General features: G+C 44.7%; 1 protein-coding gene across 2 annotated transcripts; it reads right to left on the bottom strand.

Annotated features, from left to right (window-relative positions):
• Positions 1–33,322: 33,322 nt before the first annotated feature.
• On the bottom strand, positions 33,323–133,054 carry ogdha (oxoglutarate dehydrogenase a). 2 transcript variants are annotated; one of them, XM_056273945.1, is made up of 23 exons: positions 132,927–133,054; positions 129,781–130,225; positions 97,485–97,676; positions 91,872–91,974; positions 72,189–72,304; positions 63,601–63,755; positions 58,677–58,823; positions 58,455–58,545; positions 55,265–55,444; positions 53,731–53,859; positions 48,657–48,836; positions 48,304–48,456; positions 47,404–47,506; positions 46,357–46,485; positions 44,793–44,943; positions 44,367–44,494; positions 43,808–43,986; positions 43,650–43,721; positions 41,819–41,944; positions 41,461–41,533; positions 40,780–40,943; positions 35,841–35,995; positions 33,323–34,673 (listed from the first exon to the last, which is right to left on the bottom strand). In XM_056273945.1, exons 2-23 carry the CDS (start codon positions 130,015–130,017, stop codon positions 34,553–34,555), a joined length of 3,084 nt encoding a protein of 1,027 aa, XP_056129920.1. In that variant the 5' UTR covers positions 130,018–130,225; positions 132,927–133,054; the 3' UTR covers positions 33,323–34,552. The 2 variants fall into 2 exon arrangements, with proteins under 2 accessions (XP_056129920.1, XP_056129931.1); XM_056273956.1 differs by lacking the exons at positions 91,872–91,974; positions 129,781–130,225; positions 132,927–133,054 and having other exon boundaries at positions 97,485–97,629.
• Positions 133,055–144,179: the final 11,125 nt, after the last annotated feature.

Below are 144,179 nucleotides of genomic sequence, written 5' to 3'. Positions count from 1 at the left end.
GATTGTATAATGATATTATACAAACAGTCTACCATACAGATTGGGCAAGTTATATTGTATTCACATACTATACAATACAGATTTTTTTTGGGGGGGGGGCAAATATTATAGCCTTTTCATAGCCTTTTCATAAAGGAAAGGTTACATAGTAAGGCTTTAGAATTAGATGTCAGTCTCCCTACAGAAACATTATTTTTTGTAGATATGAAGTTTCATTGTTTGATTTATATGGGAAAAGTCAGAAGTGAAACTACTGTAACAAAACAGGCAGAAACAGCACATTCACCTGGACTATCTAACGTTATGTACCCCTGCTTATTCATGCATTTACTCCAAGTCTCTTTAATGATAATCCCCTTGAGATGCATCATCTCGTTTTAGATAATCATGGGCTAACAATGCATAGAATAATGCAGTTTTCCGAGTGTGTAGCTGACATAATGCTTGCTTACAGTAACTGTATGTCTTCACAGACAGGGTTGTAGTAGTAACAACATAAGTGGCTAACCGATGCTTGTTTACGCTCCACTACACTCTGATTAAAGCCTTATTGAGCAGAAAAACATATGGAAAAGCACATATATTGATCCTCGCTTGTTGAATTAGCTAAAAATCTAAATACCTGTCTAGTATGTAACGTGGATTTCGGTAACAAGAGGGTAGCTACCGGTAGTAGCTAGTCTGCAGTGCAGGGTAGCTAGTCTGCACTTAGCACAAAAGTCGGCGCCAAACTTCGATTTTCAATGCATTTCTTCAATAGCAACTTACCGTATTAACTGCAGCCACCTCTTCTTATCTTTGTCTTTCGGAGGAAAGCGATAGAAAGACAGTTTGGTCTCAGTTTTACTCTCTGATCGATTTAAACAAAGGGGGACACAGCAGTGAGGCATATTGTCAACAAGTCGATGGAGCCGGAAGCAAATTCGCGCGCGCGCGCCTACGCAACAGGGACGTGCCTACGTCATAGCTTAAGACGCGAATGGCGGATCATGGGAGCCCCGGATAGTTCCAAACAGTGCGCATAGAATATGTGTCACGTGGGAATATATCTATATCTATATATAAATGTAACAATCTGAACATATTGGTTAGTAGTTAGCAGAAATGGCGGCTAAGCAGTTCATTTAAATGAGCCGCCAAGCTTCGTTTGGAACTATTCGGCGGCTACATGAACCACGTGACCCTCTCGCGTTCTGACCCCTCACTGACGCAACTCTCTCTTTCTGGGGCTCTGGGCCCGTGCAGCTACAGTGAAAACGTACCGCCAACGTGGCCGAAGAGAAGAGAGAAGAGAAGGAGTGGCGGGAGCAGCGTACAGCGTGGCCGGAGAAGAATCCCATCCCGCCGTTCCGCCGGGAGACGCGGAGGAACGGCCTCTGATACCGTCGGGTAGCAGCAGAGAGGGTTGGCTTCTGTTCAGGATTGTCTGATAAACCGCAGTGCAGTGCCGCGGTTTGGCCAAGAGAGGGCAGCTATTCTCAGCGCACCGCTCTGTACGGGCTTCAGCGTGCAGTGTCTGTTTCATTCCATTGCTGTTTTAGGACGGGAGAGTGTGGCTTTGCAGACGGCATCAGGTTTGACTGTGCTACCTCTACTACTTTATGGACATTTGTATGATTTGAAAGGAAAAATACTTGTTAAAAACTGGGTTATTATTGAGAAAAATATTTGATTTATCATTATAGCCTAATTGTTGTTATTGCTTTAGTAGTGTTGCATTGTTATGAATATTCTAATGGTGTTTTTGAACTGAGAGTTCAAATGCATAATCAAAGGGGTGCATTGGGGGTTTAACTGAGAGAATAGTTACTGCATATTGGCACTTCGGTTGCACCGACAATTACATATTTGTAAAAGGGTTATATCCATATTTAGCAATAACTTGGTGATAGATACGGTGCTTTTCCTAAAACATTTACTATGTCAGTTCACAGAGAAAAATCACAAGGTCTCGAACTTAGCGAAGAAGTTGAGTCCCTTCAAGTAGAGCTAACTAGGTTAAGTGAAAAATTGGAATCACAAATTGATGAAGCTGAAAAGGAGAGATTAGAGTTACTCACAGGTGATATTCATGCTAAAATAGAAATACACCAAATAGCAACGAAGGAGCCTACCTCCGACACTTGAAAGAACAAGTTAGAACTACACGTACCAAACTTAAGGAGGAGTGCTCCGACCAAGACTTGGGTGACATGATGGATGATGTTGAAGGGCTGGAGACACAAGTGAGAGATGTAATGAATGAAAGATGTTATTATTTTGAAGGTCCTGTCACTTGTTTAACTGGACCTACCCACGGGTGAACGTGCAGTGCGTGTGACGTATACAGGAAGTTAGACACTCATGTTATGAAGGTTGTATGTTGGATGAACGCTAGTAAAAGCTACAGAGTTAAGAACCTACGAAGTCGGCTCATTCTTGAATTATTCTTATGTCAGTAAGACAAGGCGTCTACGGACATTACTTGGTGTCAGAATAGTCTGTGTATCTGAACACGAGCGGTCATGCCGAAGCTTAATCCGCCGAGTGAATTCAAGTTTGACTGCCCCGTTGAATGGCCGGAGTGGAAACCGCGGTTTTGGCGCTTCAGGCTCGCGACAAAGCTGGATAAAGACGACGGGGAGATTCAGGCGAGTTCGCTGATTTATGCAATGGGAGGCGAGGCTGAAAAGATATTCAGCTCGTTTGACTTCGCGGCGAAGGGTGATAGAGTGGACTATGATATCGTACTGAAGAAGTTAGACGACTACTTTATTCCCCGCCGTAACATCATACATGAGAGGGCGTGCTTCTATCAACGTAGCCAGGAGCCAGGAGAGACAGCGGAGATGTACATCCGGACATTGTATGAGCTGTCTGAACACTGTGAGTTTGGGGACAAGAGGGATGAACATATCAGAGATCGTCTGGTAGTGGGCATAAAAGACAAAGTGCTCTCCCGTCAGTTCCAGCTCACAGCGGACCTTACTCTGGTGAAAGTCGTTGAACAAGTGCGCCAGGCGGAGGCAATAACAAAGCAGCTCAGCCTCCAAGCTAACCAACCAGAGGCCCAGCTGGCTAACGTCAATGTTGTCCGACGGCGGGACGGACGCCAAAAGAAAAAGGGCGGACAGCGTCATGGTGGCAGCAGTCCTGCAACCAACAAAGTAGATGAATGCGGGAGGTGCGGCAAGACGCAGCACACCGATGAGCGGAAGTGTCCTGCAACGAACAGTAAGTGCAACAAGTGTCATAAAAAGGGACATTGGGAGCGTGTATGTCACTCTAAAGCGGTGAGAGAAGTCACTGAAGAGGTTAAACAGCTGTACTTTCTGGGAGAAGTTGGCAAAGAGAGCAGTCAGGAAGATTGGACTGTTAGTTAACAATAAGTGATGTACCAATAACCTTTAAAATTGACACGGGGGCTGACGCTACTGTTATCAACCAAGGGGCATTTAAAAAGCTGAAGCCAAACGTAAAACTGGGACCTCCTGACACATGCTTCATAAGCCCAGGTGGAAACATCAGCTGCATAGGACAGTTTCAAGCCACAACCAACTACAAGGAGAAACAATACTCCTTTCCAGTGTATGTGATCAAGGGGAGAGGCAGCTGTCTGCTGAGTCGTCCAGAGGCAGTGGAGATGGGTCTAGTGAAGCGGATGAATGAGGTCAGTGGAGTTTTCGGTTCAAGTGGACTGCTGAAAACAGACCCAGTGAAAATAGCTCTGGTGGAGGATGCCCAGCCATACGTGGTGCATACAGCCAGGCGGATACCGCTGCCACTTGTACCACTGGTTAAGAAAGAACTGCAGCGCATGGAAAATGAGGGCATTATTGAAAAAGTGACTCAGCCCACAGAATGGTGTGCCGCTATGGTGCCGGTGCTGAAACCGAACAAGAAAGAGGTTCGCTGCTGCGCTGACCTCAGGAGGCTGAATCGAGCGGTGAAACGTGAGAAATACGTGCTGCCCACTAATGGAGGAAATAATGCCAAGGCTCGCAGAGTCAAAGTTCTTCACAACGTTGGATGCAGCAAGTGGGTTTTACCAGATCCCCTTGCATGAAGACAGCAGGGGGCTCACCACTTTCATCACCCCATTTGGGAGGTATGCTTTCTGCCGCCTTCCATTTGGTATAACGAGTGCTCCAGAGATTTTCCAGAGATAGATGGCGGAAACTCTGACCGGGCTAGAGGGCACAGAGGTGTACATGGATGACATCCTTATACATGGAGAGACTGAGGAAATCCATGACCGGCGCCTAGCAGAGGCGCTGGGGGTCATTGAAACAGCAGGTCTCAAACTGAACCAAGCGAAATGCAAGTTCAAACAGGAACAAGTCCACTTCCTTGGTCACGTCATCGACGAGGCAGGCATCAGACCTGACCCGGACAAAGTGGCCGGAATAGAGAACTTTCCTCAGCCCCAGAACGTGACGGAACTCAAGAGGTTCCTCGGGATGGTGAACTATTTGGCAAAATACGTCCCAGAGCTGTCCACGGTAGGTCACCCGCTTTATGGACTGCTTAAAGCAACGACAGAGTGGCTGTGGGGACCTGCACAGAACACAGCATTCCAAGACCTTAAAGCAGCACTCGCCACCGCCCCGGTACTCACCTTTTATGACGTCACTAAGGCTACGGTGGTGTCAGCAGATGCCAGCAGCTACGGGCTGGGGGGCGTTCTGCTCCAGCAGCACGGGGAACACTGGAAGCCCGTGGCCTACTGCTCCCGACGGCTGAGTGACGCAAAGACAAGGTACGCACAGATCGAGAAAGAGTGCTTAGCCAGCATCTGGGCATGTGAAAGGTTCGTGAAGTACTTGTTTGGGCTTGACAATTTCAGACTTGTCACCGATCATAAACCACTAGTGCCTCTCATGAACAGCAAAGACTTGGATAATGTGCCCATTAGGTGCCAGAGACTGTTAATGAGGCTGATGCGTTTCAATGCAGTGGCTGAATACGCACCAGGCAAAACGTTAGCTGTGGCTGATGCACTCTCCAGAGGCCCAGAGCAGTGCTACGGAGATGGTGCTTCTCATGATGATGTTGCGGCGCACATCGATGCCATCGTGTGCCAGGTGCCTGCCACACCTCAAAGGATGCAGGAGATAAAACAGAGCACAAATTGGGATCTGCAGCTCCAGACAGTGTTGGGCTTCATCAGACACGGCTGGCCTGAGTATGTCGATAAAGTGCCGGAGACAGTCAAGAGACTTTTATCAGGTGAGAGGGGAGTTATCTGAGGTAGATGGTTTAGTCATCAGAGGCAGTCGTATCGTCATTCCCACAGAGATGAGGGAGGTGATCTTAGAGAGAATACACGACGGGCACCAGGGGATAGTTAAGTGCAGAGAGAGAGCTAGCCAATCAGTGTGGTGGCCCAAAATGACGGAGCACATTACAACAAAGATACAGCAATGTCAATTCTGCAGAGAACACAAGAACACACAGAGAAAAGAGCCTTTAATGTCAAGTGAGCTCCCATCCAGACCATGGCAGAAAGTTGCCATAGACCTGTGTGAGTACAAAAAGCAAAACTACTTGATAGTGTCTGTATTATTCCAGGTTTTTGGAGATCCTAAATCTACCAACAACTACTAGCAGTCAGGTTGTAGCTAGGCTGAAGGCTACATTTGCACGTTTTGGTATCCCTGGAATTGTAGTTAGCGATAATGGGCCACAGCTAGTTTCAGAAGAGATGAGGAGGTTCAGTGAGGATTATGATTTCATCCATGTGACTTCAAGCCCACACTACCCCCAGAGTAATGGACAGGCAGAGAGGGCTGTTCAGATAGCCAAAAGCATATTAAGACAGGAAGAGTCCCGAGCAGCAGAAATGCCAACTTCCACACCACATGTTACTCGCTCTGGCAGGGTGAGCAAGCCAGCAATCCGGCTGGATTTGTGAGGCGTATGTATTGTATTTAGAAATCACGTCAGGACACAGCGCTGTCGCTCGACACAACCTCTCCGTGGCATTCTTTATTTAGACTGACACAGCATCAAAGGCAGACCCGATCAAACAACCCAGAGCCCGCAGGCATCACCAATCGATCCCAGCACAATAGAACAGCACCAAATCAAATGCAGCACTGTCGATGTGTGCATACATAACATTCCCCCCCCCCCCCCGGCAGGATTTCAAACATGAAAGGTTGACACAAAGTCCTCTAGGTGGCCAGGGCGTAAACGTGTGCGAACAGGTCGCGGGGCGGCCTGAGGCTGGGCAGGCCGAGGTGGGGATGGAGATGGCAGGGGAAGCTGAGCCCCAGAAATGTCTGGGGCCCGTGTAGGAGCTGCATGAAGCCCCGGGGCGTCTCGCCATGCTGAGGGAATGGCTATGGTTGTGTCACCAGCTGTGTGTGGCGGAGCTGACACCTTCCGTAGACGACTGGAGTGCCACCGAGTGCCATCGCTGAGGAGGTAAGTGGCTGGGCCCAGCTGACGGGAGACTTGGAGAGGAGAGGACCAGTATGAAGCCATTTTATTGTCCCTGTGGGGCCTGCAGACCCTGACCCAGTCTGACACATTGATGTCTGGCACCCTGGTTCGTTTTGACTGGTCAAACCGTTGCTTCATCCGCGTCTGCTGACGAGTGACTGAGGCTCTGACCCCAGAGGGAGGTGCCTGAGGTGTGGAGGGGCGGAGCCTGTCAAGGGGCATGCACAGTTCCCGGCCAAGCATGACAGAGGCTGGGGAGACGCCTGTGGTCGAGTGCTGTGTGGCCCGATAGTGCAGCAGAGTGTGACGGATGGCCTGCGTGAAAGAGCACCCTTGGGCCATGTGTGCTCTGAGGCCGTTCTTCAGTGACTGGTGAAAACGTTCAACGCCGCCATTGGCCTGGGGGTGGTAGTACGCAGTGCGTATATGACGGATGCCCTTGCTTTCGAGATAAGCAGTGAACTCAGCAGAGACCAGCTGAGGGCCGTTGTCAGTGGTGATGGCCTTTGGGAGGCCCCAGCGAGAGGAAAGAGAGTCCAGGAAGTCGATGATGATCTGTGAGGTCACAGTGCCGGAAGTGGTGAGTTCAGGCCATTTTGAGTGTAGATCGTAGGCGACCACCATGAAGCATTGGTGGTGGGGAACTCCATGGATCTCACCACAAATGTCCAACTGCAGGTGTTCCCAGGGCTGAGAGGGCCAGGCGAGAGGTTGCAGGGGTGGGGGAGCCTGGTGGCCAGTCTTGCCACTCACAAGGCAGGCAGAACAGTCCTTCACCAGAGCCTCAATATCTCTGTCTATCCCCGGCCACCACACCAGGTCTCGGCAGCGCTGTTTCAGTTTCACAATGCCCAGGTGGCCTTCATGCGCCGTATTCAAAACACGTGCACGGAGAGCAGCTGGGACCACTGTGCAAAACCCACGTGCCACGCAGGTGTCGTTCCAGCAGGAGAGCTCCTGTCTGACTCGGGCGAACGCAGCCAGCTCCTCTGGGACCTTGTGAGGCCAGCCGTTCTGGATGTAGGTGCGGAGCTGGGAGAGGACAGGGTCCTGTTCGGAGGCTGCCCTCAGCTCCTGCAGAGAGACAGTGGCCTGGAGGGGTGTGTGTAGCATTTGGACAATGTCCTTTTCCACACAGTCAGTGTCCGTCTGTGGAGCTGGGGTGGAGACAGAGCGAGAGAGCAGGTCAGCGACAACATTGTCTCTGCCTGGGGTGAACTGCAGGCTGAAGTTGTACTGGCGGAGGCAGTCAGACCAGCGGTGCAGCCTCAGGGGTTTGTGGCCTGTCCCAGATGTGGACAGCAGCGCTGTCAGGGCCTGGTGATCTGTCCTGAGGGTGAAGGAGCGGCCATAGAGGTAGAGGTGCCACCTTTCACAAGCCCAGATACAGGCTAACGCCTCACGCTCACCCACGGAGTACCGCTGCTCGGTCAGGTTGAGGGCACGGGAGGCGAAGGCAATGGGCTTCTCCACACCGTTCTGGGTTTGAGACAGCACGGCCCCTATCGCTGTGGCTGATGCGTCACAGGTCACAAAGGTGGAGCTGAAGATGTCGAAGTGAGCCAACACTGGTGGTGAAGTCAGTTGAGTCTTGAGATCACGCACAGCGTCACTGCATGCCTTTGACCACACCCATGGCTCGTCCTTACGCAGCAGCTGGCGCAGGGGGGCTGTGGTCGCAGAGTACTGGGGAAGAAACCTCAGGTAGTAACTTGTCATACCCAGGAAGGAGGCAACCTGGGCGGCCGAGCTGGGCTCAGGGATGGCCTGAATGGCGTCCGCGTTGGATTGTAGTGGAGTTACACCGCTCGCTGACAGCCGGAACCCCACGAAGTCGATGGCTGGCACAGAGAGGACACATTTCTCAGCATTGAGAGTTAGCTTGTGCTTGGACAGGGCTGCGAAGACCATGTTAAGGCGCTTGTCGTGGATTTCACTGGTTGGCCCGTGTACCACTATATCGTCCAGATAAATGGCCACGCCCAGTATGCCAGCCAGCACGGAGACCATGATTTTCTGGAAGCAGCTAGGGGCGGAGCTGAGACCGAAAGGCATCCTGGTGTAGCGAAACACTCCTGCATGTGTCACAAAGGCTGTGAGGTTTCGGCTGCTGGGGTGGAGGGGCACCTGTAAGTACCCCTGTCTGAGGTCGAGCTTGGAGAACACCTCAGAGCCATAGAACTGAGCAGTGAGTTCTTCTGAGGTGGGCAGTGGATACTTATCAGGGACCACTGCCTTATTTACTGCACGTAGATCGACGCAGACACGCAGGCCCCCTGACTTCTTCTTAGCCACCACGAGGTTTGAGACCCAAGGTGACGCGTCCACCGGTTCAATGATGCCAGCTTCCAGCAGTTGTTGCAGCTCGGCGGAGACCCCATCACGGAGAGCCAACGGGATGCTGCACAGTGGTTGGATGACAGATTTCACAGCAGGGTTGAGGAGAGGTTGATGGGTGAAGGCGGAGAGGCAGCCCAGCCCCATAAACAGCGATGGCCACTTCTGCTGCCAAGGTGTGGCGACAGTCAGGATTGCTGCCCCCCTTGTGTCTAAGAGGGAGAACCCCAGAGCGGAGAACAGGTCCAGGCCCATCAGGTTGGCCCCACGGCGTGCCACATGAAAAACTGCATTGGGCACCAGCTTGGTTCCATAGCGGACAGTCAGTTGGAGAGAGCCAACCAGATCGATTTTGGAGTCACCATACCCACAGAGGACAGCTGAGGGTGCGGACAGTGGCAGTGAACCGAAAAATTGACTGTAGGTATCAACATTCAGGAGAGACACACTTGCACCGGTGTCCAACAGCAGGGGGATGCACACATCATTAATGTTGACTGTGCATGATTTGAATGACACTGGCCCAGAGCTCACCTTGTGAATGACGGCGGTTGAAGACTGGGGGGTGTGGCCCTCTGACCCAGCCGGGGAAGATCGACAGACGTTGGCAAAGTGATTGTGCTTACCGCAGCTACGGCATGTCTGGCCACGGGCAGGGCAGTTCTGAGCCCTTGAAACATGAGACCGAGACCCACAGTTACCACAGGACTGTTGAGGGCGGGGCCGAGAACGCCGTCGTTGCAGTTGCAAGACGTCCCCAGTGGAGTCGGCGCCCGCCTCGCTCTGGTTGGGTTGCGTCCCGAGGGGCAGCCGTGAGTAGAGGGAGGAGTCGTTGGCAGCTTGACTGGAGGTGGCCACTTGCTGTGTATTTAGCATAGCAGCACACTCAGCTGCTCCCTCAACCTGTAGTGCGATGGTAATTGCTCTGGACAGCAGCAGATCGTCTTTTTCCAGCAGGAGAGTCTCACGCACCTTTGCGTTGTTGGTGTGTTCGATTAGCTGGTCGCGAACCATCTCGTCCTGAAGCGCGCCAAACTTGCATGAGCTAGCTAGCCCTCGCAAATTAGTTACGTACTGCCGCACAGACTCACCAGGCAGTTGGTGTCGCTGACGGAATATAAATCGCCGAAGGAGGGCACTCTGTGGAGCAGCGAAATGGGTGCTCATAAGTCCCACAGCTTCGGCAAAGCTTGTGACGTTCCCCAGAGACCCGAGCACACGATGACCCTCTGCTCCCAAGCAGTGTAGCAACAGAGCCGTCTTCCTAGCCTGGCTCACGTCGTCGAGCCCTGAGGCGATGATGTAATTTTCAAAACTATGTAGCCAGCGAGTCCATGGTACCGGAGGCTCGCTAGGTAATGCCAGGAAGGGGGCAGGTGGTGGGAGAGAGATATCAGCCATCCTCGTCGCCAATATTATATTTAGAAATCACGTCAGGACACAGCGCTGTCGCTCGACACAACCTCTCCGTGGCATTCTTTATTTAGACTGACGCAGCATCAAAGGCAGACCCGATCAAACAACCCAGAGCCCGCAGGCATCACCAATCGATCCCAGCACAATAGAACAGCACCAAATCAAATGCAGCACTGTCGATGTGTGCATACATAACAGTATGGACTTGTGTACTGTGGGAGATTTTTTTATTTTTTTTGTGAAAAGGGGGGTGATATACAGGTTGGAATTAAAATATAAATATTTCAGTTGAGTTATGGACTCTTTAAAGCTTACACCCCAGGCCTGTCAGTAAAATGTTGGACACTGTAAATCAAAGATGTTTGATGTCTTTGCTCTTTCTGTTTTACAGTTGCTGAAAGAAAGAAAATGGTATTATTTTATTTGTCAAATAAAGCTACGGTTAAAGTCAGGAGTTGCTAAACTGGAGTTAAAATTGTTGGCAGTAAATGTTCAGAGAAATGTTTAGAAAATCAACTTAGAGGGGGAGATGTAATGAATGAAAGATGTTATTATTTTGAAGGTCCTGTCACTTGTTTAACTTGACCTACTCACGGGTGTACGTGCAGTGCGTGTGACGTATACAGGAAGTTAGACGCTCATGTTATGAAGGTTGTATGTTGAACGGACGCTAGTAAAAGCTACACAGTTAAGAACCTACGAAGTCGGCTCATTCTTGAGTTATTCTTATGTCAGTAAGACAAGGCATCTACGGACATTACAAGAGATGTGTATGAAAATATACGATCTCAATCGGCACCTTCTACTGAGATTAGCAGAAAGATGGATTCCTGCACAGCAGTTACAACAGATTTGATGGGGCTAATGAAAGTACGCATGAGTGACGTGGGGCTAGAGGAGTTTGATGCCAAGGCAGAAAATGCAAAACTTTGTATGGTGCTCGACAGAGAGTATGCCCAGTAAATATTTGGGACTACAATTTCCAAATATACTGTTCGTAGTCAACACTCAAGCTGTTCATCAGAACAACAAAGCATCACAGCAAAAAAGCAGTGTGCTGCAGAGTTTGCTGCAAAGAAGGCCAAAATGAAGATGGAGGAGGCAATCGCGGCACAAAGGCAAGAAGTGAAAAGGCTGGAAAATCAGAGAGCTCTTCAAGTAATAGCTGCAAAACTTAAGGCGTACTCTGAAGCTGAATCAAGTGAGGCCTGTGATGAAATTAGAACAGCATGCATTGAGGTGGCCAATTGTCCACCAGTACCTTATAAAGAAATTGAAAGGGAACAAACAAGTAAGAAAAATAACAATGAACAAACAAACAATACTAACAAAGAAGCATCATTAGTCCAAGCCCTGCATGACACAATGTTTCTCACCAGACTTCCTACACTCGAACCCCCAATCTTCTCTGGGGACCCACTTAAATTCTTAGAGTGGAGCACAAGTTTCAAGGCATTGATCGAACGACAATGCACAAATCCAGCTGACAGGTTGTTCTACCTACAAAAATACATCAGTGGTGAGGCACGAGCTGTACAGAGAGGAAGCTTTTTCAGAAAGGATGATGATGCCTACAACAAAGCATGGGCGACACTGAATGCCCGGTATGGTCATCCCTTCATAATCCAGCGCGCGTTTAGGGAAAAGCTGAATAACTGGCCAAAGATTGGTTCAAGGGAGTCAGTTAAACTGAGACAGTTCAGTGATTTTCTCACAGGTTGCAGCAACGCCATGCCACATGTAAACGGGCTTCAAGTGTTAAATGACTGTGAAGAGAATCAAAAGATGCTTCAAAAACTCCCTGATTGGGTGACCTCTCACTGGAATCGGCATGTCACAAAGCAATTGAAACAAAGAGAGGAATACCGTAATTTCAAGGAGTTTACAGATTTTGTGGCACAAGAAACAGTAATTGCATGCAATCCTGTAACATCCTTTCATGCCTTGAAGCCTACCGAAGAAAAGCCATCTAGAGATATAAAGGGCCCAAAGGCTAATGCATTCATCACAAATGTGAAAGTATCAGATAAATCAAGTACAGTGACCAAAACATGTGGTGCTGTGGAGAACAGCTCAGGTGATTCTAATGCATCCATGAAAGTGAACACTTTATTTTCATCTTCAAACCCAGTTAAATGCATGTGCTGTGGAGAAAGCCACTCCATCCACAAATGCCAGAAGTTCGCGGATAAGCCTATGGAGGACAAGAAAAGGTTCATATTTGACAATTACCTGTGCTTTGGCTGTCTTAGGCGAGGACACAACTCAAAAGACTGTAAGAATAAAGCTACTTGTGGCATATGTAAGAAACGTCATCCAACACCACTTCATGAAGACCGTCTTTCTGCTGCTACAGACAAACCATCTTCTCATGCTATGCAAGCAGAGGAAAACACATCTTCCCTTTCTCGCTGTGTAAACAGAGGCGATGGTGGGAGCACATCCATGATAGTGCCTGTTTTGGATTTCTTCAGACACCACCATTGGAACAGAGACCTTAGTGTATGCCCTACTAGACACCCAGAGTAGCAACACCTTTGTAGCCCAGGAACTGTGTAAGCAGACGGGAGCTGCTTTGGAACCAGTGAAGTTAAAGCTGTCCACTATGATGGGAAAAGACTCCTTTGTTAAGAGTGAAAGAGTTAGTGGGCTCAGAGTTAGAGGGTTTTCCTCACAAAGCCTTATCAACTTGCCACCTGCCTACACCAGGGATTTCATCCCACTTGAAGGTTCCCACATTCCTACCCCTGACACAGTCAAAAAAGTGAAATATCTGGAAAGCATAGCACATGAGATACCAGAGCTGATGGATTGTGAGGTTGGATTGCTAATAGGCTATGACTGCTCTAGAGCATTAGCACCAAGACAAGTCATCACGGGAGGAGATTACGAGCCGTATGCCATTAAGACAGACCTAGGCTGGAGCATTGTTAGTGGCACACCACAGGACGTGAAGTCAACAGAAGTGACAGGTCTGTGCCATCGTCTAGCTATTAAGGAACTTCCACCATTGACACCAGCCACTATCATCAGAGCCCTTGAATCAGACTTCAAGGATACAAACCCTGGGAATAAGGGTATATCACAAGATGACACAGAGTTCATGCAATTCCTGAAAGAAAGAATACACCAAAATACAGATGGTCGCCTGGAAATGCCCCTCCCCTTTAAGACACGCCCACTCACCACTGACAGTATCAATGACCCCGAAAGCCTAGCCACTTACCCCAAACAATCTAGTTACCATGAAGGCCTCGGTCCCGCTGCCTTCACCAGGAAAGTTTGTGGTGGAAGATCTGTATGCCAGAAAAAGGTGGCGCAGAGTACAATACTTGACAGAGCAATTCTGGAGTAGATGGAGAAAGGAATATCTAGCAAAAATTACCCCCAGTCAACGTTGGCACTCTTCAAGACGAAATGTGAAAATTTGAGATATCATCATTGTCAAGGAAGAAGAGATTCCCCGCAATGAGTGGAGACTTGGAAGAGTACGTGATGTTTGTGTAGATGATGACGGACTGGTGCGAAAAGTTACAATACAAATAGGAAATAGAAAGCTAGGGAAAGGAGGTGCACGACTCATTAAGCCATCCATTCTTGAACGTCCTATTCATAAATTAGTTATGCTTGTAGAAAATAACTAAAATGTGTTACAATATAACTAGTTTCTAAATATTTGAAGAGTTTAAAGTATCAGTCTTGACCTAAGCGTTTTTTTTTAAATACCGACTATTTGGTTCTGGAAATTACTAAATTTATTCAAATATTTGCATAAAGGTTATCATAAATCAGTAATTTGGTGGGAGTGTACCTGTCTCAAAGAGAGATATATTGAGTTCATTAAGCCGTTAAAACTGTAATAAATAAGTGGTTAAAAGGGGTAACGCTGATAAAAATGTATTTGAAATGTAACACGGTAAAAAATGTTTAGTTAAAAAAATGCACCTTTTATTGCAAGGTTTATTTGACGTTAGCGTGTAACGGGTCACATGACCAGAGTTTCGTCAAGGGCACAGCCGTTGCATTATGGGTCAGACCCAACACAGATGCAGAGGCAAGACGTCTCCGTATGCAGCCCCCAAACCAGCTTTATGCTACACGTGGTTCAAGAGGCGCGCAGGGTAATTGTCCTTCGTGTGTTTTATATCTGTGTACAATGTTGCTGCTGTGGCTTTACATGGACAGTGTGACATGTTTTCAGCTATTTTACTGGATTTCATCATGTTTTTGTTGCGCTAACGTTTGGGCCTGTTTCTCAACGGACACTAGCCTGAGAGACGTTAAACGGATTGAGAGAAGTACATCTTAAACCTTTTGTCCTTTATTTTCTTGTAGTTTTCAAGGTGCCTGCTGACGATGGAGACATAAAATACATCTTCGAAGACATCTGTATGGCGCGTGGCCGTTATTTCACTGGACCAGTGTAGCAACAGCTAGTTCGTAGCTTGTAACATAAGAAAGGTTTAAAAATGTAACGCACGTATTTTATTGAAACAGTCTTGTAGTTTATCAGTTTAATGGCATGTTGATCGAATGTGTAGGCTGTAAGTTTTGAACTGGCTGATGTAATGTAAACTTTGGCAAGAATTTACTGCCCGCTTCTATCCAGCTTCACTGTAACTGTGTAACTGGCAACACTCTGACTCCCTCTAGTGGTTTGAGCTGTGGAAACACTCAGACTCCCTCCAGCGGTTTGAGCTGTGGAAACACTCAGACTCCCTCTAGCGGTTTAAGTCGTGGCAACACTCAGACTCCCTCTAGCGGTTTGAGCCGTGGTAACACTCAGACTCCCTCTAGCGGTTTGAGCCGTGGAAACACTCAGACTCCCTCTAGCGGTTTGAACCGTGGAAACACTCAGACTCCCTCTAGCGGTTTGAGCTGTGGAAACACTCAGACTCCCTCTAGCGGTTTAAGTCGTGGCAACACTCAGACTCCCTCTAGCGGTTTGAGCCGTGGTAACACTCAGACTCCCTCTAGCGGTTTGAGCCGTGGAAACACTCAGACTCCCTCTAGCGGTTTAAGTCGTGGCAACACTCAGACTCCCTCTAGCGGTTTGAGCCGTGGTAACACTCTGACTCCCTCTAGCGGTTTGAGCTGTGGAAACACTCTGACTCCCTCTAGCGGTTTGAGCCGTGGCAACACTCTGACTCCCTCTAGCGGTTTGAGCCGTGGAAACACTCAGACTCCCTCTAGCGGTTTGAGCTGTGGAAACACTCTTACTCCCTCTAGCGGTTTGAGCTGTGGCAACACTCAGACTCCCTCTAGCAGTTTGCGCTGTGACAACACTCAGACTCCCTCTAGCGGTTTGAGCCGTGGCAACACTCAAGACTTCCTCTGGCAACGCTGGGCTCTCGCGCTGGACAAGCTTTAATGAACAGGCCCTCTCCTGTCAGAACGTTCATGCGCGCGGTCATTCTCCCGAATAGTGTGAGTGAACATCGCACACGCGCCGTCATTCTCCTGAACGCTGGTTGGAACATTCACGCACGCTGCGTTCTGCTGAACCGCGTGAGTAATGGTTTCCCCCCTGGCTCGCAGGAGTGGAGCTGACATTTTTTGGACGTTTAATTATCAGGCCTGCAAGGGGGGGGCTTGTGAGTACTCATTTATTTTGTTTTACACATGCCGGCTTTAGCGAGTAATGTTTAGTCATGTTTGAGCTCTTATACATGTGAATACACCCAAATGTGGCTGCCTTTGGGAAAACGTGTATGTAATATTGAAAAGGGCATTTCCTTTGAATTTGAATTGAGATTGTATTGAGCTACAACGTACCTTTCAGTACACTATTTACCAATAAATGTTTGTGGTAAATAAGACATTTTATTTTATTTCAACAATAAGTAAATATTTCAGTTACTTATCTTCTTGTTTTGTCTAATTACTTATATTTTAATAAGGTGAATGCTCAACAAGGTTAAGGGTTGCTCAGTTAATGGGAATAAGTCTATTGAGGAAACTCAAGCTAATTTAAAAGTAAGGTTAATTAGTTAAAAGAACCTAGGGCCCTGCCCTCAACATTAATTGGGTAAAAGGGGCTACAGACGGAAGCTAAGTAAGCGTCATGGCCACGGATTTACTTGACTTTATATGGGTCTTTATTTTACCTCTCCTTGCTGGTAAGACACGAATATAAAGCTAAACAGGCTGAGCAAGTTAGTTCTGTTTTGCCTCTTGGGTGAATATGAGCAGTAACCTAAGTCATACACTGTTTGAATTACATGTTCTATATGATAGTGTTTTATTGTACTTGCTTTATCATCGTCTCTATTGTTTTATATCAGCGACGTTCTTGGTCTGAGGCTTTGCTTAAATTGCGCAGCCTTTGTGCAGCTTACAAGGGTTAAACCTGCTTCTGCTCCCATCGAGCCTGCACGGCCCACCCACGGCGTTCGCTGTGTCCTGCGTTGCCGCATTTCCGCATTGTTTCATAGGAAATGATGACTTATGCAAGGCGTGTGTATGTGGCTATGCGGGCTACTGTCATCCATCGCTTTCTTTGCATGAACTGTAGCACCCCTAGTGGACTAACCTAACTTCATTCATTTTATTTATTTATTTATTTATTTTAATTTCTTGATTTTTCTTCAACAAGTTCCAGTTTTTAATTGCTATTATTTTTAAGTGTTCTGCTACTTTTACTACGGGCAGTCTAGCCAGAGGAGTATATACACTCACTGGCCACTTTATTAGGTACACCTTGCTAGTACCGGGTTGGACCCCCTTTTGCCTTCAGAACTGCCTTAATCCTTCGTATAGATTCAACAAGGTGCTGGAAACATTCCTCAGAGAGTTTGGTCCATATTGACATGATAGCATCACGCAGTTGCTGCAGATTTGTCGGCTGCACATCCATGATGCGAATCTCCCGGTCCACCACATCCCAAAGGTGCTCTATTGGATTGAGATCTGGTGACTGTGGAGGCCATTTGAGTACAGTGAACTCATTGTCATGTTCAAGAAACCAGTCTGAGATGATTCGAGCTTTATGACATGGCGCGTTATCCTGCTGGAAGTAGCCATCAGAAGATGGGAACACTGTGGTCATAAAGGGATGGACATGGTCAGCAACAATACTCAGGTAGGCTGTGGCGTTGACACGATGCTCAATTGGTACTAAGTGGCCCAAAGTGTGCCAAGAAAATATCCCCCACACCATTACACCACCACCACCAGCCTGAACCGTTGATACAAGGCAGGATGGCTCCATGCTTTCATGTTGTTGACGCCAAATTCTGACCCTACCATCCGAATGTCGCAGCAGAAATCGAGACTCATCAGACCACGTAACGTTTTTCCAATCTTCTCTTGTCCAATTTTGGTGAGCCTGTGCGAATTGTAGCCTCAGTTTCCTGTTCTTAGCTGACAGGAGTGGCACCCGGTGTGGTCTTCTGCTGCTGTAGCCCATCTGCCTCAAGGTTCGACGTGTTGTGCGTTCAGAGATGCTCTTCTGCATACCTCGGTTGTAATGAGTGGTTATTTGAGTTACTGTTGCCTTTCTATCAGCTCGAACCAGTCTGGCCATTCTCCTCTGACCTCTGGCATCAACAAGGCATTTTCGCCCACAGAACTGCCGCTCACTGGATATTTTCTCTCTTTCGGACCATTCTCCGTAAACCCTAGAGATGGTTGTGCGTGAAAATCCCAGTAGATCAGCAGTTTCTGAAATACTCAGACCAGCCCGTCTGGCACCAACAACCATGCCACGTTCAAAGTCACTTAAATCACCTTTCTTCCCCATTCTGATGCTCGGTTTGAACTGCAGCAGATCGTCTTGACCATGTCTACATGCCTAAATGCATTGAGTTGCTGCCATGTGATTGGCTGATTAGAAATTTGCGTTAACGAGCAGTTGGACAGGTGTGCCTAATAAAGTGGCCGGTGAGTGTATATCTAGTCTGGTACAGAGGTAGCAGCCCCTGAGCTGTTTCATGCCAACAACCACTTGCACTGTTTTTTGTCTCTTCATTGATTTTTTCTTTTCTCTTCTCTATTTTGATTTTTTTTCTCTCTTCTTTCTATCCCAAAACATTATCAGTTCGGCTGGCCTGCTATCTCTGTCTGCTCTTCAATTCCTGTTACAGTGTCTCTATTTAACCGTTAAAAGTGTTCATATGGCGTACATTCTGGACTGTCAAGAGGCGAAATCCGCTGCATAGCAAATCGGTTGTGTACTGTCCTGTCCTGCAACTCGAATTGTTCTGTTATGGCGAGCTTAGGAAATGATTTGTTGATTGATTTCAAGTTAATTCACTGTGTACATTTATGTTTTTGTTTTTGGGGGAGAATATTGATTACCGCAATGCACTGGGAGGTTTTTTTTTTTAAATGTTTTTTATCCCTTGGACGCTTCCGGGATGGTCAGCTCATTTCTGCTTCTATCTGAAATGCTTTAGACGTGATCAATAGCTAATCCAAATACACCTCAGAGAGGAACAGATGGGTCTTCTATTAAACTGGTGAGTTGGAATGTCCGCGGATTGGGGGGGGGGCCAGTAAAGCGACCCAGAGTTTTTTCACACCTTAAGAGGCTTAACACTGATATTGCTTTCCTTCAAGAGACTCATCTGCGTGTAAGGGATCATAACAGAATGTGTAAACCCTGGATTGGGCAAATATTCAGCTCTTAACAGCAAATCCAGGGGCGCTGCTATTTTGATTAACAAACGTGTCCAGTTCTCCCCCACACAGATTATTTCTGACCCCGGAGGGCGTTACGTCATAGTAAGTGGTACATTATATCAGACTTCAGTGGTGTTGGTCAGCATTTATGCCCCTGACTGGGACAACCCACATTTTATGACCTTCCTTTTTTCCAATATTCCAAATTTGGATACCCACCATCTTATTTTAGGGGGGGGCATGAATTTAGTGATAGACCCTAAACTTGACCGCTCACACCCTAGAACATTCACACCCTCCGCCATGTCAAAGACACTCTCATCCCTCATGAGTCAGTTGGGCTGCACAGATCCCTGGCGTTTTTTTCATCCGGTCACAAAGGAATTCTCGTATTTCTCGAAGGTACACCAAGCTTATTCTCGTATTGACTATTTTTGTGTAGACAGGGCTCTTCTCTCTGCTGTGAAATCTACTGAGTATTCTTCTATTATTATTTCCGATCATGCTCCGCTTATTTTGGATTTAGCACTCGTGCCCAACACTAAGAGCCAAAGCAGATTTGTACAGGACTACTAGCTAGTGAGGAGTTCTGTGACTTTATCTAAAAAAGAATCAGTGCCTTCCTTGAGATTAACAAGACTGAGTCAACTTCACCCTCTTTATTATGGGAAACTTTAAAAGCATTAACAAGAGGAGAAATTACCTCGTACAGCATACATCTAGCCAGGAAAAATAAACAAAAACATCAGGAGCTAATTGATGCAATTCTCAGCATAGAGTATTCCAACTCTCCCAGTCCAGACCTGTATATCAAAAGGGTTAAACTACAGTCTGAATTTGATTTGCTCTCTACGAGCAAAGCAGAATACCTCTTGAGACGTACTAAAGGGACATATTATGAATATGACGACAAGGCTAGCCGAATTTTAGCTCTCCAACTTAAACGTCAGTCAGCCTCCCACTTCATATCTCAAGTCTATGACCCCTCCCACTCCCTTACTGCCGATCCAACTGAAATAAACTCTGTCTTCACTTCTTTTTACTCCAATCTCTATAAATCGGAACCCCCTTTAAACAAGACTATAATGGATAATTTTTTCGATAGTTTAGATATCCCTACTGTAGATGCAAATAATAAGAGGGATCTGGACAATCCTATACAGCTAGAGGAAATAGTCACTTGTCTAGGATTAATGCAAAATAACAAAGCACCACGTCCAGACGGATTTCCAGTTGACTTTTACAAGAAGTTTTCCCACCTTATTGCCCCTTTATTATTACACATGTTCAATGATTCGATGGAAAGAGGATCCCCCCCCCCCACCTTAAACCAAGCTTCAATTTCGCTTATTCTTAAGACAAGAACCCTGAAGAATGTGGCAGCTGGAGACCAATAAGTTTTATAAATTCGGATATAAAGCTTCTAGCCAAGGTCTTGGCACGCCGGTTGGATCCTTGCTTGGCAGACATAATTTTTGAAGATCAAACAGGGTTTGTTAGAGTTCGGCAACTTTCTTCTAACAATAGAAGACTTTTAAATATTGGTGCTTCTCAAGCTGCTGAAATGGTTATATCATTGGATGCGGAGAAGGCCTTTGATTGGGTTGAATGGGCTTACTTGTTTTCTGTTCTGGAGAAATTTGGTTTTGGGTCTACATTTATTTCTTGGATACGACTTTTATACTCTGCCCCTACTGCTTACGTGACGACTAACTGATTACTTCCATCTAACAAGAGGTACCCGCCAATGTTGCCCAATCTCTCTCCAGCTCTTTGCAGTAGCTATAGAACCTCTCTCCATTGCTCTCAAATCCTCCCCACTACTACTACTTTCGGTTGCTCCCGTTAGGGGGCGCCACAGCGGATCATCCGTTTCCATTTCTTCCTGTCCTCTGCGTCTTCCTCTGTCACACCAGCCACCTGCATGTCCTCCCTCACCACGTCCATAAACCTCTTTGGCCTTCCTCTTTTCCTCTTTCCTGGCAGCTCCATATTCAGCATCCTTCTCCCAGTATACCCAGCATCTCTCCTCCACACATGTCCAAACGATCTCAATCTTGCCTCTCTTGCTTTGTCTCCAAACCGTCCAACTTGAGTGGTCCCTCTAATATAATCATTCCTAATCCTGTCCTTCTTCGTTACCCCCAGTGAAAATCTTAGCATCTTCAACTCTGCCACCTCCAGCTCCACCTCCTGTCTTGTCGTCAGTGCCACTGTCTCCAACCCATATAACATAGCTGGTCTCATAACCATCCTGTAAACCTTCCCTTTAATGCTTGCTGGTATCCTTCTGTCGCAAATCACTCCTGACACTCTTCTCCACCCGCTCCACCCTGCCTGCACTCTCTTCTTCACCTCTCTACTGCATTCCCTGTTACTTTGTACAGTTGACCCCATGTATTTAAACTCATATGCCTTCGTCACCTCTACTCCTTGCATCCTCACCATTCCACTGTCCTCCCTCATTCACGCATAGGTATTCAGTCTTGCTCCTACTGACTTTCATTCCTCTTCTCTCCAGTGCATACCTCCACCTCTCCAGGCTCTCCCCAACCTGCACCCTACTCTTGCTACAGATCACAATGTCATCCACAAACATCATCGTCCATGGAGACTCCTGCCTGATCTTGTCCATCAACCTGTCCATCACAATTTCAAACAAGAAAGGGCTCAGAGCCGATCCTTGATGTAATCCCACCTCCACCTTAAACCCATCTGTCATTCCAACCGCACACCTCACCACTGTCACACTTCCCTCATACATATCCTGCACCACTCCTACATACTTCTCTGCAACTCCCGACTTCCTCATACAATATCACACCTCCTCTCTCGGCACCTTGTCGTATGCTTTTTCTAAATCTACAAAGACACAATGTAACTCCTTCTGACCTTCTCTATACTTCTCCATCAACATTCTCAAAGCAAACATCACATCTGCGGTGCTCTTTCATGGCATGAAACCATACTGCTGCTCGCTGATCATCACCTCTCCTCTTAACCTAGCTTCTGTTACTCTTTCCCATATCTTCATGCTGTGGCTGATCAACTTTATACCTCTGTAGTTGTTACAGTTCTGCACATCACCCTTGTTCTTGAAAATCAGTACCAGTAGGCTTCTTCTCCACTCCTCAGGCATCCTCTCACTTTCCAAGATTGTGTTAAACAATCTAGTTAAAAGCTCCACTGCCATCTCTCCTAAACATCTCCATGCCTCCACAGGGATGTCATCAGGACCAACTGCCTTTCCAGTCTTCACCCTCTTCATAGCTGACCTCACCTCCTCCTTGCTAATCCACTGAACTTCCTGATTCACTATCCCTACATCATCCAACCTTCTCTCTCTCTCTCTCTCTCTCTCTCTCTCTCTCTCTCTCTCTCTCTCTCTCTCTCTCTCTCTCTCTCTCTCTCTCTCTCTCTCTCTCTCTCTCTCTCTCTCTCTCATTTTCTTCATTCATCAGCCCCTCAAAGTATTCCTTCCACCTTCTCAGCACACTCTCCTCGCTTGTCAGCGCATTTCCATCTCTATCCTTGATCGCCCTAACCTGCTGCACATCCTTCACAGCTCGGTCCCTCTTTCTAGCCAATCGGTACAAGTCCTTTTCTCCTTCCTTAGTGTCTAACCTGTCATACAACTCACCATACGCCTTTTCCTTTGCCACCTCTCCCTTCGCTTTACGCTGCATCTCCTTGTACTCCTGTCTACTTCCTTCGTCTCTGACTATCCCACTTCTTCTTTGCCAACCTCTTCCTCTGTATACTTTGCTGTACTTCCTCATTCCACCACCAAGCCTCCTTGTCTTCCTTCCTCTGTCCTGATGACACACCAAGTACCTTCCTAGCTGTCTGCCTCACTATTTCTATAGTAGTTGCCCAGCCATCTGGCAACGCTTCACTACCACCCAGTGCGTGTCTTAACTCCTGCCTGAACTCCACACAACAGTCTTCCTTCTTCAACTTCCACCATTTGATCTTCGGCTGTGTCTTCACTCGCTACATCTTCTTGGTCTCCAAAGTCATCCTACAGACCACCATCTGATGCTGCCTAGCTACGTTCTCCCCGTCACCACCTTGCAGTCTGCAATCCCTTTTAGATTGCGCCTTCTACATAAGATCTAGTCCACCTGTGTGCACTTTCCTCCACTCTTGTACGTCACCCTGTGTTCCTCCTTCTTCTTGAAATATGTATTCACCACAGCCATTTCCATCCTTTTCGCAAAATCGACCACCATCTGTCCTTCCACATTTCTCTCCTTGACTCCATACCTTCCCATCACCTCCTCAGCACCCCTGTTCCCTTCACCAACATGTCCATTGAAGTCCGCTCCAATCACCACTCTCTCCTCCTTGGGTACCCTCTCCAGCACTCCACCACATCGTCCAACTCACTCCAGAATTCTTCTTTCTCGTCCGTCTCACACCCAACTTGCGGGGCATATGCGCTGATAACATTCAGCACTACACCTTCAATTTCCAGCTTCATACTCATCACTCTGGCTGACACTCTCTTCACCTGCAGCACGCTATTGACATACTCTTCCTTCAGAATTACCCCTACCCCATTTCTCCTCCCATTCGCACCATGGTAGAAGAGTTTGAACCCACCTCCGATACTCCTGGCCTTACTCCCCTTCCACTTGGTCTCTTGCACACACAGTATGCCTACCTTTCTTCTTTCCATCATATTAGCCAGCTCTCTCCCTTTACCAGTCATAGTGCCAACATTCAAAGTTCCGACTCTCACCTCCACACGCCTACCCTTCCTCCTTTCCCGCTGCCTCTGGACATGCCTTCCCCCTCTCCTTCTCCTTCGCCCAACAGTACCATAGTTTCCACCGGCACCCTGCTGGTTAACAGTACCGGTGGCGGTCGTTGGTAACCCTGGCCTCGACCGTTCCTATATGGAAATTTTATTTATGATCCGCATATTTGATTTGGCAAATATCTTCCTGGCGCAACCCTCCCCATTTGTCCGGGCTTGGGACCGGCACTAAGAATGCACTGGCTTGTGCATTCTCAGTGGCTGGGTTGCTCTCAAATCTTCCCCACCCTTCACTGGTATTTGCAGGGCTGGACTAGAACATCACGTTTCTCTCTATGCTGATGACCTTTTGCTCTATGTCACAGAACCGGCTAACTGTATAGATCAGGGGTGCCCAACTCCATGCCTCGAGGGCCGCAGTGTCTGTGCGTATTTGTTCCAGCCATGCAATACACCACCTGGTTTAACTAATTAGCTCACCTCATGGACCAAGGAGGAAAAGGAATTAGTTAAATCAGGTGGTATAGTGCATGGTTGCAACAAATACCAGCAGACACTGCGGCCCTCAAGGCCTGGAGTTGAGCACCCTTGGTATAGATGATATTTTACAAATCTTGACGACCTTTGGATCGTTTTCGGGCTACAAGTTAAACTTTAACAAAAACGAGCGTTTCCCCATTAATGAGGTGGCGAAGCAAATCTCACCAGGTACCCTACCATTCCGACTGGCCCACACCAATTTCTGTTATCTGGGTGTCAACATTGCTCACTCCCTCCCCTCTCTCCATAAACATAACTTCATGAAGTTGTTTATGGAAATTAAATCTCATTTGAAGCGCTGGGATTCACTCCCTCTCTCTCTGACAGGCAGAATCAACTCTATTAAAATTAACATTCTGCCCAGACTCTTGTTTCTTTTCCAGTCTCTTCCAATATTTTTGCCAAAATCATTTATTTGAATGTTAGACAAAACAATTTCACAGTTTATTTGGGCTGGCAGGAGTCTGAGGGCTCATAGATCAGTGTTGCAGGGGGGTAAACGGGGCGGGGTCCTTGCGTTGCCTAACCTTTTATTTTATTATTGGGCGGCCAAGCTTCAAAAAATTCATGCTTGCTGTAACTCTCCCAACCTCGATTGGTGCATAATGGAGGATAACGCCTCCTGTCCTTCATCTCTGAGGGCTTTGGTCCGTGCCCCTCTGGCTTCTTGCTGTCCTAAATACATTAGAAATCCAGTTGTACTTTCTACTTTGAAAATTTGGAAACAATTTAGGCAACATTTCTAACTTTCTGTCCCCACTCCATGCAGCCCCATTTGTAATTACCACTTGTTTCCTCCCTCTAATTTGGATACAGCTTTCAATCTGTGGCGAGAGAGAGAGAGGCCTTGGCCCATTTCTCAGATTTATATTTAAAGGGCTCATTCAACGCTTTTAATGATCTCTGCTTAAAGTACAATTTAACTCAGTCTCACTTGTTCCGGTATCTTCAAGCTCGTAATTACGCTCGCACACATTTCACATCTTTCCCTCAGCTTCCAGTAGGCTCTCTTGTCTCTAAGGTACACTTCTCTCCCCAGGGCACGTGGCAGGATCTCAATTTTATATGACCTTATATCATCCTCAGATTTGACGTCTTTAGCAAGGGTTAGGGGTAGTTGGGAACAGGAGCTAGAACGTGATGTGACAGATGAATGGTGGGACAGGGCACTAGCCAGGGTCAACTCTACATCCTCATGTTCCCTTTTAAGTTTAATTCAGTTTAAGGTCTGCATTGGGTTCATTTTACAAAAGCTAAGCTTTGTAGGCTGTTTCCAGGTGTGAGTGATACCAGCGATAGATGTGGCTCATCACCGGCGGATCATAGTCATATGTTTTTCTCCTGTCCAAAACTTGTTGAGTTCTGGTCCCTTTTCTTTAAGATGATAGGAGAAGCCCTCAAAATTACACTGGATCTCTGCCCCTTGATAGCCACCTTTGGGGTACCCCCTATGCCGACTAGTCTTACCAAGGAAAATTCTGATGTTGTTGCCTTTGTCTCACTCATTGCCCGTAGACGCATTCTGTTACAGTGGAAAAGCCCAAATCCACCTTCCGCTACCTCCTGGTTAAAGGATTTAATGTCATTTCTCCCATCAGAGAAGTTGAAGTATTCTTTGAGAGGCTCAACTGCTAAGTTCTACAAAATAATGGCAGCCTATTATCTCATATGTAAATTCTCTTACCTCTCTGGACCCCAACTGATTATCAATGACTCCATTCCTTGGGGTCAGCATCCTGAGCATCTTTTTTATTGCACTGACCTCCCTACTTTATTTTATTTCATTTTATCAACTCCCTGTATGTGTGTTTGTGTGTGTGTACACGTGTGTCTTATTTACTTATTCAGTTCTCTATGTGCATTATTTTTCTTCTTCCCTGTTTTCTTTAAGAATTTGGGATGGGTGGGGGGTTGGAACAAGGTGTTGTTGTAGTTCTCTGTTCTAACACACCAAAAAAAAGGGAAAATGTTGTGAAACACTGATCTGTTCATTGCGTCTAACATATATATAACACCGGTTTTCAATATAAAAAAGGAAAAGAATAAGAAGCTGTTCTACATCTGCAACAGATACGCGGTTCACTGTACATCTTATTTGCTCCGAGCTGGTCTCTCTTATAGGTCCATTTACCATCCAACCCAGTGCGGTTCTGACTACATGTGGCCCGTCAGTCACACTGTTGATGATCTCCAAAGGTTCAGTTGCCCTGTAAGCATTAGCGCCAACTAGGGTTGCCCACTGGGGACCCGGGTTCGCACCCCGGTCTCGCCAGATCTGACTATGGCCGGATTCGATGAAGCAGCAATAATTGGCGATGCTGTCTTCGGGAGGGGGGCGGAGTCGGCTTGTGTTCGTCACATGAACGCGTCTCTGGGTGTGTCGGAAAAAAGCAGTGGTTCGGCCTGGAGTCGCCTTGGCCCGAAAGTGGCGAGGCGTCTCCTTCGAGACTGCCGGCCGGAGAGATGCAGTTGGCGAATGCATGCAGTACGAGGGTGGGTGTTTGAATTAGAATAGGGAGCGATTGGCCACTAAATTTGGAGAAAAAAGGGAAAAATCAGAAATAAATTTCTATTAAAAAAAAGCATTAGCGCCAACTAACAGACCAACTTCAGCATCAATGTAGGGTATACGCACCTTTTTCAAGTAAGACCACTTGTCTATCGCTTGCTGTCGGGGAATATTTGCTTCACTCAGGAATTTTTGGCTGAGTCTATACTGGAGGCATAACAATGTATTCACATGCTTCAAGTCCAGACACTTCAAGATCTGACAAGATGTAACTATATATAGGCATCTCCCGACCCATAGCACAAAGAAGAATCTCTGTCTTTTTGCCCTTCAAATTCAGTGGTCTCGTCACACCTGTGCAAAATGAGTCTGAACTTCCTGAATCAATGAAAGCATACCTTTCCAGAGTCTTAATAGATTTTTTGGACTTCACCTTCACAGGTTCAACAGCAAGAATTCATTGTCCTCTTCCAGCCCCTGTATATCCACTAGCTGTATTCACTGATACAACAGCACTTAACAACACCTTATCAGTATTACTACTGTCTTCAGTTTTCTTTGAGCTATGGTCTTCCTCTTTTTCACATGCAGAAGACTTGGGTGTCTTTGTTGGCATTCTTCACAAGTCAGCCTCTTTCTACACCCTTTACTGAGATGACCATAGGTAAGGCAGCCGAAGCAGAGACCTTTTGTCTTCAGGAACTCAATTCTGTCTTGGAGCAGTTGTTCTTTGATTTGCCTGCAAGAATCTAAGGAGGGACTCTTCTGACAAAACAGACATTTCTTCTGAAATGTGTCAGATTTTGTAACATTACTACTTTTTCTTTTGTTGTGTCTTAACTGAGTTTTCTTCATCTGCAGGAACAACGGTTGTAGCAAACCTGCTCCCTTTCTTCTCACTTGACTTAACAATTTTAGACCTGACAACTCTGATCTTCTCTTTGCTTTCTGCAGTGGTGTTTAGGTCTTGAATGTTGCCAAACAATGGATCTGTCATGATATTAGCTTGGTGTTCAATGTAATCTACTAGTTCAGCAAACCTGGCCCTTCTTCCTCTATACTGCTGAATTTCGTAGGCATTCCTTCTCCATCTCTCCCTCATCTTGAAGGGGAGCTTAGAAAGAATGGTTTGTATGTTTGTTGGATTGTCCATTTCCTCTAGGTAATGAACATTCTTCATGGTGTTTCGGCATCTAAGTAGAAATAATGCAAATGTACTTGTTGCTTTTGCATCTTCTGATTTAATCTGAGGCCCATGAAGAGCTTTCCCTATGTAGGCACTTGTTATCTTTAGTTCATCTCCATATCCTTTGTCGCTTCTCATATGTTCACAGCTCTTCACCAGGTCTCTCTGTTGTCCACTTGTATATTGTTATAGATAGAACAGCCTGTCACGAGCACTGTTAGTCCTGCTTTCAATTACATGTTCAAACACTCTAATGAATGATTGATAACTTAAAGGATCGCCATCGGACACAACAACTTCTCTTTCTGGCAGCAGGGATCAATCTTGTTTGTCTGACAAGCATCTCTGTGATGTCATTCTGTCGCTGCATGACCTTCAGCAGCCCATCATCAGCTTTCTGTTCGCACTTTCAGCTCATCTTTGATGTTCTTCTCCTCGTCCAGGTGAACTGTTCTTGCTCACAACCACCCCAGCCCCCATGAGTGGTGCCGGAGGAGGTTTCTGTGGTGTTTTCTTAGGATGACAGCTTTTATCAGACTTCCACTTGAGGGATGCCTGCGACTGCACATTACTTTTTCTACTAACAAGAGAGCCTTCATACTCCTGTAACACCATAAGCCTTGCATTAGACTCTGCCGTAGCCATCTCAACCTCTAATTGCTCCTTCTTAGTATTTAATTGTGCTTCTTCCACAAGAACAGCTTCTCTTTTCTTTAGAGCCTCTGCTCGCGCGTGTAATGCAGCTCTTTCTGCCTCTACTTTCATGCGTGCAGAACTTGTTTGAGTGACATCTGACATCTTTTCATGCACTGAGCTATATTCACTACGCCGTTTACAAGAAATTTGTGAAACTTTATCTTGTGGACCAACATCATCCTCATCCTCGTGATCTTCAGATTTCACAGGTGACTGCAGCTTTTCTTGAGCAGTTTGTCATTAATCGTCTCCAGATTTTTCTTGTCCGATTTCAGATGTTCTATTTCATTTCTCACAGCAGTTATCCGACTTAGCTTTGCCTTTCTAGAACCAAGTAGCCTGTGACGCTTATCTTCCATAGCCTTGGGTGCAGTGGCGCCCCCAGACATTTTTCATAGGGGTGGCCAAATGGGGCCACTGAAAATCTTGGGGTGGCACTCCAAAACCAAAAGCCATGACTGAATTTGGGGAATTCTATGCTGCTGTTGTAGTATACTGTATAGCCTAGTGGAAAACTGTCAATATGAGAGTTAAGAAAAATATACATTATTGATTTAAATGAACAGCACCTAATGTAAGATATCAGATAGAAGCATATTATGCATAATCAGAAGCATATTCTGCATATGCGACTCGTGGCTGGGGGGGCCAGCGGGGGGGGGCAGGGATAGTATCAGGGTGGCCGTGGCCACCCCTGGCCACCCCTTGGGGGCGCCATTGCTTGGGTGTTTGCTTAACCGCTCGTTTGGTATCAGCATCATCATCAGCTTTGTCGGGCCTTTATGCTCACAATAACTGCCTCGTAATTCTCGAGTCACGCCAGGTTGCTCAAAGTTAGCTGCTGGGCGTTAATGCACTTGTCCTCTTGCTAACTGTTGCTAGCATTAAATCTAGTCCTCCCCTTCTTAAATTTCGTTTTATAAACCATCAAAAGTCACAATACCTTTGTTTTGTGATTTTCTTTCTTTCCGTTAACTATTGGCTGTCATTTCTTCATCCAACATCAAGTTCGAGGCTTCTTTCTCGTGGGGTATGTGGTTTTACTTAGTTTGTAGGCTGCTGATGCATTATAAAGCATCACATGCATTATAAAGCATCACATGCATTTATTGTATTTAGAAATCACGCCAGGACACATAAACCATAAACATTACAGGACCGTCCAGAGGGAGTGTATCCTGTAGGGCAGTGTTTCTCAACCGGGGGTCCGCGGACCCCTAGTGGTCCGGGGTGTAATTGCAAGGGGTCCGTGAAAATAAAATATCTTTAAAAAAAAGATCCTATGACATTTATAGAAATAGGATTATTTTACTCAAATGTGACTGAGACCTTTATCTACCTAAACTATAAAGGGTAACAGGACTTTTTTCTCTAATTACATCTGTTTCACAAGTGTAATTTACTGTATTTTAATAAGAGATCTCGCTCCCGTTTGCATTGTTAAAAGTTACTGCATAAAAATTCTGTTGTTACATATATCTGAAAGTTACTGAATACATATTCTGTTTTGTTACATATATCCAAAAGTTACTGCATAAGAATTCTGTTTTGTTAACTATATCTAAGTTACAACTGAAAGCTCTTATTTTTGCCCCAGAGTGAATAAATGCTATAATGCAATTTAAAATGCAGTTTCCACTGTTTCTACAAATTGCAACCCCCTCCCCCAAGATCAGGTGGCGGGGTCCTCAGGGTAGATCAAAAATACGCAGGGGGTCCAGGACCCCAAAAAGGTTGAGAACCACTGCTGTAGGGGCACGTGATGGTTACGCTGCACTCTTGGCAACAGGTAGGCAAGCTAAAGGTTTTGCTATATTTAACATTACAACACTTTTCAGATTGTATATTATGCTTTTTGGACCGGAAGATATGGTAGAGAAGCAAGCGGAAGCTTAGCTCCAGGGGCAGAAGCACCCTGTCAGTCAGTTGTTCACATTCACTCATTCACACAGTGACAAGCATTCACTCACACATTTGCTGTTTATAGTTATGATTTAATGACGTATAGTGAGGGGAATTGTGGACTTTTAATATCTGATGTCTGAGACGCCATCAAACAAAGAGGGGGTAGATATAAAGGAGTGAGTTATATGTAACGATCACGCATGAATAGGCTTGGTAGCCCTTGGCTAAGGGGTCGGACACTTTAGTCAACTGGTTAACGTTGTCGCTTGCGGTGTGGGAGCCAGGGGTTCGTGTCCCGAGCTGCCCCCCTGAATTAGCTGCATTTGAAGCAGGAGTGGCAAGCAGCGCAGGGTAGTGATCCCACCCTGGCGTGGGTTGACGCCAAGGCACGCCCCCTCTGGCAAGCTGTCTCTGCCCTGTCGGTGGAGACCAAGGCCTACTTTTCCCAGTGGGCCACCTTGGCCCGGCGTGATGGACTGTTGTACCGGGCCTGGCTAGCTCCGGGCCAGGGAAGAAGTGTGTGGCAGTTACTGGTGCCCAAGGACTGGCGCCAACGAGTGCTACGGGCGGCCCGCGGCTCGTGGGGGCGGGTCACTACGGGGCGGCCAAGACGCTGAACAAACTGCGCCAACGGTTCTACTGGGCCGGATCCAGGCACGACCCTGAACTTTCTGTGCACTGTTGTGATGCCTGCACCACCAAGAAAGGACCAACCAGACGCGCCCATGCCCCTCTACAACAATACCAGGTGGGGGCCCCCATGGAGCGGGTCGGTGTGGACCTCCTTGGCCCATTTCCCACCACAGACAACGGAAACCGCTACGTCCTTGTGGCCATGGACTACTTTACCAAATGGCCTGAGGCGTATGCGGTCCCAGACCAGAGCCCCTTCGCTATAGGGACTTTGTTGTCGGCGGAGGACAGGCGACACGCTGGAGGGGGTAGTGTAGCGAAGAGGCGGCTACCCCGTTAGAATTGTGCCCTCCTGTTTTACCCATCAGGCACTGCGTTCAGGTTGTCAGTTATGTTATTAAATGTTTTGCAAGTGTTTTATGTGGTTGCATTACTATTTGGTGTGGTGTAATTGTAGTTACCGTTCTGTTATGTTGTGTAACTTTGGTACTGAAACCCTGATCGACACTGTTGTTCAGGTAGATGACCCCCATGTATTGTTTCAGTTTTTCTTTTAAGTTTTCGTCTCTGTGTGAGTTCGATAAAGGAGACTGAAAGGTTACTTTTGTCATTACTTCCACGTTCGCCACGTTGGTGTCAGAAGTGGGATGGTGACACCGTGAGGTCATCGGAAGCGCGTGCGCCCAGAGGCGTGAGGGAGGTGATATGCTGAAGCGTAGGGACGCGCTTCCCGGAAGAGGTGGGTAATGTAACGTGCATATGGGTAAGTAGACACGTTAGCCTTTGGCTAATGGGTCGGACCCTTTGGTCGACTGGTTAACATTGTCGCTTGCGGCGTGGGAGCCGTGGGTTCGCGTCCCGGATGCGGCATCCCGAGCTACCCCCTGAATTCGCTGCAATATGTTTGCCAGCAGATGGCGATCGTGTGGTGTTTCTTTTAATGCGCTGTCGTAGTCTTAGGTTTTGTTTTTTTGGTCCTCCGCGGACACCGTAGATTAATTTATTTTTTTTTGGTGTTTTTAAGCCAGATCAATCTGTTCTGCCTCAAACGCCACCTGGAGGCCCGGTCCCCGTCTGTCTTCCCGGCCCTGGTACACCTCCCCTAACACAACCCAGAGACCTTACTGGAGTCCTGGTCCCCGTCTTTCTTCCCGGCCCTGGTACACCTCCCCTAACACAACGCAGAGACCTTACTGGAGTCCTGCTCCCCGTCTGTCTTCCCGGCCCTGGTACACCTCCCCTAACACAACGCAGAGACCTTACTGGAGTCCTGGTCCCCGTCTGTCTTCCCGGCCCTGGTACACCTCCCCTAACACAACCCAGAGACCTTACTGGAGTCCTGGTCCCCGTCTGTCTTCCCGGCCCTGGTACACCTCCCCTAACACAACCCAGAGACCTTACTGGAGTCCTGGTCTCCGTCTGTCTTCCCGGCCCTGGTACACCTCCCCTAACACAACGCAGAGACCTTACTGGAGTCCTGGTCCCCGTCTGTCTTCCCGGCCCTGGTACACCTCCCCTAACACAACGCAGAGACCTTACTGGAGTCCTGGTCCCCGTCTGTCTTCCCGGCCCTGGTACACCTCCCCTAACACAACCCAGAGACCTTACTGGAGTCCTGGTCCCCGTCTGTCTTCCCGGCCCTGGTACACCTCCCCTAACACAACCCAGAGACCTTACTGGAGTCCTGGTCTCCGTCTGTCTTCCCGGCCCTGGTACACCTCCCCTAACACAACGCAGAGACCTTACTGGAGTCCTGGTCCCCGTCTGTCTTCCCGGCCCTGGTACACCTCCCCTAACACAATGCAGAGACCTTACTGCAGTCCTGGTCCCCGTCTGTCTTCCCGGCCCTGGTACACCTCCCCTAACACAATGCAGAGACCTTACTGGGGCTCACCGCCTGAAAGACAGGGTTACGTCTTTTGACATAAAGCCTTTTGACCAGGCGAGATGCAGGGTTTTTTTCTATAAGGGGTGGAGCGCTGTGTGGCTCCGACCAACTGATTGCCAAGTTGCCAAGGTGGAGCCTCGAGGGGGTAAACCAATAGAGAAGGAAGTTGGAGGGCGGAGCACGTACGACAGATACCGGTTTCCACAGCATTTCAAGTAAACATGTTGTTCAGCCTGGAACCTGGAACCCACAGCAACACGGTGCACACCGCTTCACCTCTCTAAAGATCAAACCGGACACCTCCCGTCTGAACGACCCGCCAGGCGTATCAGAGAACTGTGACAGAAGACAGACAAAAGGAATAAGATAAGATCCAACAACCAACCAAGCACAGACTCCAGTTCAGTTCACATTCTTTATTGAATGAAGCAAAATAATACAATGAAGACAATTGCAATCCCCTATTAAGAAAATAAATAAATCACTTGTTTTTCCCTCACAGAAACTACCCAAATGAACCCCAGGTAATCTACGTCTGCTGCTGGATATGAGCTGACCTCCCAAAAGCGTCTGTTCAGCTACCCTGCTGACTAAACGAAGCGGTCAAACCCACTTTGGCACGGGATAAATGCTTGTAGGAGAGGAAGAGGGAAGGGAAAGATGAGAAGAGGCATAGGATGAGGGCAAAATTAAAAACAATCAGCTGTGGTCGATTTCATTTGGGAACACCTGTAAAAACTGCTGTTATACAGCCGGCCACACATCAGAATATTTTTCAGTCAAATTCTCACTGGATGAGAAATGTTGCTGGGGAGAGAGTTGTTTAAAACATACCGTTTTACAATTCAGTTCATTTTCTTTAGTAGTTTGTCTCATTCTGCTCTTTAAATCCTTAAACCGCAGTGCCCGCCGGTTTCAACAAGGAACACTAAATGCTAACATGCTGGTTTAAGGAGGGCTGAGGGACACGGGTTCGCTTCCTGATTGTTCTGCGTCTCTGGTCAAACTAACTCTTAACAAGATGATGACGATGGTAGACTACAGCAACAGCATAAAGCTGTGTGAGAGAGTTTGTGTATATTTGGGGTGGTTATTGAAGGACTGACAGGTGAAAGGTGAGATGGGTTTAGAGTCGAGTCTCCCTGCAGGTTGGCTCAACACAGTCAAATGATGACGACTTTTTACACACAAACCTTACTCACTTCACTTCCTGTTGTGGGAAGTGTTGTTATGTCCCCCTGACAGATTTCTGGGCAGTTCGGGGTGAGCAAGACATTTGGCAGTTGTCAGAGCAAATGTGGCTGTGCAACAGTCCCAACAATAGGTGACTCTGTGAGGAACAGGCTCCACAACCTACACCCTGGTTACCCGGCAAGATGACTCTACTATGACAAAAGAGTAACTGATGAAACAAGGCTGAGGTGACAGGGTCTGAGAGAGGACCTGACTGAAGCCATCCAGGAGACGGGCTGGACTAAAATAAACTAACATGAAGGTGGATGGTGATCTGATTCATAGACCCACAGGTGTGGTATGCACTGAAGAGTATTACTGCTGAATGCTAGTTAGCAGGAAGTATTTTGTCTGAGTCCAGAGGGGAGGGGGAAGGGTCTGAAGGTGAGACAGGAGGGTTCATTTCTGGTCTTTGAAAGCTTCCAGGTCAAAGGCTGTGTCCAGGAAACGCTTCAGCTCCATCAGGTGAGTGTTCTTATTACCAGTGGCTGGAGCAGCAGCTGGCCCACGACCCGCATACCTACAGAGAGAGAGAGAGAGACAGGTGGTGTTCGGCCTTAATAGAGAATAAAACCAAGGTGTATTGAAGAGCAGTGGTTCTTATCAGTCATTTAATAATCTTGTCCAGATACACCCACAATCATTTGATAAACTGTACCAAAATACAAAGGTCATGTTGGTTATAGCAGTGATGGATCCACTTCAGTAAATAGTACTTCAAATACTTAATGGTTACCTTTGAATCCAGCGAGTATTACTGGCAGAACTGAGAACAAGTGCAATGAGTCAATATTTTTCCTTTTGATTTTGAGATACCTTATTGATCCCTGCAGGGAAATTATGCTCTGCATTTAACCCATCCTAGCTGTGTAGCTAGGAGCAGTGGGCAACCACCGTGCAGCACCCAGGGACCAACTCCAGTATTAACCTTAACATGCGTGTCTTTTTGATGGTGGGGGAAACCGGAGCACCCAGAGAAAACCCAATGCAGACATGGGGAGAAAATGCAAATTCCACACAGAGGACAACCTGGGATAACCCCCAAGGTTGGGCAACCCCAGGTTTCAAACCCAGGACCTTCTTGCTGTGAGGCGACAGCGCTAACCACCGAGCCACCCAATAGCTGTCATGCTGACAGCTGTGGCTGATTAGCTGGCATGATTAGCCACACAGCCGTCTATGGCAGGGCCAAGACCAGCACCATCAACATCTGTTGAATCTTACTGAATCCAGTGTGCTGGAGCCTATCCCAGCAGTCATTGAGCGGCAGGTGGGGAGACACCCTGGACAGGCCGCCAGGCCATCACAGGGCCCACACACATTCACACCTAGGGACAATTTAGTACAGCCAATTCACCTGACCTACATGTCTTTGGACTGTGGGAGGAAACCGGAGCACCTGGAGGAAACCCATGCAAAGTCCACACAAAGGACGACCCGGGACAACCCCCAGGTTGGACTACCCCGGGGCTCTAACCAGGACCTTCTTGCTGTGAGGTGGCCCCGCTAACCACTGCGCAAAATATAATTTATTCAACTGAGGAAATTGTGTGAAAGCAGTAGTTTTTTTTCATACATCAGATGTATTTCTAAACAGGCAGAACTATTCTGATGTACTTTAGCTCATCTCAACTTTTGGTGTTGTGATCTGTTTGTGCTCTGTGGTTCTATGGGTCAGGGTTCTCACCAGACGGGCTTGGCGCGCTCGATAGTGGTTCTGATACGTGGTTTGACGTAGTCGTAGTAACCCTGGTTCTTATGCTCCTCCTGACACCACACCAGGTCAGCGTTTGCATACTTCTCTGACTCTGCCTTCACCAGGTCAAAGGGGAAGGGAGAGAGCTAGAGAGAGAGAGAGAGAGAGAGATTACAACATAAGGCATCAAACCACATGTGAAAGTTTGTTTTATTTGAAAAGTGCTTCACTTTCCTCATGCATGTGTTGACAATATTCCCTGTCTAGTTTAATAAGATGGGTCTTTATTTTAGCAGGGAGCTTCCAACAAGGTCAATTCCTTTTGAATGCACACACTCGATACGTTAAAACGCTAATCCATGTGTAGGTTTCCAATGAATGAAGCCTTAGCTTGACGCTCTAACGACCCCCTTGTCCGAATCCACATCAAGAAAATATCCACGGGACCACCTGGTAAAGTTTACCGTTTACGTTGACACCGAACGATTATCCATTTGAAAGTTATCAAAATACTGAACGAAATTCAAACAAGAATAGTTATGATAAAGAGAGACTGAGAGGTCAGAAAACTGTATGGCTTTATACTCTCTCCTTGCCAGACTCCCCTCGCACCCTACCATCACTGTTCTCTTGCGAGTGTATCAAAAGGCAGTTAAAGGTGCATGCAGTTACTAGGAATCATAGTCACCTATTCCCAAATATTACCAATGTAATATAAAATCTTCACCAGGACCCAATGAATTTACACCAGCAGAGTTACAGCACCTCGCCCAGAAAAGAGAAACCGGGGCCCCCTCCTGGAGCCAGACCTGGAAGGGGAGCTCGCCGGCGAGTGTCTGGTGGCCGAGCCTTGGCCCATGGGGCCTGGTTGGGCCCAGCCCAAAAAAAAAACATGGAGCCACCACCCCGTGGACTCACCACACACGGGAATGAGCATCGGGGTAGGGTGCAATGCAGGCCGGGTGTCAGGCAAAGGCGGGAACCGGGGCATGCCGACTTCCGGCATCGCAGATTGGTCCTGGGGACGTGGAATGTCACCTCTTTGGCAGGGAAGGAGCCTGAGCTGGTGTGGGAAGTGGAGTTGTACCAACTAGATATAGTTGGGCTCACCTCCACACATAGCATGGGCTCTGGTACCAAACACCTGGAGAGGGGCTGGACTCATTACTTTTCCGGATTTGGCCAAGGTGACAGGAGCTGGGTGGGTGTGGGGATACTCAAGTCCCCAGTTGAGTGCCTCCGTGTTTGAGTTCTCCCCGGGAAATGAGATGGTTGCCTCTATACGACTGTGAGTCGCTGGGGGAAAGGCTCTGACTGTTGTGTGTGCTTATGCACCGAATAGCAGTTCGGGGTATCCGGCCTTCTTGGAGTCTCTGGGTGGTGTCCTGGATAGGGCTCCGGCTTGGGACTCTATAGTTCTGCTGGGGGACTTCAACGCTCACGTGGGCAACGATGGAGAAACCTGGAGGGGCGTGATTGGGAGGAACGGCCTCCCCCATCTGAACCCGAGCGGTGCCTTGTTATTGGACTTCTGTGCGAGTCATGGATTGGCAATAACAAACACCATGTTCGAACATAAGGTAGTTCATAAGTGTACTTGATACCAGAACACCTTAGGCCGAAGATGGATGATAGACTTTGTGGCCGTATCATCAGATCTGCGGCCGTATGTTTTGGACACTCGGGTGAAGAGAGGAGCAGAGCTGTCAGCTGATCACCACCTGGTGGTGAGTTGGATCAGATGGCGGGGAAGGCTGCTGGACAGACCTGGCAAACCGAAACGTGTAGTGAGGGTGAACTGGGAACATCTGGCGGGGGTCTCTGTCCATGAGGTCTTCAACTCCCACCTCCGGAAGAAATTCTCGTGTATCCCGAGGGAGGCTGGGGGCATGGAGTCTGAGTGGGCCATGTTCAAAGCCTCTAATTTAGACGCAGCAGGCAGGAGCTGTGGTCAAAAGGTCATCAGTGCCTGTCAAGGCGGCAACCCAAGAACTCGCTGGTGGACACCGGTGGCGAGGGAAGCCGTCAGGCTGAAGAAGGAGGCCTTTCGGACTTGGTTGGCCCAGGGGTCTCCTGAAGCAGCAGACAGGTACTGGGAGGCCAGAAGGGCTGCCGCTTCAGCTGTCGCAAAAGCAAAAACTCGGGTGTGGGAGGAGTTCGGCGAGGACTTTCGGTTGGCCTCAAGGGGCAAACCATCCGGCGACTCAGGAAGGGGAAGCAGGGCTTGATTCAGGCCGTGTTCAGCCGGGGAGGGAAACTGTTGACCCGGACTGGGGATGTTGTCGAGCGGTGGAAAGAACACTTTGAGGAGCTCCTGAACCCGACTAACACATCCTCAGTGAAGGAGGTAGAGTCTGAAGACTCAGGGGAAGCCCCACCCATATCACTGGCAGAGGTCTCTGAGGTAGTTAAAAAGCTCTTCAGTGGCAAGGTGCCAGGTGTGGATGAGATTCGCCCTGAGATGCTGAAGGCTCTAGACATTGTTGGGCTGTCTTGGTTGACACGCCTCTTCAGTGTCGCGTGGAGGTCGGGGACAGTACCTGTGGAGTGGCAGACTGAGGTGGTGGTTCCCATATTCAAAAAAGAGAACCGGAGGGTGTGCTCCAATTATCGGGGCATCACATTGCTCAGCCTCCCTGGGAAAGTCTACTCTAGGGTGCTCGAAAGGAGGCTCCGACCGATTGTCGAACCTCAGATCCAGGAGGAACAATGCGGATTCCGTCCTGGCTGTGGAACAATGGACCAACTTTTTACCCTTGCGGAAATGCTGAGGGGGGCATGGGAATTTGACCAGCCAGTCTACATGTTTTGTGGACTTGGAGAAGGCTTACGACCGTGTACCTCAGGGGCACTCTGTGGGGGGTACTGCAGGAGTATGGAGTACCAGGGCAGTTATAAGCCATCCGGTCCTTGTATAACCAAAGTGAGAGCTGTGTCCGCATTCTTGGCACAAAGTCAAACACGTTTTCGATGGGTGTCGGACTCCACCAAGGTTGTCCCTTGTCGCCAATTCTGTTTGTGATATTCATGGACAGGATCTCAAGGCGCAGCCAAGGTGACGAGTGTGTCCGTTTTGGGAACCTCAGAAGTGCATCTCTCCTCTTCGCAGATGATGTGGTTTTGTTGGCTTCATCAGAACGCGAACTCCGGCGTGCACTGGGGCGGTCTGGAGCTGAGTGTGAGAGGGATGAGAGTCAGCACGTCCAAGTCTGAGGCCATAGTTCTCTACCAGAAAATGGTGGATTGCTCCCTCCGGGTTGGGGATGAGTTGCTGCCCCAAGTGAAGGAGCTCAAGTATCTCAGGGTCTTGTTCACGAGTGAGGGTAGGATGGAGTGGGAGATTGACAGATGGATTGGTGCAGCATCAGCAGTAATGCTGACGTTGTACCGGACCATTGTGGCGAAGAAGGAGCTGAGCCGGGAGGCAAAGCTCTCAATTTACCAGTCAATCTTCGTTCCAATCTTCACCTATGGTCATGAGCTTTGGGTAGTGACCGAAAGGGTGAGATCGTGGATACAAGCGGCTGAAATGAGTTTCCTCCGTAGGGTGTGTGGGCTCAGCCTTAGAGATAGGGTGAGGAGCTCGGACATCCGGAGGGAGCTTGGAGTAGAGCCGCTGCTCCTTCGCATCGAAAAGAGCCAGTTGAGATGGTTCGGGCATCTGATTAGGATGCCTCCTGGGCACCTTCCTTTGGAGGTTTACCGGGCACGGCCAAGTGGGAGGAGACCCCGGGGTAGATCCAGAACTCGCTGGAGGGACTACATGTCCAATCTGGCCTGGGAACGCCTTGGGATCCCCCAGGAGGAGCTGAAGGGATGTTGCTGGGGAGAGGGATGTCTGGAGTGCCCTACTTAGCTTGCTGCCACTGCGACCCAACCCCAGAAAAGCGGCTGAAGATGAGATGAGATGAATATAAAATCTTATGCATTTCAAATTATTCACACACCTTGTAAGTGCAAGGCATACAAGCAGCTTGGTCTGGCCATTAACATAAGAAAGTCCCATATCCTCTACCAATCCGCACCCAACAGAAATATGCCTGCTCTGCCCCCATGCATCTCTGTAGACAATGCCAGAATCGAAAACGTGGAACCAGCCTTCTCTCCTCCAAAGCCAAAGTTTACATGGAAATACACCATCGTCTCAGTTGTGCTAGCTGCGTCTTCTCAAGATTGAGGAAAAAGGGTTTTTGAAACCCACAACCTTAAGACCAGAAAAAAAAATCGGTGTATAAAGCGGTAGTGCTGCCCACTCTACTGTATGGACCACATACAGCAGGCACCTGAAGGCACTCGAGGCATACCAACAGCGATGCTTCAGGAAGATCCTTAAGATCAGCTGGGAGGATAAGCGCACCAACTTCAGCGTCCTTGAGGAGGCCAACATGTCTACTATAACTTCCACCATCACACAACATCAGCTGAAATGGACTGGCCATGTCCTCTGCATGTCTGACTCTCACCTCCCAAAACAAGTCCTTTACTCTCAGCTCGTGACAGGACACCATGTCCCAGGAGGACAAAAGAAGTGATATAAAGATAACATTAAGGCCCACGTCAAAAGGTTTGGCATTGACCTTCACACCTGGGAACAAGCAGCAAAAAACAGGGAGACCTAAAGACTGGCTGTCCGTGAGGGTGCTGGTCGCTACAACCATGTTCTCCATCATGCTGCTGAAAACAAGCGCAGACTCAGAAAGGAGCGAGTTACCAAAAAGGCCCAAACCACATCCTCAACCACTCCTTCACACCCTTGCCCACATTGCCCAAAAATATGCGGCTCCAGGATCGGCCTCTACGCCCACCTGAAGACCCACAAGGACGACAGTCATACTCGAACCTGAGTGACCGCTGATGATGATAACTCTGTGTGTGTGTGTGCTTGTGTGTGTGTGTGTGTGTACGTGTGTGTGTGTGTGTGTGTGTGTACCTGCTCCATGCGAGCGATAGCCACAGTTCCGTCCAGTCCTTTAAGTTTGCGCTCTTTGGTGAGTTCATAGTAAACCTTGCCTGTACAGAATACCAGCCTCTTCACCTCGGCTGGCTTCTCAGACGCCACACCCGCCTCAGGAATCAGCCTCTGGAAGTGAGTTCCTGATCACCGCAAGAGAGGGAGGAGAAAGACGGGGGAGATATTAAAAACAAACAGCTGTAGAAACACTTAATAACCAGGGTTCATTTTCACCAAATCAAAATTTACTGATTCAAACAAAAACTGAGGGTAAATTTTCCTCTGATTAAGTTAATTCAGTTTAGGCAACTATAAACTATGTAGTTTTTGTTTAAAAAGGTGGTTGTATTTAATTATAGTCTCGTCAGGGAAAACTTGGTATTTTTTTGGTGTAGTTTTTGTAAACAAAGTGAACCAAGGTGACTTGGTTCTGAACTAAAACTATACATTAACTAAAAACAACATTGGGATTTTTCCTACATATATTACGACATATACTTTATCTTATAACATATTTTATTCTTTAACCTCTTCTCTGTGAAGTACTTCCACATTCGTCTCAACAGATGAGAAGTGCTACACAAACTCGATATATTACTATTATTATTATTACTGTAACTAGCTGTTGCTACCATCACAGCTACTACCACCCGTAATTACCAGGTAACATCTCGTCAAAGCTGGACCTGGCCTCTGGGTGGCGCAGTAGAGACTTGGGAGTGAAGACAATCAGCTGGAGAGAGAAATACTCAACATGTGAATATTGGAACGCATTATTGTCAATAATCCTATATTCCTTTAGAATTGTTATAGTTTTAACATGATTCCCAATTGTTCTTTTGAAGCTTTGTCAATATCACACCTTACATTTTCTGATGATGATGACATTTTCATCAACAGAGAACTGATCTGAATCTGTGTTTAACCTATTAAAGTTTCGTATTTAAAACTTGTTTCCCACAGTGGACAGTATGTGCATTTAAGTGTCTGTGTGTGAGTGTATCTGTACGCCTCTCACCGGCTTCCTGAAGGGAGCGAGGATCTGGCGTCGGAGGACATGAAAGTAGTTCGCAGGATTTGAACAGTTCACCACAATCCAGTTACAGTCATACAGCTGACGCACCGCAAAGTCCTCTGTTAGGGTCTACAGACAGACGGACAGACAGACAACGTGATGATTACCAGGTAGTCTCCAGTTCAAATCACCTACACAGGTGGCAGCTTGAGCACAGCCGTCTGAATGGTCATCAGTCATGCTGATAAATCCCATAATGCACCGCTAGATGTACTGTCTGAACTGGTATGGCAAAGTTTCTGTGATTACCAGTAAGATAGTGATCTCATTGTTATGCTTATTACAATTCTGGAGATTTTAATTTGATTGACATCATGAAGATGGTGAGAACAGCGTTGACTGAGCTCCATTCCAGATGAAGGAGAGTCAGCAGGGCTGTTGTGTCAGAAACAAACCAGAGAACCTGGTACAACCTGAGGGGTACTTATTGATGTAATACTATGTGTTGGTAGAACCTGAGTGGTACTTATTGATGTAGTACTATGTGTTGGTATTGATGTAGTACTATGTGTTGGTAGAAGCTGAGTTGTACTTATTGATGTAGTACTATGTGTTGGTAGAAGCTGAGCTGTACTTATTGATGTAGTACTATGTGCTGGTAGAAGCTGAGCGGTACTTATTGATGTAGTACTATGTGTTGGTAGAAGCTGAGCTGTACTTATTGATGTAGTACTATGTGTTGGTAGAAGCTGAGCTGTACTTATTGATGTAGTACTATGTGTCGGTAGAAGCTGAGCTGTACTTATTGATGTAGTACCATGTGTTGGTGAAGGTCTTCTACCAGCTTGTTCTGTCACATCTGCTGGCTAGACACAACACCTTCATGTCTTCTTCACACTCAACACTACCTGCCTTATTCTTCCTCATTTTGCTTCTGTGACGAAGATGGGAAACACTTTACAAACTATAATTTTTCCTGGCCGAGTCCTCCCAGACACCAGCCATCCAGATCACATCCTGCTACCGTCTGCAGGATGTGGACACTCATGGATTAGTTATTGTCGTAAATGCACGGGAAACAGCAGGCATCAAAAATAACGTTTTTTTACATGCGAGTTCTCAGGATTGTAGTTTCAAGCCATCTTTCTCTGCAGCAAACACGCTGGTAAATTGTATAAGAAAGGGAGAAAATGTTTCTGGGTAACCAGAAAAGGCTCAGACACGCACACACCTCCAAAACCTCAACTATGTGTTGTGCGATCCAATGCATAGTTCCCGCGCCAGTACCTTTCAGCAAAACAATCCGGCAAGTTACTTATCCTTTATTATGTATGCCTAGTGGTGTCCCTTCTGGAAGTGGTGTTGGTGGGCCAGTAGGGGGCAATCTTACTCTGGTCCTAATAAAAAAAAACACAAAAATCCAAATGCCCCAGGGCAGTGACGGGGACACTGCTGTAGGAGACGCTGTCCTTCAGATGAGACGGTAAATTGAGGTCCTGACTCACTGGTCATTAAAGACCCTACGGCACTTATCACAAAGAGTAGGGGGTTCCCCGGTGTCCTGGCCACATTCCAAGCCTGGCTCTCTCCATCTCGGCACCTAATCATCCACCCATGTAAGTGGCTAAATGGTTCCTCCCTCTCCACCTCAAGCTGATGTGTGGTGAGCGTTCCGGTGCAAAATGGCTGCCGTGCATCACCCAGGTGGTGCTGCACATTGGTGGTGGTTAGGTGAGTTACCCCTTTCAATGTGAAGCACTTTGGGTGTGTAGATGAAGTGCTATATAAATGTAATGATTATTATCATTAGTGTGAGCGTGTATGTATATCTTACAGGCATAACATCAGGGTCATCGTTGCACATCTGTAGGAACCTCTCTGGACGAGCTGAGGAATGTTCTGGACCCTAGAAAGAAAGAGCGAGGGTGTGACAGACAATATGTGTGTTTATCCTGGGGTGTATGTGTGTTTGTGTGTGTCTGGATGTTTCACCATGCCCTCCATCCCGTGCGGCAGCAGCAACACTATCCCGTTCTGTCGGACCCACTTGGCCTGGCCAGGGCAGATGAACTGGTCTATGATACACTGGGCCGTGTTGTGGAAGTCCCCAAACTGGGCCTCCCACAAGACCAGTGCGTTGGGACTGGCCATGGCAAAACCTAGCTCAAATCCTAAACAAACAAACAAACACACACACACACAGGATTTTAGCATTTAACAAACTCTAGACATGGAAAAAAAAGATGAAACATCCAAGAAACATCTAGAAAGACAGAGAACGTAAGAAAGTCAATCAAGTTTGCAGAGCCAAAGTTCACTAGTTACTTATATTACTAGTATTACTAGTATTAGTTGTATTACTAGTATTACTTGTATCAGTTGTATTACTAGTATTACCAGTATTAGGATAAAACCACTGGAGTAAGAATGAATGCTACGTCATGAGAAATGACAACAGTCCTGACAGCTTTGTCTTTTCTACTCAGCTCATCCACATCCAAATACAGCCGTGTGTGTGTGTGTGTGTGTGTGTGTGTGTGTGTACACATACCCAGCACTCCGTACTCAGACAGGGAGCTGTTACACACGGTGTAGGGAGCCTGGTCAGGCGACAGGTGGTTCATGGGGATACAGGTCCTCTTATCAACATTCTGATCATGAAGGACATGATGACGATGACTGGATACACACACAGAAGAGAGAGACAGACAGACAGAGAGAGAGAGAGAGAGAGAGAGAGAGAGAGACACACACACACACACACACACACACACACACACACACACACACACACACACACACACAGAGACATCATACAAATGTTCAGTGTTATTTACTCAGTGCATCCAGCTGACTTCAACATAAAATAGGGTAAAAGCATGTTGTCACAGGTAAAAACAGAAGTCCAAAGAATTCTTTAAGTACTCAAGTACCTGAATCCCTGTCTTTCTGTGTAGCTACATGTCTCTGTGTTTACCTGAATGTCCCTCTCTCTACATCCTGCCCAGACAGCCTGACATGGATTCCTTCCTTCAGCAGAGAGCCAAAGGCCATGTATTCACCCAAGGCCCAGTCCATCGTCCGATTCCGAATCATCTCAGCCCGACCCTTCAAGATGCGGCTAAGACCTGCAACACACACATGAATACCCAGATATGGACGTCATAACCAAGTAAAGCCATTAATCCTACATCTATGGTCATATTCAAATAAGGTCATTTAAGTTCAAAAAGTCAATTTATTACCGTGTCTACTCCAGAACATTTATTACTGCATCTACTCCAGAACATTTATTACCATGTCTACTCCAGAACATTTATTACTGTCTACTCCAGAACATTTATTACGGTCTACTCCAGAACATTTATTACTGTGTCTACTCCAGAACATTTATTACCATGTCTACTCCAGAACATTTATTACTGTCTACTCCCAGAACATTTATTACCGTGTCTACTCCAGAACATTTATTACCGTGTCTACCCCAGAACATTTATTACCGCGTCTACTCCAAAACATTTATTACTGCGTCTACTCCAGAACATTTATTATTGTCTACTCCAGAACATTTATTACTGTGTCTACTCCAGAACATGTATTACTGTGTCTACTTCCAGAACATTTATTACCATGTCTACTCCAGAACATTTATAACTGTGTCTACTCCCAGAACGTTTATTACCATGTCTGCTCCCAGAACATTTATTACTGTGTCTACTCCAGAACATTTATTACTGTGTCTGCTCCCAGAACATTTATTACCGTGTCTGCTCCTAGAACATTTATTACCGTGTCTTTTTCCAGAACATGTGAATGTGAATTAAAGTTCTTAGTCAAGCACAGTAAATGATTAATAAATCAAAACAGTCCCTCACTGCTACTCCAGTGTCAGTGTATTTACATGTGGTCATGTGTCTTTATGTCTGCGTTTGAGTGTGTATGTACACGAGTATGTTTATGTGTGTATCTGTGATATTTTGTGTATCTGGTTGTGTCTGTGTCTCTACATGCATGTTAGAAGTGATGGGGGTTATATTTGCCTTCCTTTTCTTACATACTTGGACTGGTTTTCATTGAGAAAAGATTGGAGGTGTGGTTAAGAGGATGTCATTGGGAGGCGCTGGTGTGTCCCCTTGAGTTATTTAACGCCAGCAGTTTGCATACATGCACCTCAGGATACGCCACTTTGAACACGCTGTCCAGGACACAACAAGTCCACACCATTCCAGCTCAACACCACCAACCTAAACTGAACTAACCTACCAAGACAGAGTCAGCCACTTATGGGAGCTGACACCCATGGCCGAGGCCTTGTCGGAGGGACCTGCTAACTGCTAGCCTGCTGCCTAGGTGAGCTAGCCCACCTCCCGGCTATTTCTCTAGTCTTGGAAACCAGTCCTTCCTGTTTCTTCTGTAATTTTTCATCATTTTTACACACTCAAGGTTAGGACTAGTATTGCATGCTTAACCCTTAACCCCTAGACCCGACTAGTCCATAACAGCATGTCTGATTATGTGTTTATTATGTGTGTGTATGTCACCTCCGTGGATGGTGAAATCCTCCACAGGGACAGAGGAGGCCATATGGCCAATGTGGGCGAGGTTCTCTTCCGTGAGACCAGTGGAGGGGCAGCTCATAGACTTAGGCTGGCCATCCAAGGTAAAGAAACCTAAAGAGACAGACAAAGTCACAAGATTTATTAGAACAGATGTAGCAATTTGCCTTAAGCCTGATACAGACTGTGTGATTTGGGCCGTCTCAGACGAAAGATAACTAAACATGGTGATATCTTTGGCTGTGGCTCCAAAATGGTGTTCCTACGTCGCACTGCGAGACAGGTTCAGAGACGGCCAATATTACGGTCTTGCGACTGAAGATAACCTGGGACAAAAGTCTGACAGTGTCAGAAATGTAGGATGACCATCTCACAATGTGACTGCTGCTACGACCTACGTCTACTAACCAACCAATAGAAATGCAGCATGAAATGACGCAATGATCAACACCACGCAGAATCTTTGCTGGCGCTAAACACAAACAACCAGACTGTTAGCATCTCTGACCCAAATGCCACGGATTCAACAAAACAAGCAAAATGAGCAACAAAACGAGCTGTGGCGACTATTGAAAGGACTGGATTCCTGCTTGGCATCATGTTGTTCTACCAGTGGCATAGATTGATTACGCGCGCTGATGCAGCACGCACACAGATGACGTTTTTATGGACTTGCATTATACCCTGTGATTCAGTAGTGTTATCATCGTACAGTCTACATACAACACACTTGATGTCATACCCAAGTTTATTAGATCCATATCGCACAGTGTGGCTTGCAATAAACTTATAGTACTGCTAAAATCACACACAGTCTGTAGGAGGCTTTATTCTGCCACACAGACACAGACAGACAGATCAGCTGAGAAAGAGACAGAAACAGAGATAAAGACAACAGAGGGTGACAGAGTGACAGACAGAAAAGGTGGCAGAGAAAAAGATGGGAGAATGACAGAAAGACAAGAGGACAGTCAGGCTGATAGAGACAGGTCTGGTATCCTTCCAGAAACCAGCAAGTAATAACAGACTGACCGGGCCAGGGTGAGTCTAGCCAGTGCTTGATGTGCAGGATCTTCTCATCCTTAGATCGAGCATGTGCCTCCTCACAGATCTTATCATACTTGGCAATCTCCTCCTACAACAAGACAGACAGAGAAGTTTTATGTATTATACCTGGCTGTTTCCTCCATTAGACACACAAACAGACACACACCGAGGTCTAATAACACTTAGCCTGACTTGGTTTGATAGTCTGGTCTCTGATTTGCTAAGCGAGCTTCCTTTTTTTAGATATCAGCCAAGTTCAAGTTGTATGTACAGGCATGTGATCGGCAAAGGGAAAAAAAATCAAATAAATAAATAACTCTCCAACAGACTGCCTTATAATATATACCTTCTAATGTCATGCCTATTAAACCAGCAGCACAGGGGGTCCCTGAGGACTGGACTGAGAACCACTACTCTACTGAGCATGCATGAAGACACTACTCTTCGGTACTACTACCGACAGGTCAGTACATCGGGTTAGAAACTAGATTAATGTGTTAGCTTGTTGTGGGTCTTCAGAGTGATGTTCGGTCTGACACAGCGTAATCTTAAACCTAACCCTAAAATAGTCCCTTAAAGAAGTGAGGACCAGCCAAAATACCCTCACACACCAAGTTTGTCTTCACAAGAAATGTGGGCTGGCAAGGGTCACCAATACGTGCACACTCACAGAACAGAACAGACCAGAGTATGAGGTGTACACAGGATGTGACGTCACTCTCCCTGAGGTAAGGCTTAATGTTAGCTATGTAATTCTGATGATTAAGGTTAGGGGGAAGGAAATGAATGTAGACGATGAGGATCCTTACCAGTGAAGAAAAACAAATGAATGTGTGTGTGTGTGTGTGTGTGTGTGTGTGTGTGTGTGTGTGTGTGTGTGTGTACCTCATACTCCTGCCTTGTCACCACTCCCTCTGCGATGAGTTTCTCTGCGTATTTGAGCAGGACTCCTTTCTGTTTCTTGATCTGTTTGTACATCAGAGGTTGAGTGAACATCGGCTCATCCATCTCGTTATGACCCATACGACGGTAACACACCTGGAGAGCAACAGGGAGAGACAGACAGGCAGACAAACGGGGAAACACAGGCAGGAAGAAAGATTTCTGGGTTAATAATTTTATCAAAAGACAAACCAGGAATAAGGCAGAAAGGGAGAGCTGTGTGTGTGTGTGTGTGTGTGTGTGTGTGTGTGTGTGTGTGTGTGTGTGTGTGTGTGTGTGTGTGTGTGTGTACTGACCAGGTCAACTACAACGTCTTTGTGGAAGGTGGCCCTCCACTCTGCAGCCACATTGCAGACATACATCACGGCCTCAGGGTCGTCTGCGTTGACATGGAAGATAGGTGCGTTGACAACCCGAGCCACATCAGTGGGATAGGGAGACGACCGTGCCATGCGGGGGTCTGTGGTGAAACCAATCTTGAGAGAAGAGAGAGAGAAAGAGAGAGGGAGCGAGAGGGAGAGAGGTTTTAAATTTCCCAAAACCTAAAAGTAGCCAAGTGCACATCCAAACCTGAGAAGGGGTAGTGCTGGATCAAAAATTGTAATAGAGACAGAAAAACAGAAAGATGGGGTGTCCAGGTAGCGTGGCGGTCTATTCTGTTGCCTACCAACACGGGGACTGCTGGTTTGAATCCCCGTATTACCTCCAGCTTGGTCAGGCTTTCCTACAGACACAATTGGCTGTGTCTGCAGGTGGGAAGCTGGATGTGGGTATGTGTCCTGGTGGCTGCACTAGTGCCTCCTCTGGTCGGTCGGGGCTCCTGTTCAGGGGGGAGGGGGAACTAGGGGGAATAGCGTGATCCTTCCATATGCTATGTCCCCCTGGTGATACTCCTCACTGTCAGGTGAAAAGAAGCAGCTGGTGACTCCACATGTATTGGAGGAGGCATGTGGTAGTCTGCAGCCCTCCCCGGATAAGCAGAGGGGGTGGAGCAGAGACTGGGACAGCTCAGAAGAGTGGGGTAATTGGCCAAGTACAATTGCGGAGAAAAAGTGGGGAAAAAAGAAAGAATAAAAAAAAAGAAAAAAACAGAAAGATAGGTTGAGGGTTAAAAAACGTGGCTGAATAAAAGATCATTTGTCTTGTTCGACATGACACGAACCATGACACGAACCATGCCGTGAACCATGACACGAACCATGGTACGCACCATGACACCAACCATGAAGCCAACCATGACACGAACAACGACATGAACCATGGTATGAACCATGACATGAACCATGGCACGAACCATGACATGAACCATGACACGAACAATGAAATGAACCATGACACGAACAATGAAATGAACCAGCCCATCCCCAGATTATTTACATGTGTTTCCCCGTCCGTCCCAAATAAAGTGAGCTAGGGAACGGAGCTTTTCCAGTTTGCTGCTCCTCTCCCAGGGATTATTTTCATGGTGTTCTGAGGCCTTGATATTCAGACACTGCTGGACTCATCTGGTCATAGATGTTTCAGCTGAGTTGTTTGGCCTGTGCTGCCCTTTAATTCTCATTTTTATTTGAACTTTCAGTCGGTTTCTAGTAGTTGTACTCTGTAATACTGTGAGTCTGTAACCATGTGGATATGCTTACGCCTGTATGGACAATGACACGGTCCTCATCCAGGATGTTTCCTGCTTAAACAAAAGGTGAAAGGAAGAAACTTACCTATCATGATATTAACTGTTACCAGGTTAGCATTTATTTGTTCACTAGTTGTCGAAGCATATTTTTTCAACTTTGCGATAATCAAGGGCTTTCCTTCAGACAGGACGCCACCAAGTTCTGAGTGCCCGCTTTACATAGGTGCTTACTTAATCTTTTTTTTTTTCCCCTGCCTTTTTCTCCGCAATTGTACTTGGCCAATTACACCAGTCTCTGAGCGATCCTGATCACTGCTCCACCCCCTCTGCCGATCCAGGGAGGGCTGCAGACTACCACATGCCTCCTCCGATACATGTGGAGTCACCAGCCGCTTCTTTTCACCTGACAGTGAGTAGTTTCACCAGGGGGACGTAGCACGTGAGAGGATCATGCTCTCCCCCCCACTTCCCCCTCCCCCTTGAACAGGCGCCCCGACCAACCAGAGGAGGCGCTAGCGCAGCGACCAGGAAACATACACACATCTGGCTTCCCACCCGCAGACACAACCAATTGTGTCTGTAGGGACGCCCAACCAAGCCGGTGGTAACACGGGGATTCGAACCAGGATCCCCGTGTTGGTATGCTTACTTAATATTAGCCTTACCGAGTTATCTTTCATGTGATAATTACTGCCAGGAGGATTTCTTCTCTCTCACCCTGTGAGACGACCGCCCTTTCTATATGCTAACTACTCTCACCCTGTGAGACGACCGCCCTTTCTATATTCTAACTACTCTCACCCTGTGAGACGACTGCCCTTTCTATATGCTAATTACTCTCACCCTGTGAGACGACTGTGCTTTGCATATGCTAACTACTCTCGTTTATGCAAAGAACATTGGTCTCTGTCCCAGACCAAACCCAATGGTACTCAATGCTAATTCATTTGCATCATTTTCACTTTGTTGTTGGAGCCAGGAAGTCTATCGTGCTATAGAGGGTATGCATTGACGTCATTTTCCCACTGGAACACGCCCCCTCAGTTGCAGTGAGTGGCAAAACATCCCGCAACTTGGCTGCTTTTAGTAGGGGAAACAGTGAAACTGGGATTATAACGCAAGATTATCTGCTTAAATTAAAGAAGGTTAGACTTGACAGTGACACGTACAGCTTACCAAATAACCAGTGGTCCATGGACATTAACATTTGGCCATAAATCGAGTTTCCTGATATTTATATGTACTTGATTTCTACGCCAGGGAAATACACAAAGCAAAGCCTGATATGAAGGTATACAAAAGTCTTGACGCTTGGTCGTATTTCAAGGCGGGATTTGTTGGCGAAATTAAAGTGATGAGGACACCGATGGACATTCTGGTTGTATGTGGACAGGTTTGTACAAATATTTATTTTATTTTATTAAGTTACAACTGTGAAAACTATAACGTTAAGCCAACCAATCTCCCCTTTGTTTGTAGAACACAACACAAGGACGTTTTTAAAAAAATATGCTGACAAAAACTTATGAAAGATGCTAAATATTTAATTGATGAGTAGTCAATACAGTATATGACTTTATGATTTTACCATTTAACATTACCCAAAAATCCAACATAGCCTAACGTTAGCCTACCTGACACAAAACGGGAACCGCAAATCCACGATTTGGTGCCTAGATTCCAGTTCTGCAAACTGCAGCAAGCCATTTGTTTCTCTTTACCTTATCTCTCGGTAGTCTGTAAAAATATAACTCCGATTTCTTGTGAAATCTATTAGTGCAGTCCATGTGCGACATTACGGGGGGGCAAGGGGGGGCAAATGCCCCCCCCAACTCACAAAGAATAATTAAAATAATATATCACATGACGTAATTCAAAAATATGCAAATATTATTTGCTGTAATTACACCTAGGAGCCGCTGGGGGCAATGTAACGATCTGAAGCGAACCATGTTATCAATAGCTCCGATAACGACAGGCGCAGCCATAACATCGGTACACAAAAGAGCCACGCATATCTATGGCTCTGTTAGCGACGGGCGTAGGTAAACATTGGATCACAAAGAGCCACGCATATCTATAGCTCTGACGACGACTCCTAGAGGATAAATTCTGAGTCTCATTACCAGCCAGTCAGACTAGCTTGGTCTAGTCAGACAGGCACGAACTGAGGAAGCCTCTTGGATGAGAGGCGAAACGTCTTCACGGATATATACCAAGTCCAGTTGCACTTGATTCAACTCCTTTGGATACAAATTTGACATTGAAACCGCATGTTTTGTTTATTGCACACTAGTTGTACTTTTACATTGATACAATTATGTGAGTTAAAAAAAATCTTTGCCCCCCCCAATTTTGGGACCCAAATGTCGCTCATGGTGCAGTCTATCACACAACAGCTCTTTCCCATTTTAGATGCATTTTCGCTGTATTCAAGCTGGACATTAATGCTGCCACTCAGTCTTCTTGCCACTCAGTGCCGCATTACCGCTGTGAGCTCCACATCTGTGACGTCACCCACATACCCTCTATTGTTCATTCATTCATCTTCAGCCGCTTCTCCGTGGTCGGGTTGCAGTGGCAGCAAGCTAAGTAGGGCACTCCAGATGTCCCTGTCCCCAGGAACGCCCTCCAGCTCCTCCTGGGGGATCCCAAGGCGTTCCTAGGCCAGATTGGACATGTAGCCCCTCCAGCGAGTTCCGGGTCTACCCCAGGGTCTATTTTCATGCTATTATGCTATATCATGCTATTGTGAACTAAATTAATACAACCCTGTGAATTTAACCTACATCCTATGTGTATTGCCATTCACTGTATAAAAAGAATTGCTCCTCTACATTCGGGGAACCAGTCCATCAGAACTACTCTACCTACGCCGCTGGTCTCCCTTGCCCACAATTGCAAGATTAAAGTGAACTGAACTTTTACGTCTACAAACTGCTGCCCGAGAATTTATTTCGCTGTAGGAAAATTCAATGCTTTGACGACAGGACTGACCGACCGACTCCTGTCTAGATCAGCAAATGAGCACCAGGAACTGACAAACCACTTTATTAACTGCGGAAAAATAAGAGGTAAGGGAACCTTATTTTCAAAAGTTTCCTGTGTTTTGGTCATTCCCTGACTTGTCTCGTTGAGACCTTGCCAGGTAGCATCAATGATCTGAGGTTTTATTAAAGATTCTAAGTTTAGAGTGAATTTTGAGTTTGCTTTAGTGAAAAACTGTGTGCAATTTAGTTGATGCAAACTAGTGAACTTTACTGGACTTCTGAATGTGAATATGCCAACCTCCTCACACCAAGATATCCCAGTCTGTATAGTATACACTGTGAATTTTAGCCTACTTTTACTCTAGTGTTAGCTATTTTAGCTTTAGTTATAATTTCTCAGACTGAATTGTAAATATTTTAATTGTATAATATTTTTTGTTTATTTTTGGATCTTTTTAGTTTCAACTAAATGTGTTATGTCACATTCTTTAGCTTTTCTGAGGTTAAATTGATGCCGAAGCATCTCATTGCAAGCAATGCCTGCTGGGCTGTACTGTTGTGCATTTGACGAATAAAACAACTTGTACTTGAACGACAACAGGAATTTGAATGCAGGAGTGAGAGATACAGGCAGACAGCACCGACAATCAATTTAAAGGATAAAATGACTTAAAAATAGTTTTATTGTTCTGTGTTTGACTGTTTTGGCATACATGTTTGTGTATGTACATATATGTGCATGCATCTTACCTGGTTGTTGACCACAACGTGCACAGTGCCATGTGTGGTGTAGGAAGGCAGATCTGACAGGTGAAAGGTCTCATAAACGATACCCTGACCAGCAAACGCTGCATCTCCATGGAGCAAGATAGACATCACCTACACACACACAAACACCTTATTATCTGTGGTACTTCATGTTTCCTGAACAGCACACATCTATTTGTCTCAGTGTATTTATCCATCTATAATATATCTATTTACGCTGTCTATCATTATCAGCCATCTCTCTGCTTCTTACATACACTACCGTTCAAAAGTTTGGGATCACCCAAACAATTTTGTGTTTTCCATGAAAAGTCACACTTATTCACCACCATATGTTGTGAAATGAATAGAAAATAGAGTCAAGACATTGACAAGGTTAGAAATAATGATTTTTATTTGAAATAAGATTTTTTTTACATCAAACTTTGCTTTCGTCAAAGAATCCTCCATTTGCAGCAATTACAGCATTGCAGACCTTTGGCATTCTAGCTGTTAATTTGTTGAGGTAATCTGGAGAAATTGCACCCCACGCTTCCAGAAGCAGCTCCCACAAGTTGGATTGGTTGGATGGGCACTTCTTTGAGCAGATTGAGTTTCTGGAGCATCACATTTGTGGGGTCAATTAAACGCTCAAAATGGCCAGAAAAAGAGAACTTTCATCTGAAACTCGACAGTCTATTCTTGTTCTTAGAAATGAAGGCTATTCCATGCGAGAAATTGCTAAGAAATTGAAGATTTCCTACACCGGTGTGTACTACTCCCTTCAGAGGACAGCACAAACAGGCTCTAACCAGAGTAGAAAAAGAAGTGGGAGGCCGCGTTGCATAACTGAGCAAGAAGATAAGTACATTAGAGTCTCTAGTTTGAGAAACAGACGCCTCACAGGTCCCCAACTGGCATCTTCATTAAATAGTACCTGTTAGAGCCTGTTTGTGCTGTCCTCTGAAGGGAGTAGTACACACCGGTGTAGGAAATCTTCAATTTCTTAGCAATTTCTCGCATGGAATAGCCTTCATTTCTAAGAACAAGAATAGACTGTCGAGTTTCAGATGAAAGTTCTCTTTTTCTGGCCATTTTGAGCGTTTAATTGACCCCACAAATGTGATGCTCCAGAAACTCAATCTGCTCAAAGAAGTGCCCATCCAACCAATCCAACTTGTGGGAGCTGCTTCTGGAAGCGTGGGGTGCAATTTCTCCAGATTACCTCAACAAATTAACAGCTAGAATGCCAAAGGTCTGCAATGCTGTAATTGCTGCAAATGGAGGATTCTTTAACGAAAGCAAAGTTTGATGTAAAAAAAATCTTATTTCAAATAAAAATCATTATTTCTAACCTTGTCAATGTCTTGACTCTATTTTCTATTCATTTCACAACATATGGTGGTGAATAAGTGTGACTTTTCATGGAAAACACGAAATTGCTTGGGTGATCCCAAACTTTTGAACGGTAGTGTACACGGTCATCTATTAATCCATGTTTCATTACTTATCCACACATCTGCCCATCCATCCTCACCCTGTTGCCTTCTGTGTCTCCACAGTAGAACTGTTCAGCCTTGGTCTTGCCCTGGACCACAGGGTCCACAGCCTCCAGGTGGGAGGGGTTAGCTACCAGTGATAGGGTGATGTTCCTGTCCGTCACTCGGTTGATACGGCGATGGTACATGCCCAGATGGTATTTGACGTCTCCAGACCCCTGCAGGAGGAGGAAAATGACTCAGAGGTGCCTGATCCAGCCCCTCACATATCACCTTACAAATCACCTCAGTTCCTCAGATTTGCCCACCTCTTAGAGGACAACATACATACTGTCAGTACATTATGCAGAGAGAACGCTATTTATGAATGGTATCCTAACCAATCTTTTAACCCAGCCACTGAGGATGAACAAGCCAGCGCATTCGTAGTGCCAGTCCCAAGCCCGGATAAATGGGGATTGTTGGGTCAGGATGGGTATTCGGCGTAACACCATTGCCAACTCAAATATGCGGATCATAAATCAGATTTTCAAACCAGATCGTTCAAGGCCCGGGTTACTAATGACCGCCACCGGTACTGTTGGCCAGCAAGGTGCCGGTGGAAACTATGCTACTGTTGGGCGAAGGAGAAGGAGAGGGGGAAGGCATGTCCAGAGCCAGTGGGAGAGGAGGAAGGGTAGGACTTTGGAGGTGAGAGTCGGAACTTTGAATGTTGGCACTATAACTGGTAAAGGGAGAGCTGACTGATATGATGGAAAGAAGGAAGGTAGATAAACTGTGTGTGCAAGAGACCAGGTGGAAGGGGAGTAAGGCCAGGAGCATTGGCAGTGGGTTCAAACTCTTCTATCATGGTGCGGATGGGAGGAGAAATGGGTAAGCGGTAATTCTGAGGGAAGAGTATGTCAAGAGTGTGTTCTGAGTTCTGAGTTTAAATACTTGGGGTCAGCTCTTCAAAGTAACGAGGAATGTGGAAGAGTGGTGAAGAGCAGAGTGCAGGCAGGGTGGAGTGGGTGGAGCAGAGTGTCAGGAGTGATTTGTGACAGAAGGGTACAAGCAAGAGATAAAGGGAAGGTTTACAAGATGGTTGTGAGACCAGCTATGTTATATGGTTTGGAGACAGTGGCACTGACGAAAATACAGGAGGTGGAGCTGGAGGTGGCAGAGTTGAAGATGATAACATTTTCATTGGGAGTGATGAAGAAGGACAGCTCAGGTTGGACGGTTTGGAGACAAAGCAAGAGAGGCAAGATTGAGATGGTTTGGACATGTGTGGAGGAGAGATGCTGGGTATATTGGGAGAAGTCTGGGTTCAGGGCGGGTCAGTCGACAGAGATGGCCCTCCTTGCAGTGACAGAATCGCTGCACTCTGCGAGAGCAAACTCTCTCTCCTCTGTCCTATTACTCCTGCACCTGTCAGCTGCGTTCGACACAGTGAACCACCAGATCCTCCTCTCTACCCTTGAGGGGCTTAGTGTCACAGGCTCTGCACTCTCAATGTTTGCAACCTACCTGACGGGTCGCTCCTACCAGGTGACATGGAGGGGATCTGTGTCGGAGCCTCGCAGACTGACTACAGGCGTTCCACAGGCTTCGGTTCTGGGTCCTCTCCTTTTCTCCCTGTACACGACATCCCTGGGTTCTGTTATTCGCTCACATGACTTCTCTTACCATTGTTATGCCGATGACACCCAGCTGATCTTGTCCTTTCCTCCCTCTGACACACAAGTAGAGACACGCATTGCTGCGTGCTTGACTGACATCTTGGAGTGGATGGCGTCACACCACCTGAAGCTCAATCTGGACAAGACAGAGCTGATGTTCCTCCCGGGGAAAGGTTGCCCGCACCGAGACCTGGCCATCACCATTGAAAACACCGTGGTGACGCCAACTCGGACTGTGAGGAATCTGGGTGTGATCCTGGACAACCAACTGTCATTTTCTGCAAACGTTGCACCGGTTGCTCGCTCCTGCAGATTTCTCCTCTATAACATCAGGAGGATTCGCCCATTCTTCACTGACGAGACGGCAGAGGTGCTCATCCAGGCTCTGGTCATCTCCCTGCTGGACTACGGCAACTCCCTCCTTGCTGGCGCCCCGACGTCGGCCATCAGACCTCTGGAACTTGTTCAGAAAGCTGCAGCTCGTCTGGTGTTCAACCGCCCTAAGTTCTCCCACACAACTCCCCTTCTCATGTCTCAACACTGGCTCCCAGTAGCTGCTCGCATCCAGTTTAAGACTCTGGTGCTAGCCTACAGGGCAGTGAAAGAAACAGCTCCTTCCTATCTCCAGGCCATGGTCAAGCCCTACACCCCCGCCCGACCACGTCGCTCTGCTGCCTTGGGACACCTGGTTGCCCCATCGCTCAGATGCCCTTGCTGCTGATCGACCCGGTCAAGGCTCTTTTCTGTCCTGACCCCACATTGGTGGAATGAACTCCCCACTGATGTCAGGAGAGCGGAGTCGCTGCCCATCTTTCGGCGCAGGTTGAAAACTCACCCGTTTAAGAACTACTACCCAGTTACTTGTTCTTAGCACTTATTGTATTCACTTATTTTAAAAATTAAAAAAAAATCTCTTTCTTGCGCTTTTATTTTAGCACTGGTTTTGCTCTTAGATGCTTGTTTAGTTGCACTTATGACCTCTGATGACTAGTAGTTCTCCTGATTCCCTACGTTAAATGCTCTTATTGTAAGTCGCTTTGGATAAAAGTGTCAGCTAAATGACTGTAATGTAATGTAAAGAAGGATGCTGAATATGGAGGTGCCAGGGAAGAGGAGAAGAGGAAGGCCAAAGAGGAGGTTTATGGATGTGGTGAGGGAGGACATGCAGGTGGCTGGTGTGACAGAGGAAGATGCAGAGGACAGGAAGACATGGAAACGGATGATCCACTGTGGCGACCCCTAACGGGAGCAGCAAAAAGTGGTAGTAGTAGTAGATAATGATAATAATAATAAAAAACAATAAAATTATCATTATCATCATTATTAATTATTATTATTATTTGGGTTTTGGGTAAATTTTCTTGCCCAGTTTGTTTTTTGGAGACTTCTTGCTGGTATGAAACACTTTCTAAAGAGATGAATAATTTTACCTAATGGGTGTAGTAGTCACAATGCTAACACTAGCAGGGGTATTACTCTTATCAGTAATGGTGGTGCTAACTGTAGCAGCAGTAATAGCTTGGGTAACTAAGGTAAAGGTAATAATAATAATAATAGTCACAAGTACCTCATCAGCAGCCTCCAGCTTGGAATCAAACTGGCAGAAGATCTGTTCCAACTCTTTACGGATCACATTGGCCAACACATTCAGACGACCTCTGGAAAGGGGAGGAGAGAGAAACAGGGAGAGAGAGAGGTGCTGGATGATTTAAACAATTTGCATGTAAAAAACATTAAAGTCATACTGGCTAGCACGCTGGGGAAAACTGTGTCCATGTGTGTGTTTTACCTGTGAGGCATCCCCATGATGACGTTCTCTACTCCATTCTCAGAGGATTTGTCGATGATTGTTTTGAGAGCAGGAATCAGAGACTCACACCCCTCCAGGCCAAAACGTTTCTCTGAAGACCACTTCCTCTGAAGAAACTCTTCAAACCTAAATGCATTTAAATATTCAAACAAGATCACTTTCTCCTGAAGAACTCCTCACCCTTAATAAATTAAGTTTCCTTTATTAATCCCCTTCAGTTACTGCAAATTAACCCATCCTAGCTATGATCTGTGTAGTTAGGAGCAGTGGGCTACCGCCTTCATGCTGTGCCCAGGGACCAACTCCAGTTCTTTTCTCATTGCCTTGTTCAGGGGCACAGACAGGAGTATAAACCCTAACATGCGTGTTTCTTTTTTATGGTGGAGGAAACCAGAGCACCCGGAGAAAACCCACTGCAGACACGGGGAGAACATACAAACCCCACTCAGAGGACGACCTGGGATGACCCCCAGAACCCAGGACCTTCTTGCCGTGAGGTGACAGTGCTAACCACTGGGCCGTCTAATTAAATGCTATAATGTGTGATATTTCTGCTTTCTTAAAGGAATGGACAGGACACTCTATGGCTGAAATTTTCAACGCCATAAGAGACAGGGACAGATGGGGCAATCATCAGGCAGGCAGCGCGAGCAGCTAACGCCCACAAGGACGACACTGGATGAGTGAGTGAGTGAGTGAGTTAAGTATAATTTGACTAGTATATCATAATAAGACTAGCATATATCATAAGACAATATACTATATAAATATAAAGGAAATATACTGATTTACTTGCTATGGATTCTGATTCCACCTCTGTGCTTCTCTTACTGGACCTCAGTGCAGCTTTTGACAAGACTGATCACTGTATACTATTAAACAGAATTGCAAATTTGTTGTCATTGGCCTAGCTCTCTCTTGGCTTAATTCCTACTTTTCTGAAAGAACAGTGTGTCTGCTATGATATTACATTACAGTCAGTTAGCCGACACTTTTATCCAAAGCAACTTACAATAAGTGCATTTAACGTAAGAAATCATAATATTCACTTCAAAATTCTCTGATGTTAAATATGGCATACCTCAGGGCTTGGTTCTTGGCCCTCTACTTTTCTCTCTTTATATTTCACCTCTTGGTCAAATTATACACAATCATGGAATAAATGTCCATTGTTATGCTAATGATACTTGGCTGTATGTGCCTATAAGGGCTAATGATCATACTAAAATGACTAATTTAGAGGCCTGCTTGGCTGCTGTGAAAAATTGGATGTCACCAAATTTCACGCTTTTAACCTCAGATATAACAGAGATGCTGGTCGTTGGTCCTGCTAGACACAGACTCTAATTTGATCAACAGTGATGCTCGACAATGCTGATGTCACCAAGTGTGGCAGCCAAAAATCTTGTGTTATGTTAGATCCTAGGCTTTCCTTTGGTAAGCACATTAATAAGCACATTAAAGAACTCACCAAGACTGCCTTTTTTCACTGATGTAACAGCTAAAATTTGTTCTTTCCTGTCCATGGCTGACGCAAAGACTAATACATGCATTTGTTTCTTCCAGACTTGATTACTGTAATGTTGTTTTCAGGTCTGCCATATGCTCGTACTAAAAGTCTTCAGATGGTTTAGAATGCTGCTGCTAGGATCCTAAATAAATCTAGAAAATTTGACCATATTACACCAATTCTTGCCTCCCTTCATTGGCTTCCTATCCATGTTATAGATCAGACTTCAAGATGTTTCTGCTGACTTATAAAATCCTAAATGGCCTTGTCCCATCTTATCTGTCTAATCTCTTTAAACCATACATTCCATCTTGAGCTCTCTCCGACGTTAAAAAGAAATCAGCTGGTGGCGGGGCCTTTTCCTGTCGGGCCCTGTTCTTATGAAATAACTTCCCTGTTGCTGTCCGACAATCAATCAGCCTGTTAAGTCCTTTAAATCCAAACTTTAAAAGTCATCTTTTTGCCTTAATCTACAATTACTTGCCTTTAAATTCAGTACTTCACGACCTGTACTGCACAGTGGGCAGTTTGTCACAATGAATTTACCAAGCACTGTCCTACTGATGAGATTATAGAATACAGATTATTGCAGCTGTTCTCTCTCACATGTCTTTTTCTCCCTCTGAATGATGTCTTTATCCTTTGCTCTCTCCTGTGTGAATATTGTCTTTTCTTGTCTCTTCTCCTGTGTATGTAAATAATGTGATGTGAGTCTCCCCTGTATGCAAGTGTAGTCTGTCCTCCTGCCAAGTCTACTTGGAGATGGCGGTGGCATGGCTCAGGTCCTAGGCTGTTCCGGTGGTATCTGGATGCTGCTTGGTGTCCACCACATCCTCTTACAATGTTGTATTCTGTAAATCGTATTCTATTCTGTACACACAACATCCATGGCATGTCTGTCCATCTCGGGGAGGGACCCTCCTCTGTTGCTCTCCCTAGGGTTTCTTCCATTTCCCCCCCCCCCCGTTAAAGGATTTTTTTTTTTTAGGGAGTTGTTCCTTATCTGATGTGAGGGTCTAAGGACAGGATGTTGTGTTGCTGTAAAGCCCCCTGAGGCAAATTTGTAATTTGTGATATTGGGCAATACAAATAAAGTTGACTTGACTATAACTAGTATATACACTCACTGGCCACTTTATTAGGTACACCTTGCTAGTACCGGGTTGGACCCCCTTTTGCCTTCAGAACTGCCTTAATCCTTCGTGGCATAGATTCAACAAGGTACTGGAAACATTCCTCAGAGAGTTTGGTCCATATTGACATGATAGCATCCCGCAGTTGCTGCAGATTTGGCGGCTGCACATCCATGATGCGAATCTCCCGGTCCACCACATCCCAAAGGTGCTCTATTGGATTGAGATCTGGTGACTGTGGAGGCCATTTGAGTACAGTGAACTCATTGTCATGTTCAAGAAACCAGTCTGAGATGATTCGAGCTTTATGACATGGCGCGTTATCCTGCTGGAAGTAGCCATCAGAAGATGGGAACACTGTGGTCATAAAGGGATGGACATGGTCAGCAACAATATTCAGGTAGGCTGTGGCGTTGACACGATGCTCAATTGGTACTAAGGGGCCCAAAGTGTACCAAGAAAATATCCCCCACACCATTACACCACCACCACCAGCCTGAACCGTTGATACAAGGCAGGATGGATCCATGCTTTCATGTTGTTGACGCCAAATTCTGACCCTACCATCCGAATGTCGCAGCAGAAATTGAGACTCATCAGACCAGGCAACGTTTTTCCAATCTTCTATTGTCCAATTTTGGTGAGCCTGTGCGAATTGTAGCCTCAGCTTCCTGTTCTTAGCTGACAGGAGTGGCACCCGGTGTGGTCTTCTGCTGCTGTAGCCCATCTGCCTCAAGGTTCGACGTGTTGTGCATTCAGAGATGCTCTTCTGCATACCTCGGTTGTAATGAGTGGTTATTTGAGTTACTGTTGCCTTTCTATCAGCTCGAACCAGTCTGGCCATTCTCCTCTGACCTCTGGCATCAACAAGGCATTTTCGCCCACAGAACTGCCGCTCACTGGATATTTTCTCTTTTTCGGACCATTCTCTGTAAACCCTAGAGATGGTTGTGCGTGAAAATACAGCTAAATCAGCAGTTTCTGAAATACTCAGACCAGCCCGTCTGGCACCAACAACCATGCCACGTTCAAAGTCACTTGAATCACCTTTCTTCCCCATTCTGATGCTCGGTTTGAACTGCAGCAGATCGTCTTGACCATGTCTACATGCGTAAATGCATTGAGTTGCTGCCATGTGATTGGCTGATTAGAAATTCGCGTTAACGAGCAGTTGGACAGGTGTGCCTAATAAAGTGGCCGGTGAGTGTATATCATAATATGACCAGTAAATATATCATTTGACAAGTAAAATAATAATAATAATAATAAAACTTAATTTTAGATAGCACTTTTCTAAACAAGATGACTAGGTTAATACCTGCTGGGGTTTCTGAGCAGTAATGACTGAAATAAAAAAGACTCATAGCCTCTCATTCCCCAGATTTCTGCATTCAGAAACACAAGCTGAAGTAAAATTGACAGAAACGCTGATGAAGTCACTTCAAACACTGTAAACAACAATATGACAATGGGGGAAAACTTGTTTTTCTAAAACTTCTTTCAGTTTCTTAGGGCCCATACACACCAAAACCGACTAGCGGTGATGAAGGCTGACTGTTGCATCGCCTCGTGTCACCTGCCGTCTGGGCCAAAAAGTAGCACTTGAACACACCGCAAAGACTACAGCCGATGGCCAACAAGCATGTATGTTCTGTACTGATTCGCTAAGCTGAACAGCCAATCAGAGTGATCTCTCTCACCGACGGGCTCCGCCGATTCAACATGCTGAATCGGCCAAAAAGCTGCCAACAGGGGTCCGACGGTGCGGGACACACTGCAAAAACTCGGGTCACAGATGCTCACCGACAGCCCGACATTGGCCGATGGCCAGCCATCGGCCTGGTGTGTCAGGGCCCTTAGTTCTCCGAAATCTTTTTCTAAATTGGGTCTGTGAGAACTCTCACTCTTGAGTGTGGCACTGTTGTTGCATGTCATCCTGTAAACTGGTAAATTTCTAGCAAGAGGTTCTACAAACCAAGTGGATAAGACCATGCTCCTCAGAATGGCTCTCTTCCAGGGCTGAAAATACTGGGTCTAGAAAATGATCCTGGTACCAGATAGAAGCAGTGACTGTTCACTGTGGTTCTAGACAGTGGTTCTGGCACTAGATTGTGGTTTACATTCTACAAAGTGGTTCTGGTTACCTGGTAGATTGAAACATACAGACCAAGGAGGTTCTGTTCTCATCTACAGTAGGCCGAGTTATTCTATAAAGTGGTAATAGTTATCAGTTCAAATACTACATATTGGTTGTGGATACCTGGTAGATCGCACCATGCGAGCCAATAGTGTTCTCTTCTCCTCCAGGGTGAACTGCATGACTCCTGGAGTCTCAAACTTCTGTCTGATCCACTGGCACTGCTCCAAGTCATTGATGAACATGAACTCCACACCAATGTGCTGGCAGTAAGCCATCTGTAACACAAACACACAGTAACTGTAATGGTAGGAGCAATAGTGGTGGTAAGAGTATTGTAATGGTGGTATACCAATATATGCAATATTAACGGTTTTTGACCACACTACTGCATTATCTACTGTTTACATTAGTACTCCTCACACAGGCTGATTGTGGTACAATGCCATACTGTTGATGTTTACCGATTTGTGTGGTTTATGGTTTTCCTTCTATAAAGAGGGGGGAAACACATGCACGTTTCCACATTTTAATCAAGTTTGTGGCTTTTGTTGCATCACACTTTCAGGACCCACAGGCCCACCTCTTGTACCTGAAAATCAACTCACTGCTTTGACAGTGAAAAATGAAGGGCGAAGATCATAAAATGTTTCTGATGTCATATGAACACCATCTCCCCATCAATGCTGTGAAGTGATAATACAGTCGAGTTCTGTACCAATGCTTTTGCCTAGAAAGGAGATAAACTCAGATGTTTTATTTCTGATTCTGATGTTATGCAGGAAGCTGAGGTCGACTGTTAATGCCCCACAATGTGGTGGTTCAAGATGACTTATCATTGAACTGTTGAATTTATATGTTATAATGAATGACTGCCTTCTCTTCAAGCAAGTTTCAGAAACAAGCAAATACTGGTCTTGATGCATGCTCAATAAGCCAGGTAAGGAAATCCCAGAAAGTTGAATTAGTTCATCTGGACACAAAGTTTATTGTCCAGATGAACTGATTCTACTTTCTAGGAAGCAGATGTTGGGATTTTATTTCAGAAAAAAAAGCATCTTTCCCTAGGAAAAAAGAAACAAATTCTTACTGATATAAAGTCAGTATCTGACCTCAAACACACCATTTAAGACTTAGTTCTAAACCTTCATCTAGCGTACCATATTCCCAACAAGTCTAAATAACTGATGAGGTGCTGACCTTCAAGTCAGTTCATTTCCCATTGCTCCCAGATCTGCTGTAAAAAAAACAAAAAAACAAAAAACAAAAAACAATCTCACATTCTTCTCTCAAAGAGAAGATCAGTGTTTTCATATGAAGAGCACTACTGTCCATTACAGATATGTTTATTTATCATCATCATCATGATTATTATTACTATTATTATTATTAATACTGTGTGGTGACTACACTACATCAGTGGAACCAGAGATTAGCTCTGGCTGGTGCTGGATGATAAACACCTCCTTTTCACAAAACACAAGTTCATTTTTACCGCATACTGTAAATCACAGTAGTTACTTTTCCCCTTGGTGCTGCTCTGATGGTGTTATAAAGCAGATACGCAGCACTGTCTAGGAGATGGACAGGGGTGAGGATAGTGGGGATGATGGACGGAAAACGTTTCTAATTTTATTTAGATTTTTATTCATTATTGATCTATGGTGTTCATAATGTGCCATCACCTTGTAGACTACACTTTGTGTTCATGTCTAAATCAGGGAAATATAAATGTTTCTACTTTATTTTTTCTGTTTTATAACACAATCACGAGGTCGCTCAGTTACATTGCATGATATACATAGGAGTTGTTAGTCACAGAACGGTACACTTTCATGTTTCACAACTGATGTTAAATATGGTGTAACTAAGGGCTCAGTTCTTGGCCCTCTATTTTTCTCTCTTTATATTTCACCTCTTGGCCAAATTATACACAATCGTGGAATAAATGTCCATTGTTATGCTGATGATACTCAGCTGTATGTGCATATAAGGGCTGATGATCATGTTCAAATGACTAATTTAGAGGTCGGCTTGGCTGCTGTGAAAAATAGGATGTCACTAAACTTTCTGCTTTTAAATTCTGATAAAACCAAGATGCTGGTCATTGGCCCTGCTAGACACAGACACCAATTTGATCAAGTAACAATAACAATAGACAACTGTGATTTCACAAAGTATGGCAGCCAAAAATCTTGGTGTTGTGTTTGGTCCCAGCCTTTTCTTTGATAAGCACATAAACGAAACCACCAAAACTACCCTTTTCACTTCTGTAAAATAGCTAAAATTTGATCTTTCTTGTCTATGGCTGACGCAGAGACTCTAATACATGCATTCGTTTCATCCAGACTTGATTACTGTAGTGTTCCGTTTTCAGGTCTGGCACATTTCTAGTACTAAAAGTCTTCAGATGGTTCAGAATGCTGCTGCTAAAATCCAAACTAAATCTAGAAAATTTGACCATATTACACCAATTCTTGCCTCCCTTCATTGGCTTCCAATCCATGTTAGATCAGACTTCAAGGTGCTTCTGCTAACTTATAAAAATCCTAAATGGGCTTGTCCCATCTTATCTGTCTGATCTCCTTAAACCATACCTTCCCTCTCAAGCTCTTCCCTCTCAAAATAGAGGGCTCCTTTGTGTCCCCAAAGTTAAAAAGAAGTGAGTTGGTTGCAGGGCCTTTTCCTATCGGGCCTGCTGCCGTCAGACAATCAGAGTCTGTTGAGTCCTTTAAATCCAAACGTAAAATTCATCTTTTTTGCCTTGACCTACAATTAGTTGTCTTTAAGTTGAGTGCTTCACAACCTGGACTGCATGGTGGGTCAGTTTCTGTCTCAATGAATTTACCAACCACTGTTCTGCCGACGAGATTATAGATTATATAGATTATGACTAATTGATGACTTAATTATGACTAATGACTATTGCAAACTGTTCTCTTCTCTCACGTCTTTTCTCTCTCTCTAAATGATGTCTTCTCCTTTCTCTTTTTCTGTATGTGAATGGTGTGATGTGAGTCTCCCTTCTGTGTACGTGCAGTCGGTCCTCCTCCCAGGTCTCCATGGTGATGGTGGTCGCCACCTGGATGCTGCTTGGCATCGCCCTCATCACATTTTCTTTTTATATATTGTATAAATCCATATAATTTTGTTATCTTGCTTTAATGTTATATCCTTTTCTCACTAAAATGTGTGACTAATGTTTTTCTTTTTTTTACATGATGCTGGTCACGTGACTTGGGTCCTGGGCTGTTCCGGTGGCGTCTGGACGCTGCTTGGCATCCTGCGCATCATATTCTTCATATGGCTCTTTAAGCCAGTGTTTTGTAAATGCCTTCTTGCTTGCTACCATGTGAATTTTTAATAAATATTTGTCTCTGATATTGAGTTCCTTAGATATTTTTCTCAAGTAAAAAAGGAGACACGTAAACTCAATATCAAATCCTCATGTACTCTTAGTGGCGGCATGAACATAAGCCCAGAAAGGCTGTATGATAGGATAAGACCCGAAGATGTGTGTGATCTGCTGATAAGCACCAACGTTGTCTCCAGCAATGGTTCTGAAATCCAGTTTGTTTTGAGTTTATTCTTGGGGTTATGAAAAACTGGTGGCACGGTGGCGCAGTGGTTAGCGTGGTCGCCTCACAGCAAGAAGGTCCCGGGTTCGAGCCCCAGGGTAGTCCAACCTTGAGGGGTCATCCTGGGTTGTCCTCTGTGTGGAGTTTGAATGTTCTCCCTATGTCTGCATGGGTTTCCTCCGGGTGCTCCGGTTTCCTCCCACAGTCCAAAGACATGTAGGTCAGGTGAATCAACTGTACTAAATTGTCCCTAGGTGTGAGTGTGTGTATGTGTGTGTGTGTGTGTGTGTGGGCCCTGTGATGGCCTGGCGGCCTGTCCAGGGTGTCTCCCCGCCTGCCGCCCAATGACTGCTGGGATAGGCTCCAGCATCCCCGCGACCCTGAGAGCAGGATAAGCGGTTTGGATAATGGATGGATGGATGGTTATGAAAAACCTCACACAGGTCTTCCAGCAAAAATCTCTCCAACTCTGTGAGTTTGTAGTAGTCATAAAGGTCTGGATTATTAGAGTCCATTCCTTCGGAGAGATTTTGATGTTCACTCCTCTTTCCCACTTCTGCTTTATGTAGTCTGTTGAGTTTGTTCCTCATCAATAATAAACTTAGATACAGGTCCCCAATAATCCATCTGGTGGGTTCCCAGTCGGGTCCTTCAGTGAACATCTGTGTAACATCAGTGAGTTCTTCCTTGCTCGCTCTCTTCACCTCTTTTACCAAACAGTGTCGTATTTGCAAGTATCTATAAAAATCTCGTCTCTCTAAACCATATTTTTCGGACATAGACTGGAAGTCTACCAATTCCCCATCCTTTACTAAAGAAAAGTATGACGTACTACCATGCCTTATCCATTGTCCATCCATCCATTATCTTAACCGCTTATCCTGCTCTCAGAGTCGCGGGGATGCTGGAGCCTATTCCAGCAGTCATTGGGCGGCAGGTGGGGAGACACCCTAGACAGGCCGCCAGGCCATCACGGGGCTGACACACACACACACACACACACACACACACACACACACACACACACACACACACACACACACACATTCATTCCTAGGGACAATTTAGTGCGGCCAATTCACCTGACTTACATGTCTTTGGAATGTGGGAGGAAACTGGAGCCCCTGGGGGAAACCCACACAGACACAGGGAGAACATGCAAACTCCACACAGAGGACGACTTGGGATGACCCAGCAAGGTTGGACTACCCTGGGGCTCGAACCCAGGACCTTCTTGCTGTGAGGCGACCACACTAACCACTGCGCCACTGTGCCGCCTTATCCATTGTCTATATCTCACATTTTGGGATGTTGGTTTAAAATTTGGATCATATGCTGGCCACCACAGTAATTTTCTCTCTTTCTGGATCTGAAACTTCTTCACAAAACCTAACCATATACCTAAAGAAAAAAACTCCACTGATTGTGGATATCAAACAATTCTTTGATAATAAATGGACAGCCCAACAAAGATTGTGCATGTTTATCTAGTAATGATAAGTCAATGTTTTTCCATTTGGCATCATATTCAGGGTTACACCATATAATCAATGGTATTAATTGTGCCGCTACATAATAATCCTTCAGGCTTGGTCCCCTCCCTTGGCAACTGCAATGTAGTACATCTTATTCGTGGTTTTTTGCCATCTCATATAAACCTTGATATTCGCTTGTCCCATGCTCTGAATTGTGTGTCAGGAAGTTGAACTGGTAAAGACTGGAATACATATAATCTTGGCGAGATGTTAATGTGGATGGTATCCGGTTGCCAGAGTCAAGAAGGAGCGAGCACCATCTGTTAAGGTCTTCACCCATCTTTTGAATAATGTTTGTATAGTTAACATTATAGATGTGAGATTGTCCTTTGTCAGTTTTATTACCAGTATTTTATACTTTTAGAAGTCCATTTAAAATTCTAACTTTTCAAGTTCCCATCCATTCATTATCCAAACTGCTTATCCTGCTCTCAGGGTCATGGGGATGCTGAAGCCTATCCCAGCAGTCATTGGGCAGCAGGCAGGGAGACACCCTGGACAAGCCACCAGGCCCATGAGGGATTACAATTGAAAACCAAGGCTTGGGTTTTCTCAATATTAAGGACAAAACAATGATCATCAGGTTAAGTAGTGGTATACTTGATGCCATTTTTTCAAAGCGACAAGAACATTGTCTGCGTACAAACATATATTGTGTTTGACCCTCTTATTGTAATACTCTCAAACACCGTCTCCTGTCTTTTTAATGGAGGTAATGGTTAAATGAATAAGTTGAAAAGTCCTGGACTAGCTGGGCACCCCTGCCGGCATCCTCGTTGTAAGTGTATAGTCTTGGATAGATGACCATTAATCTTTATTCTAGCAGTTGGGGATGTGTATAGGAGTTTTAACACACAACGGATTTCTTGCAGAAACCAAATTTCTCCATGACCTGACAAAAATACTCCCACCCCACCGAGTCAAATGCTTTTCCAGTGTCTAGACCCAAAAGGATGGTGCTGATCTGTTCATGGTTTATTTACTCTATGGAGACACCTCCTTACGTTATGCTGAGTGTGTCTATTTCATATACAACCGCTTTGGTACTTATCTATTAACACTAGCATCACCTCCTCCATCCCTTTAGCCCATATGGATGCACATAATTTAAAGTCTTGATTCCAAACACTTACTGGCCTGAATTCATTACATTTCTTTCCATGTGTTCCTTCTTTAGTGATTACAGATATAACAGTTTCTTTCCAAGACGTGGCAGAACTCCCTCTTTTAGAATATGGCTGAAACAGTCGCAGAGTAAGTAAGGGTAACACCTGCTCTCTCTGACTTTCACCACTCGGCTGGTAACCCTTCGGCACCCGGTGATTTGTCTGCTTTCATACTAGCGACTGCTTTATCAATTTCTGGATAACATATCTCTTTTGTGAGTTTATCATTATGTAATATTCCAATAGAGGAGAGGTGTTTAGAAATTGCTCTATTGCACGTGCCTCTGCTTTATCCAGCTAAGTGTACAGGGACTTGTAATATATTGCCAATACTTTTTGCATGCCACCCAGTTTACATGTTATTTTGTTAGATTCAGAGTCTCCTTATTTCATGACAAGCGTTTTATTTATTTTATTTGTTGTTTTTGTAATCGCCAAGTTAGTAGCTTTGTTGCTTTTGAACCTGTCCCATAATATTTTGCCTCATGAACCTGTGCTTTCTCTCTCACTCTTCACTATGAATTTTGTCTATTTCCTGTTTGATTGGTCCATCTGTTACAGTAGAAGGAGGATTTCCTGCTTACTGTGTAACTGTCCAAATTCTAAAAGTTTATTTTGTAAGTCTATCGGTCTTTGGACTTTTACTTTCTTTATAAAGACAGTTGTTGATACAATTTTCCCTCTGGGAACTGCTTTTGCAGCATCCCATAATGTCACTGTGTTAACCTGTGAATTATAATGATTCTCCAATATGCTTGTCCTTCTTTTTTTATCATTTCTTTGAATCCTGGATTATTCAACATACTTGTATCATAGTGTATTTTTGCGTTTGCTTTCCATTAGGCTTGGGCGATCAGACAAATATATTGACAATCGGTGATCGGCTGAGTCCAATTGGCGTTTTTTTTTCCCTTTCTTTTTGGGTGAATTTTTTTGTGCAATTTTTGTCCTTTTATTTTGCTAATTTAATGGTCTCCCTTAATTCAACTAGGTAAATAATTAACCTGTAAAACACAACTCAAAGCCTGCATGAGTAGGAACTGGCAGTTGGAGTTGGGCCATATGCAGGTTCTTGCTGCACTGATTTCTGAAGAGTTGTTCACAGACCAGGGCAGTGGCTGCACAGACTACATGACAGTAAGCAGTCTTTAGTGGTTGCTGTCTGATAAACTAGTGCTGAAGCACAAGTCAATTCATAAATCACATTTGAGAGCTACACCACGAACTGTATGTGCAGTTGTGCACCCTGATCATTTCATGGCATAGTTATGTTACACCCACCTGTTTGCAAGTTGAGGCATCCTCTTTTCTCTCTCCTTCAAAGCGTGTCAGACGGCTGTTCAGCCTGTCTCCACAGCTTATGTTGTCAGCCCTCAACTCATTCAACTGTTTCTTAATGTCTGTCTGCAAGTTATTGTGAAAGTCAAATAGCTGTTTTGTGATATTACCCCTGAGCTTTTGCATTCCATAGTCATGTCTTTCACCACTTCTCCTACAGTAGGCAGTATTGTGGTCTCTCCTACTAGCTTGGTAGCCAGGGCCTCCTCCCTGCCATCTCCCTCTATGTTGGTATTTTCCATAGATTCATTTTCTCTGTCTAAATCTCCCTTTTTACCTCTTCTTTCTGACTATGAATGACTATCCTTTCCCCCCTTCCATCTTCTGACTATTTTAGGTCGATTTTAGTCCTAATAACTTGTTGAATTTAGGGGGTTTAGCTAACCGATAGAACTGTCTTTTTACACAGCCTGTGAGGATTGTACCCCGCCGGGGTAGAAGTCCAGTGTTTTACATATAATCTATGATGGAACACTTAACTGTACAAGTTGAACCTCATCGCCACATATTCATACAAACTCCTGCTTCCATGGTCTACTGACTGACCGTGCTCTTATCTCTGTAAACCTGTGTCACAAATATTCATCTCACAGTGAGTCTTAAATGATCTGTTCCTGAGGACCTAAATGATCTGTTCCTGAAGACCTAAATGATCTGTTCCCGAAGACCTAAATCATCTGTTCCTGAAGACCTAAGTGATCCGTTCCTGAAGACCTAAATGATCTGTTCATGAACATCTAAATGATCTGTTCCCGAAGACCTAAATGATCCTTTCCTGAAGACCTAATTGATCCATTCCTGAAGACCTAATTGATCCATTCCTGAAGATCTAAATGATCTGTTCCTGAACACCTAAATGATCTGTTCCTGAACACCTAAATGAAGCTCAGGAATTCCATGCATGTCATTACAGAACTCACAACGGAAAAGATTCTGCCGGGGTGAGTTGAAACAACATGTTGACCTGTGTAGCAAGGTTTAAACTGGTGTGTGTGTGTGTGTGTGTGTGTGTGTGTGTGTGTGTGTGTGTGTGTGTGTGTGTGTGTGTGTGTGTGTGTGTCTCTGTGTGTCCATTTGTGTGTGTGTAAGTGTACCTCCAGACGTCTGATGATCTCCTTGAGGGGCAGTGCGCTCTCTGAACCTCCAATGAAGGTGGTTGTGGGCAGGCGGAACACCTTGTCCAGGTCAGACTCGTCCAGACCATAGAAGCCTACATGTCCCACAATGCACCCCAGCCAGGATGCAGAGCGCAGGCAGAGGAACAGGAGAGAGGAGGAAGAAAAGAACAGAAGGTTGAGGGATGAAGGAGATGTGGAGGGAGAAGCCAAAAGAGGGAGAAGCATGTGTGCATACACACACACACACACACACACACACACACACACACACACACACACACACACAGGAGAAAATAAGGCAGAATGTGCAGACATGTTAGTAGGAAGCAGCCAGTGAATGAATGAATGAATGAATGAATGAATGAATGAATGAATGAATGAATGAATGATATAAACATGAACCAGTTTTCAGAATTCAGAACAATGTGTGAGTCAACACGGGTTGACCAGCATCAGTCAAACATAGACAGACAGACGGGTTTAGACAGATGGATGACAGACAGACAGGAAGGGTTAGACAGACAGACACACTGACAGGTTTAGACATATGGATGACAGACAGACAGGAGGAAGGGAGGGAGACGGGATATGAAGATAAGCAAAAGATGCAGAGAGAGGGACAAAGGAACAGTAGAGAGGATGTGAGCGGGGTCCAGGAAGTGAGCAGTAGTAGTTGTAGTGGTAATATTAGTAGTAGTAATAGTAGTAGTTGTAGTAGTGGTAATGGTCATAGGATTAATAATGGTAACAGAAGTATTAGTGGTTGCAGTAGTTGTAATAGTAGCAGAAATGACAGTGGCAGGTGTCAGTGGCAGGTGTAGTAGTAAGAGTAGTGGTGGTAGTAACAGTAATAGCAGTTGTAAGGTAGTAGAAATGACAGTGGCAGGTGTAGTAGTAAGAGTAGTGGTGTTAGTAGCAATAATAGCAGTTGTAATAGTAGTAGAAATGACAGTGGCAGGTGTAGTAGTAAGAGTAGTGGTGTTAGTAGCAATAATAGCAGTTGTAATAGTAGTAGAAATGACAGTGGCAGGTGTAGTAGTAAGAGTAGTGGTGTTAGTAGCAATAATAGCAGTTGTAATAGTAGTAGAAATGACAGTGGCAGGTGTAGTAGTAAGAGTAGTGGTGGTAGTAGCAGTAATAGCAGTTGTAATAGTAGTAGAAATGACAGTGGCAGGTGTAGTAGTAAGAGTAGTGGTGTTAGTAGCAATAATAGCAGTTGTAATAGTAGTAGAAATGACAGTGGCAGGTGTAGTAGTAAGAGTAGTGGTGATAGTAGAAGTAATAGCAGTTGTAATAGTAGTAGAAATGACAGTGGCAGGTGTAGTAGTGGTGTTAGTAGCAATAATAGCAGTTGTAATAGTAGTAGAAATGACAGTGGCAGGTGTAGTAGTAAGAGTAGTGGTGATAGTAGAAGTAATAGCAGTTGTAATAGTAGCAGTGGCAGCATTGGTGGTAGTAGCAGGGTTGATGACAGCCGTAGCAGTAGTTTAGAGATGGTAGAGAGAGAGAACAAGATATTTGTGGGATTCAAAAGATATCAAGGAGAGACATCATTAATATCATCATCATCATCATAATCCAAAGGACTGTTAGCCAGTTAAAACCAGTAAAAAAGTAAAGCCCCTTCAGGCGAATTTGTAATATTGGGTTATACAAATAAACAACTTAATACTTAAGGTTCGTTTCTACTTCATGCTACAATAACAGATACGTATAATGGAGCCTTGGTGAGCCTCAGCTTCTTTGACCTTCTGCTGTGACAAGACTGGGCAACTTACTCGTAAATGTTCTCATTGTACATTAGCAAATAAAAAAAAAGACAAAGTCTATCCAGCCTTCAATCTGGAAAGGCTGTCCCACTCAGGGCTCAGACACACCATCGTCTGAATTGTTCACCAACCCAAATGTTTTCTCCTGGAACTGAACTTGGTTGCTAAGTGATACCAGCCACATTTTGGTTGCTAAGTGATATCAGCCACAGTCTGGTTGCTAAGTGACATCAGCCACAGTTTGGTTGCTAAGTGATACCAGCCACAGTTGTGCTGAGTGGCTCGGAGTGAATGTGTTGCCTGTCACTGCTGACAACAGAGCAAATAAATGAACTGCTCATAGTTAAGTAAGTTGCAGGCCAAGTTTAACATTTTTACCTATGTGGCTCAGAGTCTACTGAGCCTCTCTGCTTAGCTTTAGAGTGATATTATAAACAGTCCAGGTTTTTGCTAGGCTAGCTATGAACAGGCAACCATGAGTCAACTGTGACAACACTTTGGACAATGCCGCTCATTTAAGCTACCTTAAATATTTTAAAAGCCAGGTGCCGAGTACCATCAGCTAGAACTGAGCTGATAGGCTGGGACTGTTGCTCAGCAAGACAAGCATCAAATTCTAGATCCAAGAAGTAAAATTTTCTTCTGGACTCTCTCATGGGCAAAACAAGCTGTCAACTCAACCGTAACCGTTAGACCTTCCTGTTAAAAACAGATGAGAAACTCACAGGCCCAAGGCTATTACGTTACACTGCGTTAGAAATTAAGAACAGACAAAGATTACACACACAGGGCTGTTACACTAGCAGCTTTACACCATGACCACTAAATCCTGTTTCCATGGTGATAAAGATGTACGTTGTCCAGCACTGGAACCTGATCCATCTGGACTGGGCTGACCTGCTGGTAACAGCTCAGCCCAGCACCTGATTAGTTGAGTTAACTGTGATCCACTCTCATTAACCACCAAAATCCAGTTGAATCAGCGAGTACAAAATTAGCAGTAATGAGTCTTGGTGACATCACAGCAAAGACGTCCTGTCAGCTAACGAACAGCACAGCAGTACAAACACCAAACTGTGCTACTGCACGATCTCCGCCATATTTAAAAACATTGGTGCGTTTCAAAACATTTATTTTTCCAAATACATTGTAAGTCAAATATTGATTGATTTAAAGGCAAAATCACCCTCGTCTGTTAAATACAGATTCATTTCAGGTGACCCGTCATTTTTGGAGATGAATATCCGGCGTAACCAGAGCCTTCCAGACAGACTCCTGCACACCGGCTGCAGGTGCCAGCAGAGACTGTGCTGTTTCTTCACAAGCCAGAGGAGGAAGGCGAGGTGATAGGAGCAGGTTATCAGTTTGACTCATGTTAGCTCCGCGTCACAACACAACAGACAAGGATGTGTGTGTGCATGGCAGAAGCAATGTGGAGGAACAGCATGAGAGAGCTGAATGTTAATCTGATCACAGCTTGACAATTCCACGATTATGGAAATGTGGGGATGTATTACGAGATGGCAGAAAAAGAGCATGAGAGAGAGAGAGAGAGAGAGAGAGAGAGAGAGAGAGAGAGAGAGAGAGAGAGAGAGAGAGAGAGAGAGAGAGAGAGAGAGAGAGAGAGAGAGAGAGAGAGAGAGAGAGAGAGAGATTGCTCTGAGGCTGGTGGTTTTGGGGAAATGCAGTGCTATTGGACTTGAGCAGAGAAAAGCCCTTTAAATATCAGCAAACCCCCAGAGCTCAAGAAAATGCCCTCAACTCTTTAAATCCCCCTAAATGACAGAATAGTTAAACATCTAAAATGTGTCCTACCCAACTAGTGGGAAGAATCCAGAAAATTCAACCACCCAGACAGCTGCGTTGGAACGATTAAACAGCTGATTCAGCCAATCAGGAAGGCGACTTGGATATAATGGGTTTTTTGTTTTTGGATTATTCCTCGTTTTTCTCCCCAATTGTACCCGGCCAATTACCCCACTCTTCCGAGCCGTCACGGTCACTGCTCCACCCCCTCTGCCGATCCGGGGAGGGCTGTGGACTACCACATGCCTCCTCTGATACATGTGGAGTCGCCAGCCGCTTCTTTTCACTTGACAGTGAGGGGTTTCACCAGGGGGACGTAGCGTGTGGGAGGATCACGCTATTCCACCCAATTCCCCCTCCCCCCCGAACAGTCACCCCGACCCCAGGGGGCGCTAGTGCAGCGACCTGGACACATACCTACATCCGGCTTTCTATCCACAGACACGGCAAATTGTGTCTGTAGGGATGCCTGACAAAGCCGGAGGTAACACGGGGATCCGCTGCGCTACCTGGGCGCATAACGGGTTTTTCTAACAAACTTGTTGCTAAGCCTGAAAGAAAGATGCAGCCAGGAAAAATGAGATTGTATATGTCTATCTGACGACTGAGTTGAGCAGAATGACAGCCAGACTAGTTCATCATCAGGCAGACCATCAACAGGCAGACTGACAGCTGCCGCAACCAAGGCAGGTGCTTATAGGAGAACTGCATGGGGGCCAGGGCCAACAGGGCCACTATAATTCTATTGGTAAATTGAACCATAGTGTTAGACTAATGCTTATGTGTAATTACGAGACCTTGAAGTTCACAACCTTACCTACATACTTTTAATTTTTTTTTCTAGAGAGGGCTCCATGTTTACTCCGCTCCATTTGTTAATCTATAGCTCTCACCAACATCTCTGAGACAATGCCCAAGGTCAAAGAGACACACATGCATGCACACAAACACACACACACACACACGCACACACACACACACACACACACACACACACACACACACACACACACACACACACACACACACACGCTCTATCCTGGTTCTTGCACACAGCCTATCCGTACATGGACCAGCTGTGTGCTTGACTCTTTGGCCTGCATGCATTGACATAACATGTGCCATACCAAGCCAGGAGACTACTCGTTCTAACATGTGCCATACCGTGCCAGGAGACTACTCATTCTACAATGTGCCATACCACGCCAGCAGACTACTCATTCTAACATGTGCCATACCATGCCAGGAGACTACTCATTCTAACATGTGCCATACCATGCCATGAGACTACTCATTCTAACATGTGCCATACCGTGCCATGAGACTACTCATTCTAACATGTGCCATACCGTGCCACGAGACTACTCACTCTAACATGTGCCATGCCGTGCCAGGAGACTACTCATTCTAACATGTGCCATACCATGCCAGGAGACTACTCATTCTAACATGTGCCATACCATGCCAGGAGACTACTCATTCTAACATGTGCCATACCATGCCAGGAGACTCCTCATTCTAACATGTACCATACCACGCCAGGAGACTACTCATTCTAACATGTGCCATACCACGCCAGGAGACTACTCATTCTAACATGTGCCATACCGTGCCACGAGACTACTCACTCTAACATGTGCCATACCATGCCACGAGACTACTCATTCTAACATGTGCCATACCGTGCCACGAGACTACTCACTCTAACGTGTGCCATACCATGCCAGGAGACTACTCATGCTAACGTGTGCCATACCGTGCCAGGAGACTACTCATTCTAACATGTGCCATACCGTGCCAGGAGACTACTCACTGTAACATGTGCCATACCATGCCACGAGACTACTCACTCTAACATGTGCCATACCATGCCACGAGACTACTCACTCTTAACATGTGCCATACCATGCCAGGAGACTACTCATTCTAACATGTGCCATACCATGCCAGGAGACTACTCATTCAAACATGTTCCATACCAAGCCAGGAGACTACTCATTCTAACATGTGCCATACCACGCCAGGAGACTACTCATTCTAACATGTGCTATACCACGCCGGGAGACTACTCATTCTAACATGTGCCATACTACGCCGGGAGACTACTCCTTCTAACATGTGCTATACCGTGCCAGGAGACTACTCATTCTAAAATTTGCCATACCGTGCCAGGAGACTACTCACTCTAACATGTGCCATACCGTGCCACGAGACTACTCACTCTAACATGTGCCATACCGTGCCAGGAGACTACTCATTCTAACATGTGCCATACCATGCCAGGAGACTACTCATTCTAACATGTGCCATACTAAGCCGGGAGACTACTCATTCTAACATGTGCCATACCATGCCATGAGACTACTCATTCTAACATGTGCCATACCGTGCCACGAGACTACTCACTCTAACGTGTGCCATACCATGCCAGGAGACTACTCATGCTAACGTGTGCCATACCATGCCAGGAGACTACTCATTCTAACATGTGCCATACCGTGCCACGAGACTACTTACTCTTAACATGTGCCATACCATGCCAGGAGACTACTCATTCTAACATGTGCCATACCATGCCAGGAGATTACTCATTCTAACATGTGCCATACCATGCCAGGAGACTACTCATTCTAACATGTGCCATTCCATGCCAGGAGACTACTCATTCTAACATGTGCCATACCACACCAGGAGACTACTCATTCTAACATGTGCCATACTACGCCGGGAGACTACTCATTCTAACATGTGCCATACCGTGCCAGGAGACTACTCATTCTAACATGTGCCATACCGTGCCACGAGACCACTCACTCTAACATGTGCCATACCGTGCCAGGAGACTACTCATTCTAACATGTGCCATACCATGCCAGGAGACTACTCATTCTAACGTGTGCCATACCATGCCAGGAGACTACTCATTCTAACATGTGCCATACCGTGCCAGGAGACTACTCACTCTAACATGTGCCATACCATGCCACGAGACTACTCACTCTTAACATGTGCCATACCATGCCAGGAGACTACTCATTCTAACATGTGCCATACCATGCCAGGAGACTACTCATTCTAACATGTGCCATTCCATGCCATGAGACTACTCATTCTAACATGTGCCATACCACGCCAGGAGACTACTCATTCTAACATGTGCCATACTACGCCGGGAGATTACTCATTCTAACATGTGCCATACCGTGCCAGGAGACTACTCATTCTAACATGTGCCATACCGTGCCACGAGACTACTCACTCTAACATGTGCCATACCGTGCTACGAGACTACTCACTCTAACATGTGCCATACTGTGCCAGGAGACTACTCATTCTAACATGTGCCATACCATGCCAGGAGACTACTCATTCTAACGTGTGCCATACCATGCTAGGAGACTACTCACTCTTAACGTGTGCCATACCGTGCCAGGAGACTACTCATTCTAACATGTGCCATACCATGCCAGGAGACTACTCATTCTAACATGTGCCATACCATGCCAGGAGACTACTCATTCTAACATGTGCCATACCACGCCAGGAGACTACTGATTTTAACATGTGCCATACCATGCCAGAAGACTACTCATTCTAACATGTGCCATACCGTGCCACGAGACTACTCACTCTAACATGTGCCATACCCTGCCACGAGACTACTCATTCAACCACATAACAACATGGGATCTGGGCACCAAATAAAACAAGATTAGCTGTAGTTGTCTTGGCTTTTACTGCCAACCAGTTAAAGCAGCTCGGATAGAATGCAGCAGACTGAACCAATCAGACAGCTCAGGGAGGCAGATTGACAGCAGAGCTGGCCAATAAAAATAGATGGGTAAAGGAATATTCAGCAAGAACAGTAGCCTGTCACAACAGCCAGGCTGTATGACCTCAGCAGGATGAAACATGCCTACACCTCAGTCAACAGCCAAATATCAAACATCAGCCTTTAAGCAAAATCCACCTGAAAACAGAATTCTCTTTTACGATTTGGTCCTGGTTTTTACATAAAAAAAAACTGTTCCAAAGCAAATATACCTGTCAGCTCTAAATAGTATAACATAAACTTTGTAGAATGGGTAGCCGTAGACCTACTTGGACCTTTACCTTCAAAACACTCAATTCTAGTTGTGGTAGACTACTACAGCAGATATTATGAGTATATTGTGCTTACTTCCACAACAACTGAAAAGTGATTGACAGTCTTGAGTCAGTATTCAGTCGACACGGACCTGTCCCACTGAAATCTGATAATGGGCTACAGTTCAAATCAGATGAGTTCAGAAACTACTGTGCTCAAAATGGAATCACACATGTGAAAACAACCCCAAAGTGGGCTCAAGCTAATGGGGAAGTGGAGCGCCAGAATGCTTCAATTATGAAACACATTCGGATTGCACAGTCAGATGGACTGGACTGGCAGAAAGACCTTAGGCGATATGTCACAGTGTACAGAGGAATTACACACAACACAAAAGGCAAAAGCCCAGGAGAACTCTTGTTCAACAGGAAAATGAGGGGCAAGTTACCAGAAATCACGTCTGCACACATGGATTTGGATGTATGTGATAAAGATACAGAACAGAAAGGGAAATACAAGCTGTATGCTGATGAGCAGCGAAAAGCAGAATATTCAAATGTGGATGTTGGAGATCACATCCTGGTGAGACAAGAGAAAGTGGATAAGTTCAGTACAACTTTTGCCAAGATACCACATAAACTAGTCAGTACAGCGCAGAAACACAACCTGTGTGAAGAAGTACATTACAGAGGGAACAGGAGACCAACACAGGACAGAAGAAATTGGAAGATGGGAATGCTGGTTGAACCCAGGGCAACAATCCACTACAGACCCTTCCAGATGTCCTGCCACACAAGCTGAACACAGCAGACCTTTAACACCTCCTCTACAGCCTCTATGGCAGAGGAACCAACCTGAAAGACTGAAGGACTATGTCCTTACTTAAGTCAAATGTTTTGATTGTAGAAAATTTGAAGTAGAAGAAGATTCCGGAGATTATTATGTTGGTTGTATTTGTAATTGGAAATTTTACTCAGTTGAGAAAATTTGGTTACAAGACAAGAGCAAGACAAGCTTTTGGATGAGTGCTTTACCCCAGATCACCTATTGAGAAAAATATTCAACAGAAACACTGTCAAAATGAGCTACAGCTGCATGCCAGATGTTCAGCAGGTTATTTCATGTCACAACACAAGCATCATAGCCAAGACACACACCCCATCACCACAACCAACACCTCCAACTGCAAATGCCATGTTAAGGCATCGTGTCCTCTTGAAGGAAAATGCCAGATAGAAGGAGTCCTCTACCAGGCATCGGTGACAAGAGAAGACAACTGCAATGTGGACACTTATGTGGGATTAACAGAGGACCCTTTTAAAATTAGGTTTAATGCCCATATGAGTAGCTTCAGAAATGAGCATGCAAAAAATGCAACGGCTTAAGCCGTTGCATTTTTAAGTTTGGCTGGGCGGCCAGCTCTAGGAATAGTCCTGGTGGATCCAAACTTCTTCCATTTACAAATGATGGAGACCACTGTGCTCTTCGGGACCTTCAAAGCTGTAGAAATTTTTTTGTACCCTTCCCCAGATCTGTGCCTCGATACAATCCTGTCTCGGAGGTCCACAGACAATTCGTTTGACTTCATGGCTTGGTTTCTGCTCTGACATGCACTGTCAACAGTGGGACCTTATATAGACAGGTGTGTGCCTTTCCAAATCATGTCCAATCAATTGAATTTACTAATCAAGATGTAGAAACATCTCAAGGATGATCAGTGGAAACCGGATGAACCTGAGCTCAATTTTGAGTGTCATAGTAAAGGGTGTGAATACTTATGTACATGCAATATTTCAGTTTTTTATTTTTAATAAATTTGCAAAAATTTCTACAAAACCTTTTTCACTTTGTCATTATGGGGTATTGTGTGTAGATTGATGAGAAAAAAAAAAGGAATTAAATCCATTTTGGAATAAGGCTGTAACAAAATGTGGGGAAAGTGAAGGGGTGTGAATACTTTCCGGATGCACTCTCTCTCTCTCTCTCTCTCTCTCTCTCTCTCTCTCTCTCTCTCTCTCTCTCTCTCTCTCTCTCTTTATATATGTATATAAAATCCAGTGAGTCAAGTAACTTCTTTATGAGACATTACAAACCTGTTTCATGCCATAAGCAATCATCAGCTGTCAATCAATCAATACATATATATGTGTGTGTGTGTGTGTGTGTGTGTGTGTGTGTCAGCTCATCAATACCAGCCAGAAAGTGCTTAAAATGTGTTATTAGCACCTGGAAAGGTCAATGTTATGCGTGATAAGTCACACTGATGTCATTATTTGCTATCAACAACAACAGACTTTGATGGAAAGATAACTAATGCTACAGTACACAAAAATATCCTCAGTGTGGGCTAATGCTGTTTCAAGGTGACAATTGCTATCCTATTTTGAATGGATGAAGTTAACTTTATGTGTGTTTCTACAAACTTAGTGATAATTGAAGGAGGCAGATTTTCTTCTTGATATTTACAACAAATAGTTTTGACTTGAGGGGGCCTGAGTGTGATAATCCCATTTCACCAAGAAGCTTTAAGGATCGACCTATTGTAGAACAAATGAATTAGCTGTTGTTCGGTATCACATAAGTTGGTCATGGGACAAGATGGTGCTGGCACACACTGACTACTGCTCCTCTCCATTAATTTTACTCATTGTTTGTTGCTTGGTCATTTTTCAGATGGTTTTAAATAGTGTTATTTGCATTTCTGTCATATAGCCATTAAAGAGTAGAACTGGTTTGCCCAGTTTCCTGATTTGCGGATTTTTTTGGATCACAGCAGCATACTGCCAACCTGTCACAGTTTGAGCCTGGTCCTTGGAAAACATCGCCCTATCCCCCCTTTCACATCTGGTTTCCAAAGTACATCATCCCTCTTATTCTTTTCCGTGGCGTTTCCAAATGCCTTTCAAACTATTGCTTCTCCACAGCCAGTTAGCTAGCCTGCTAGCCAACAACACTAGCTTGGATTTCGCATTTTTACTTTTTCATCAGTTTTCACAAAAATGACGTTATGTTATGTAACCCGCACAGCTTCTAAGCCTTCAGAACTGTCACCTTCAGCCTACAAGAGAAGCCCTAACCCGCTGCCATGAGCTTGGCATGTTGCGCTACACAGTCAGCATTACAGATACAGGGGCTCCTGTTGGGGTTTTGACCTGAATGCCGGAACCACATCAACACTACATGTCACCAATGGTAACCCTGCAACACCATGCAGCTGGCAAGACCGAAAATGTGTAATGGATTTTAAAGCACTTCAACCAACACAGAGACTTGCTATAGACCTGACATCTTCAAAAGCTCCACTGCCAGGGCGTCCGGGTGGCGTGGCAGTCTATTCTGTTGCCTACCAGCACAGGGATCGCCTTTTGGAATCCCTGTGTTACCTCTGGCTTGGTGGTTAGGCGAGCCTACAGACACAGTTGGCCGTGTCTGTGGGTGGGAACCCGGATGTGAGTATGTGTCCTGGTCGCTGCACTAGCGTCTCTTCGGCTTGGTGGGGGCACCTGTTCAGGGGGGAGGGAGAACTGGGGGGAATAGCGTGATCCTCCCACACGCTACATCCCCCTGGCGAAACTCCTCATTGTCAAGTGAAAGGAAGTGGCTGGCGACTCCACATGTATTGGAGGAGGCATGTGGTAGTCTGCAGCCCTCCCTGGATCGGCAGAGGGGGTGGAGCAGCGACTGGGATGGCTTGGAAGAGTGGGGTAATTGGCTGGATACAATTGGGGGGGGGGGGGGGTTCCAACAAAAAAAGAAAAAGCTCCACTGCCTATTAGCATGGAACTCAACAGTGGAACGAATTCCTACATACAGGTATAACGTATAACAACGTATAAAAAATTCCTCCTGATTAAAGACCACACTTTGGACAAATGTCTCATCATTGTGTATCTAACCAAAACCTGGCATCAGCCTTGGGTTTACTCAAACCTAAATGAGTCATCCTCACCTGGCTATAGGTACACTGAAAATTCTCACACATATGGACATGGTGTTGGCTTAGCAATTATTCACCAAGCTGAGCTAAAAACGTTCCTCCTACCACTTCCCAATCTGTCCTCTTTTGAATATCTTGCCCTAAAATGCATAACCCCCACTCTCCATGACCATTCTTATCTACCATCTACCAAAGCCCAATCCATCCTTCATACCTGAAATATCTGATATTCTCGCCTCAGCCAACATTGTGATCCTCTGGCCCTTTAACCCCCACATCAACACCCCCTCTGGCTATTCTGTTGCCGAGTTCCCGAGTCTGCTGAGTGCCTGGACCTATAACAACACATTGATTGTCCCACACACCACCGAGGGCATATATAACCGACTCTGCCCTATCAGCAACCTTCAGGTCAAGGACCTTGGTGTCTCTGACCAGAACCTCCACACCCCTGTCCAAACATGAGTGGTGACATTATCTAACTCGCCCCCCTGGTTCACTCAAGAACTCAGGAAAATAAAATTGGCTGGGTGTCCACTGGGGTGGCATACCAGAACCCTGGGGCTCACTGTCCACAAACTGGCCTACCACAACCACCAAAGGGCCAACCCATTGCCCTCAAAGAGGCACAGTCAAAATTCTTCTCCAACCTCATTAAAAATCCCGGAAACCCGAAACACCTGTTTTCTACAATAAATCATTGTCTCAAGCCTCAATCTCACTCCCCCATTGCCTTCACTGAAAAGTAGAGCAATAACGTTTTTCACTAACTTTTCAAAACAAAAAAATCAACAACATAAGGTCCTTAATCTTCAGCAGCACGAACCTGTACCCTCCATCCACAACCCTCTGCTAGTTATCCTGGGAGAAATAGCGGCCACCATCTCACAAATGAAACCATCTACATCTGCCCTCAACCCTATTCCTACTGCTCTGCTCAAACTTTGCACTCCTGCTCTCAGCCCTCTCATCACCCAGGTCAGCAACCAGTCACTTCAATCTGGCCATGTCCTCTTAGCACTCAAAACTGCGGTAATCGCTCCCATTCTCAAAAAGCAATCCTGGACCCAGAAAGTTTGGCCAACTACAGGCCTATCTCTAACCTCCCCTTCCAAGGTCCTGGAAAAATACTGTTGCAGCTTAGCTAGAGGATCACCTCAAACACAACAACCTATTCAAACATTTCCATTCTGGTTGCAGGACTCCTCACAGCACTGAGACGGCTTTTCTCAGGGTCACCAATGACCTTCTGCTGGTGGCTGATAATGGCTCCCCCTCCATCTTGTTTCTCCTTGACCTCAGCTCAGCGTTTGCCACAACAGACCATTCCAACCTCCTCGAACGCATCTGGGACTACATCCGGCTCACCGAACAAATTCTATGCTAATTCAGCTATTTTCTAACAAACAGGACTGAGTTCGTCTCCCTATGGGCATCAAAGTCCTGGACCCACTCCGTTTCCTGCGGTGTCCCACAAGGATCCGTCCTTGGCCCCGTACTGTTCATCCTCTACATGCTCCCCCTCAGGCATGTCATCAGTGTACATGGAATATCATAGTTAGTTCTTGAACTTGAACAATGGGAGACCGGGCGTTTTGCCATGCTGGCCCTCGTCTCCGGAAGGGCCTCCTGGACCCCAGATTCTGGTCTCCTTTAAAACAGACCATAAAAAACAGAATAAGCTTTTAATTCAACCAAGTAGTATTTTTGTTCTCATCTGTTTTTATTGTTTTAATGCACCATCAATCACCTCTGACGATGAAAGGTGCTATAGAAATAAAATTTACTATTATTCTGCCACAGTAAATGTTATGTGTTTTCTCCAATTAAGTTGAAGTCGCTTGTGTTCATGTCCTTCAGGGAATGCAGACACTTGGAAACAGGATTTCATAATAAACCAGGAGAGGTAGGAATAAAGCAGTGTTTTATACACATCTGCATCACAGCTGGAAACACATATGATGGGACTGCAATAGAATAAAAAATACCAGTATCAGCTGAAATGACCATATTCATAACAGGAAAAAAAAGCACATTCCTAGAAAAAAAATTGATAAATTTGTTATCATCAGGAATAAGCACTGCGTTTCCACACATGTAAAAAACAAAAAAAACAAGATTTGAATCAGAAAGACAGAACAGGTTGCAGTCAGACCCAGTAGAGACTGACCTACACTGATGTGGTGGAGAACAGCGCTGACTGACCACATTACAGACAAACAACTGCAACATGTGTCAATGTAAACCAGGTGTCCAAGCTTCAACCAAACACGGAATCTGTCTACCTAGGTGTGTGTGTGTGTGTGTGTGTGTGTGTGTGCACGCACGCTTGTGGGGATACAAGGCAACTCACACCAGCGGACAACCATTCAGGAAGTCATATGAAAGTATGCTTGAAAAAAATTTAAATCTTCCTCTATAAAGGCTGACAGCAGACTAGGAGCTTCCACAGACAAATGTAGATAAACATGCTAATATTCGTATAAACACGCTAGTCTCCACACACACACACACACACACACACACACACACACACACCATTGTGTTTCCATACCTCCCACTGTCAGAATTCTCAGTCTTTCCTTGCACATAGCCACATCTGGGAGGATCGGCAGCAGGGGGCAGTAGAGGAAGAGAGACCCGGACACAATTAGTCAGCTTTGACTACTCTACATGGGCAGCCATCTCAGAAAGGAAAACCACAGCCATTTTTTTCTAACACCAACATGATTAACCAGCACCAACACAGTCCACACAGGCCCATGAATCCCTTTCTCCACCTCTTTTCAAGCCCCAGGTCAAGTTGAGGAAGATTGGTTGGATGCCTGAAGGTCTGATGTTGAAGTGGTGGAGAATATGAGATGCAGTGACTCCATGTTCATTCAGCACAGCCCTCACTGGAAGCCAAACTGCAACCAACACACACTATAGTTCTTCCATTCATGATGCTCCAACAAGCACAACTGCTCATAGTTTGGAAATAAAAAGCAAAAAAAAAAAAAAAAAAAACACCAAACTGTACAGAACTCTATAATTTCCTTCTTCAAACTGAGGTCATTCACCAGGTGCCCTCATCCTGAGCCAACAACAACTAGTTAGGTTTGGCTCTTGGCCAGGAAACATGATTTTGACACATTGGCTGCTCTGCGGTTTCTTAGTTACCAGTTTATCCAACAACCCAGCTGGATCCTCATTATTAGTTGAATTAGTGGTAGAGGGCAACCTGAATGAAGTGAGGTCATTTATATTGATTTATATATTCTAAATCATGAAATATAGACAGATTCATTTCTGTGACTCGGAAGCATCAACAGCACATGACCTCTGGTCTGACAGAGCTCTGAGCAACACAGCCAAGACGTGGACCAGCCAGACGCACAAAACCCACAGCCTTCACAGCAAACAGACTGAAGCTTACCAAGACCACACCTGTGTAAAGTACTTTACAATACCGGTTCACTAGAGACACAATCACGGTAGGTGAAAAGCCATATAAGAATGCTTTCCTGTTTAAAGGTTGTTGTGAGGGAGGAAGTAATGAAGGTGGTGATGATGTCACTGACCCCTGACCTTTCCCAAATTCAATGTCCGTCTCTAATTACACGTACATAGCAGCAACATAGCAGGTCTCCTACTACAAAGAATACAAACAAGGCTCTGTTTCCATCAGAAACCAGTCAGGAGCTCTAAAACATTTTTTTACAAGCTAGGAAACATCACTGAAGCTGTAAAAACTGGACACATAAAGTGCAAACAGGGGAAAGATTAGTATTACTTAATGCTGACTGTTCCTGATATACTGGACTGTTTAGACACAGACAGTTCCAGTATAAAGCACAGATTATACCATCTGGAGTACAGGGAGTGTATAAATGCTAACAAAACTGTAGTATTTCGGGGCGTCTGAGTGGCGTGGCGGTCTATTCCGTTAGCTACCAACACGGGGATAGCTGGATCAAATCCCATGTTACCTCCAGCTTGGTCAGGCTTCCCTACAGACACAATTGGCCGTGTCTGTGGCTAGGAAGCCGGATGTGGGTATGTGTCCTGGTCGCTGTACTAGCACCTCCTCTGTTCGGTCAGGGTGCCTGTTCAGGGGGGAGGGGGAACTGGGGGGAATAGCATGATCCTCCCACACGGTACGTCCTCCTGGTGAAACTCCTCACTGTTAGGTGAAAAGAAGCGGCTGGTGACTCCACATGTATCAGAGGAGACATGTGATAGTCTGCAGCCCTCCCCGGATCAGCAGAGGTGGTGGAGCAGTAACCGGCATGACTCGGAAGAGTGGGGTAAATGGCCGGACACAATTGGGGAGAAAATTGGGGGGGGGGGTAGAACTGTAGTATTTCAATGACAGAAAGTGTATGATGATAGCATATATGTAATATCAAAGCTAGAAGGAGGCTATGGCGCCAAGTTACAGGCAGGCTATGTCACTAACAGGTATGTGTAACGCCAACAGGTATGTAATATTTATGTGACACATCAGTTCCAGTACCATTGGATGGGTTTATGAGGGATTTCACTGCACTACTTTTCAGTAGATAAAAGTTGAAGCTGAACAGCTGTTTGTGAGTGGACAGCAGGGGGCCTTCATACTTCAGTCATACCCCAGCATTTATCCCAACATATCGCCTGTCTGAAAACCTAGTCTACCAGCTCAGCACAGGCATCAACAGAAAGGTACTAATGAACTTATTCCAGCAATCCAGGTGGTAGATATTTTTTTCAATATTCAATTCTGAAAATATTCAAATACTTTTACTATTAAAATTTTCGATTTTGTTCACCACATTTCAAACATTCCAACAAAACATAACTTAATACAGTGTTCTGCCGTTTGCAAATAAAGGCTGTTTTAAGTCAAACTGCTCGGTCTGACTTGGATGGGCCAAGGACTAAAGACGCACAGTGAAGAGTCCATGTTATTTTTCCAGTTATTTTGCTTAACAGTTGCACTATTTAGCAAAATAAATCAAGTTTGTTCTGTTCACAGGACAAAGCTGATGCTGAGCAACACACAACCAGCTGCTTCCGCTTCAATACACACAACAAGCCAACATGTAAAGCGGAAATCTAACCCATCAAAGCAACACAGCGAAAGCCAAGCGCCAATCCGTCCATGGTCACATGACCAAAGCTAAACGCCAATCCGTCCATGGTCACATGACCAAAGCGAAACACCAAGCAGCTCAAGCTAACACAGCCACAGCTAACCAGCCCAACTAAAATTTATTTAAACAAAATAAATTAAACCTTGAAGCTAAAGTTAAACAACAGAACAACTAGTAGCTCCAGCAGCAGGTTTTCACCATCAGCTCCAAGATGCTGTTGCATATTCATAAATAGCCAACATGAATGTTTAGACCAGTCAACATATAGAACTGACAGCTAGGTGAAATGTAACAGTTTCTACTATTAGTTCAATTATGCTGCTTACAAATTAGGGAGAGGCTAACAGAAAGACGAAGAGCTAAATGAAAAAATAAACAGCTAACAGCTATGTGCTACATGCCAACAGGTAAGAGTGACAAGCTAACAACTACTATTGGAGACTATGGAGCCTAAAAGAACTTGGTCTGATAGTATCTGAAATCCTCTCAAATACTTTAAACTATACAAATAATTAAGATTGGTTATTTATGTCCCTTAACACTAGAACGACCGGGATTTCACTCCAACCTAAAATGACCATGGGTGGTCAAAATGACTGGTGATTTTTAAACTCTACATTCTGTCAAGATAAACACCCAATTGAGATGTTAATGCATGACATATGTTAGTATGTCTGTTAGGAAACGACTGACACCAAAATTAAAATTTTAACAACTTTAATACTATTTTTCAAACGATTTAAAACGGCGGCTGTCCAATGCCTGTACATACTGCAGCGCCTCGGTGGTAGTCATGGTGCGTCTGTAACGGCGTCTGTAACCAGACATTTTGGACATAATCACAAATCAAGTTTAAACTACTTGTCTGCACTGGAGGACGCTAGTGTGTTTCTAGGACAGAGCAACGAACTTCACGAAGGAAATGACGCGACGACATACGTCATAAATACTGACATGACGCGCACGATCACGCGCAAATTACGAGACGGTCATGATGACCGCTCATGGTCGTTTCAGATAGATCTTATCATAACTTTTTTTTGTGCAATTGATCTAAAATTCGTTTTAATGCAAATATATGCAGTTTTAGGAGAATTCAGGGAGCGGCAGGTCTGTATCTTTTTTCCCCCAACAAAGTTATTAAACTGAAAATCCAAAACGGTCATAATGATCGTCTTGGTCGTTCTAGTGTTGTTTCTTTACCCATATCACCTTAAGCTGGATTTCCACAGGAGCCCAGAGCTGATTTTGTCTGTGATCCGGATCAGTTTAATGTATTGGCTCAAGCCTACATCCAGGTCACACAAATGTAAAAACTGAATTTAGGCGAAAATGATCTTAATTGGATTTACACAACTACATCCAACCAAGGACAGGGCAATATTAGCCCAAGGACCAATATGACTGGAGTAAATTATATCTTGGGAAAGGTTTATCTCTGGGGGTCAAGTCCTTGATAAAACAAATGATACAAAAGCTTATTTTTAACATTCTAGAAAGTGGACACTGACTGTCAAGGCTTAGTTCTCAGATGGTGACTTACCCCACTCCTCCAAGCCGTCCCGTCCCGGTCACTTTTCCACCCCCTCAGCCGATCCCGGGAGGGCTGCAGACTACCACATGCCTCCTCCGATACACGTGGAGTCACCAGCCGCTTTTCACCTGACAGTGAAGAGTTTCACCAGGGGGACGTAGCACGTGGGACGATCACACTATTCCCCCCCAGTTCCCCCCCCCCAAAACAGGCGCCCCGACCGACCAGAGGAGGCGCTAGTGCAGCGACCAGGACACATACCCACATCCGGCTTCCCACCCGCAGACACGGCCAATTGTGTCTGTAGGAACACCCGACCAAGCCGGAGGTAACACGGGAATTCGAACAGGTGATCCCCGTGTTGGTAGGTAACAGAATAGACTGCCACGCTACCCAGATGCCCCATTTAAGGTATTTTAAACAAAATTCAACATCTATGTTACTATGTAACTGGAAGGTAGTGAGTTAGAACTACACGTTAGGTCACATAACCCCATTTAACTTCATGACTCCTCATTTTATAGGATGTGATATAATTACTCCAGTATGACAAGTCCAGAGTCTTTTCAAGCCTGACTATCTGAAGGTTTATTAACCACACAGTATACGAGACCCCATTTACACCTGGTATTGACATGCAGTCTATGGTGCATCCAGATACTTTCTAGAGCAGGAAAATTGCGCATTTATGCCGGGTGTGAACACAGACACTGCAATTGGATTTGATCGGCTTTGCCAAACCCACTCCAAAGGTACATTGGCCTGCATTGTGATCGGATCTCTGCTAGAACCAGCCAGGTGTAAATACAATTTGAATGGTGTGCTCATTTTAGTGAGAGGTACCACTGTGAGAGGAGAGGCCTCATCCCTGGCAGCCAAAAGTCAAATGTTATTCAGTTCATTCTGAAGACTGTCATTTATTCATACTTACCAAACTTTGGCGCACACCATGACTCATTAACATTCACAGCATTTGCAAACATAACTGCTGCAAAACAGCTTATAGTTTCAGTTCTTGAGTCACTAAAACAACCCCTTTAACAAAAAACTTGATTTTTTTTTTAACTGCCATTTTTGATGACTATAAACACACTTTCCATCCTTTCACCCACTCATTTGCTTTGTATAGTGTGCAGGAACTATAGATTCGATCACAACACAGATGCAAAGCAGACGAAAAGGCACATAACCATCAACTGTAAACTTAAACAACACGATGAGACTGTTTATTATCCAGACAACTGGTCCAGATCATATGACCATACAGGGAGAAATGGGGTCTCAGAGGTTTCAAGTATACAAGGAGGTTTAGACACATTCCCAATATACATTCCTAGTATCGGAGAGGGTTTCAGATAATAGGATGAACCAGGATGAAGGGGGGAGGGAGACGCTCTGGTTTAACTCCTCACCCAGCTTGTCGGAGGAGGTGATAATGTCAGTTGGAACGCATGAGTCCAGATCAGCGTCCATGATGCCAAGAGGGTCCAACTGGGCCACATGGTGCCCTCGGATCTACAGGAAGTGACAACAGAACCCACCCAGGACAGTGCAGAGAGGAAGATGGAAAGAGAGAAGGGAGGAGACAAAGAGGACAGGACAGAGGTAAAAGTGGGAGGTGGAGTCAGAAGGGAGAAGAAAAAGGGAGGAGAGAAGAGAGTAAGGAGAGGAGAGGCGGGGAGGAGAGGAGATGAAGGGATGAGAAGAGGGGCAAAGAGATGTAGAAGCGAGCGTCACATGAAGTGGGGATGGAAGGAGGAGGAGACGAGGAGCAGGTTGGAGGGGTGTCAGAGGAGCAACAGAACAGAGGGAAAAAAAGGAGGGAAAGGATGGTGTCGGACAGACGGACAATCACATAGAAGGCAAAACGAAGAAGGTAGGACATCAGTGTGACCAGAAAGACAAAGAGAAAGAGCGATAGATTTGACAAGACAGAGAGAGAGAGGGCGAGCAAAAGAGAAAGAGAGAGAGAAAGAGAGTGAGAGAGGGGGGGGGTGGGAGGGAGAAGCAGCATTAATGTTAGACGGTCTTATAGCGAGGCTTTCTCACCAACGTGCTGGAAGCCTGTATTGACTGGAGCATCGTCAAAATTCACACAGCTGATTCCCAGTGGGTCCAACTGGGCATTGTGGTGTCCCATCACCTGGACACGACACAGCACCCAGCACACACATGCACACACACAGTGTTATCACACACATAATCAACAATATCACACATATCAGACTTGAAAAACAAGTTAACTGAAGTTTCCTGTAAATAATTCTTCATACAAACCTAAATCTTGTTTACGCACAGACACAGAATTATCACTGCAAAGAACTGACTTTACAAACACTGCAAATTTACAGTTGAATATAACCGAAATCTGAGGCATTTTGAAAACATTTAAAGTCGCCATTAAAAACAAAAAAGAATGCATAGAATAGTACAAAAAAGACCATGTAGTCAATGCGTGAGTCCATCTGCACAAAAGAAGAGAGGAGAAAAAACCGAGTTATTGGGAAAGATTATTAAATTATTAAAATGAAGATTATAAAATTAAAGTTGTTAAAATTAAATTAAAATCAAATTATTACAAGTATTAAAATTAAAAATTCAAATCATTAAAATTAAAAATACTATTAAAATTATTATTATTAAAGTTAAAGTAATTAAAATTAAGATTTTAACATTTTAAAATTAAGATTAAGATATAAATATTAAAATTAAGATTATTAAAGTTATTGGGAAGAGGGGGGGGGTTAAAAACTGAGTATTGAGAGGTCGGATGGCCTGGTGAGGAAAAGCAAAAGTCAAACCGTCACCACTGGGTTCTCTGTCTTACCAGAAAATAACGCTATCTTTTGCTTCAATATTTACACTTTAAAAAGGCAAACTAAAGTATAATGAATTAAGTAATTAAAATATAAGAATTATTATAAAAAGAATATTTAGTATAATAGAATAATGAAATAATATGATTTTATCAACAGATTTATCAGTGAAATGGTCAGGCCCTGTAATACACATCTTAACAGCAGTAAAGCCATCTGAATTTTAGGGAACAGATCAACGTCACAATGGAGATAACCGAGTAAATCAATTGAAGAAAACCCCTACTCTGTTAATGACATAATGAGGGCTTGTGTCCACTAGGGGGGGACAGAGCAGTTCCTCATGAGGGAGTCGTAGCAGGAAACCCTGTAGGTGTTGCTACAAGATCATGAGCAGAAAGACCCAAGAAATATTCCTCCACACAACTTTTTCCTTGTTTGCATTATATCCTCTAATAATTTCAAATAAACAGGGTTTTCTTCATCAGTTGATTTTTAAAGATTAAATTTAACTCGTTTTCATTTCTCCTCTCTGCTTTGACAAATATCTCTCAGGCCTCACCCCTCCTTCATTCTTACTGGTTGGTGGAACCAAACGAGACATTAATGAGCTTCGTGCTTCAGTAAAGTTGAAATAGTTCAATCTTTGGAAAGACAAGTAGCTCACAGCACTTTGCCCCAAAAGGGGTAATTTCCCTGCATGAGGTTGAGAACACTCAAAGCATGACCGTTGCATAGAAAACAGTGATGAAACATAGAAGGTTTTTTATTACAGGTCTCTGGTGGACAGGAAGCCTTCATCCATCTCTTAAAATAAACCAACAAATCATGCATGAACTCTGTGTGTGTGTGTGTGTGAGAGAGAGAGAGAGAGAGAGAGAGAGAGAGAGAGAGAGAGAGAGAGAGAGAGAGAGAGAGAGAGAGAGAGAGAGAGAGAGAGAATGAGAGAGAGAGAGAGAGAGAGAGAGAGAGAGAGAGAGAGAGAGAGAGAGAGAGAGAGGAGTGTATATATATGAATTAGGGCTGGGCGATACAGCTGAAAAATATATCATGATAAATTGTTTCAAGATCGATATTAAATATATCATCGATATTCAATATGTTGAAGTCAATATATAATTATTGATCATTTTTAAAGACCTATTTTTAATAAAGACCAGGAGAAAAAAGGTTCCATTTAACCACCTTATTTATCAAGGCACACCAGTAAGGTGATAAAATCAGTTTGATAAAATTTGTTTGTTGTATTCCCGCTCTTGGTCGGGACGGTTTTCATGCACAGTTTACACACAAGGATGTTGTGATATCGGTCCAAAAAAAAAATTCCATACTGGAGAGCTGACCCGTCCCTTTTAAAACAACAATTTCCTCACCATTTGCACTAATTTTCTCACTCCACACTGTTTCTGTTGTGTCAAATGTCAATGGTGCAACCGAACAACACACCTGTTAAATGTGTCACCCATAGCCATTATAAAGTGATATGATAGGTAGTTTATCAGCCAGGGAGGGAGCATGCAAATTTATTATGTGCTTTCATGACGGTTTGGATTGAATAAATTTAAGTAAGTGAAACTATCAAACATTCTATCGAACAATTTTCTTATTGGTTTTGATGAAGCAGAAGAGGAGGAAGTGTAAGAGTTTGGAGGTGAGAGTCGGACTTTGAATGTTGGCACTATGACTGGTAAAGGGAGAGAGCTTGCTGATATGATGAGAGAAGGTAGATATACTGTGTGTACAAGAGACCAGGTGAAAGGGGAGTAAGGTCAGGAGCCTTTTACCATGGTCTAGATTGGCTAAGTGTAATCCTGAAGGAAGAGTATGTCAAGAGTATGTTGGAGGTGAAGAGAGTGTCATATAGAGTGCCAAGTATGAAGCTGGAAATCAAAGGTGTGATGATGAATGTTGTCAGCAGACATGCCCCACAAGTTGGGTGTGAGATGGAAGAGAAAGAAGAATTCTGGAGTGAGTTGGATGAAGTGGTGGAGAGTGTACCCAAGGAGGAGAGAGTGGTGATTGGAGTGAACTTCAATGGACATGTTGGTGAAGGGAACAGAAGAAGAAGGAAGAATGTTGGTGTGGAGTTCAGGGAGGAGTTAAGACAGGCACTGGGTGGTAGTGAAGAGCTGCCAGATGGCTGTACAAAAATAGTGAGGGAGGTAGCCAGGAAGTACTTGGTGTTTCATCTAGACAGAGGAAGGAAGTCAAGGAGACTTGTTGGTGGAATGAGGACGTACAGGAAAGTATATGGAGGAAGAGATTGACAAAGAAGAAGAGGGATAGTCAGAGAGATGAAGAAAGTAGACAAGAGTACAAAGAGATGTGGCGTAAGGTGAAGACATGTGATGACAGCAAAGGAAAAGGCGAGTTGTATGAGAGGTCAGACACTAAGGAAGGAGAAACGGACTTGTACCGATTGGCTAGACAGAGGGACCAAGCTGGGAACAATGTGCAGTAGGCTAGGTTGATGAAGAATACAGATGGAAATGTGTTGACAAGCAAGGAGAGTGTGTTGAGAAGGTGGACGGAGTACTTTGAGGAGCTGACGAATGAAGAAAACGAGAGCGAGAGAGAGAAAAGGTTGGATGATGTGGGGATAGTGAATCAGCAAATGCAGTGGATTAGCAAGGATGACGTGAGGGCAGCTATGAAGAGGATGAAGAGTGGGAAAACCGGTTGGTCTAGATGACATACCTGTGGAGGTATGGAGATGTTTAGGAGAGATGGCAGTGGAGTTTTTAACTAGATTGTTTAACACAATCTTGGAAAAGGAGAGAGGGAGAGGATGCCTGTGGAGTGGAGAAGAACTGCAATGTTACCGAATTTCAAGAATAAGGGTGATATGCAGAGTTGTAGTAATTAAGAGGTATAAAGTTGATCAACCACAGCATGAGTAGTGGAAGCTAGGTTCAGAGGAGAAGTGATGATCAGCGAGCAGCAGTATGGTTTCATGCCAGGAAAGAGCACCACAGATGTGATGTTTGCTTTGAGAATGTTGATGGAGAAGTATAGAGAAGGCCAGAAGGAGTTACATTGTGTCTCTGTGGATTTAGTGAAAGCATATGACAGGGTGCCGAGAGAGGAGGTGTGGTATTGTATGAGGAGGTCGGGAGTGGCAGAGAAGTATGTAGGAGTGGTGCAGCATATTATGAGGGCAGTGTGACGGTGGTGAGGTGTGCGGTAGGAATGACAGATGGGTTCAAGGTAGAGGTGGGCTTATATCAAGTATCGGTTCTGAGCCCTTTCTTGTTTGCAATGGTGATGGACAGATTGATGGACGAGATCAGGCAGCAGTCTCCATGGACTATGATGTTCGTGGATGACATTTTGATCTGTAGTGAGAGTAGGGAGCAGGTTCAGGAAAGACTGGAGGCGGAGGTATGTACTGGAGAGAAGAGGAACGAAAGTTAGTAGGAGCAAGACATTACATATGCGTGAAGAAGAGGGAGGACAGCAGAATGGGGAGGATGCAAGGAGTAGAGGTGGTGAAGGTGGAACAGTCTAAATACTTAGGGTCAACTATTCAAAGTAATGGAGTACATAACAGAGCTAAAGAAGAGAGTACAGGCAGGGTGGAGTGGGTAGAGAAGAGTTTCCGGAATGATTTGCAAGGGAAGAGTACCAGCAAGAGTTCAAGGGAAGGTCTACAAGATAGAAGATAAGTATAAGATAATACAACATAAAAGATAAGTGAGACCAGCTATGTTGTATGCTTTGGAGACGGTGGCACTGACGAAAAGACAGGAGGTGGAGGTGGCAGAGTTGAAGATGCTAATATTTTTATTGGGAGTGATGAAGAAGGACAGGATTAGAAACGAGTATATTAGAGGGACAGCTCATGTTGGACAGTTTGGAGACAAAGCAAGAGACAAGATTGAGATGGCTTGGATATGTGCTGAGGAGAGATGCTGGGTATATTGGGAGAAGGATACCGAAGACGGAGCTGCCAGGCAAGCGGAAAAGAGGAAGGCGAAAGAGGAGGTTTATGGATGTGGTGAGGGAGGACATGCAGACGGCTGGCATGACAGAGGAAGATGCAGAGGACAGGAAGAGATGGAAACGGATGATCTGCTGCAGCGACCCCTAACGGAAGCAGCCAAAAGCAGCAGCTCTTGATAAAGTGTCTATTGCCGGTACATATTTCCATTGTTTTATCACCCAGGCCTAATAAAAATACACAATAGCTGTGTCTGCATGTGTGTGTACCTGGTAAGCCCTGATGAGAGACTGAACAGCTAGGTGGTCCTCCACCAGTTTCTCCACGTTGGGCTGAGCTCCGACCAGGGAGGAGCCCTGAGACAGAGCTAAGCCCCCGGCAGGAGACAAGCCCAGTGGACTCTGATAGGCTGCACCCGGAGGGGCTCCAGCATTGGCATTACGGAAGAACACATCCCATGACTAGAGGGAGAGAAAGAGAGAGAAGACAAGGACAGAGAATGAGGAGTTTTTAATATCAAAAACACAGGATATGAAGCTGCATCATGAGCACTGCTGATGTCATGAGGGTCACTGTGACATTCCTAGTATCTATGTCTGTCTAGGATGTCCTACTTATAAAACATATCTAACAGAATGTATATGTAAGATAACATAAGGAAGAGACTCAACATTTTTTATTACCCATGAGAATAATTAAGCATTACAACACAGGGCTCCATTTAATAAGACTGTGGTAGATATGTTACAAGATTTGTTATAAGAAATATAAGAAATGTATGTTGGTAAAATATTATAAGACAAACCTAGAGTGAATTTATTAAGGGAAATCTTTACCCTTTTTGCTTTGGACCCCTAGACCCCATTAAGAGTCCAAGGGGTTGCTGAACCCAGTTTGGAAACCACAGCCCTGAAGCCTTGCTCTCTGAAGAACTGGAGAGTTTAGGGACAGAGAGAGCTTTCCTCTACATGGTTAAATGGATAGGCTGCCTTCATTTCCCTGCCTGGCTTTTGTGGCCAGCAAAATCTTCAAGAGGCGCTCGAGCTCACTCTGCCCTGCCTTTTTTTTTTTCTATAAATTTATTTCTGATTTTTCCCCTTTTCTCCCAATTTAGTGGCCAATCGCTCCCTATTTTAACTCAAACACCCACCCTCATACGGCATGCATTCGCCAACTGCATCTGTCCGGCTGGCAGTCTCAAAGGAGACACCTCGCCACTTCCATGACAAGGCAAATCCAGGCCGAACCACTGCTTTTTTCCCCGACACACCCAGAGACGCATTCATGTGACGAACGCAAGCCGACTCCGCCCCCTCCCGAAGACAGCGTTGCCAATGATTGCTGCTTCATCGAGTCATAGTCAGATCTGACGAGACCAGGGCGCGAACCCCGATCCCCAGTGGGCAGCTGCATCGACATAAAGCCGATGCTTAGACCGCTACACCACCGCAGCCTTTACTCTGCCCTGCTTACAAAGACTACAAGTCACACAGACCACAGCGACGAGAAGTCATGCGTTTATAACTAAAACAGGCAGAAGAGATGAATGAAAATCTAGAACAAAAGAGAGATTGGGACTTTAGACTTAGGATCGGGATCTGGTTCCAAATTTCCAAGAACTGGGTACTGTTTAGGAAACATTAGTTTCAAAGTCACTTACCAAATCCTGGAAGTACTGTTTGAGCTGCATTCTCAAAAAGTGAAATGCATTGAACTTTAATAAAGGTCTTACAAGTTTCAGTAAAGTATAAGTAAATGGTAAAAAAAACATCTTCATCGCTGTTTATATCATTGTCAACACATTATATAAACCGTTTACCAAAAACCTAAAAGGAGCAAAAAAAAAATATGCTCTTCACTAAAAAATGGATTGTAATGGACACTTAATGGACTTATGGACATAAGTTGCTCACTTTAAGAGCTCAGTGGGTAGCCATGGTTACGCAGCGCCATGTTTGTTGAGGGTGGCTCACGCTGGACCTCAGGACCTCCCCTAAGGAGGACCTCTAGTCCTCGTCCGCTGAACTGGTTTACGGCCAGCCACTGTGAGTACCAGGGGATTTCATCTCCAATACCATGGCTTCCTGGTCTGCAGCCCACCAACAGACCATGCTTCTGGATAACACCAGAGTTTTCACACCGGTCCCCACTTCGCAACACGGCCTCCTACAGTCTCACATCGCTGCAAATCTGCAGTTGGTAGAATACGTTGTCATCCGCCACAATGCCCGCCGTGGACCCCTGCAGCCTCCCTACAGTGGCCTGTTCCGTGTCCTGGAGACCAGGAACAAGCACTTTGTCATGGACACCAGTGACAAACCAGAGCGCATTTCCATGGATCACCTCAAACTGGCTCACATGGACTTGGACTGAACTGGCACAGCGGCTGCGGCGCCCTCCTACACTGTCCCCACTCCCCAACAACGCCCTTCCATCCCCCACAGGGTTCCTAAGGCCCCTCCAGCAGGAGCCCTGGCCCCCGCTCCCATTCGGCAGAGCCGTTCTGGCTGGGCCATCCGGCCCCCGCCACGTTAACTCTTCCTCTTACCGGGATTGTTTAGTGGACACTTAATGGACATAATTCACCATGGCCTGATATCATATTAAGTTGACGTGCTTACATTAAGAGCTCAGTGGGTAGCCAGGGTTACGCAGCGCCATGTTTGAGGGCGGGGTGTGCTAAATATATATATGTATATAACTTCCACAGGCTGAGCTTCACTAAAGACAGCGATACAGCAAACTGATCCTTACAGAAAGAATTTAAAGCAAGACAGAAGTCACCTTCAATATAGTGACGAATTTACTGTATCATGATTCAAATATGAAATAAAACACTGTTTTCAATGTCTCTCCCTGTCATTATGACTTTCCAGAAAAGGGCTGGGTATCAGCACTGGTTTCCCAGTTCAGTTTTGATTCACAAGGTCCTCATGTAATAGATCAAGATCACGATAGGGTCGCAGATGCAGACAGTAGCCTAGGTATTGCGCTCTCTTGTACTTTCTCTGTTTTTATCCATTTGTTTAGTTGTTAGTGCTTTAGTTTCCAGCACCCACTCACTGATCACACATAGCGGGGAAGAACTTTTAAGCCTCCAACTGTCCACTGGACAAAATGAACCGACTTTTTAACCAACGTTAACTGAACGTTTTAACAAAGTCTTGCCAAGTTTTTGGCTGGTAAAGCCCTGTGCGGACTACAATGAAGACGCCGAAGGGGAAAGCGAGCCAGAACACTTGTTTAACTGTGACAGTTAAGATTTAGAACCGCATTCCCGTCAATCCACCTGGTTAATGTCTGTTCTCTGGCCAAGAAGATAGACGAATTCTTACTCAAACGGATAAAACCAGATTTCTCTTTTTACACTGTGGCTACATCTACTAAAAAGCAGCCATCTATTAGCTGCTCACCATTTATGGCCCATGAGTTTGTAGACTTTCTGCATTAAGGTTGATGAGATCATAAACAAAATTAGTTCAACTCCAGCTACTCCTGCAGATCAGGTCTTAACCAATTCATATCTATACAATGAGTCACTGATAGTCCCTGTTATTACAGCTTTTGAGACTATCTCTCTTGATACTTTGACTAAACTCGTGTCAGCTTCTAAACCAACTACTTGTCTACTAGACCCTTTACCAGCAAAACTTTTTAAAGACCTCTGGCCTTTTCTGGGACCTACAATGCTAGACATTGTTGAATTTATCCCTTACTACTGACACTGTTCCCAGCGGTTTTAAGACAGCTGTGGTTAAGCCTCTACTTAAAAAAAAAAAGCACCTCGATCCAGGGTTTCTTAATAACTATTGACCAGTCTCTAATCTTCCATTCTTCTCTATAGTACTAGAGAGTTGTGTATCAAAAACTTTCAACCCATATAGAAGAAAACTACATGAACCTTTTAAATCGGCTTTCAGGGCCTCTCACTCCACTAAAGTGCTCTGACCAGAGTGGTGAACAATCTTCTACTAGCTATGGATTCTGATTCCACCTCTGTGCTTCTACTACTAGATTTAAGTGCAGCCTTTGAAACCATTGATCACTGTGCACTATTCTACAGAATAAATTGTAATTTCAGTGTCTCTGGCTTAGCTCTCCTTTGGCTTAAGTCCTACTTATCTGGAAGAACACAGTGTCTTCTATAATATTACATCAAAATTCAATGACGTTAAATATGGTGTACCTCAGGTGTTGGTTCTTCGCCCTCTACTTTTATTTCTTTATGTTTCACCTCTTGGCCAAATTGTATGTAGTCATGGAATAAATTTCCATTGCTATGCGGATGATACTCGGCTGTATGTGCCTATAAGGGCTGATGATCATACTCAAATTACTAATTTAGAGGCCTACTTGGCTGCTGTGAAAAATTGGATGTCACCAAATTTCACGCTTTTAACCTCAGATATAACAGAGATGCTGGTCGTTGGTCCTGCTAGACACTGACACAAATTCAATCAACAATAACAATTGACAATTCTTTCATTTCATTAAGTGTGGCAGCAAAAAAAAACCTTGGTGTTACGTTTGATCCCAGCCTTTCCTTTGATAAGCACATTAAAGAAATCACTAAGACTGCACACGCGTCGGCATTGTGTTTTACTACTCGAAGGTCTGTCATAAATTGACATTTTTATCTAGTTTTTAGTCAAAACATTACGTTACTTTTAACAACTTCGAACAACTTTTGATTTTATGGTTTGCCTGTACCACTTTCTGGGTTTTATCAGATCATCAATTGTTGCACGGAGTTGATCGCGCTGGAGTGTTCAACTCCGTAGTGCTTTCGCTGTATGTGGTGAGAACTGTATGGACTCAGCCCTCTGCTGTGGCTGTAATCGGCAGTTTTATTTTTATTTATTTATACTTCCTTGCAGAGCTTTTTGTTTGATTTCTGGAAATACAGCCGTGTTCTCATTTTAATACAGTTAAATTAAATTTCCTTTATTAATCCCCTTGGGGAAATTCAGTTACTGAAAATTAACCCATCCTAGCTGTGATCTGTGTAGCTAGGAGCAGTGGGCTGCTGCCTTCATGCTGCGTCCGGGGACCAACTCCAGTTCTTTTCCCATTGCCTTAGTCAGGGGCACACACAGGAGTATAAACTCTAACATGCATGTTTCTTTTGATGGTGGGGGAAACTGGAGCACCCGGAGAAAAACTACCACAGACATGGGAAGAACATGCAAACTCCACACAGAGGACGACCTGGGATGACCCCCAAGGTTGGACAACCCCGGGTTTTGAACCCAGGACCTTCTTGCTGTGATGTGACAGCGCTAACCACTGGGCCACCGTGCTGCCCAAGTCTTTTCAGTCTTCAGGCTTTAGGAAAAATGCCTCCCCTCTCTTCTCCCTCCACTGAATGCACAGATGTGCCATGCTCAGCCAGAAAAATCACATAGCTTAAAAAAAGAACCTCCATGCTCTACCAAATACAAGAGGATGAAAAACTTATTGACACTGTGTCCTGCTTCCTAAGCTGATGTCCCGGAACCGTCCGACAAGCAGAACCAGGGACATGAAACGCGTTGCGAAGCGGCTTTCGGACATAATGAGCCCCCTGCCGATGACTACGCGGACACTATTCCTTGGTCCGGTCCGAACCCACTTGAGACCAACGCCACATCGGATCTGGCTATATGCTATTGTATAAACCAGGGAGCAGTGTCAAACCCTGAGCTCTGGACAGACGTTATCTGGGGTAAAATAAGAGTCAGACGCAAAAAGTCCATTTCTGCTAATGTCTCACCAGAGCTTTGGCTGGAGAACAGGTTTATTATTCTGGAGGAGCTGCCTAGGGGGTGGGAATCTCGAGGCACCTCATGATTTGATTCCGATTCAGAGGGCTACGATGTGATTATAAAACGTTTATTGATGCATCTTTTTATTGATGCATCTTGATGCGTCAACATTTTTGATTTGTATACATGATTTATTTTTTTCCTCATTGTGTGACTACTTGCTACTTTTAAAACATAGCATATTTGTAATGATCCATAATTAAAATAAACAGAGTAATTTACTTCCATTGTCTTTTATTAAAACAGTTACAAATAGAAGAGATGTGTCAACTGAAAGGTCATGTTTCCCAGCATTGCAAAGAACCAACAAGAAAAGGAACAAAAGTGTGCCTGTAGCAGCAACCTTGTTGTAAATTAACACGGGCTTCAGCAAGACTTCAGCAATCACTTGATAATATAAAAAGCTGCCCTCATTCACAAATAAATAATAAAGACTTCAACCGAAATCCTCCTGTTATGGGCAATAAGCAGAGAATCCCTCAGAAAAAAAAAAGCTTTCATACAAAAACAACATAGAATTCTGTACCAGCTCTCATACAAAACTAACATTTTCTGTGGAATATGTGGTAAAATAAATAAATAATGGAGACAATACAAATAATAGGCCACAATGAAATCATGGAAATGCGTGGAAGTGCAACATAGCAAATGTATTTAGCTGGTGAATGCTGGAATGGGGAAAAACAGGAGTTGGTCTACATGCTCCGCTGTGCAGTAACTAGATCCCCTGTACGTGAGACACGAGCTGCCAGTCATCAGTAATAAAGTGCGCGGTTACGGTGACATAAGATTCTGTAGCAATGGATGTCCACGCATCGCATGTTATTGCTATCCTACCCGCTTTCCTTAATGATTCATTGACTCTGGTTTTGGTTTTGTTGTAGAGTGTGGGTATCGCTTGTCAGCGAAAAAACGTTGAGATTGTGTTAGATCTTGTAGTTAGTCTGCCGCCCACTAGGGGGCAGTAGAAGAGAGAAGTAAGAAAATGGCATGTAAAAAAGAGTGAGGAAAATAAACAGAGCTGATGTAGACGGTTACTGAGCAGTCGTGTCATTTCTGCTGTCTGATATGTGGATAAATAACATTGGCAACGAGGTAGAAGCAATACTAAGAAATAACTTACCATATCTTGAACTACGTGAGCGACGCGAAGGCAAAGTTACATCACGCGTGAGTAGGTGGCATAGCCAGTGAGACTGAAACCAAGTGAAGTATCAACGACAAAACGATACTAACGATGTCAGCCTTTGGAAAAGTGGATGCATTTGAGCCAAATGCGGAAAACTGGAGTAGATACGTGGACAGAGAGGCAAATGGGGTAACAGAAGAAAAGACCAAACGGGCCATTCTTCTTTCTGCGTGCAGCAGCACACTCTACGGGCTGAAAGTGGATCTGATTGCGCCACTGAAACCTACCGAAGTCACGTTTGTGGTCCTAGTTAAACATGTAGGTGAGCATTTCGATCCCAAGCCAAATGAAATTGTGGAGAGATTTAAATTTCAGTCCTGTACAAGAGGGGCAGGTGAAGCCGTTTTATCATATGTGGTTAGATTAAAACATCAAGCCACACAGTGTGGTTTTGGTAATACATCAGAGGAGTGACTGAGAGTTCAGTTCATTTGGGGCATAGGCTGTGAACAGATGCAACGCCGCCTACTGGCAATCTCTGATTTGACATGGAAGTCTGCCCATGATACAGCCGTAGCACTGGAAGCAGCAGATAAAGGTGCACAAACGCTGCAGCCTGTATCCCAAGTTAATCAGGTAGAAAACCCAGTGTCAATCACACATGCATGACAAGGGACAAAGTCAACAACATGCTACCGCTGTGGGGATCCACACACAGCTGACAACTGCAGGTTTAAAGACTTAGAGTGCCATTACTGTAAAAAACGGGGTCATATCGTGCGTATGTGTAGGCAGCGGATAAAGGACAAAGGCAAGCAGACTCGGACGCTGGGCTCAAGGAAAGCTCATCTCACTGGGCACTACTACTGGCTCAATATCAGTATGTCCTCGGATACAGGCCAGGACCCTCGCTTGCAAACGCTGATGGCCTCAGCCGGCTTCCCCTCCCAGAAATACCCAAGGACACACAGGCCAACCGAGCTGACATGCTTATTGAAACAGCTTCAAACTGCTCCTATTACCAGTCATCAGGTGACATAGTGGACTTGTAGGGATCCTTTGCTCACTAAAGTGTGTCGCTTCGTCAAAGAAGGATGGCCTGCCACCCGCCCAGCTGAAGTTTTACATCCGTTCTCCAGTGGGCAGGCTGAGCTCTATGTAGAAGATGAAGATGATATTCTATTCTGGGGGCTCCATGTTGTGGTGCCACCACAAGCTCGTGAAACCCTGCTGAGGAGCTTCATGAACCACACCCAGGAATCTCGAGAATGAAGGCAACAGCCAGAGCTCATATGTGGTGGGCTGGATTGGATAATGAAATAGAATTTTAAGTGCAAGCCTGTACCACATGTCAACAGGTACGCAACACCCCTCCCCAAGCATCAGTCTCACCTTGGGAATGGCCTGGCAAACCATGGACACGCATTCACATAGACTATGCAGGTCCATTCCTGGGGGAAATATTCCTGATAGCAGTAGACGCGCATTCGAAATGGCTTGAAGTTTACCCTGTCCGAACAGCCACGTCAGCAGCAACAATTGAAGGAGATGCTTAAACAATTTTAAGGGAGATGTTCAGCACTCATGACCTTCCCCATCTGGTCGTGTCAGACAATGCAGCAATTTTCACGACTGCTGACTTTAAGGGATTTTTGACATCCAATGGTGTAAGACACATAACATCTGCCCCCTCCAAGCCTTCCACAAATGGGTTAGTTGAAAGAGCTGTCCAAACAGTTAAGAGGGCGCTGAAGAAAATCGTGGGATCAGGAGGATCGCTAAAGACGCGCATATCAAGTTTTTGGTGGCATACAGATCAACACCACATTCAACAACAGGCAGGTCACCAGCAGAGATGTTATTCGGCCATCCTGTCAGAACCAGGTTTGACCTGCTAAGACCGGATGCCCATGCTAAAGTATTCCAGAACCAAGAGCGCATGGCCTGTAGAAAAAAAAAAACAGCACCAGGCCAACCAGAACACTGGGATCAGGTGCAAAAGTGTGGGTAAGGGATTTCACAAGCCATAAGAAATGGCTACCCGGGGTGGTGATCACCAGCACAGGTCCTCTCTCCTACAGAGTGGAGGTGGAAGGCCAGGTGCTTAGATGTCATGTGGACCACCTATTATTAAGAAAAGTCAGACAGACGCCACCTGCTCAAGGAAGACCAGCGGCAGAACCCCGAGGCCGACTTGGACACTGATGGCTATCAAGCTGAGCAGTCAACTCAGCCATCGTATACAGAGCCTGGGATCCAGCTACAACGAGCACAAGCTGTTGGGGGGGGGGGTGGAAGTGAACCTGAGCAGCCACCTAAGCTGCCTGATACTGAGCCTGATGGTAGGGAGGAGGAAATAGGGTACGAGGGCCCTCACCGTTTCTGTAGGTCAAGGAAACCCCCTGAAAAACTTGCTTTGTAGTTAGAGTGGCCAGAACTTGTTGGGGCACAATAATCCCTGTTCTAAGTCCACCAGAGCTGAGGCAGTCTACCCTCACTCTGAGTTAGTTGCTTTTATATTGTTCTTTCATTGAATATTGTTATTTGGTTAGACCCATATTTACTTATGTGAGTGTTCGTGGGAGTTTATTTCAAAGTAATGGCTATGCTCAACGAGGGGTGGAGGGATGTTATATCTTGTAGTTAGTCCGCCGCCCACTAGGGGGCGGCAGTAGAAGGGAGAAATAAGAAAACGGCATGTAAAAAAGAGTGCGGAAAATAAACAGAGCTGATGTAGATGGTGACTGAGCACTCGTGTCATTTCTGCTGTCTTATATGGGGATAAATAACAGATGGGATGTTGTATCTCGGCTCCAAAGTGTGCAGCATAGCACAAAAGCCCTGGTTCTCAGAGCGCAAATCACTGGCAATAAAAGTTGCAATCGACTTTGTGATCCACTTCACTCTTTCCGAGTTTGGTGGAAGCTTTGATATCACTTGTTCACTTGTTCTCTGGTTGGCAGCAACTACAACCGGCGGTTTTTCCCCACCCCGACATCCAAAATTGAATGGTAAGGCCAAGCCGGCTGTGAAAATAGTAAAGTCTCTCTGCAAGCAAGCAAAACTGGATGGTACAGATGCATGGATGGCCATCCTCCACTGGCGCAACACACCCACAGAGGGGTTGGACAGCAGCCCAGCCCAACGCTTAATGTCACGTAGGCTCAAAACTTCTCTGCCAGTTGCGGACAGCTTGCTTCTACCACATGTTGTAGTCAAGAGTGACCGAGACGATGTGGTGGAAATGGCGGATGGCAAAATCAACCTACGACAGATCTGCCAGGGACCTCCCAGCGCTGAATGTGGGATATCATATGAGAGCATATGAGGGCTCTACCTGGTGCTTGCACGGGACGATGGCCTCTGGGGCAGTGCCTCCAGAAAGTCGCTCCTCGTTCATTCGTGGTGGATGTTGACGGCACACTCTACAGGCACAACCGTGTAGATCTGCGTGTAGCAAAGCGCTCAGCCCAAACACAGCACTTGGGAATGCCTGAGCAGAGCAGTCCTGAACAGGGGCATGTCACCAGAAACCGCCTCAGCCGAGACAAAGAATGTCTCAGGTCAGGGCAAACCATGTGAGGTGGAACCCCCTCAAACGCCAAGTGCACCAGCGCAAGGACGGTGCTCGACACCAGGAAATCCCAGAGCCACAACAGGCCATGCCGTCTACTCACGTAGTGGCTGCCTGTCACAGCCACCACAAAGGCTGAATTTGTGACTTTGAGGTGGCATTGAGAGAACATGGACACTAGGGTGTGGGCGGATCACTGCCCTTACAAAAGCCCACTCACACACACACACACACACACACACACACACACACACACATTTACAGTACATACACAAAGAAACTGTTCACAAAAGACTGTTGGACTGTTCCGTGTTCATTGTTTTAAAAAAAAACGTTGTGACTGTGGAGACAATGCATTATGTAACGCTATGCCATTATGCTAAATGTGCAAGTTCAAGTTCAGAGTTTATTCACAGAATTGCCTTGCCTTGTCTATTATTACAGTGTGAAATGCAACACAATTGGTTGGGGTGTTTACATGCACCTTGGAGAAGTTGGACAAAATTGTTTATATTAAGCATTTAATTACATTTATGTTCCAAAGCTAAAGGAAAGGAGATGTTACAGGCATGTGAAATGTGTTAACCAGGTTGCCATGACAATATATCCGGTATGTATATGTGTGTGTGTGTATATATACTACCGTTCAAGTTTGGGGTCACCCAAACAATTTTGTGTTTTCCATGAAAAGTCACACTTATTCACCACCATATGTTGTGAAATGAATAGAAAATAGAGTCAAGACATTGACAAGGTTAGAAATAATGATTTGTATTTGAAATAAGATTTTTTTTACATCAAACTTTGCTTTCGTCAAAGAATCCTCCATTTGCAGCAATTACAGCATTAGAGACCTTTGGCATTCTAGCTGTTAATTTGTTGAGGTAATCTGGAGAAATTGAACCCCACGCTTCCAGAAGCAGCTCCCACAAGTTGGATTGGTTGGATGGGCACTTCTTGCGTACCATACGGTCAAGCTGCTCCCACAACAGCTCAATGGGGTTCAGATCTGGTGACTGCGCTGGCCACTCCATTACCGATAGAATACCAGCTACCTGCTTCTGCTCTGAATAGTTCTTGCACAATTTGGAGGTGTGTTTAGGGTCATTGTCCTGTTGTAGGATGAAATTGGCTCCAATCAAGCGCTGTCCACTGGGTATGGCATGGCGTTGCAAAATGGAGTGATAGCCTTCCTTATTCAGAATCCCTTTTACCCTGTACAAATCTCCCACCTTACCAGCACCAAAGCAACCCCAGACCATCACATTACCTCCACCATGCTTAACAGATGGCGTCAGGCATTCTTCCAGCATCTTTTCATTTGTTCGGCGTCTCACAAACGTTCTTCTTTGTGATCCAAACACCTCAAACTTGGATTCATCCGTCCACAACACTTTTTTCCAGTCTTCCTCTGTCCAATGTCTGTGTTCTTTTGGCCATCTTAATCTTTTTCTTTTATTGGTCAGTCTCAGATACGGCTTTTTCTTTGCCACTCTGCCCTGAAGCCCAGAATCCCGCAGCCGCCTCTTCACTGTAGATGTTGACACTGGTGTTTTGCGGGTACTATTTAATGAAGATGCCAGTTGGGGACCTGTGAGGCGTCTGTTTCTCAAACTAGAGACTCTAATGTACTTATCTTCTTGCTCAGTTGTGCAACGCGGCCTCCCACTTCTTTTTCTACTCTGGTTAGAGCCTGTTTGTGCTGTCCTCTGAAGGGAGTAGTACACACCGGTGTAGGAAATCTTCAATTTCTTAGCAATTTCTCGCATGGAATAGCCTTCATTTCTAAGAACAAGAATAGAGTGTCGAGTTTCAGATGAAAGTTCTCTTTTTCTGGCCATTTTGAGCGTTTAATTGACCCCACAAATGTGATGCTCCAGAAACTCAATCTGCTCAAAGGAAGGTCAGTTTTGTAGCTTCTGTAACGAGCTAAACTGTTTTCAGATGTGTGAACATGATTGCACAAGGGTTTTCTAATCATCAATTAGCCTTCTGAGCCAATGAGCAAACACATTGTACCATTAGAACACTGGAGTGATAGTTGCTTGAAATGGGCCTCTATACACCTATGTAGATATTGCACCAAAAACCAGACATTTGCAGCTAGAATAGTCATTTACCACATTAGCAATGTATGGAGTGTATTTCTTTAAAGTTAAGACTAGTTTAAAGTTATCTTCATTGAAAAGTACAGTGCTTTTCCTTCAAAAATATGGACATTTCAATGTGACCCCAAACTTTTGAACGGTAGTGTATATAGCGTTTTTTTCCGAAACTGTCAATGGTGTTATAAGTGCTCAACTAATGAGGAGTGGAATATCAACACTTCGTCGTCAGTGTTGATATATATATATATATATATATATATATATATATACACACACACACACACACACACACACACACACACACACACACACACACACACACACACACACAGTATGTGGGGAGTTCTGGCATTTTCAATAAAAAACTTTGAGCTGAAACACACCGCTCAAAAACTGAACTTCACTGACAACTTCAACCTCTTCTGGGAGCAATGAAATCATTTCAAAATGGACAGAGTTTGGAGGCCTCCAGGTGGGCGTGGCAGTCTATTCTGTTGCCCATCAACACGGGGGTCGCCAGTTCGTATCCCCATGTTACCTCCGGCTTGGTCGGGCGTCCCTACAGACACAATTGGCTGTGTCTGCGGGTGGGAAGCCGGATGTGGGTATATGTCCCTATCATTGTACTAGCACCTCCTCTGGTCAGTCGGGGCGCCTGTTTTCGGCGGGGGAGTAGTGTGATCCTCCCACGCGCTATGTCCCCCTGGTGAAATTCCTGTAAGGTGAAAAGAAGCGGCTGGTGACTCCACATGTATCGGAGGAGGCATGCAGTAGTCTGCAGCCCTCCCTGGAACGGCAAAGAGGGTGGGGCAGAGATCGGGATGGCTCGGAAGAGTGGGATAATTGGCCAGATACAACTGGGGAGAAAAAGGGGGGGGGGGTCCAAAAAAAAGACAAAAGAATGGACAGGGTTCATTTAAACAGGGTGGGGGTTCACATGCTTACTGTCTAATACCTCACTACTGGTATTTGGAAAGGGTCAGGAAAATCTGGGAAAAGTAAACCAATCTTTTCTATCCATTAAAAAAAGGACTACACCATGGATCATTCCCAGCCCCCAGCCCCCCCCCCCACCTCTCAAACCTGGCCAAACAAACCAAGGGCAATCTCCCTGCGGTCAGCATTACAGGGCATACTGATTACTAGGGACCGACTGGGGCCTTACCCCCCCCTTCAGTTCATGTCTCCCTCTGCTTACTGGGTATGGACCCTCATCTGCTGTTACAGCCCACCCCGGGCCGCGAACAGCAACCCCAAAGTCTAAAGTTCCAGTTTTGACCAGCTTCAGAAGGAACAAAATGTACTCAAGTGCACAGCTACTTCATCTACCCTGACTCCAGTTGTACGCCAACAGCCACAGCCTGTCTCAAAAAGCTGCGCAGGTATTACTTTAAACGCATTAATTTCAGCGTTACTAAACATCAGGTCTTTGGCAGGGGAAATATTTTTAATTAATGATTTTATCACCAAGCATAATATCAATTTTATGTTTTTAAGTGAAACTTGGTTGGACTGCAACAGCACAACTGTTCTTACTGAGTCAACCCCTGCCAACTTCAGTTTTGTGAGTGAAACCAGACAGCATAAGGAAGGAGGTGGAGTTGCCATTATGTTTAATAATTTGCTCCAATGCAAGAAGATATCTTATGGAAATGTTGCTTATTTTCAATATGTGGGTCTTCAGCTGAATTCCTCTGTTCGAGTTATATTTGTAAATATTTATAGACCACCTAAACACAATGCAAACATTTCTGATGACTTACCTGAGCTAGCTGCTGTCTATAATCTGTATTGAATTTGACAGTGTAGTTATTGCTGGTGATTTAAACATCCATGCTGACAACCACCAGGACAGAGGAACTAAAGAACTGTGTTGTGTTCTTGAAGACTATGGACTGACTCAGCATGTGACGGAGCCCACACACAACAAGGTTGTGGTGACTGATGTCGCTCTCGCCGATCATCTGTGTTTTCTTTGAGAATACTATCTCCGTACACACAAATACTCAAACAGAGGTAGTCACAAAACTGCATGTCACTGAAAGCACCAGTGAAATATTTATTCAGGCTTCCTCTTCCACCCCCGCCCTCTCTCGGGTCTCAGTCAATGAGCTGATACAATCATTTCAATTCTAAAATTACTGATATCATCGACACTACTGCACCCACTGAGGTGAAGGTGGTCTCTGGTCAGAAAAGATCTCCTTGGAGATGTGCCACACTGGTCAGAAGAGGAAAAAAAGAGTGTCGTGAAGCTGAACGCAGGTGGCGAAAAACAAATCTTACTGTTCATTATGAAATCTATAAAGAGAGACTGCACATTTATAATGTGGAACTGAGAAATGCAAGGCGGTCTTACTTCTCTGTCATCACTGCCAAGAACAATAATAATGTACGTGCCTTTGTTTCTACTGCCGACAGGCTAACAAACCCCCCAGTGGCAGTAGCCTCTGAATTTCTATCTCCCAGGGCCTGCAATGAACTTTCCTCCTTTAATGACAAAATTCAGAAAATCAAGACAGGCAGCCAGAGCCTCCTTAATAGGTACAGTGCATGTGTTGTCCCTATGTCCACCTAAAATCAATTAACTAACATAGCATGTCACAATTTGATCCTATCACCCATAAAAACTTGGAGGACATTATACAACACCTGAAATCCTGCTCCTACTGTCTTGATGTGTGTGTGTTGACACACACACACACACACACACACACACACACACACACACACACACACACACACACACACACACACACACACACACACACACAAAGGTTCAACAATAAGGATTCCCCGATTGCCTGGAGCAAGTAAAATGCCACGCCGGGGTAGCAACTCACTACCCCGATCAGGCAAGTGGTAGTAAGATAATAAAAAATGTTTCAATTTTTTTCGATCATTGCCGTATCATAAATTGTGTTCTCATTCTCTGGGACACAGTATAGCCCCTCCCCTTGCATGCATCGGAGAATATTGGCATGCGCCATTGGCCAATCAAGAAGTGAGTAGGCTAGTCATGTGATGCGTAGCTGTCAGACCCGTCACTCACGAGAAAATGGCAGCAGATAAAGACAACATTTATGAACTGAAGCACAAGAGAGTACTTCAGTTATCCTGGAAACAGGAGTTTAGCTAGGTTTCATTAGAGAATGTGGGCAAAACTCCAACTATGTGTTGCACAGTATGCCGAAGTTTGCGAGCAAAGCGGATAAAACGGGGTCGTTTTTCAAAGGCACGTCAAGTTTCCGGAAAACATTGCTGGAGTGCCAAAACAAGAGCCCAAAACATGCGGCCTGCATGGCCACTAAGAGGGCTGCCAACCACCCCTCCTCCGGGGCCTTGCCAGTCCTTGTACGAAACATGAACGTTGAGGCAAGTCAGGTAATTGCTGAACTGATCACCACAGTGTATCATGTTTTAGAAAACCCGTAGCTGTCACTCTGTACTCCAGTGTGATGGCTCTTCAACAGAGGAACGGGATTGACCTGAGTACACAGGACCACACCCACATGGCCTGTCGAAGACAAGTAGCTATGCATCCATCCATTACCCGAACCGCTTATCCTGCTCTCAGTGTCACGGGGATGCTGGAGCCTATCCCAGCAGTCTTTGGGCGGCAGGCAGTGAGACACCCTGGACAGGCCGCCAGACCATCACACAGGGTCGACACACACACATTCACACCAAGGTACATTTAGTACGGCCAATTCACCTGACCTACATGTCGTTGGACTGTGGGAGGAAACCGGCACACCCGGAGGAAACCCACGAGACACGGGGAGAACATGCAAACTCCACACAGAGGATGACCCCCAAGGTTGGACTACCCCGTGGCTCACACCCAGGACCTTCTTGCTGTGAGGCGACCGCACCCGCCACTGCGCCACCGTGCCGCCGAATCTATCTAATGTTACACTATTTGTCATTGTCAGTCAAACCTTGCACTCGCAGTTAATTTTCTATGGGTTGAGGTTTTTTTGTGTTTTTCAGAAAAAATATTTGTTAGTGATCAAACTGATTATTTTACAACTGGTGTTATGAATAGCTATCATTCGACCACATCACAACCATTAAAAGGCAATGGGCAATTAACAACTCTACATATACTCATGGTACTCGAAGAAATTATTAAAACACAGAAAAGGTTGATTTTGTATTTCATCCGTAGAAAATGAATTGTGAGTGTAAGGTTTACGAAGTGTGTGTGTGTGTGTTGGGGGGGGGCCGCTTTGGTCTGGTCAACTTCTGTACTATTCTATAAATGTTGTATAGCTATGATTTCAAAATGAAGGTGGCTAAATGAATTTTGATTAAATGTTGTGAGTGACAGACCGGGAATTCTATTAGGATTCATGAAAGCTATCCATTTATCTCTCATAAGGTTTGCCATGGTCATATCTGACGACCTTTGGGAACCATTCTTGGAGGACCAGAGGTGGACACTGGCAGGAGTCTGCCAGTGTCCTGGCAGACTCCGCCACTGATGTGAGCATCCATGACCTTGAGGGAGTTTATGTCAGGATCCTGAAAGATGGGGACCCAAAGAATGTGTTCTTGGCAGTAGAAGAACGCCACCATGTCACTGCTGTTGGACACTGTGCAGCTGTTAACGCTGGTAAGCTAAGTTTTTAGATGTTTGATGGTAGTTAAAAAAAATTGACGTAATTAACTTGTCACTCTGTAAACAGTATTTCAGAAAGTTGGCCTCCCAGAGTGGAAGCAGAAGTTAGTCAGCTTCGGATCTGATGGAGCCTCAGTGATGGTCAGGAGGCATGGGGGGGGGGGGGTCTCTACTCTGGGAAGAAGTCCGCCTCCTCATTAACAGCCAGTGCTTTGCCTATGGACTAGAACTGGCAGACATCGATGCCATGAACAGGGATGACAGAATGAAGAAATTAAGTGTTACTGCATGAATTAATTTGAAATTAATGTATGTTTAACCCAGTAATGTTTCATATCCTATACTAATTTATCCTTCTCTTCATACAGGTGGCTGAGCTCCTCAAGGCCTCTACAAACAGTACCACAATTCGCCAAAAGCCTGGAGAGAGCTCAAAGCTCTAACTGGGGTCCTCCAGCATAAGATCTTGAAGCCAACCAATCTGGGGGAAACAAGGTGGCTCCGGCATATGGAGAGAGTTCTTCAGACCCTCATGAAGGACTATGTATGGTGTTGGCACATATGGAGAACACCACTGAAACCAGGCAAGTCATTGTTATGGCAAAGAGTTACCTATTTTTCAACTTGCAGTTGCATTACTGGGTTGTATTCTCATTACTGAAACTGTGATGTGTGTGCTTTTTCCAGATCTGCCGGTGCAGACATGATCAGGAGAGCCAAGCAGTGTGTCCAGATCTTGAAGGACTACAGCCACCTCCTCTTTATGGTCCTGGTAAAGGATATCCTAAAAGTTTTGAGCTGGTCCATTTTTTTTTGTGTTTTTTTTCCCCCCTCTGTATTGTTTTGAGTGATTAGTATAGTGTAGTGTTAGTATGAGTGACATTGTTATTCCTTGCAGTCCAAGTCTGAAGCTTCAAGAGGACAATCTTCCATTCCCCAAGACCTTACAGGCCTTTGAGACTGCACTGCTCATGCTCATAAGCATGCACTCAGCAGCTGGAGAGAACCTTAAAGGCTTCAGGGTTTGTACGGTCATGATAAACCTGGAAAAGTCATGGAAATCTAATATGCAATTTCCAGGCCCTGGAAAAGTTATGGAATATATAGTTTTCTTTAAAGTTTTGGAAAACTCATGGAAATATAGCTAAATTTGCGTCAAATGTAATTACTAATTAATACAAGCATAAAAAAAAATACCGTCGCAGTATTTTGGTGGCGTGTGAGAAGTTATTTCAGTCTGTGATTACAGGCCCGCCCACTAGCCCTCCGGTGCGCTAAGGTAGCAGGTGGCAAAGCTGCTGTGCCAACATGCCAGGGAAGTACAGCTTCAATAATACATGGCTTTATAAGGATAAGTACCAATTGTGACTGGCAAAAGACTTTGACCTAAAACGTGCTAAATGTAAGGTGTGCTGTAAAACATTTGATATTTCGAATATGGGTGAGGCTGCGCTTGTTAGCCACATGAAGGGGAAAAAGCATGAGACAGCAGCCGCTACTGATAGCACCGCAATTCCCATCGGTGAATGTATGAACGCTGGTGTATCAAATACATCCAACAATGCTACTGCAGCTTCAACAATGACGAAACAGACAACTTTGGACGTTTCAACAAAAAAAAAGGCCTCAAAGCAGAGATTATGTAGGCATTAAAAATCATGAATTCAAGTTTCCAAGATGGCGGACATATGGGTTGTTTAGTCGGTAAAAATAAATCCACTCAAATTGAGAAACTCGACATACAAAGAATATAAACTTGGAATTGAGTGGATATCGAAGCCGGAGAAACACTAAAAACTCAAAGAAAACTCAAGAACAGCCTACAATGGAGGTCTCCGACTGTGAAGAAGGTGAGCACGAGGGTGACACAGCAGAGAATATGGATCAGAATGAAACGCTAAGAGCAGGGCTAGCTAGCATCAGCAACGACATATGAGACCTCAAGAAGGAGCTCCGTAACAAGCTGACAACATTCAAAGATGAGCTCAAAAGTGAGATGAGGTGAGAAGTCGCTACTCTCTGGCAAGATATTGACCGCAAACTTACAGAAAGTAACAAAGAACAGCAGGAGCAGAAGATGGCCATAACCGAAGCCCAGGCCCGCATAGCGGAGTTGGAGGAACGCAACGCGGAGGGGGGCGACCTGCTAGTGAACCTAACTAAACAGACACGTCAGATGCAGCACAAATTAACTGACTTTGAAGCGAGGTGCCGGAGAAATAATGTCCGGATTTTCAGACTGCCCAAGGACAGAGGGAGGCTCCATTACAGGCTACCTGGACCAACTTCTTGAAACGGAGCTGGAGTTACCTGAAGGAGCCGATTGACACATCCAACGCGCCCACAGAGCTCTCACACAAAAACCAGGTCCAGGCGGTGCTCCGAGATCAGTATTAGTCAATTTCCTCAAGTTTGAAACCAAGGAAATGGTCTTACAAAAAGTCTGGCAGAAGAAGGGGATACAGGTGAGCAACAAGAAAATCCAATTTGACCACGACTACCCCACTGAGATTGTCCAAAAACGTAAAACGTACTTGAATATCAAGAAGACGCTAAAAGAGAAAGGGATTCGTTTTCAGACCCCATACACGAAAATACGGATCCATTGGAGCGACGGCGTTAAGAGCTACGACAATGCGGGGGACGCAGCGCTGGATATGAAAGCAAGGGGATTAACCGTGGATGAACCGAGCGAGGACGCGGAGCTAGCGGAGGGGAGGATCCGCGGCACGGGGGGCCCCGCCCTGGGATGGCAGCGAGTGGGGCGCGGCAGATCAAGGCATGAAGCAGCGGCACAACGAGCGAAGGATAAGTTACAAGGATACCAAAGGAAGCCTGTCACTTAACATCTTATTATTGTAAAGCGGTACTAAAGAGGCTATAAAATTACATTGAAATAGATCGATCCATACTGGATTAATGAGACTATGAAAATGAAATCTTGACCCTTTGAGTTTATAAATACATTAAGGCTTCATTTATTTTAGTTCATCATGTGATGTTACCGACAGGGTGACATGTTGGACATGTCTAGACAGGGTTTGACACCGTTTAACGGGTATAGCTCTGGGTCCAGGGATGGGCCCTCACAGGATAGGATTTCCCATCCACCCACCAACAGGGACTTGGGGGAGAAGAGAACAAACAAACCCCAAATGGAAGTTCCATTTAGTTCATGGTGTTTTTTATGTTGTTTATGTTCATGTAATTTCTAGCTGCTTAGGAAAACAAATACACACAACAGTGATGCAATATGGTATCTAATGGCCTGAAGATAGTGTCGTTTAATGTAAATGGTTTAAATACGCCTAAAAAGAGAGGAACGGTCATAGCGAAATTAAAAAAATAAAAACTACATGTCATATTTTTACAGGAGACCCACCCGTCCCGGACAGAGCATGAAAAATTTAAAAATTTGGTTTTAGAAATTCATATTACAGTACATATAAACAAGGACATAGAAGGGGGGTTATCATATTAATTCCAAACTCAACTACATTTGTTTGTGAAAAGGAAATTAAGGATAAAGAGGGAAGATATGTACTAGTGAGGGGAAAATTGGAAAATGAACCTGTTACGTTGATAAATGTTTACGCACCCCTAGAAATGTTTTTTTAAAACTTTGTTTAATGTTATAGCAACAGAGACTGAGGGTATTTTAATTTGTGGGGGGACTTCAATGTAGTCATGAATCATAGTCTAGATACAACCAGTTTAAAAGAAAATAAAAAACATATCAAAATTTGTAAAGATATCCTTAGAGGAAATGGGAATGATAGACATATGGAGGAGTCTCCACCCTCTTGAAAAGAACTACACACATTATTCGGCAACATATAAAGTACACTCAAGAATAGATTATTTTTTTGTAAATATGGGGGACAGATACAGAGTGACCGAGTGTAAGATTGGAGGGGCAGATATATCTGATCACAATACCTTGTTTTTAAAAATACATCTGAATGCCAGGAAAAAAACAGGCAATCTGGAGACTAAATGTGGGGGGATACTAAATAATAAAGGCTTTGTGGAAGAATTAAAAGGAGAAATCGGGCAATATATAGAGGAAAATAGCAACGGAGAAGTCGATCCGCATATTGTATGGGATGCTTTGAAAGCGGTTGTTCGAGGAAAGGTAATAGCTAAGACCACACTACTTAAAAACCTAAGAAGAGAAGCATATCTGAACCATTCTGCAAGACTGAGAGAATTAGAGCAGCAATACCAGAAGACAAACAAACAGAATGTATATGAACAAATTAAGGACACAAAAATGAAGATAAATGAGATATTATTGGATGAATATGGAAAAAGACACACGTTTTTGAAGCAAAATTATTATGAGACTGGCCCCAGAGCAACAAAACTCTTAGCAAAACGTAAATGAAAACAGCAAGCAATAAGTGCCATACAGAAAATTAGGGATCCGCATACCAATGAGATAATACATGAACCGGAACTTTTTTAAATCAACTGGATTTACCATCAATTGGCGTATCGCAAAATGAAAGACTAACAGCAGAAATTACAAGGGAGGAGATTATCAAAGCAATAAATTCATTGAAAAACAATAAATCTCCAGGGAGTGATGGCTATCCTGCGGAATGGTACAAGGTGTTTAAGGAAGAGTTGATACTGGCACTGAAGGGCTCTTTTAATTGGACTCTCAAAGAAAATAAGATACCACCAACGTGGGCGGAAGCAATCATTTCAATCATACCAAAACCAGGCAAAGATAGGGAAAGATGTGAACGTTATAGACCAATCTCAATACTAAATATAGATTATAAACTGTATATATCAACTATCTCCAAAAGAATAAATACCTTTATAGCAGATTTAATAGATGAGGACCAAACCGGGTTCATATTGGGTCGTCAAACACAAGATAATATTCGAAGAACGCTAAAAATAATTGGACAAGCGCGAAAAGAGAAACGTAGCACTATATTGGTTAGCATTGACGCCAAAAAGGCATTTGACTGTGTTAGTTGGAAATTTCTCCACCAAGTGCTAGAAAGATTTGGATTCAATAATAAATGGGTAGAATTGATTAAAGCACTGTATCAGAAACCTTCTGCTAGAATCAAAATTAGTGGAAATTTGACTGGAAAAATAGAGTCACAGAGATCGGCCAGACAAGGATGTTGCCTGTCACCGATTCTCTTCGCGATTTTTATAGAGCCTTTAGCTCAAGCAGTCCGACAAAATGAAGAACTTAAAGGGGTCACAGTAAAAGATGTAGAACACAAATTGGGCTTTTTGCCGATGACATACACTACCGTTCAAAAGTTTGGGATCACCCAAACAATTTTGTGTTTTCCATGAAAAGTCACACTTATTCACCACCATATGTTGTGAAATGAATAGAAAATAGAGTCAAGACATTGACAAGGTTAGAAATAATGATTTGTATTTGAAATAAGATTTTTTTTACATCAAACTTTGCTTTCGTCAAAGAATCCTCCATTTGCAGCAATTACAGCATTGCAGACCTTTGGCATTCTAGCTGTTAATTTGTTGAGGTAATCTGGAGAAATTGCACCCCACGCTTCCAGAAGCAGCTCCCACAAGTTGGATTGGTTGGATGGGCACTTCTTTGAGCAGATTGAGTTTCTGGAGCATCACATTTGTGGGGTCAATTAAACGCTCAAAATGGCCAGAAAAAGAGAACTTTCATCTGAAACTCGACAGTCTATTCTTATTCTTAGAAATGAAGGCTATTCCATGCGAGAAATTGCTAAGAAATTGAAGATTTCCTACACCGGTGTGTACTACTCCCTTCAGAGGACAGCACAAACAGGCTCTAACCAGAGTAGAAAAAGAAGTGGGAGGCCGCGTTGCACAACTGAGCAAGAAGATAAGTACATTAGAGTCTCTAGTTTGAGAAACAGACGCCTCACAGGTCCCCAACTGGCATCTTCATTAAATAGTACCTGTTAGAGCCTGTTTGTGCTGTCCTCTGAAGGGAGTAGTACACACCGGTGTAGGAAATCTTCAATTTCTTAGCAATTTCTCGCATGGAATAGCCTTCATTTCTAAGAACAAGAATAGACTGTCGAGTTTCAGATGAAAGTTCTCTTTTTCTGGCCATTTTGAGCGTTTAATTGACCCCACAAATGTGATGCTCCAGAAACTCAATCTGCTCAAAGAAGTGCCCATCCAACCAATCCAACTTGTGGGAGCTGCTTCTGGAAGCGTGGGGTGCAATTTCTCCAGATTACCTCAACAAATTAACAGCTAGAATGCCAAAGGTCTGCAATGCTGTAATTGCTGCAAATGGAGGATTCTTTGACGAAAGCAAAGTTTGATGTAAAAAAAATCTTATTTCAAATACAAATCATTATTTCTAACCTTGTCAATGTCTTGACTCTATTTTCTATTCATTTCACAACATAGGGTGGTGAATAAGTGTGACTTTTCATGGAAAACACAAAATTGTTTGGGTGATCCCAAACTTTTGAACGGTAGTGTAATAGCTTTCCTCGAACAACCCAACACAACACTCCCTAATTTCATGAAACTCTTAGAGACATATGGCCATCTGTCAGGATATAAAATCAATGTCTTGAAAACTCAGATTTTAGCATTCAGTTTTATTCCATCGAAAGTGATCCAGGAATCATACGATCTTAATTGGAATCAAAAGTCAATCAATTATTTGGGTGTGACGCTCACTAAAAATATTTCCGACCTATACAGAGCAAATTATAACAATTTAAAACAAGAAATACAAAAAGATATAACAAGATGGTCTACCTTACCGCTGGACTTAAATTCAAGAATTGAAATAGTAAAACTAAATGTACTGCCCAGATTTCTCTATCTTTTCCAATCTTTACCAGTAGAGGTCCCCCAAGATCAATTTATTACCTGGGACAGAACGATATCTAGGTTTGTTTGGGGGGGCAAAAGACCTAGAGTCAGATATAAAACTCTCCAGCTTCCCAAAGAAAAAGGCGGTATGGGTCTTCCAAAATTAAGGGAGTACTTTTACGCTTCTCAACTGAGACCTGTATATTGTTGGTGTAAGCCAGAATTCACAGCAAAATGGAAAGATATAGAAAAAGAAGTGAACCAAATTCCAATTCAAAGTACGGTTGGAGATAACAAGCTATACAGGGAACTGAAAATGTATATGGATCCAATAACAGTACACACATTAGATCGGTGGTTCAAAGTATTGAAAATGTACACTACCGTTCAAAAGTTTGGGATCACCCAAACAATTTCGTGTTTTCCATGAAAAGTCACACTTATTCACCACCCTATGTTGTGAAATGAATAGAAAATAGAGTCAAGACATTGACAAGGTTAGAAATAATGATTTGTATTTGAAATAAGATTTTTTTTACATCAAACTTTGCTTTCGTCAAAGAATCCTCCATTTGCAGCAATTACAGCATTGCAGACCTTTGGCATTCTAGCTGTTAATTTGTTGAGGTAATCTGGAGAAATTGCACCCCACGCTTCCAGAAGCAGCTCCCACAAGTTGGATTGGTTGGATGGGCACTTCTTTGAGCAGATTGAGTTTCTGGAGCATCACATTTGTGGGGTCAATTAAACGCTCAAAATGGCCAGAAAAAGAGAACTTTCATCTGAAACTCGACAGTCTATTCTTGTTCTTAGAAATGAAGGCTATTCCATGCGAGAAATTGCTAAGAAATTGAAGATTTCCTACACCGGTGTGTACTACTCCCTTCAGAGGACAGCACAAACAGGCTCTAACAGGTACTATTTAATGAAGATGCCAGTTGGGGACCTGTGAGGCGTCTGTTTCTCAAACTAGAGACTCTAATGTACTTATCTTCTTGCTCAGTTGTGCAACGCGGCCTCCCACTTCTTTTTCTACTCTGGTTAGAGCCTGTTTGTGCTGTCCTCTGAAGGGAGTAGTACACACCGGTGTAGGAAATCTTCAATTTCTTAGCAATTTCTCGCATGGAATAGCCTTCATTTCTAAGAACAAGAATAGACTGTCGAGTTTCAGATGAAAGTTCTCTTTTTCTGGCCATTTTGAGCGTTTAATTGACCCCACAAATGTGATGCTCCAGAAACTCAATCTGCTCAAAGAAGTGCCCATCCAACCAATCCAACTTGTGGGAGCTGCTTCTGGAAGCGTGGGGTGCAATTTCTCCAGATTACCTCAACAAATTAACAGCTAGAATGCCAAAGGTCTGCAATGCTGTAATTGCTGCAAATGGAGGATTCTTTGACGAAAGCAAAGTTTGATGTAAAAAAAATCTTATTTCAAATACAAATCATTATTTCTAACCTTGTCAATGTCTTGACTCTATTTTCTATTCATTTTACAACATATGGTGGTGAATAAGTGTGACTTTTCATGGAAAACACAAAATTGTTTGGGTGATCCCAAACTTTTGAACGGTAGTGTATAAGATTCAGAAGGATGCACATATATTAAGAAGGTTAGCCTATGATAGCAATTTCAAACCAGGAAAATACTATCAAGCATTTAAACAATGGGCAGCAAAGGGAATAACGGCTTGGTGTGTTTTGGAAAAGAAAGGGGAGCTGGAGAGTTTCGAAAATCTGAAGGGAAAATACGAATTGGGAGCACATGAAAACTATAGATACTTTCAAGTAAGGGACTATCACAGAAAGGAAATCAAATCAGATTCTTCCAAGGAGGTGAATGGTGTCATTCAAATCATAATTAAAGCACATCAGGAAAGTAACGTAAGAATAATTTCAGCATTATATAAAGGAATAAACGCTAACGACAAACATTCGACTAAATATATAAAGGTGAAATGGGAGAAAGAACTCAATGTAGAAATTTCGGATGAAGATTGGCATAATATGTGGGAGACACACCACTCATCCACTAACTCGCGAATCTGGAGGGAGTTCTCATGGAAGAATCTGATTCGTTTCTTTATTACACCGGCAATGAAAAGTAAGCAGCTGCATAGAAATCAGAAATGTTGGAGAGGGTGTGGGTCTTTTGATGTGGATCATTATCATGTTTTTTGGAAATGTCAGAAAATAACTGTATTTTGGGAAATGGTGTGCAAGGAGCTACAGCAAATACTAGGTTATAAGGTTCGTAAGAATTGTTTGGCGCTTTATCTATGAAAATTCTCTGAAGAAAGTGTTATGGCTAGTGATAGATATTTGATCAAAATACTGTTGGTAGCATGCAAGAAAGCTATCACTAGGAACTGGTTAAAGGAAACACCACCAACGAAAGATCAATGGCTAACGATTGTGGAAGAAATCTTTCTAATGGAAAAATTGACACACATCCTGAGACTACAAGAAGCACAACTGGACAGAAAATGGGAAAAATGGACACAATACAAGACTCAAAAAGACGACACTGAACTGGAATGATAATTCATAGATGCACTAATCTGCAAGGCTGTGAAAATATGAAGGCAATCCCCAAGCAGTTTTATGTTCGTTTTCTTTTATTTGTTTGTGGTTTGTAAGTTTGTTGCAATGTCACAGAAATGTGTCAATAAAGATTTAAGTTTAAAAAAAAATCATGAAGTCGCACTACTCATTCAAGTCATCCAAGGACATGAGCCGTCTTTTCGCAGCCATGTTCCTGGACAGCCAGATTGCAGCAAAATTTGCCTGCGGTGAGAGAATGTGTGCATATATCTGCACATTTGGGTTTGCTCCGTATTTTAAGAGGCTCTTACTAGCAGAAGTGTCCCAAAAACGGTATATGTAGTGCTATTTGACGAGAGCCTAAACCACCATTTGCAGTTTAAACAAATGGATTTACATGTGAGGCTGTGGGAAAGAACACAAGTTAAGACTAAATACATTGGCTCAGAATTTTTGGGACATTCCACTGCAGTTGATATCGAAAAGATAAGCATAGCGCTGTCTGAGACAGGAGCTCATAACCTCATCCAGCTGTCTATGGATGGGCCAAACGTGAACTGGAAAGCGTCTGAACCAATACAGAAAGAGATGCAGAAGCAGGTGGACAAATCGCTTCTCAACACTGGATCTTGCGATTTGAATGTCATGCACAACGCCTTCAGAGAGGGATGCAAAGCTACTGGCTGGGACATTGAGCATACACTCTTGACCCTATACTAGCTTTTCCGTGATTGTCCCGCTCGTCATGAGGACTTGTCCCCGTCACTGGATGCAGCACCCTGATGCTCAAGTTCTGCAGGCACCATTGGCTTGAAAATGTTGGTGCACCTGACCGAGCTTTGAAGCTTTGGCCCTACATGACAACCTACGTGGAGATGGTGCAGAAGGGTGATCTACCAGATCCTAAGGTTAAGTCTTTTGAGGCCGTGAAGAACAGTTCCAAGGATCCTCGGTTCATCTCAAAAGTGATGATCTTCAGCAACATTGCAAGAGAGATCGCCCCCTTCCTCACCCTCTATCAGACAGATAAGCCAATGTTATCCTTCCTCAGCGAAGATGTTTCAGCTGATGAAAGGTAAGGACTCTCATATCATATGTGTGTACTTTGTTTCTGTCCCTCCCTCTGTTTATCTGAAGATATGTAGCTGTAGGCCTTTTAGTCTCACCTGTACGGAAGCGCATTGCATTCACTTGAAAAAAAAAATTGCTCCGATTTTCTGAATTAATGAGATGCAGTTTTTTCTTTATTGTCATTGTACTGTTGCAGACAACATATATAGTACAACATAAAATGCCAGAAAAATAAGGTAATAAAGTACAAAATTACGGTAAATATTTATCACACGTTATTTGAACTCAAATATTGATCTTGACATTACTTGAGTTTATCCAGCAGTTAGAAACCTAACTTCATTTTATTATATTGAACAAAGAAAAACAGTTTTTATGAAGTTGTAAATGGCATATCATATTTATTTATTTATTCATTTTTATTTAAAAACATGAAAACTATTCAAATTAAACAAAAATTTAAATACATTTTCTGTTGATCGATTAATCTATTCTATTAATTGTTTCAGCCTAGTGAGTTAAAATATGCAGTGAATTAATGTTTTTTCACACTATTTTCAATTTCATGTCATTCACAGGGCGCATGGGGCAATTTCTAAAGAGAAACCTCTGAAAGAAGCCACCTCAATCCTGAAGCTCCTGCATGTCCCTCTCCAGGACAGCAGCCTACACAAGGATGCCACCAAAATCAACCTGGGATTCTCAGCTGAAACCTGTCTAAACCAACTGAAATTCACCAACAAGGTATCAGAGAGGCAGGCACTGGAAATTAAGATGGAATGCAAGACATTCTTAACCACAATACTGGAGAAGCTACAGAATAAGGCTCCTGTGAACCACCAGCTAGTGAGAAGTATGCAGTGCCTTGACCCAAGATGCATGGCTGGATCCAAGGAATTGTGCTTGGCTCAAATGAAAAGGATGCTACACCTCTTTGTTGGAGCTAACCATGTGGAGGAGTTGGCATGTGATGACATCCTTTGAGAATTTGGAGAGTTTTGCGATTTTGCAGCCCTTCAAGTGAGCTTCAGAGAGTTTGACCCCAAGGCAGACAGAGTGGACACTCAACTACATGAAACAATGGCAATCAACAAAGCTTTCTTCAAGGTATGTCATATGGTAAAGATGCTGCTACTTCTCTCTCATGGACAGGCCAGTGTTGAGAGAGGGTTCTCAATCAACAAGGAGCTGATTGTGGTGAATCAGAAAGAAGCCTCTTTGGTTGCTTAGAGGCTCATCGTTGGCCATATCAGATCTGTTGGCGGTGTAACTAATGTGCAACTCACCAAGGAGCTTTTGATCTGTTTCTTGAGCAAGACAAAGGTACCACAGCTACCTGGATGACTACAAGAGGGCCAATGACAAGGAAAGAGTGTGCAAAAAAGAAAGTCTCTTGCAGATGAGCTGGATGAACTTAAAAAGAAGAGGGTCAGAGCACAGAACGATACTGATGCACTGGAGAAGTCGGCTGATGAGTATGCTGACAAAGCTAAATCCACTGGTAATCTGACTTTCATCACAAAATCGAATAGTTTACACTACACTGGAAGAAAAGAAGGCATCTCTTCAAGACCTTGAAAGGCAAATTGATGAGAAGCTTGCTGAGATGAAGCACTAAGCTGCCATGTGACTGTTGCCATAAGTGTTAATACAAGGACACACACTACAGACTTGTTCCACATTGAGATCCCGACTTTACATATACCAGAGTGAGACATCTTTTAAGTTAGTAGTCTTGATCCCAGTTACTTTGTTTATGTATTTAGTGTGAGTTTTATTACTTATGTTTATATTGCTGTGAAACTGTTTACAATGTATTTCACGCTATTGAGTGACAGATATTCCCTCTCTAGTTTTTGAGAGAATAGTTTTATTTCATTTTAGATGTAAGTATTATGTATTTATTTTGTTAAAAGTGAATACAAGGAAATACACTGCAAAGATTTGTTTTAGAGAGGCACTGCATATTTGAAATGCAAACCTAACTTTACTTGGTGCTACAATAAATAATTTTCAATGAACAATGAAGCCATTTTTTTTGGTCATGGAAATTCAGTTAAAGGTGTGGAGAAGTTATGGAAAAGTCAATAGAAAATCATTGGCTAAAGAGTGTATGAACCCTGAGGCCTTCTTCAGGACTCTGGAGAGGGCCAGTTCCATACGGCGCAGCTCCAGAGCTTTAGCCAGGACAGCAGGGATAGATTCGACAGGTAGCAAATGGAAAAAGGGAAAATAAGAGCATTTGTTGATATAGCTCAGTTAGCCTGTTGTTCATAAAAGGGCTCACTCAATCGTGTTCACTGCGTGACATGTTTTAATTGCCCATTGTCCCTGCCTTTAAAACAAACTATTTAAAATTCAATTTTATGTTGATAGATTGAAGAGCCAACTCCTTGATGCAGTCATCAAAAGCACGAGGAGCCACTTCAAGGACCTGGGGAGTGACAAGATTCTTCAGGCAGCTGCGAGTTTGTTGGACCCGAGGGAGTGGTCTGCAGAGGAGGCAGACCTGGCCAGTTATGGAGCAGACCATCACCATGTCATCACAGACCATGTTGCTGACATACTGGATAGAGTGGGCTGTGACAGGGTTCAGGCAAGGCACCACGAGTGGCCGTGCGCAAAAGATGTGATCAAAGCACTGCCCCAGGTCCAACAAAGCAAGGAATGAGCAGACCCTGATAGGCTGCAGCGCTTCCTCAACCTGCTGATGGTGGTTGAGCTGATCGTCCTGTTCCCACTAGTCACCGCTGCCTGTGAGCGTGGCTTCAGTGTCATGAAGCGCACGAGACTGATGGAGCAACTTTTCAGTTGAAATATTGTGGAAACTGCTTTACATTCGCACTGAGGGCCAGCAGTTGCCAGTTTCGATGCGGAGCGTGTTGTACAAAGATGGCTGTCAGTAGGGCAGACAGCGCCCTGTATTTGTATGGTTTCATTAGGTTTGTAGATGCGAAGCATCTGCTATAGTCTGTTCTTTCACTCACTCACTCACACAGTTAAGTTCACTTGCTCAATCATTCACAGTTAATGAGTCCATCTCTGGGGAGAATGACGAATGGAAAGACAGGGGGATGGGTCATACCATTTTCAATAAGCAAGAACGTTTGTGCCCTGTGATGGCCTGGCGGCCTGGCCAGGGTGTCTCCCCGCCTGCCGCCCAACGACTACAAGGATAGGCTCCAGCATCCCGCGACCCTGAGAGCAGGATAAGCGGTTTGGATAATGGATGGATGGAAGAATGTTTGTGACTACGCATCTATGACACACTGCGTCCTTGTTATGTTTCATTTACTTAACACTAGAACGACCAAGCCGGTCATTTTGACCGTTTTGGATTTTCAAAGTTTAATAACTTTGTGAGGGAAAAAAAAAAAAAGGATACAGAGTAGCCGCTCCCTGAATGGTCCTAAAATTGCATATATCTGCATTAAAATTAGTTTTAGATCAAATGCACAAAAAAAAAAAAAACATAAAAAAACAAGTTATGATAAGATCTATCTAAAACAACCATGACCGGTCAAAATGACCATCTTGTAATTTGTGCGTGATTGTGCGCGTCATGTCACTATTTATGACATGCGTTGGTCGCATCATTTGCTTCACAAAGTTCATTGCTCTGTCCAATGCAGAGAAATAGTCTAAACTTGAGTTTTGATTATTTCCAACATGTCTGGTTACAGATGCCGTTACAGACACACTATGACTACCACCGAGGTGTTGCAGTATTTACAGCGGCCATTTTAAATTGTTTGAAACATAGTATTAAAGTTGTTAAAATTTTAACTTTGGTGTCAGTTAGTTTCATAACAGACATACTAACATATGTAATGCATTAATATCTCAACTGGGTATTTATCTTGACACAATATAGAGTTTACAAACCGTGGCAGTCAAAATGACCACCCAAGGTCGTTCTAGTAGTTTTTAAGTTCCGGTTGTTGTTTGGGACTTGTTAGATTAGCAATGTCTTTTTCGTTTTGTGTTTCAGGTATTATTTTCACTTTTTCAATTTTGCTATTCAAGCTCGACCATGTCTCTGAAGTTTAAATTGTTTAATATTAGTATTATAGTTGTTAAACTGTTAATTTTGGTGTCAGCCGTTTCCTAACAGACATACTAACATATGCAATGCATTAATATCTCAATTGGATATTTATCTTGACAGGATAAAGAGTTTAAAAACCGGCCGTCATTTTGACCACCCATGGTCGTTTTAGGTAGGAGTGAAATCCCGGTTGCTCTAGTGTTAAATAAAGATTACACATGACAATTGACTATAGACTTTTTTGATACTTGTTAACCACTAATAAATTAAACAATTTGTATAGGGGCAAATAAAAAATTACTTCGGGCAAGTAGATCTCTGACCCACTTTAACATTGAACCCTGCCCCCTGCGTGTGCGCGCTGGCAGATTTTTTTCTTACTGAGCAGAGCCTTCCATTCTATTCTTAGGTCTGACTGATCTTAAGAGGCGGTGAGGTCCCCTGACTTACTCTGAAGAACATCTTGTACATTCTCTGCTCTTTGGAGGGGCCACATCTTACTAATAAATTTTTACATTTCTCTTATTAACCTGGCTAAGTTTCGTGTGGTATCCATTACTAATGATGCCCTGTTACCCTGTGTTGAACAACACAATAACGTCATTAAACTTTTCCACATGTAGCAGATTCCCAATATGGCCAGTTTTCATACTGATGGCAGGAGCTGAAGAATACAACCACAGTCTTCCAATGTCAGCCACTCAGAGCTGCTTAATTCAACCAGTTGCATTCCTTCAGGTTGGTATCATTTTTTGGGGGGGAGGCATAACTACATTTTCCCCATTAAAATATTAACCTACAAACCCGCAGTGCCCTTCCCACTCCACTAAGGGTCAGTGCCACTCCTTACCTTGTGGACACTCTTGGGGTTCTCCAGCCAGGCATAGTACATCTCTTCCACATAGTTGGAGCTTGTTCCATTCAGGAAAGGCTCTGAGGCCACAGGCGCCGTGTAGCACCTGATTAGCTGAAACGTCCGTGTGCCACTGCAGGGGGCTGTGATTGGTCGCTGGGGGGCGACAGTCTGAACCGCCTGGGAGGCGGTGAGCGGCCTGAGCCGCGCTGCACAAGTCCTTAAACGGTGCATTTAGCAGTCCTTCACCTCACACACACAGTCTGTGGTGGTCAGCCTGGCTGGCTGGGGGTCCACAACCTCAAAACAACAACAGGGGAGAAGGTCTGAGGTGGGGCGTTGGGGGGCAGGAAGTCCTCCTCCGATTTCTCCAGAGACAGGTGGAGCTCACTGGATGGTCTCTGTCTGTCCACTGGACCGTCTATGTGTTCGTTTGTCCAGTCTGAAACAGAGAAAGAATTAGAGGGTAATGTGAAAGGGAATGGAACCTTAGCAGAGAGAGCACACAGAAGTTGAGACAGAAAGACAGGAAGGGTATACGATTAAAAAAAAAAGAGGTAGTAGAGAGCGACACGAGTAAGAAGGAGAAACAGGGTGAGAGAGGGCTTATGCCCCTTTTCCACTACATGGTACCGGTTCAACGCGACTCGACGAGTGTCATTTCCCATTACCGTAATAGTTCCCCCTCAGTGTAGCTGGTCTGCATTGATTTTGGTACCCGCTCCAGTTTTTTTGGAACCTCAACAAAGGCAGTACCAGAAAAGTGGTAACAGTTACCAAAATGCTGGTACTTTCCAGTAATGGAAACAAAACGAGTTGAGTTGAGTCGAGCCGGTACCATGTAGTGGAAAAGGGGCATTACATTACCATGTAACTACATTGGTGGGGGGGGGGGTAAAGAGATGCAAAATACATTCTGTCCGCTTCTGATTTTTAAACACCATGAGACCGGGACAAACGTAGGTCTACGTCAGTGAAATTACATGATACCAACCAAGGATAAAACTTATGGTTTAAACAAAATACAATAACAAATCAGCAAAACTAGTGAAATGAAAATTATAGGGCAGATCTATGCCTTCAAGAAGGAATTCCAATATAAGGAAACAAAACACACACCTCTAACAAAATTGAATGAGGTGTCTTAAAAACAGTAATGTGAAAACTTTGATGTAGAACCTGCACCAGAGCCATCATAAGTCACAAACAATGAGCACCTAAAGCTAAACCAGTGAAGAGCTCATCAGCCTGGAAGTTGCTCTCCAGTAACCTTTAATTATGTTTTTGACAAAGAAATGCAATGTTGAAACTGATCAAATTTTAGCATTTTTTATTACGATAGCAACTGGCATGCAGACCATGTCTGTAGTTGAGGACACACATTCTTATAAAGTAGTTTATTGGTAAACACGTGTCATTCATTTTTACATTACGCTGTTTTTTATTTGAAATAAGACAGCTAAAAGGCCCATTATAAAATAGTGTAGACCGGCTCCAGCGTCCCCGCGACCTTGAGAGCAGGGTAAGTGGTTTGGATAATGGATGATGGATGGATGGATGATGATCTTAACACGTTTGTGTTGTTTATTAAATATCAACTTTACAGGTGGCTCAAACTTTTAGATCAGATGGTATTTTTGTTTAAACTACAAGAGTTGCAAAAATGAGCCAAAGTCACACCCCTAAAGCAAACCATTCATTATTACTGCACCACTACCAAAAAATGAACACACACACACACACACACACACAAATAGATGAACACAGACAGGCACACAGAACCAGCCTTGTGCTCCACACTGTAAGTGTTATCTAGAAGGTGCCTCTAAAGCGATATCAGGACTACGCCATGCAGGCGATAACGCAGTAGAGTGCTGGCTAAGCACCGCTTTGAAAACTTTGCACTTTGTGTGTTTGTGTGTGCCATAATATCTGTGTAATGGTATAGCTGGTGTAGGATCAACTGACTGATGTAAATGTGACATTTAACAGTTTCCCCATTTCCAAATTATCTCATCCCAACAAAACTTGTAGAAAATCTATTCTACAAGGCAGTCCAGCAGAATTCAAGAGTAAAGCAGTTTAGGGGGGGGGGGGTTCCTGGAAACAATTTTCCTCATAACCCCAAAAATGACAAGCTTTGACCTTTGACCACATCTGAGCAAAACACGGTTATGGGACAACTTGGCCTTCAGGGCTTTCTGGTAGAGAGCGCTCCAACCCCTTTCCTCCAGCAGCCAGAGATCAGCTCGTAGGTTGTTAGTGTGGGGTGAGCCATCGATTAGGTTAAGGTTAGCTTGCGGTTAAGATTGGGTTAAGGTAAGCGTTAAGGTTAGGTTGAGGTTAAGTTAGGTTAGGTTGAGGTTGAGCATGGTTAGGTTGAGCTTGGTTAGGTTGAGGTTAGCTCCAAGGCCCTGAGAAAGCCTCAAACTTCTCCCGGTTTATCTCCGGAGGGCAGTCTGTCGGCTGTTGTGACCTTGTTGGAACCCCACTCCCGGCAGTCACCATTCTCCTTCACTCCCTGCCAGCAGAACCCGCCCACCGGCGCCTTCCCGCGATTCTTATTGGTTGAATAACCCAAGTCCCGCCCGGAAGTAGAGCTAAAACCCCTGTCCAGTCGCTCCGGTTAGGTGTCAATCACTTTGTCCTTTCCTTAAGACAAGGGTTCCCGTAAAATTACCTCCAGACTGTCAAAACAACATTACATTTTGTCCGCGGAGGCCGAGTTAATGATCACATTTAACGGCTAGATGATGAAACGTGCCTCTTAGCCGTCCCGGCGAGCTAGCTGCGTGACAAGGCGGCAAGCTAACCTTTATCATTATGTAATTAGCCTGTTAGCTTCTACTTCGCGTTCTCTTCTAGCCGCGGTTAGCTGGGCTGACGGCCGCAGCGGAGATGGGGGGCTGCCCGGCTGCGGGGATCCTCATTCCCCCCTGGCGATCTAAGACGCGTCGCTTTGTCGCAGCTTTACGGCGTAAAAAGGGAAACGTGTCGGACGGCCGACGCTGTGCCGTCCGCTCCCACGCGCCGTGGCTCGGTCGCCTTCCCGCGGACCGACAGCGGGGTTTTCTCCGGTTTCCTCCCGGATGGAAGCTCCTAAAGCTCCCGTCGGTGTGTCGGGACACAACCGGGACACTTACCCTCACAGTAAGCGGACGTGTTTCTGTCTGAACCGACACCGTAAAGTTCACAGCGAGTGTGTCGGCTCCCCTCTCCGCCGGTGTCCCAGACGCCCTCTGCCTTTCCCGGTAGACTGATGACAGCTCGGGGCACGCCACCTGGAAGCGAGGCCTATATGTAAATTAACGTGGCGACGCGGTGACGTCACAGCGTCGTCTACCCCCCCCCAGCGCCGCCCCTCTCACCCAAATAGTGAAAGTGACAAGTTTTACTTCATCAGTCTTGTTTTTTGCTTTTGCTTTTTTTGCAACATTTCACATCCAGAAAAGTACATTTTTAAATAACAAACGATTCTTTCCTGCCTTAATTATAGAAATTGAGAACTATATGTCTACCATTTCCAGAAGCACAAACAGAAAAGCAGTCAAACCATAAAATGCTTGCTTGCATTTTCACTTAATGTACACTGTAAATGTACCCCCTGGCAAAAGTGCTTTGTTTTTGTTCAACATTATCGTCATTATTATTGTTTGGTAGTACTACAGCTCATCCATTTTCTTTATTTACTTTCGTTATGACCATTGAATGTAAAGGTGTAAGGTTGTTTATAGTTGATTGGTCTGATGATATACGTACAATGTTCCTGTGTCGTTTGTATTCTTGTTAATAAAACAAATTCTCTATACATGGAGCTGGTCTACCCCCCCCCCAAACACACACACACACACAGCCACTGCTACGTTGAAACATCTCTTATTTACCGCCGTGCTTCAATGAACTCATAAATTTGTTGACACTTAATTTAAAAGGTTTGATAATAAAATGCAAATTAATCACATGTAGATTTACAGCTAGTTGGAATGTATTTGTTGTCTCAACTACAGGACATCAATGTTGGACTCTATAGGGATGATGGGCCAGAAATTTGTAGCAAAACACCAAGAGAGGTCGAGCACATTAAGAAAACAATCTGCAAAATATTCTCAAACAATGGGCTAAAAAAGCACTATTGAAACAAACAAAAAACAAATGGACTTTCTGGACATCTCAATGGACCTGAGGAACGGCACATACATGAAGCCCAACAACACGCTGCAGTATGTCCATAGAGAAAGCAACCACCCACCCTCCATCTTGAAGAACATCACAGAGAGACTCTCAGAATTATCCTTTGCTAATGGGGTTAAACAAAGAATCATACTGATGATTCTTTGTTTAACCCCATTAGCAGCTGATGAGTGCACGATGCACAAAACAGGCCTGTACTGCTATGCATTAAAAAAAAATTCTTGTATCTGTAGATATGGATATATATATATATATATATATATATATATATATATATATATATATATATATCCATTATCCAAACCGCTTAGCCTTACCCAGGGTTGCGGGAGGATGCTGGAGCCTATCCCAGCACTGTACAAAAGCATTAGGCACCTTAAATTTTATGTAAAGGCTGTCTCAGATGTTTATTATTTCCTGCATTAGTGTGTCAGAAAAAAGAGCAAATTTTAGATTTTATTGCATTTATTTTCCCAAAAATTAAATGTTACAGAGAAATTTCTGTATTTATTTAAAAAAGTAACATAATTAGGTCATGGACCCCTTTTCAGAGAAAAACGTGATTACTTTGTAGGTATATAGCCAAGTGCATGCAGAAAACCAAGATAACAAACAGGTGCTCTTATCAATGACACGATGAGTTGATTGGACCAAACTGATCAAGTGAAACTGAAATGGGTGCAGAAGGAATTAAACTGGGTGAAGGACAACCAGACTAAAAGGTGAGGACTTGGCCTGTGTGGAGACATCTTGTCAGAAGTGGTCTACATGGGAGAGGTGCTGCCAAAATCAGGAATCAGGAAGGAACCAGGGACACTTTGTCATTTCACTTCATGCACTTGCGTACATGAAATGAAACAAAATGCCATTTCCCCCAGCCCACAGCAGTACAACACAAAGACAACAACACACCCAAAAACTACAAGAACACACATATCCAAACTAACACACATGTCCACACTAACACACATATCCACACATATATCCACACCAACACACATATCCACACTAGCACACATGTCCACACTAACACACATATCCAAACTAACACATACACTCACTGGCCACTTTATTAGGTACACCTTGCTAGTACCGGGTTGGACCCCCTTTTGCCTTCAGAACTGCCTTAATCCTTCGTGGCATAGATTCAACAAGGTACTGGAAACATTCCTCAGAGAGTTTGGTCCATATTGACATGATAACATCACGCAGTTGTTGCAGATTTGTCGGCTGCACATCCATGATGCGAATCTCCCGGTCCACCACATCCCAAAGGTGCTCTATTGGATTGAGATCTGGTGACTGTGGAGGCCATTTGAGTACAGTGAACTCATTGTCATGTTCAAGAAACCAGTCTGAAATGATTCGAGCTTTATGACATGGCACGTTATCCTGCTGGAAGTAGCCATCAGAAGATGGGAACGCTGTGGTCATAAAGGGATGGACATGGTCAGCAACAATACTCAGGTAGGCTGTGGCGTTGACACGATGCTCAATTGGTACTAAGGGGCCCAAAGTGTGCCAAGAAAATATCCCCCACACCATTACACCACCACCACCAGCCTGAACCGTTGATACAAGGCAGGATGGATCCATGTTTTCATGTTGTTGACGCCAAATTCTGACCCTACCATCCGAATGTCGCAGCAGAAATCGAGACCCATCAGACCAGGCAACGTTTTTCCAATCTTCTATTGTCCGATTTTGGTGAGCCTGTGCGAATTGTAGCCTCAGTTTCCTGTTCTTAGCTGACAGGAGTAGCCCCCGGTGTGGTCTTCTGCTGCTGTAGCCCATCTGCCTCAAGGTTCGACGTGTTGTGCGTTCAGAGATGCTCTTCTGCATGCCTCGGTTGTAATGAGTGGTTATTTGAGTTACTGTTGCCTTTCTATCAGCTCGAACCAGTCTGGCCATTCTCCTCTGACCTCTGGCATCAACAAGGCATTTTCGCCCACAGAACTGCCGCTCACTGGATATTTTCTCTTTTTCGGACCATTCTCTGTAAACCCTAGAGATGGTTGTGCGTGCAAATCCCAGTAGATCAGCAGTTTCTGAAATACTCAGACCAGCCCGTCTGGCACCAACAACCATGCCACGTTCAAAGTCACTTAAATCACCTTTCTTCCCCATTCTGATGCTCGGTTTGAACTGCAGCAGATCGTCGTGACCATGTCTATATGCCTAAATGCATTGAGTTGCTGCCATGTGATTGGCTGATTAGAAATTTGCATTAACGAGCAGTTGGACGGGTGTGCCTAATAAAGTGGCCGGTGAGTGTATATCCACACCAACACACATGTCCACACCAACACACATATCCACACATATATCCACACCAACACACATATCCACACATATACCCACACCAACACACATATCCACACATATATCTACACTAACACATATATCCACACATATATCAACACTAACACATATATCCACACCAACACACATATCCACACATATATCCACACTAACACATATGTCCACACTAACACACATGTCCACACTAACACACATATCCACACTAACACACATATCCAAACTAAAAAAAATAATTAAAAAAAACACTTTCCAAGGGAACGAACGCCAGCCAGGATGACTATCGGAACCGCCGGTTTGCACGGGGTAGTAGTTAGCTTAGCCCGCCCCGCTTCCGCGTCCTGTCAGACCGCCCTGGACGTTTCCTCGGGCGAAGCTCCAGGCAGGGGCCGTGGTTCCCGGGTCCACCGGACGAAGCAGACCAAGCTCTCCCAGCAGATCCAGCGCCAGCTCCCCCAGCCAGACACCCTCGACGCACCTCCCGCCTGCTGCCAGGCTGTTGCCAGGCTGCCGCCAGGCCGCCCTCAGTGTTATCGGAACTGGCGGTCGCAACCGCAGGGGCTAGCAGTTAGCTTAGCCTGCCCGCTCTCCCAGCCCTCAAACGAAGACAAAGCCTGGACGCAGACGTGTACAAACACACTGCACGGAGGGTACTGGGTGAGGCTGCCGCCGACGCGAATTCCCACAGCCATCATCTTCCCACACCGGAAGCGGCAAAAATGCCTTTCCTGCAAGGTGGAAACCAAACAAAAAATAGACATATGCACAAAAACACAAAGACTGTAGTGCTGCACAATGACAGCAAGTGCTCTGGACCGACAAGTCAAAATCTGACATTTTGAGCTCAATGCAGCAGTGTATTCAGCGTTTACCTGCTGTCTTTAGGTATTGCATTTGGTGCAGCATGCTTAACCTTGCTGATGCTTAACTATTCTTCTCTCACAGTCAAAAGAGAATGAGTTGGAAAATTAACTTGAGTGCAGTTTGCACTCCACCCTATGGCACAATTCCTAAATTTATCTTAAAGGTCCACTAAGCGATTTTCCTGTGGGTCTTCCCTGAAGGCTCTTCTTTGCCTTCTAAAGCAGCCAGTCACTCTTCTTGCACTCTACTATCACCTATCAGTGTAGGTGCTGCTGAACCTCACTAATAGATGCAGTGACTCATCTAGTAACATCTATCCCACTCACATGCAGTATTTCACCTGCAAAAGTAAAGAGCACCTGAACAACCAATTTGTCCAGACCTGATCTATGTAGTAATGTGTTTATTGACTAATTATGGGTGGCACGGTGACGCAGTGGTTTGTGCGTTGCCTCAGAGCGACAAGGTCCTGGGTTCGAGCCCCGGGGTAGTCCAACCTTGGGAATCGTCTTGGGTCGTCCTCTGTGTGGAGTTTGCATGTTCTCTCTGTGTCTGTGTGGGTTTCCTCCGGGTGCTCCAGTTTCCTCCCACTGTCCAAAGACATGTAGGTCAGGTGAATCAGCTGCACTAAATTGTCCCTGTGTGTGTGTGTGTGTGTGTGTGTGTGTGTGTGTGTGTGTGTGTGTGTGTGTGTGTGTGTGTGTGTGTGTGTGTGTGTGTGTGTGTGTGTGTGTGTGTGTGTGGGCCCTATGATGGTCTGGCGGCCTGTCCAGGGTGTCTCCCTGCCTGCCGCCCAATGACTGCTGGGGTAGACTCCAGAATCCCCGCAACCCTGAGAACAGGATAAGCGGTTCAGATAATGGATGGATGGCTCCAACAGGGGGCAGTTGGTCTGTAGAGGAGCTGGACAACACTACATGGATGAGTGTCTGCAGCGAATAGTAAAGCACAGTGGCCGTTCCCTGTAGGTTTGGGGCTGAATTTCTGGAAACAGAGTTGGAGATCTGGTCAGAATCAATGAAATGCTCAATGCTTAAATGTACATACAGATTCTTATCCATCATGCAATACCATGAGGGAGGTGTCTCTTCCAAACTTCATTCTGCACCAGGACAACGACCCCTAACAGACAAACAACGTCATAAAGAGCTATCTTCAGGGAAAAGCACAACAAGAAGTTGTACAACAGGTAGTATGGCCTCCACAGAGCCCTGATCTCAACATCATGGAGGCTGTTTGGGATTATCTGCAGAGACAGAAGGAAGCCAGACAGCCAAAGTCAGCAGAAGAATGGGACAAATTCTCCAAGATGCTTGGAACAACCTGCCAGCTGATTTTCTTACTAAACAATAGTGTACCTGAGAGTTACCTGGATTGACGCAGTTTTAAAGGCAAAGGGAGGTCACACCAAAATTGCCTTACTGTTTACTGCTCTTTATAGTAATGTTTTGATATTTAGAAACGTTTCATTCGTTTTTGTTTTGTTTTGTTTTTTGGACTTTTTTTCAGGCGGAATGGTGGTACAGTGGTTAGTGCGGTCGCCTCACAGCAAGAAGGTCTTGAGTTCGAGCCCCAGGATAGTCCAACCTTGGGGGTCATCGTGGGTCATCTTCTGTGTGGAGTTTGCATGTTCTCCGCATGTCTGCATGGGTTTCATCCGGGTGCTCTGGTTTCCTCCCACAGTCCAAAGACATGTAGGTCAGGTGAAACAAAGACATGTAGGTCAGGTGAAACAAAGACATGTAGGTCAGGTGAATCAAAGACATGTAGGTCAGGTGAATCAAAGACATGTAGCTCATGTGAATAAAAGACATGCAGGTCAGGTGAGTCAAAGACATGTAGGTCAGGTGAAACAAAGACATGTAGGTCAGGTGAATAAAAGACATGCAGGTCAGGTGAATCAAAGACATGTAGGTCAGGTGAATCAAAAACGAGTAAGTCAGGTGAATCAAAGACATGTAGGTCAGGTGAATCAAAGACATGTAGGTCAGGTGAAACAAAAACATGTAGGTCAGGTGAATCAAAGACATGTAGGTCAGGTGAATCAAAGACATGTAGGTCAAGTGAACCAAAGACATGTAGGTCAGGTGACTCAAAGACATGTAGGTCAGGTGAATCAAAGACATGTAGGTCAGGTGAAACAAAGACATGTAGGTCAGGTGAATCAAAGACATGTAGGTCAGGTGAATCAAAGACATGTAGGTCAGGAGAATAAAAGACATGTAGGTCAGGTGAATCAAAGACATGTAGGTCAGGAGAATAAGAGACATGTAGGTCAGGTGAATCAAAGACATGTAGGTCAGGTGAAACAAAGACATGTAGGTCAGGTGAAACAAAGACATGTAGGTCAGGTGAATCGGCTGAATTAAATTGTCCCATGGTGTGTGTTTGTGTGATGGCCTGGCGACCTGTCTGGGGTGTCTCCCCGCCTGCCGCCCAAAGACTGCTTGGATTGGCTCCAGCATCCCCGTGACCCTGAGAGCAGGATAAGCGGTTCAGATAATGGATGGATGGATTTCCCCCCCTTTTTCTCCCCAATTGTACTTGGCCAATTACCCCACTCTTCCAAGCCATCCCGGTTGCTGCTCCACCTCCTCTGCCAGTCTGGGGAGGGCTGCAGACTACCATATGTCTCCTCCGACGCATGTGGAGTCGCCAGCCACTTCTTTTCACCTGACAGTAAGGAGTTTCCCCCTGACCCCCCCCCCGAACAGGCACCCCGACCGACCAGAGGAGATGCTAATGCAGGGACCAGGACACATACCCACATCCGGCTTCCCATCCGCAGACACAACCAATTGTGTCTGTAGGGACGCCTGACCAAGCCAGAGGTAACACGGGGATTAGAACTGGCGATTCCAGTGTTGGTAGACAACGGAATAGATCGCAATGCTACCCAGACACCCCTTGTTTCATTATTTTTGAAGGCATCTTCGCTTTATATATTTTTTTAGATGTGCCATATATATATATATATATATATATATATATATATATATATATATATATATATATATATGTGTGTGTGTGTGTGTGTGTGTGTATATAAAATATATACACACACACACACACACACCTATATATATGTAGCCGGGTGGTAAATCTGTTAAATATGTTAAATGATTTTCCACTTAAATTTAGTATAGTTTAACTGTTAATATATGTAATTGTTACACTGTCAAGCCATGTAAAATGTCATTTGATGTATTTAAATTGTGAGGCAGATTGTGAGTGTATTTTTATAGTTTTGGTTGTCATTGCATGTTTTGACCAGTAAGTGGCAGTGGCGGACTTTTATTGTAACTCCGTGCAAGTTATCCAAGTGCATCTTGGGTATTCTTTCTTTTTTTTCTTGTGTGGAGCGCCTGAAGATTGCGGTGTGACAGTGCTCTGACTCCGTAGTAAGTAAGGGTAAATATCTTGTGAAATATACCTGTAACATTATTCCAAACAATATTGTATGTCGGTAATTTGACAAGATGGTTTGATTTAGACGCTACTGGAGTTGATGTTCGGTGATTTTGGGCGCGAGCCGTCGACCGCTGTTCGCCATTGCAGGCATGACAAGGTAATGTTGGCGTGAATAAAGCCACACCATGCCATTGTATTTGGGATGTAAAGGTTTTATATGCATTTTAATTCTGTTTAAAGGTAACTGACAGAGTGAGAAGTTGCGCGATCTTCAGGAAGTTCCACATGTCTTTGTTAAACCCTGTTTAACGTACATAGTCCACTACCGTATTTTGCACCGTATTTTGTATTTATTATTTCCCTTTTTAAAATCTTTTCTGTTAAACTTGCCACATCTGTGAACATTTATGAGCTGTTTGCTCGAAAGACACAGGAATGTATGCACTCAGTAAAACGATCTGCATTCGAAGGTTCAAACAATAAAATTAAAGCTACAAGAACCCCGGAAGTAATTGTGTCCTGTGTGGTATCTAATTCCACGGGCTACATATATATATACACTACCGTTCAAAAGTTTGGGATCACATTGAAATGTCCATATTTTTGAAGGAAAAGCACTGTACTTTTCAATGAAGATAACTTTAAACTAGTCTTAACTTTAAAGAAATACACTCTATACATTGCTAATGTGGTAAATGACTATTCTAGCTGCAAATGTCTGGTTTTTGGTGCAATATCTACATAGGTGTATAGAGGCCCATTTCAAGCAACTATCACTCCAGTGTTCTAATGGTACAATGTGTTTGCTCATTGGCTCAGAAGGCTATTTGATGATTAGAAAACCCTTGTGCAATCATGTTCACACATCTGAAAACAGTTTAGCTCGTTACAGAAGCTACAAAACTGACCTTCCTTTGAGCAGATTGAGTTTCTGGAGCATCACATTTGTGGGGTCAATTAAACGCTCAAAATGGCCAGAAAAAGAGAACTTTCATCTGAAACTCGACAGTCTATTCTTGTTCTTAGAAATGAAGGCTATTCCATGCGAGAAATTGCTAAGAAATTGAAGATTTCCTACACCGGTGTGTACTACTCCCTTCAGAGGACAGCACAAACAGGCTCTAACCAGAGTAGAAAAAGAAGTGGGAGGCCGCGTTGCACAACTGAGCAAGAAGATAGATAAGTACATTAGAGTCTCTAGTTTGAGAAACAGACGCCTCACAGGTCCCCAACTGGCATCTTCATTAAATAGTACCCGCAAAACACCAGTGTCAACATCTACAGTGAAGAGGCGGCTGCGGGATTCTGGGCTTCAGGGCAGAGTGGCAAAGAAAAAGCCATATCTGAGACTGACCAATAAAAGAAAAAGATTAAGATGGGCAAAAGAACACAGACATTGGACAGAGGAAGACTGGAAAAAAGTGTTGTGGACGGATGAATCCAAGTTTGAGGTGTTTGGATCACAAAGAAGAACGTTTGTGAGACGCAGAACAAATGAAAAGATGCTGGAAGAATGCCTGACGCCATCTGTTAAGCATGGTGGAGGTAATGTGATGGTCTGGGGTTGCTTTGGTGCTGGTAAGGTGGGAGATTTGTACAGGGTAAAAGGGATTCTGAATAAGGAAGGCTATCACTCCATTTTGCAACGCCATGCCATACCCAGTGGACAGCGCTTGATTGGAGCCAATTTCATCCTACAACAGGACAATGACCCTAAACACACCTCCAAATTGTGCAAGAACTATTTAGAGCAGAAGCAGGCAGCTGGTATTCTATCGGTAATGGAGTGGCCAGCGCAGTCACCAGATCTGAACCCCATTGAGCTGTTGTGGGAGCAGCTTGACCGTATGGTACGCAAGAAGTGCCCATCCAACCAATCCAACTTGTGGGAGCTGCTTCTGGAAGCGTGGGGTGCAATTTCTCCAGATTACCTCAACAAATTAACAGCTAGAATGCCAAAGGTCTGCAATGCTGTAATTGCTGCAAATGGAGGATTCTTTGAGGAAAGCAAAGTTTGATGTAAAAAAAATCTTATTTCTAACCTTGTCAATGTCTTGACTCTATTTTCTATTCATTTCACAACATATGGTGGTGAATAAGTGTGACTTTTCATGAAAAACACAAAATTGTTTGGGTGATCCCAAACTTTTGAACGGTAGTGTACATATATATATATCGTTTTTATCCGAAACCGTCAATGGTGTTGTGAGTGCTCAACAAATGAGGGGCGGAATAGCAACACGGATACAGGAAAAACATGTTTAATACGTTGCAGTACAGGCCTGTTTCGTGCATCTTGCACTCACCAGCAGCATTAGCAGCTTGATATATACACCGCATCTGGACCGTATTCACACCCCTTCACTTTCGCCACATTTTGTTATGTTACAGCCTTATTCCAAAATGGATTAAATCCCTTTTTTTTCTCATCAATCTACACACAATACCCCATAATGACAAAGCGAAAAAGGTTTTGTAGAAATTTTTGCAAGTTTATTAAAAATAAAAAAACTGAAATATTGCATGTACATAAGTATTCACACCCTTTGCTATGACACTCAAAATTGAGCTCAGGTTCATCTTGTTTCCACTGATCATCCTTGAGATGTTTCTACATCTTGATTGGAGTCCACCCGTAGTAAATTCAATGGAGTGGACATGATTTGGAAAGGCACACACCTGTCTATATAAGGTCCCACTGTCGACAGTGCATGTCAGAGCAGAAACCAAGCCATCAAGTCAAAGGAATTGTCTGTGGACCTCCGAGACAGGATTGTATCGAGGCACAGATCTGGGGAAGGGTACAAAAAAATTCTACAGCTTTGAAGGTCCCAAAGAGCACAGTGGTCTCCATCATTTGTAAATGGAAGAAGTTTGGATCCACCAGGACTCTTCCTAGAGCTGGCCGCCCAGCCAAACTGAGCAATCGGGGGAGAAGGGCCTTGGTCAGGGAGGTGACCAAGAACCCGATGGTCACTCTGACAGAGCTCCAGCGTTCCTCTGTGGAGATGGGAGAACCTTCCAGAAGGACAACCATCTCTGCAGCACTCCACCAATCAGGCCTTTATGGTAGAGTGGCCAGACGGAAGCCTCTGCTCAGTAAAAGGCACATGACAGCCCGCTTGGAGTTAGCCAGAAAGCACCTAAAGGACTCTCAGACCATGAGAAACAAGATTCTCTGGTCTGATGAAACCAAGATTGAACTCTTTGGCCTGAATGGAGGAAACCAGGCACCTCTCATCACCTTGCTAATACCATCCCTAAAGTGAAGCATGGTGGTGGCAGCATCATGCTGTGGGGATGTTCTTCAGCAGCAGGAACTGGGAGACTAGTCAGGATGGAGGGAAAGATGAATGGAGCAAAGTACAGAGAGATCCTTGATGAAAACCTGCTCCAGAGTGCTCAGGACCTCAGACTGGGGCGAAGGTTGACCTTTCAACACGACAGCGACCCTAAGCACACAGCCAAGACAACGAAGGAGTGGCTTCGGGACAAGTCTGTGAATGTCCTTGAGTGGCCCAGCCAGAGCCCAGACTTGAACCCCATTGAACATCTCTGGAAAGACCTGAAAATAGCTGTGCAGCGACGCTCCCCATCTAACCTTACAGAGC

This window comes from Lampris incognitus, chromosome 1 (assembly GCF_029633865.1).
Source record: "Lampris incognitus isolate fLamInc1 chromosome 1, fLamInc1.hap2, whole genome shotgun sequence".
NCBI classification, from domain to species: Eukaryota; Metazoa; Chordata; class Actinopteri; order Lampriformes; family Lampridae; genus Lampris; species Lampris incognitus.
This window is presented reverse-complemented; position numbering and strand designations above follow the sequence as displayed.

What these genes read in the sequence shown, in the direction of transcription:
- ogdha (XM_056273945.1), bottom strand. Translation starts at nt 130,017, where the DNA reads ATGCACCGTTTAAGGACTTGTGCAGCGCGGCTCAGGCCGCTCACCGCC. An exon ending in CGCATGGTGCGATCTACCAG is followed by an intron (nt 58,824 to 63,600) that starts GTATCCACAACC and finishes AAATGCATTTAG; the next exon opens with GTTTGAAGAGTTTCTTCAGA. An exon ending in GTAGAGAGAGGGACATTCAG is followed by an intron (nt 44,495 to 44,792) that starts GTAAACACAGAG and finishes GTGTGTATCCAG; the next exon opens with TCATCGTCATCATGTCCTTC.